The 143,501-nt window shown below is 43.3% G+C and overlaps 5 protein-coding genes and 2 pseudogenes across 10 annotated transcripts; 1 reads left to right on the top strand and 6 right to left on the bottom strand.

The window, feature by feature from the left end:
- The window catches only part of LOC139070111 (kelch-like protein 38), a 3,099-nt pseudogene extending 2,330 nt beyond the window's left edge, over positions 1-769 (bottom strand).
- Positions 770-40,004: 39,235 nt separating this feature from the next.
- Positions 40,005-41,547, bottom strand: LOC139070110 (protein LRATD2-like; annotated as a pseudogene).
- Positions 41,548-45,326: 3,779 nt separating this feature from the next.
- Positions 45,327-47,532, bottom strand: LOC107378778 (NSE2 (MMS21) homolog, SMC5-SMC6 complex SUMO ligase). The gene is made up of 6 exons (XM_015949174.3): positions 47,283-47,532; positions 47,024-47,133; positions 46,525-46,678; positions 46,067-46,158; positions 45,844-45,950; positions 45,327-45,655 (listed from the first exon to the last, which is right to left on the bottom strand). The coding sequence occupies exons 1-6, from the start codon at positions 47,395-47,397 to the stop codon at positions 45,544-45,546; spliced, it is 690 nt and encodes a 229-aa protein (XP_015804660.3). The 5' UTR covers positions 47,398-47,532; the 3' UTR covers positions 45,327-45,543.
- Positions 47,533-47,673: 141 nt separating this feature from the next.
- washc5 (WASH complex subunit 5) lies at positions 47,674-63,563 on the bottom strand. Of its 2 annotated transcripts, XM_015949171.3 has the most exons (29): positions 63,451-63,563; positions 61,515-61,755; positions 61,278-61,423; positions 60,874-60,958; positions 60,599-60,699; positions 58,619-58,811; positions 58,371-58,523; positions 58,172-58,285; positions 57,652-57,823; positions 57,417-57,544; positions 57,041-57,170; positions 56,796-56,908; positions 52,389-52,555; positions 52,211-52,286; positions 51,998-52,108; positions 51,567-51,707; positions 50,948-51,028; positions 50,751-50,852; positions 50,336-50,515; positions 50,104-50,228; positions 49,834-49,996; positions 49,612-49,714; positions 49,448-49,527; positions 49,249-49,352; positions 48,935-49,064; positions 48,751-48,847; positions 48,506-48,659; positions 48,316-48,403; positions 47,674-48,120 (listed from the first exon to the last, which is right to left on the bottom strand). In XM_015949171.3, exons 2-29 carry the CDS (start codon positions 61,698-61,700, stop codon positions 48,064-48,066), a joined length of 3,480 nt encoding a protein of 1,159 aa, XP_015804657.3. In that variant the 5' UTR covers positions 61,701-61,755; positions 63,451-63,563; the 3' UTR covers positions 47,674-48,063. The 2 variants fall into 2 exon arrangements, 1 of the variants encoding a protein (XP_015804657.3); XR_008563181.2 differs by lacking the exons at positions 47,674-48,120; positions 48,316-48,403; positions 48,506-48,659 and having other exon boundaries at positions 48,812-48,847; positions 49,249-49,368.
- An 11,590-nt stretch (positions 63,564-75,153) lies between these two features.
- On the top strand, positions 75,154-136,396 carry LOC107378775 (exostosin-1b). The gene is made up of 11 exons (XM_015949170.3): positions 75,154-77,087; positions 121,297-121,390; positions 125,531-125,638; positions 128,650-128,769; positions 130,256-130,388; positions 131,279-131,397; positions 131,704-131,799; positions 133,330-133,419; positions 133,523-133,683; positions 133,761-133,932; positions 134,084-136,396. The coding sequence occupies exons 1-11, from the start codon at positions 76,135-76,137 to the stop codon at positions 134,267-134,269; spliced, it is 2,232 nt and encodes a 743-aa protein (XP_015804656.3). The 5' UTR covers positions 75,154-76,134; the 3' UTR covers positions 134,270-136,396.
- On the bottom strand, positions 101,137-104,046 carry LOC129156091 (zinc finger BED domain-containing protein 4-like). Of its 2 annotated transcripts, XR_011520497.1 has the most exons (5): positions 103,300-104,046; positions 103,064-103,175; positions 102,775-102,914; positions 101,572-102,638; positions 101,137-101,467 (listed from the first exon to the last, which is right to left on the bottom strand). XR_011520497.1 is itself a non-coding variant. In XM_070550827.1 (4 exons), the coding sequence occupies exons 1-4, from the start codon at positions 103,450-103,452 to the stop codon at positions 101,859-101,861; spliced, it is 1,185 nt and encodes a 394-aa protein (XP_070406928.1). In that variant the 5' UTR covers positions 103,453-104,046; the 3' UTR covers positions 101,137-101,858. The 2 variants fall into 2 exon arrangements, 1 of the variants encoding a protein (XP_070406928.1); XM_070550827.1 differs by having other exon boundaries at positions 101,137-102,638.
- On the bottom strand, positions 104,158-120,676 carry LOC129152317 (uncharacterized). 4 transcript variants are annotated; one of them, XM_054730002.2, is made up of 12 exons: positions 114,436-120,676; positions 112,567-112,639; positions 111,769-111,796; positions 109,025-109,076; positions 108,212-108,386; positions 107,291-107,633; positions 106,843-107,040; positions 105,975-106,066; positions 105,459-105,832; positions 105,255-105,321; positions 104,966-105,131; positions 104,158-104,549 (listed from the first exon to the last, which is right to left on the bottom strand). In XM_054730002.2, the coding sequence occupies exons 4-12, from the start codon at positions 109,067-109,069 to the stop codon at positions 104,435-104,437; spliced, it is 1,575 nt and encodes a 524-aa protein (XP_054585977.2). In that variant the 5' UTR covers positions 109,070-109,076; positions 111,769-111,796; positions 112,567-112,639; positions 114,436-120,676; the 3' UTR covers positions 104,158-104,434. The 4 variants fall into 4 exon arrangements, with proteins under 4 accessions (XP_054585977.2, XP_070406926.1, XP_070406927.1 ...); XM_070550825.1 differs by lacking the exon at positions 109,025-109,076; XM_070550826.1 differs by lacking the exons at positions 108,212-108,386; positions 109,025-109,076 and having other exon boundaries at positions 114,436-115,678.
- Positions 136,397-143,501: the final 7,105 nt, after the last annotated feature.

Raw genomic sequence — 143,501 nt, 5'->3', positions numbered from 1 at the left:
CAGGATGTTCTCCTGTCTCAGCGTGTTGAGCCGCAGGAGCAGCGAGGAGGAGTGCTGTCCCTCCTCATAGTGGCGGACCTCAACGGCACATGGATCCATTCTGTGTAAAGACAAAGGAGAGATACGATGGACATTTTAAAGGTTGGAACAACTGTTGTCAACCAGATGAAACTACAGTCCAGCACATGCGTGCACCATAATCCCCATAAAACTATTTTATCTCTAAGTTTTATTTGTTTGAGGGTAAAAAGGATGAAGCTGTGATTTTGACTCTCGGACACATTTAGTTTGTTCAGAATGACCAAACTGCAACGCGCTGTCTTTGCTAATAGTTCGTTATAATGATCAGCATGCCCTTCTGCACCTACTCACCAGCAGGGGTGTGTTTCTGTAAGAAGTGTAAACTGAACAACACTTTTAGAGAAATCTGTTTTGAACCACATTCATACATCTAGAAGAGATTTTTGTTTGTGTTTTGCTGAAATTCAAAAGTTTGCATTCATGCTTTTCGTGTGTGCAGAAATGTATTAATTTAAAGTAAAACTATAAAAACATGAATTATTTTTGTAAACATAAGAGAAGTGAATCAAAAACTCCATCACAGCCGTGCAATAAAACGACTCTCACCTTGTTCCCTTCTTCTTCCTCGGGTGTTGTTACTGGGATCCAAGCGTCTTCTCAGAAGAACATGTCTCTTCCTCTCTCTTCGTGTGGATGCTGCAAGTCCACCTCTCTGCAGGCACCGTGTTGCACACTGTTTGTTGTTGAGGTCTCTTTCCACGAGGCCTGTGTACATTCCTCCTCCCAAAAATAGAGCCGCTGTTTGGAAACAGACGTGCATGTGACAGCAAACTTCTCAGAATCCCTCTGACCCTTTCACCCAACGTCCTTCTGCACATGCATGTTCCCTTTTCTCCACCTCTTTTCTGACATTCTTCACCTCTTACACACACACAAGGTCTCACCTTTCACCTTACACATCTAGCATCTCCACACCCCATCGTCGCTGTCAGGCACACTGTTGTAGCAGCAAGGGAACAGCACTGGTACTGGATAACACTTGTTCTGCTGGAACATCATGATTATGTGTCTACAGAGCTACACAAACAAGAGGAGGTCACCACTGGACAGAGACTTTGGTGTTCTGGCTAGGATTACTGATATGAACTAGTTTGGTGCAGTTAAGGGAGGTAACTGTGTGGGACATTGCTCAGGTTATTCATTCTTCATACATGAAAGAAAAAGCTTAATTTAACTGTACATCAACAACAAACGCTCCTGTGGTTGTTTTTCAAGCTCATTTCCATCTCATTTGTTTTACGGCTGAACAGGAACACGCTCGTTCGGTGCCGTTTCTGTAGGAAACATCCCACAAGGTGGCAACGTAATTGTTTCCTCATTCCCTACAGCTGGAGACGAATCAAAGCAACGCTGCTCCAATGTGGGCGCACGGAAAACAAGGCATTTTAGCCATCACATTTACATACCCCGTGTTTTCCCTTGTACTTTGGCTCGTGTATAAAGCACGGCAAATTAGACACAAAAGGCTGCTGGAGCTTTTATAGCTACGTGATTTTAATGTGATGAGTGTTGAATCACCAGGTTTGCATTAGGGTTGTTCTCTTTGCACAGACACATCTTGTAAAAGTCAGCATCAGATGGAAAGTAGCTCATCTGAAGCAAAACTAAAAGTCTGCATTAAAGATATAATATGATCGAAGCACAGAGGCAATAACACTCTCCACAGAGAGCAGCAATGACTAAACAGCCCCATCTAGTGGTTCTACCTTAAAAAAATTGTGATAAATTAAATTGAATATTGAACGTTTTTAACCCTTTGATGCATGAATTATGAAATCTTCAACCATGATTTTTTTAACATTTTTTTTCATTCGTCTTTAGGTGTGAATGAAACAAATTTCAACAAATATTTTTTGTAAAATTTTATAATTTACAAATAATTTATTACATGTCCACCTCAGTGGACAGCGTGCATTCTGAGCATGAACTATCTTGGCTTGGCTTACTGAAGTGCAAATGGAGAGGCTCAAATGCAATAAAGTCTTCAACAGCTGTGCTTAATAGCAAAAGTAAATAAATAACAATTTTGAGTACCTGTCCACTGTAGTGACCATTATGCATCAAAGGGTTAATAACAGGTTTGCACAATGAAGTATTCATTCAACAAAACACAAAATCCAAGCAGTTTATCTGCTCTGTCTCTATCACATCCACACAATTTGTCTCTAATCTGCATAATCAAGGACAATCACTCATGTGCCCAAATGAGCAGTGTGGTTTTTATCATGCACGCCCTCTCATCCTGCATCCTTTAATGCTTTTCCTACTATCTCTGTTCCTTCACCTTGACAAAAGGACTCATTAATGTCTGCCTGCGGGCAACAAGTTCTATTAGAGTGAAGGCTTTGATACACACTCGAGAGCGGAGCAGCAACACTGTTACGCCCCGCGCGTCATCCTCACCAAATGATTATAATCTGCTAAGCGCCTGGTCTAATTGAGCCAATGCCCAGGGGGTTTACATATCACTCGTTTGTTTTGTGCACAGGGGAGAAACTCACTCCTTAAATGTAAAATGTCATTTTAGAGGTCTGCATTTATTGTGTCAGTTTTCCTCCAACAAAACCAACGCTACGTTTAATAAAAAGGTTCATGGTTTGAGAAAACAAACGGAGAGGAAAGCTCAAATCCAAATAGTGAATCCTTTTCATCTTACGGTAGTTTGCTCAGTTAAGGCCCCTTTTTATTAGAGTGTGAAAGAGACTGAGAACATTTGTATCAGAAGAAGAATTTCTAAAAGAGAGGAAGTCATTCTCTTTTGGTTCAGATCAGATTGGTGATGGCAGCTTCTCACAGCAGCAGCCATCACTTCAGTTTCCTTCAACTTTACATCTCCTCCCCAAACCTCTCCCTTGCTGTCCAGGATGTGAATTTCAGGTGGTGCGACTTTGGCGTTCTGTCATTTCTGTTTAGATGGCCTGCCCATGGTGACGGGTCACCTGTCCTGAGTTTGACTGAACTCACTGAGACTTGCAGCCAAAACAAGTTTTGCTTCCAGAAGAGTCGCAAAGCTGCCTACAGTCCTGTGCTCCTGACTTGTTTCATAAAATAAACAATCTTTTCTTAAAGCAAAAGCCATAAAACCGAGTCCACGCTGTGCTTCTGCGCTCTCGCTGTTTCAGGTCAGCTTGTTCGGGCACCAGCTGAGTTCAGATGATTGATGCATCGGTCACTTGTAGTATGAAGCAGGTTATAAAAAGGCTTCCCTGTTGGAAATTCAACAGCATATAATGTTCATGCCCTTGGTGTGTTTCCATAACACCAATGCACAAAGCGTGTGCATGTGCTGGAGCCTGACTTACAGTGCATGCATCCTTTTCAGTCCTTTTTAGTCCAGACATGGGAGCACTTCTCTGCAGACAGCACCATGAAAGGAAAGAGCTCTTACTGTAAGGGCTGCAGCCCCAAAATGAGTCAGGAACGGGATGACAACCTGGACAATAAAACTCCTGTGTCATACTTTCATCTCAGCTCCATTCTTTGGTAGTTAGCTGCTGTTTTCCTCACAAACATTTGAAGTAAGAGTCTAAAATTTGTTTTCATTAAACGGTTTAGTCAGTCTGCTAATTAATGGTGGATCTTGATGTTTGTTTTGCAGCTGCAGGCTTCAGAAGATCACTCAGGCCAGGTTTTGACTTCCACTAGGTGTCAGGCCAACGTTACTCAGATTTCAAAGGGAGAAGAACTTTCACTTGGAACCAGAAGCCTCTAAAGACAGTTTCAAGATATGTTTACTTGACCGATAAACACCTAATGTGTAATTAAAATATATATTTCAGGGCATTTTAACATAAATATAAAACAAATAAGTCAAATGAGGATCTAAATTTCAAAAGTTGCAAACAAGCTTTTGTGGCTCTGAGTTTAAAGTGCATATTTACTCACGCTGACCCTCAAAAGAAAGGAAACAGACAGAGGGAATCAGGTGATACCTCAGCAGAGGGCAACCACTCCCAGGTGAGATCTGGCTGGTTTTCATAGAGAGATGGAGAGCAGGCTTGAGAAGAAAACTGTGTGAATGTGTGTGTGTGTGCAGGGGGTGGGGGGGGGGTGAGGGGGGGTACTGTAAATATACAGGGATCAGGAATTAAGGGGCTTTCAGTTAGCTGCTTAAAATTCTTCTGACGTAAGCAGCAAATGCACGACTTGATGTTTAACAAGAAAAATCAGGAGTTCATCGTTAGAAATACATGCAAGTGTGTGTGTGTGTGTGTGTGTGTGTGTGTGTGTGTGTGTGTGTGTGTGTGTGTGAGTGTGTGTGTGTGTGTGTGTGTGTGTGTATGTGTGTATGTGTGTGTGTGTGTGTGTGTGTGTAGGTGTGTGTGTGTGTATGTGTGCGTGTGTGTGTATGTGTGTGTGTGTGTGTGTGTGTGTGTGTGTGTGTGTGTGTGTGTGTGTGTGTGTGTGTGTGTGTGTGTGTGTGTGTGTGTGTGTGAGTATCCCCACTTCTGCCCTGAACTATCTGAACCTTAGACCGTACCAACAGTGTTTTTCTGTTTTTAAATCCGACATTTTCCCTCTGAGTCCATCTGTTTCTCTGTGAGTCTTCAGAATACAGAGGGAGATGAGCGTTGGAGGCCTTCAAAGACGTGATATCTGAGTAATTTCACCTCCAGATATCCCACCCTCCTCCCCCTTCTCCATTTTTCCTCCTCCCTCTGTTTCTTGATCTCTTCCCTCCTTTATATGTCTGGTTCCTTTCATGGAACCCACACACACACACACACACACACACACACACACACACACACACACACACACACACACACACACACACACACACACACACACACACACATGCTTCTGCTGTTTGGTGGAGATGCTAATGCTAACAGTTAGCTTCTACTAGCCGAGACATTTTCTGATGTTTCCTGGATGCTAAACCAACAACAGCCTTTCCCGTCGTGAGTCCAGATGGGTGAGTCCATGAATGTTAGTGACAGTGTGACGTAGATCTGTCAGAATTTTCTAATCCTAGAGATTCACTGTCTGTTTTCTATCAGAAGCTACTGCAGGAGATAGGTGTAGGAGACTATTTTCATGTTCAGCCTGCATGAAACACTCAGTGACCCGTTAGAATCAGAAGTAATTGTTAAAACATGATGTTTCAGTGAACCACACATTTAAACTCAAACTTCGGTTTGGAGTTGATCCTTTCGGGTCTAAATGCTAAAGTAGAAATATGAAATTTGCACCATAGCTGCAGACTTACCTGCAGATCCTGAGACATAAAACTTCTCGAGAACTAGAATTTACATCAAACCTTCAGCTTTTGGGCTGAATTTCATCCAAAATAGTTTTTTGGCATTTATTTCACTGCTGTACCTCAAGATGGAGGGATTTATTTCAAATAATTTGAGGATATTTGATGGATCTATTGCCAAAACCAGAAGTGTTAAACAAATGCTTTTTTTTTTCTAAAAGTTTGTTTGAATCTTTATGGGTCGGCAATCTTCCACCCACCCATCCATCCACTTTTGGCCGCTTATCCAGGGTCGGGTCGCAAGCAGCAACCAAAGCAGGAAGGCCCTCTCCCCAGCCTCTTGAGCCAGCTCTTCCAGGGGAACGCCTTGGCGTTCCCTGTCCAGGGAATCTTCATGATAGTCATTTCATTTTATTCCCCAAACCCATGTTTGTGTGGCCTTCACGGCTTGTCACCACGTGTGGCATAAAAACAGTCAATAGGTGCTTCTTTAACCCTTTGATGCATGAATTATGAAATCTTCAACCATGATTTGTTAAACAATTTTTTTCATTCATTTTTAGGTGTGAATGAAACAAATTTCAACAAATATTTTTTGTAATATTTTGTTAATTTACAAATAATTTATTACATGTCTACCTCAGTGGACAGCGTGCATTCTGAACATGAAATATGTCGGCTTGACTTACTGAAGTCCAAATGGAGGGGCTCAAATGCAATAAAGTCTTCAACAGCTGTGCTTAATAGCAAAAATGAACAAATAACAATTTTGAATACCTGTCCACTGTAGTGACCATTATGCATCAAAGGGTTAATCTTGTGACCTTTTGTCTTTATCTTCAGAAAAGTGCAGCTGTTTCTCAGATCATGCACCCATGGGGTCACGGGCCTTCTTCAGGAATGGTGTCTGCTTCCTTAAGCTGAAATTCGTCTCCTCCACCTCCTCACACCATCCAAAGTTTCTCCACACTTCTTCTTGGTTTCACTGTGTTATCATTCCTTCACTCTCTCTCTGCTGCTTCCTGGAAACCTGCTGCTCCTCTCCTCCCTCATTCCTCTCACCCTCCTCACCCATCCTCCCCCTTGTTGCCCTGGCTCCACTCTCTAAACAACAACCAAATGAATGAAACATCCGTTTGTGTAATGCCCTTCTGACCTTGTCTATTATCGACAGTGTTTAGTCAAACCAAACTCATTTATAGAAATGCACTTTTAAGGAACATTAGGAGCTAAACTTGGACCTTTCTGGAGCAAACATTCCAGAAAAGAAGCACGTATCCTGCTAGTGGAGGTGATTCACCCTCGTTTTTGCAATAGTGACAAAAGATTTTGGCACCAAAGTGTGCTTTGAGATGCGATAAGTGTCAACAAACAAAGCTTGGTGTGTGTGTGTGTGTGTGTGTGTGTGTGTGTGTGTGTGTGTGTGTGTGTGTGTGTGTGTGTGTGTGTGTGTGTGTGTGTGTGTAGCCTCCATGACCGGAGGAGCTTTCCTTGAGCTTGTCTCACTGAGTGCAGTTACCGAAGTGCACTGTTTGCACTGTGGTCTGTTTACTCTGGGTTGTTTATGTAACATCCAGCAGTGGTCAGTTTTTGGGTACAGTTTGACCATTCAACATCTGGTCAAAAAGGAGACACGAGACTGCATGTGTCCCCTTTAAATCAGCCTGCCTTCATCCCACCAGCTGGAGCTCAGAGACTCTGCAGCTCTGAACACGGATAATGAAATGTCAACAGTAATGTTCTCTCCACAAGGTCCAATCTTTCTGGATTCTTCATGCCTCCATATAAGTGAACACTCGCAGCCCGGATTAGTTGCTAAATCAAAGAATGATTTCCTAAATCAAATATGAACTTCTACAACTTATAAGCTGGATAATCATTAAATAAATGTTTGTTTATTGCTACTTATAATAATTATAATATAATGAAATGTTTCATTAATCTGTGCTCAATGATTGAAATTTGAAATGAATGTTATGTTGTGATTACAGTGATTGAAATAAATTTCAGCATGTTAATATGACAAGGTCATCACCACTTGCACTCACACAAGAACAAAGTAAGGTTAAGTTAAACTCGTGACACATAAATAGTCCCTTACCCCAGATCAGAGCACTGGTAGCAAGGAAGGTGTGTTTCTGAGAATCTTGGTAATATTCCTCAAACTTGTCAACCTCTGGTTGGCTACACAAATCATAACATGAGAACATTAAAACCAGATCACCCTGGTGATTCATAAGTTCTTGAGAAAGCTTCAGACCTGCCATCTGAAGCAAAACCCTCTTTAACCCATCAAAGCTTTTGACATGTCATCAAAACCTTTTTGCACCTGCAAAGCTGACACAGCAAAAAGTTCCTGCAGAACAAGCTGATCTTGTTCCGACTCCTAAAAGAGTCCCAGACGCGCGGTTCCATCCATATGTCGTGACCCGAGACATCTCTGGACTGAAGCGTCGGCGCCACGGTATTCTACAGCCCTTCTGTGCCAGAGGTCAGCTGACCTCTCTGACCTTCAGATCCACCAAGAGGGTCTCCGAAAATGGGTGAAGTAGACACACAGATAGCGTCTGATGTGCTTTTATAATAATCAACTTCATAGCTTAACACAAACCAAATTCTTTGCATCCAGAACTCAGCTCTCCTAGATACAGAAGTTCTGACCAACATCGCATTCACACCTAGGTTTTATCAAGCCCCCACAATGCGGTTCAAAAATTGAGTCCAACCCGGAAGTACCAAAAATTGCAGTTCCACTCTCATCTGCTGGGGGCTGGTGTCAGAAGCGAGCAAATCTTCATTGACTCCCATGTTAAAAATACCAATTTCACAGCAAAAATAAACATGTTTACAGCCTGGTACCAAAACATGTTTTTTGTTTAAATTATCTAGTTTACACTCATGACAACTCTGAGGGGGGTGAATTTTTTTCTCACTCTTCTGTTTAAGTGTATTAAAAGCCTAAAATTCTGTATAATTAATGAGCATCCGACCCACGTGACCACAGAGCTAGCTCCGTGGAAAGGCCTCAGTAGAGCCTCGGTCTGGCTTGGAAACTGCTCCGGGATTTTGAGTCTCTGTGTTTGTGTATTCTTTTTGGATATTATTTGTGCAATTGTTGGACAAAATGACTTTCTGTGGCATTAATTGCACCATTAGAGCGTCCAAGGAGTCTCCACTTCATTTTTTTCAGTAAGTAAAATTATATTTATGTATTTTAGGTCACTGCTGAGCTTAGATTTTAACATGTACTGTTTAACCATGAAATTTAAATGTAATAGGGTAAAACCCAGTGCATTTAACATAATGCTGCACTTTAGAAAATGGGTTGCAATATAACATGTTGGTGGAGCTGGGTTCTGACTATCGGCTTGTGGAGCTCTCGGTAGACCTCTGTTTTCCACTTGTTCTCCCCTCCCCGCAGCTCGGCGCATCTCTGTCTGATCGTGGCTCCTGTCTGCTGCGCGGGCTGCCGGCTTGTGGAGCCCTGGGATGGAAACCTTTCCACCTGGTTCTCCCCAGCGGCAGCTCTGCGCATCTCAGATCCCAGCAGCGCTTGTCTGCTGTGCGGCTGCCGGCTTGTGGAGGTCTCGGAGACCTCTGTGTTCCATCCAGTTTTACCCAGAGGTCAGCCCGGTGTATCTCTGACTCAGAAGCTCTGGTGTTGTGTACAGTTAACTCCGGTTGTAGCTAGGTTGCTACCTCCGTTAGCTTAGCTCCCACCTCCGCGTTAGCTTTGGGTTAGCTTGTAGCTAGTTTGACCGGGTGTCGTCAGTTGATCCCAGCCTTACAGCCCCACCGTCAGCTCCACCTCTCTTCCCTTTTGTGGAATTGTCTGGGCTTGACGGAACCTGTGACACGGTCAAAATGGCGGTGGTGGCCACCTCCCATTTAGCCTCAAAAATGTGTTATTGGAGCCTATGGAAATGAATTGTCCAGTATATATGTTGATGGGTTTTATACATCACATTTAGTTCCATCCATCACAGTAAATGTTAGTTAACTTGTCATGTTTTAATTGTTGGTAAAATAAATTCTTACTTTTATAAACCTGACTCTTTTCTGAATCAAAACGAAGTGTGTACAATCCCCTAATAAATAAAGAATCCTAGAATCTTCTGATAAACACAGTAAAGACCAAGCAGGGTTGATATTCTACATTTAGATAGAGTATCACAGCTTATTGGTCATATACGGGGCAACGGTGGCACAGGAGTTAAGTGCTCGCTCCGTAATGGAAGGTTGCAGGTTCGAGCCCTGCTCAGTCTGTCGCTGTCGTTGTGTCCTTGGGCAAGACACTTAACCCACCTTGCCTGCTGGTGGTGGTCAGAGGGACCGGTGGCGCCTGTGCTCGGCAGCCTCGCCTCTGTCAGTGCGCCCCAGGGCAGCTGTGGCTACATTGTAGCTCATCCCTACTAGTGTGTGAATGTGTGTGTGAATGGGTGAATGACTGATTGTGTTGTAAAGCGCCTTGGGGGGTTCCAGGAATCTAGAAGGCGCTATATCAAATACAGGCCATTTACCATTTACCATAAGTAGAGGTAATATATTGAGCTCTTAAAGCACTCAATTTACCAAACCCTTCATTTATTTAAACTGTACAGAAAGTTACCACCTGACTCCACATTCGGCTGGTTGAACTTGTGCTGAGCTGGGTGGTGAGTTGTCTCTGAGCTGATCCTGAACTCAGCACGCTGCAGAAGAGAGGCTTTTTGCTGTCAACGATACTTAAAGTGTTTGTATTGCTGCACACTTTCCCTCAGCCTTTAGGAACATTATGCAAGATGTTTCCGATGCACTTCAAACAGAGGAGCGCTGTCAAAATGTCTGTCGAGCATTAAGAGCTCTTATGTAACACCACAAGTCTTCGCCCGTGTCTTCAAGAGGCTATAACTGGTGAGCTTAACGGAGACACAAGTCACATTTGACTAGATTTTACAAAAGATGCTGAGAACAAAAGAGTTGAGTTTTGATTGGAGTATCAGATAACATTAGCTGGATAACATGAACATATGTCGACATAAATAAACACGAGTAAACACACGGCAGCAGCAGTGGGGCCAAAAACGTCAGTTCAAACCTCAAACGGAGCCGCATTATTTAGACTTTCATAAATAAAATGTAAAAATGACTTTTAGGATGTTTGTTTTACTTTACATAAAATAACCACTCAGTATTTTAAAGGAAACATTTTTCCCTTTTTTTGTTTTGTTTTGATGCGCTGCGTGACTTTTATCTTGAGACGTGGAATGTAAAAGATTGTTTCTTCTTCAAATCTGACCTTTTGCATCTTTTTTTCCTGCCATGTAAGTTGGGTCTCTGCCACCATAAACACTCCCAAAGTAAAAAAAATTCCATCAGTGTTTGGTTTTGGGAATTAAACGCCTAAAACAAGCTGTTTCAAAAGGTCCTCATTTGTGATGTCACAAAGGTACATGTACATTTCTCTCCCTTCATCATATCTGTCGAGGATGTGACATTTTCAATAACCAAGACGTGGTGGAGAAGGCCTGGGAAGGCTGTAGGACTCCCCCAGCTGAGCTGTAGAGGAGAGGCAGAAGCTTTGGACCTTTCTTATTCTCTGGTTAAAGTTCTAACATCATTACCAGATGCCTCAGAATAAGTGGAAGAAGAAAGACTAATCACAAATGAAAGATTAACAACAGAGGGATGAATGAAGATGTGAAGAACCGGACCAGAGTGAAGCTTTGTTTCTGCTGAGTGGTTCCGTCGGCAGCTCTGTTTGGGTCAGGGCGTTATAAAGAACCACCACAAGTCCCGCCCATCTACTTCCAGACCATGGGTCCCTGGAAGAAAGAAAAAATGAATGTGTTTCACAGCTAAAGTCAAATCTGTCTGTTTTAATGAAGATAACACAGTATCATTCAGTCCATTCATAAGAACACAGACTTCTCCGATTTAGGCCAACATATCTGTTGTTTTATTGATTGCTTCTGTTCTCTTTGTTCTCACCAAAGAACGCATCTCCGCACGGCGTCATGGGCTGCACTAAATCCGTCCAGGTGAAAAACCCATCTTCGAGCTCGTCTCATTCTTTATGAATAAATAAATATTTTATCTGCCCTACGAGCTCCCTCATCGATTCGTTCATCAATGATTTTCATCCTCCCATCTCCCTACTTTCAAACAAATATTTAAATGTCTAAACATTACATTTTTTATCGTCTCGTTATGTAAAAGGATCAGGGGCTGAAGTACTGTATTTTGTCACTGACGGCTCTCTCCTCTGGTTTGGGATCTGAGGGAGTTTTATTAAGTAAGCAGGAGTTCATCGATTTTAAAGAAAGCCAAAGCTCCACTCACACTTATCTCCATCTTTTTTTAATCACGGGAAGAGAAAATATCTCAGAAGTTGCTCATTAATGTCAGCGATTTAACTTTTCACCCAGAAGTTGATGATTTCATGTAATTTAGTGTGAGTGTGATATTTTTAAATAAGCATTAAAATAACTTGGTCCTGTTCTTGTTTATTTAAATGAGAAAATGTGAAAACGGTGGCAGCTCACTCTCATGACTGATCCCTAACGCTGCTCACATATTTATATTCAACACGCCGGTTTTCAATAAATCACCAGAAGCTGAGTGAAAACTGCGGCCAGGCTCCAAACAAAAAGCCACTTAAGATTCAGCCTCACACAGCTCCTGACCTTGTGTCTGAATCATCTCTTCGAAATGTTTTAAATGACTACATGACATCACTGGTCTGAACAGGGTCCAGTCCTGCTGCCCTCCTTAAACCTGAAAATGATTAGATTCTCCATTTATTCTGTCTAAATCTCTGTTTTTGGTGCTGGATCGGGCTCCGTGGTCAGAAACAGCGTTTGGGTGAACGTGAAGGACTGTGAGCTGCCATCAGGGTTCCAGAATGACAGAACTCCTGTTAACTTCTCCTGTTTACTGATATCTGAATGAAGATGACTCTGGAGTGGTCCACAGGCCATCACTGGCCCTCGCACAAGATTATTGACATCTGGGTTGGCCCATTTAGTCCTGGTAGGTTTATTGTGTTCACATCTGGGTGATCTGTGTGTTTTCCATCCTCAGCTGGCCGTATTTTTTACCTGCTCTCAGGTGGTCAGCTTTGTGCAAAACCGACCCAACACACCCACTACCGATTGGTTGACCGGTTGAAGGTCAAGTCTAAATGCTTTAAAACTCTGGTGAAATGGTGGGCCACATGAATCTTGTCATTGATTGCCAGGCTTCTAATAATTTTTTTTAATTTAAAGTGAAAATAAATCAAGATGCTTAGACAAGACCCCGGTAGACTCTTGTTTGAAACTCAAATCATCTAAAAGCGTTCAGATGGAGCATCAGGATTAGTACTTTCATCATAAGCCTCACCTAACCAGCCTTATACTGCCCTCTTGTGGAGGATCTACAGGTGGAACGGGCCGATTAGATTTATTTATGATTGCTATTTTGTCATACATCTACATAAAGAAATGAAAAGATGATATTATGGTTGTTTTAACTAAAAGTTCAATTTAAAAGCTTTATTATCACCAGTGTTAGCAGGACCTAGCACAAAATATATCTGATTGTTTTACAGCAGGACTCAAACAGCCCACAAGCACCAAACACCTGCTTCTGTGCAGGTGAGCAGAAATGAGCAGCAGGCTTTCATGGGGATTCACTCATAATGTGACTTCTTCTGCCACCAATCGAGTGACTGTCGCCATCGTCAAACAATAAAAGAAAAACACTGCACTGCTACTCCAACGTCTCCCTGTTTAGAAATGAGTAAACGTGAGCTGGTGAGTGAGCATTATTAAAAACGATCAGTCAGATAGCAGCTCACACGCTCCTGGCCCAGCTGCCTGCCTAGAGCCCTGTGTGTGTGTGTGTGTGTGTGTGTGTGTGTGTGTGTGTGTGTGTGTGTGTGTGTGTGTGTGTGTGTGTGTGTGTGTGTGTGTGTGTGTGTGTGTGTGTCCCCGCAGCCACCGGTACTGAAAAAAGCACTTTCAGAAAATAGCTTGATTTTAATAATCAGGAGAAGGGAAGCGTTTCCCAAACATCAGCAGTCTGCATGGAAACAACGGAACAGCAAGGATGTGGCAGGATGTCCACAGCTCCACCTTTACCCTGATCACCTTTAGTAGATTCTGCTTTTTGTTCAGAGAAAGACATTTTTATGGATATTGGGAAAATAATCAAGTTCTAGCTTTGAGTTTGAGTCCATCAACAACAAGGTTCAACATTAGTGACTGGACTTCTCCCTCTCTCATTGGTGGAGCTAGGCGGCTGGACTAAATATTATAAAGACTACATAATTGTAACTGGGTGACAGCCGACGTGTTTCCACCATCAAAACTTTCGTGTAAATTTACCAGAACTTCCCGGCACGCATGTGTCTCCACTTCAGCGGGACGCTCTCAGGATCCAGCGGAGTATCTGAACAGGGGTAGATATTTGGAAAGGCCCAGCTGAGTAGCTGAGAGGAACTTTTGGTTAATTCACACTGATTGATTATAACTCAGTAGGAAATGACATCAGCAGATGTCGTCCAAAACAACGGGCATTAGAAGAGTTGCTTGTGAAGCAAAATGGAAGAAAAGAAAATTATCACCGATGGCGCTGCTTTGAAATCACCGTTACTAAACTCCGGAAAACAGGGTGGAATTCCCCACAATGATGGTTCTGTCACAATTCCAACCTTCCAGTCATCCGCTTCATACCTTCCCAACATTCCCTGCAAAGGAATTCTTCTCTTCACGTCATCACACACACCCTAAATCAGGAAGTCCAGCACAACCATCTGTCCGTGACCTTAGCGTTTACGTTTGGTGTCAGGTAGAACAGCGTCTAAAGCGGTAGCACGTTTTTACTTCGTTCAGCCTTTTACTTTTCCAGCTCATCGGCTCAACAGGACCCGCCGAACGCCGGGAGCTTCCATGCTGGGGCGGTCACAGCTCGCTTCGCTTCTGTCCAGCTCCAGGTTTTGCGCCACACGACTCAGGGCTCACACGCACCTCATCCAGCTACAACTAAACAAGCGCCTCGGCTCAAAAGTTCATGCTGGAGTGCTCGGAGCTTCTGCGCTCACCTCATCCTTTAGCTCCCTAGCCGTCATGGCTCCTTAAGTCATGCTGGACAGTTGCAGTTATCCTTCTGCATCTAAACAATGAGCCTGTTCTTTTACTTTCTGGAACGTAGCCGCGCCCTTGTTTCCCTTGGAGGACCGTGCTGGTGTTCCTAGATTTACTGCGTTTCAGACGTCTCCCATCGCTAGCACTTCCGCGTTTGGGTCTGGTCACACGCTACAACCCTCCTCACTACTTTGAGCCAAGGTGAGGAGCCTGACATGATCACTGAACACCACATTTGATCACTCTGGGCCCTCGCTCCATCCTACCATCACTTACATCCACGACACCAAGGTACTTCCATCAAAAATTCACACCCAAACCACAGAGTGAACCCCACCTTGTTCCAGTAAGAATTATGGGAGAAGCTGACTCTCATCCTACAGTTTCACACACAGCTGCAAGCGTGTCAAAGGTCGTGGCTTAGCAACACATCTGCTAAAATCTGAAATAAGCCCCGAAAGCATCTCAATCCAAACGCCCTTGTCTCCATCACTGTATGCCTTAAGATCTAGTCCACAATCACCACCAATAGGATCAGAGGCGGGGAGCCACCCAGGAGGACTCCATCTGTCTGCATTGTCTTAAACATTCAAGCAACATTCTGAAAGGTTGAGAACTGGGTCGTATTTAATCAGTACATCCCAGCTATAAAACAGTCTTAATTTAGTTTGGTTCAGTGAAAACACCGACACTGATCCCAACAATCTCAGTCTTCCAACAACCTGGATTCCAGCCATCAGTTGTCCAGGTAACAGCAGCAGCCGCGCCACGCGCTGCGTGCTGCCAGGTTCCGATGAAAGTGTCTGGAGGGGGTCGTGCAAATCACCCTTTGCACCTCAGCTAGTGAGAATCCCATGCATGAGTGTTTCTCCCAGCTCCTCAGTCCTGGTGCTCATTTTTCTACCATGCATGTGCTTTTAAATTTAGCTTGCTGAGGTCGTCTGACTAAATGATTATTTACCAACACAGAGAGCACATTTTCTTCCAAATCATATGAGAACAAAACTCCAGACAGCACATTCATACCCTAGCAGGTAGGTTTGTAACAGCAGCTGAAAGGGAACACAGAGGAGCTACGGAGCTGGAGGAAACCGCACTGTTGGAATGCTAAAAGTTAAGTTTGTGCTAAAACACACAGCAGGAGCAAACACACACCACACATACAAACACACATGCTGTCACTCAGTCATCATCTGCAACAGCAATGCAAATATGACAGTGCTCTTATTTTTACACAGCATCAACACCACTGGCATCACTCTTATTGAAGCTAACCTTGTACTCCGCCAGCTAGCAGTCCTCTCATTGTATAATTTCTCCTGCAAACAACGGGAACAATGGGCACAAGGTGGAACAACAGAGCAAAGCAGAATGTTGATGCAAAACTCCCAGCAAACAAAGGCAGTGCTGGGAATTTGATTCTTCAGGTTGTTTTATCAGCAACAGAAGAGAGCACATCTCTGCTTCAGTGACAGGTCTTGAGAACAAAAGTGCATGCAGCTTTCAGTAAACTTCAAATCAAACTCATAGATTGGAAATATGTAGATTTCTTGTAATAAACACATCAGCAGAGGCAGGCTGGGACCACACAGGCCAGATGTTTCCAAACAGCCCCTAACAGGGTTGTTCTGATTAACTATGTATGCACCGCAGCAGGGTGGGGGTCAGCGCTGCTGCCTCGCAGCATGAAAGGTTCAAAACTGAACTCTGGTTTTGCAGTGTGGAGTTTGCACGTTTGCTTCATGCATGCATGGGTTTCTGGTTAGATGGATAAAGGAATCTCAAACAGTGATGTATTTTATTTTTTAAACGTTGAATGAATCTTCTACATTTTCCTCTATTATTAAATGTACAAAACAGTGAGAGTTTTACTGTGAAATAATCACAAAACAGTCTAATGCAGGGTTGTCAAACTCACACTCACACTGGGCCGAAATGAAAAACTGGGACGATGTTGTGGGTCAAACTCAATATTTATTGAAAAGTGGCAGTAAATGTCCAAATTTTCCTTTATCTACAGATCTGTACGGTTGAACCTTTTCATTTGGAAAAACACCTACTTTTGCAGAAACACTGAATGGGTTTTTTTTTTCTTCTGCTCTTGGAGAGTACAGACACTTTTGTCCTCCTCTCCTCCCTGTCTTATCCTCAAGGCTCTTTGTCTGTCTTTGGGTGCATGGCTGCTTCTGCATTTTTTCTGGAAACTGGAAATTATTAAAAATGGACCTGGTCAGCTGGTCACTCAAAGCGATTGATAAAAGTTGTTCAACAATGAGAACGGGAGAAGGGGCTCCCGGATGCCCCCTGGGACAGGCCCAGCTGGTCATATCACGGACTCCTGGAAACAGTGGAACCTGATTTGCCTATCTCAGCTGTCTGTAGAGGATTCTGAAGACGTCTGGATATTTGTGGTGTTGGTGTCAGGTTTCCTGCTCTTTGGCCTGGGAGGCTTCCTGGCTTACCGGGAAATTAACGAACTGACAACTATTATTGGGATTTTGAGAGGTTGAGGGCCAATGGAACTTTGAGACAGAGAGAAAATTATTCCTGTCTGGCCCCAAAACAATTTCTATTCTGAATCTGGTGCCCTTGAGCCTGTAAGGCTGCAACCAATACTCCCCCCTCAGAAGAAATATGAAATGCTGCCATCGCTATGGCAACTCTGTCTCCTATCCCAGCCTGGGTGGGACTGCAGGCTGGGTGAAGGCCGCAGAATAATTCCAGGAGTCACTGTGCCCTCCAAAACTCAACGACCTCCTTCCCCAGTCCAGACTGAGGTGACGTGTGCTGCTTATCGTGGCTACAGGAACTGACGTGTGGAGAGTCCCAAACTCACCACCCCACCTAGTGGACACTTATGTTGCGTTATGTCTGAAGTCTGTTGCATCTCTGTCTAAGGTGTTTTTTTTTTTTTTTGCATAGCAAAGCTGCCCTCCCGGTGGAGGGTAACTCTGAAGTGCCTTTTTTTCCCTCCACCTGAACCAATCCTCATGTAACCCTCTGATCTCTATTAAGGTAGCGCGACTCAGGGTTGCGAATGACCACAGTCACCAATTCTTGTCATGTGTCTTTGCCTATGTATGTCTGATCGCTGAATTGTGTGTACTGAAACTCTAATTTCCCTCTGGGATTAATAAAGTATCTTTGAATTGAATTTGAATCACACACGAGCAAATCCATTTTAAATAAAGCACATCAGTGGTGTTTGTTACTTATTATGTCTCATTTTTTTATAATTTTTATTTCTTGGATTGTGAATATATGCAACATTTTTTTTAATATTTAGAATCTTTTAAGTATTTCTGTTTTATGTTTTCTTGTTGTTTACTCTTTATTCTTATTTATTACTCTCCTTTTTTACTCCTGTAATGAATGTTGTTGCTGCTGTGACACCAAGCTTTCCACACTGAGGGACAATAAAGGGATTTTCTATTCTGTTTCTATTCTATTCATCTATCTGTAGTCTTTCCAGTTCCTGTTTTAAAGTAGGTTAAACCTTTTTTCACAGACTAACAACAAAAATAAAAATAAACTGTAATTATCTTAAATGAAAATGCAACATTTCACCTATTAACTTTCATGCTTGGAGCAGAAAAGGTTAATAATCCAGCCCAGTTTGCTCCACTCTGATTTACTGTGATGCTCACCTGTTCCAGGTGCCAGACACCTGCACCTGTGGGGTTGGGCTCTGAGCCAAGGAAGACAGCAGTTACTCACACAGGTTTGTGCTGCTGAACATGGAGAGCATCTGAGCTTGACCAGGCTGTTGGTCAGCATGTCAGCGAGGAAAGTGCAGCAGCTACAGAAAGCGTATCACTAAACTAGAGTTGAATCATCTCGATCTGAAAGTTTGTTGGTGTGCTTTCTATGTCTGCAGCAAACAGATTACTGAGCGGTTAAAATCTAATTCTGGGCTTCAAAGTCGGCAAATCGCTGAGTAAACTCAGCGCTGAGTAAGAGGAATGTTTTCAGTTTGTCTGAGGCAGAGGAGGGTAAAGCTGCAGGCACCAAGTAGTAGCGTGGATGCTAATAAAAGTAAACACTTGGAGGAGGCGCATCAACAGACGTGCTAACGCCACTACGGGATTGGTAGTCTTTGCAGCAAAAACACTTCTCTCTTTTAATACATATTTGATATTTGATCTCGCGGGCCAAATAAAAGATGTCTGCGAGCCACAGTTGGTCTGAAGGCCTGAGTTTGACACCTGTGGTCTAATGTCTCAATCGTATAGGAAGAGAGATTATACTTAAACAGGTTTCATTCTAAGCTGGCTGGGTGGTTGTCGGTTTTTCTCCTTTCAAAATGGCCAAAGAGAGACAAAGTCTATGTTTACAGCCTGTGAGCTCGTGGTGTTACAGAGTCTGTGTCGGCATTTGTAATTTGACATGGGTAGGCAAAATGCAGCAGTGTTGTGGACAGAATAAAAGACAGTAAACAGGAGCGACCCAGAAGTTATTTCATGTAGCCCTAAGCAGCCACGGCATCTTTTAGTTTTACTCTAATTGGGTAAGACTTTAATCTTTAAGGAAGGCTAGAGGCTAACGTTGAGCTAACAATGCTAATGGTGAATTAGAAAAAGACAAGATTTCTCAAGCTACTCCATTAATTACCAACAACTCAATGTTACAGTGAAATGCATTTATTTAAATATCAACTTACTGTACATGACTAGCTTCACTAGTCCTCTAGAGTCTGCTGGTGCTGATCTTTAACTGGAAACAGCCACAGAACCCACAAACACGAGGGAGGTGTTGCCCGTTTGTTTAAAAGCATGGACTGCAGTACCCAGATTTGACCACAGGACGTCATACTTACTTCATGCACCTTTAACCCTTTAACCTGCAGGTTGACGCATGAACTGAACTTAGCTTAACTGCTTAAATCTACAAAACAAGGTTTGAATTAAAAGGTAAACATTATTCCCTTACATAAGTGTTACTTCAACACTAGATTATTACCTTAAACCTTCATAGAACCATATTTGACCATTTGTACACTCTAAGTCCTGATTTACCAAAGACCTTTTTAAAAATGAGAAAAAGGAAAAAACTATAAAGTAGGCAAAGGTTCAAAAGGAAAACTTGTAAGAAAAAAGGAAATAAAAAATATATTTTCATTAGATATTGATCTGTTTTCCAGAATTTGAGTGATTTCCTTTTACAGTGATATTAATAACATTGTTTCTATTTTTATTATAATCATCTGACATTAATTGTTTTCTCTTTCTGACCCGAATGAATAAATTATGCAAACAAAAATAACCTTGAATCGATTTCGTCTTCATGTGGAAGATAGAGGGTTAATTACATGGTGCCAGTTAATATTTGGAGTCATTCCAATTAAATACAGCTCATGAACTTTAGCAGAAAACAACTTCAGGTTTACAGAAAGTGAGCTCAAAGTCAACAGCTGAGATGAGGAGCAGGCCTTACACTTCTTTATGGGACGATGAGGCTTTAATTTTTAAAAATATCATAAAAATGTTAGGAAACGAAAAGAGATAATCAGTGGATTGCTGGACAGGCAGAATTTGTAGAAAAGGCAGATTAAGAAGAGGATGGTGATGACGGTCCCACCAAAGCCTGAACAGGTGAGTTTAAAGAGGACCACTGAGTCCACTGATCTCAGGCTCAGAGGGAGAGAGGTCCAGAGTCTGGGGGCCACAGCAGCAGATGATCTGTCACTTTTGGTCTTTAGCCTGGTGCTGCAAAACCAGTAGGCTTTGGTCACTGAAGAAGAAGAAGAAAATATCATTTCTATAGCGCCTCTTAAGATAAAAATAATGAGGCGTCGTCGTCGTCGTCGTCGTCTTCCTCCGCTTATCCGGGTCCGGGTTGCGGGGGCAGCATCCCAACTAGGGAGCTCCAGGCCTTCCTCTCCCCGGCCTTGTCCACCAGCTCCTCCGGCAGGACCCCAAGGCGTTCCCGGACCAGATTGGAGATGTAACCTCTCCAACGTGTCCTGGGTCGACCCGGGGGCCTTCTGCCGGCAGGACATGCCTGAAACACCTCCCCGGGGAGGCATCCAGGAGGCATCCTGACCAGATGCCCAAACCACCTCAACTGGCTCCTTTCGATCCGGAGGAGCAGCGGTTCTACTCCGAGTCCCTCCCGAATGTCCGAGCTCCTCACCCTATCTCTAAGGCTGAGCCCGGCCACCCTACGGAGGAAACTCATTTCGGCCGCTTGTATCCGCGATCTCGTTCTTTCGGTCATTACCCAAAGCTCATGACCATAGGTGAGGATTGGGACGTAGATCGACCGGTAAATCGAGAGCCTGGCTTTCTGGCTCAGCTCCCTCTTCCCCACGACAGATCGGCTCAGCGTCCGCATCACTGCAGACGCCGAACCAATCCGCCTGTCGATCTCCCGATCCCTCCTACCCTCACTCGTGAACAAGACCCCGAGATACTGAAACTCCTCCACTTGAGGTAGGACCTCTCCCCCGACCCGGAGGTGGCAAGCCACCCTTTTCCGGTCGAGAACCATGGTCTCAGATTTGGAGGTGCTGATCCTCATCCCAGCCGCTTCACATTCGGCCGCGAACCTACCCAGCAAGAGCTGAAGGTCAGAGCTGGATGAAGCTAGGAGGACCACATCATCCGCAAAAAGCAGAGACGAGATTCTCCTGCCACCAAACTCAACACACTCCACACCACGGCTGCGTCTAGAAATTCTGTCCATAAAAGTGATGAACAGAACCGGTGACAAAGGGCAGCCCTGGCGGAGTCCAACCCTCACTGGGAACAGGTCCGACTTACTACCGGCTATGCGGACCAAACTCATGCTCCTCTGGTAAAGGGACTGAATGTCCCTTAACAGAAAGCCACCCACCCCATACTCCTGGAGCGTCCCCCACAGGGTGCCCCTGGGGACATGGTCATAAGCCTTCTCCAAATCCACAAAGCACATGTGGATTGGTTGGGCAAACTCCCATGCCCCCTCCATCACCCTTGCAAGGGTATAGAGCTGGTCCACAGTTCCACGGCCAGGACGAAAACCACATTGCTCCTCCTCTATCTGAGATTCAACTATCGATCGGACCCTCCTCTCCAGTACCTTGGAGTAGACCTTTCCAGGGAGGCTGAGGAGTGTGATCCCCCTATAGTTGGAACACACCCTCAGGTCACCCTTCTTAAAGATGGGGACCACCACCCCGGTCTGCCACTCCCTAGGAACTGCCCCCGATGACCAAGCAATGTTGTAGAGACGTGTCAACCATGACAGGCCTACAACATTCATAGCCTTGAGATACCCAGGACGAACCTCATCCGCCCCCGGGGCTCCGCCGCTGTGTAGTTGTTTGACTACCTCAGCAACTTCTGCCCCCGAGATAGGACAGTCCATCCCCAGGCCTCCCAGCTCTGGTTCCTCCTCGGAATGCGCATTGGTGGGATTGAGGAGCTCCTCAAAGTATTCCTTCCACCGTCCGACTATAGCCTCAGTTGACGTCAGCAGCTCCCCATCCCCACTGTAAACAGTGTGAGCGAGTTGCTGCCTTCCTCTCCTGAGGCGCCGGACAGTTTGCCAGAACCTCTTTGGAGCCGATCGATAGTCTTTCTCCATGGCCTCACCAAACTCCTCCCACGCCCGAGATTTTGCCTCGGCAACTGCCACTGCTGCAACCCGCTTGGCTATCCGGCACCTGTCTGCTGCCTCCGGAGACCCACTGACCAGCCACGCCCTGTAGGCCTCCTTCTTCAGCTTGACGGCTCCCCGAACCTCTGGTGTCCACCAGCGTGTACGGGGGTTGCCACCACGACTGGCACCGGCCACCTTACGACCACAGCTAGCAACAGCCGCCTCGACAATCGCAGAGTGGAACAAGGCCCACTCGGACTCAATGTCCCCCACTGCTCTCGGGACGTGGTCAAAGCTCTGCCGGAGGTGGGAGTTGAAGACCGTCTTGACAGGTTCTTCTGCCAGGCGTTCCCAGCAGACCCTCACTATGCGTTTGGGTCTGCCAGGTCTACGCGGCATGTTCCCTTGCCATCTGATCCCACTCACCACCAGGTGGTGATCAGTTGACAGCTCCGCCCCTCTCTTCACTCGGGTGTCCAAAACATACGGCCGCAGATCAGATGATACGACTTCAAAATCTATCATCGACCTGTGACCTAGGCTGCCCTGGTACCAAGTGTACCGGTGGGCATCCTTATGTTCGAACATGGTGTTCGTTATGGCCAAACTGCGGGTTGCACAGAAGTCCAATAACAAAACACCACTCGAGTTCAGATTTGGTGGGCCGTTCCTCCCAATCACACCCCTCCACGTCAAGCTGTCATTGCCCACTTGAGCATTGAAGTCCCCCAGCAGGACAATGGAGTCCCCTGACGGAGCACTATCTAGCACTCGTCCCAGGGACTCCAAAAAGGGTGGGTACTTTGAACTGATATTTGGCCCATAAGCACAAACAACAGTCAGGACCCGTTCCCCGACCCGAAGGCGCAAGGAAGCTACCCTCTTGTCCCCCGGGGTAAACCCCAACACACAGGCAGAGAGTCTCGGGGCTAACAAAAAGCCAACCCCAGCCCTCCGCCTCTCACCCGGAGCAACTCCAGCAAAGTAGAGTGTCCAACTCCTCTCCAGGTCTCGGGTTCCAGAGCCAATGCAATGTGTCGAGGTGAGTCCGACTATATCTAGCCGGTACCGCTCAACCTCTGCCACAAGCTCCGGCTCCTTCCCCGCCAGCGAGGTGACGTTCCATGTCCCAAAAACTAGTTTTCTTGTCCGGGGATTGGACCGCCAAGGCTCCCGCCTTGGTCTGCCACCCGATTCACATTGCACCGGACCCTTCCTGTTCCTCCTGCGGGTGGTGGGTCCACAGTTGGACGAGCCCCTGTATCCGGTTCGGGCTGGGCCCGGCCGGGCCCCATGGGCGAAAGCCCGGCCACCAGGCGCTCGCTCACGGGCCCCAACCCCAGGCCTGGCTCCAGGGTGGGACCCCGGTAACCCTCCGGGCCGGGTACTCTGACTCTTCGTTTTAACCGCCATGAAAGATCCTTCGAACCGTTCTTTGTCTCACCCTTCACCTAAGACCAATTTGTCATGGGAGACCCTACCAGGGGCACTAAGTGTCCCAGACAACATAGCTCCTAGGATCATTAGGGCACTCAAACTCCTCCACCACGATAAGGTGACGGTTCAAGGAGGAGAAATAATGAGGTGCTTCACAAAAACAAAAAATGTAAAAATATAAAAAAGCATTTAGAAAATGTTTAAAAATATATTTAAAATGAGCAAAAATAGACAATTGTGATTAAAAAAATGTTAAGAAAGAGAGAGAGTGAATAGGAAACATGGAAATCAGTGTATCCTGAGGAAGGTGGAATAGGTGGGGAGAGCAGAATAAAGAGAGAGGGGTTGAAGAAGGTCATACAAAAGCCAGCTTGAACAGGTGAGTCTTCAGCTGCTTTTTAAAGGAGACCACTGAGTCCACTGATCTCAGGCTCAGGGGGAGAGAGTTCCAGAGTCTGGGGGCCACAGCAGCAAATGATCTGTCACCTTTGGTCTTTAGCCTGGTGCTGCACAACCAGTAGGCTTTGATCACTGGACCTCAGGGACCTGCTGGGGTGTAGGGACTAAGAAGACCACCAATGTAAGATGGTGCTTGTCCATGCAAGGCCCCATAGACCAGAACCAGGATCTTGAAATGAACCCTGAAGTTGACTGGCAACCTGTGAAGCTGGAGGAGAAGTGGGGTGATGTGGGTGTGTTTGGAGGATTTGGTCAGAAGCTGAGCACAGGCATTCTGAACCACCTGTAGACAGTTCAGGGAGGTTCTGCTCAGACACGTGAAAAGAGAGTTACAGTTGTCTAAGCATGAGGAGATGAAGGTGTGGATAACTGTCCCAAGTTCAGAGCGGGACAGAATGGGACTCAGCTTAGCAATGTTCCTGAGATGGAAGAAGGAAGAGCAAACAAGAGAACTGACATGAGAATCCAGGGTGAGAGCAGGGTCAAAGGTCACGCCAAGATTCCTGACGGAAGGTTTGCTGTGAGAAGCAAGCAGACCAAGAGAGTCTCTGACTTTGGGAACCAGCTTATCTGGGGCACAGATGAGGATCTCAGTCTTATCTTCATTCAGCTGAAGAAAGCTCCCAGCCATCCAGGTTTTGATAGTCTAAGCAGGTGTGTAACAACTGCAGCTTAGACATCTCATGGGGCTTAATGGAGATGTACAGTTGGATGTCATCTGCATAAAGATGGTATGAGATTCCTTTGAAGGAGCTCAGGATGTGCTGAAGAGGAAGCAGATAGAAGAGGAAGAGCAGAGGCCCCAGCACAGAACCTTGTGGGACACCACTGGACCTCAGGGGCCTGCTGGGGGTGTAGGGACTAAGAAGATCACCAATGTAAGATGGTGCTTGTCCATGTAAGGCCCTAAAGACCATAACCAGGATCTTGAAATGAACCCTGAAGTTGACTGGCAGCCAGTGAAGCTGGAGGAGAAGTGGGGTGATGTGGGTGTGTTTGGAGGACTTGGTCAGAAGCCGAGCACAGAACCTTGAGGGACACCATGGGTGAGAAGGTGGTGGAGGACCTAAACTTGTAGACGGCCACAGAGAAGGAACACTCAGACAGATTAGAGGAGAAACACTCCAGAGCAGTTCCTGATAGGCCTACCCAGTCTCTCAGCCTCTCCATTAGCAGGTGATGGTCAACAGTGTCAAAGGCTGCAGTCAGGTCCAGCAGGACCAGAACAGAACAGTCCCCCTCATCACTGTGGGTCAGAAGGTCATTAGAGTCCCTATGAAGAGCTATATCAGTAGAATGAGCTCTACAAAAACCTGACTGGAAGCTATCATAGATGTTTTGTTCATCAAGAGCAGCTGTGAGTTGTTTAGCCACAACATTTTCCAAGATCTTGGAGATGAACGGAAGTTTAGAGATGGGTCTGAAGCTGCTATGGAGAGAGGGGTCAAGACTCTGCTTTTTAAGAAGCGGGTGGATTACAGTGTTCTTAAAGTAAGCAGGGACCTGACCAGAAACCAGAGAAGCATTAATATTGGAGAGCACGCTGGGACTGAAAAGCACTTTTAAACAAAGATGAGGGTAAGATGTCGAGGGGGCATACAGAGGTCTTCATAGAGTTAACTAGTTTGGTTAACTCAGGCAAAGAAACAGGAGCAAAGCTATCTAGGATGATGGGCACGGTTGGAGTCGGGAGAGGCTGAGATAAGGCTGAGGGAGAAATGCTAGATCTGACCTTATTGACTTTGTCCACAAAGAACGACAGAAAGTTGTCACAGTCGGCAACAGAGTGGATGGAGGCTGTAGGAGAGGCAGGAGAGCCGATACTGCTGATGGTGTTAAACAGCACCTTGGGGTTCCCTTTGCTCTGGGACACCAGGTTGGAGAAATAGGCAACCCTCGTGTCTCTGACTGCAGAGTTAAACAAGGTCAGAAGATCCTTTAGGTGCAACAGATGGACGTGGAGATGGGTTTTCTTTTACAAGCGCTCAATTTTTCTGCATTGGTGCTTCAGGCTGCGAAGGCTTAGTAGGGTTCACTGCAGGAACGAGAACTAACCAGACGGTGAGCAGGAGGTGGGGATGCAGAAACTGACAAGTTAAGAAAATGTAATGGTGATGTGAAACATAAACATCCTTGGGACAAACACCATCAGCATTTAGACTCAGATGTGTGTGTGGGAGGCCATTACATGCTGGGTAAAGCTAAAGGAGTCTATGAGGCTGGAGAAGCTCATGGCAAAGTGAACTGAGGTATCATCAACGTGGATGATAAAATCACCAAAAATCACCAGTCTGGACAGCTTCACAGTGGAGGATAAAAAAAATCACTAAACTCCTGATGGGAAGAACTGTTTGGATCAGGTGGAAGATAAAGGGGCAGCAGTAGATCAGGAGGTAGAGCGGGTTGTCCAATAATGGGAAGGTTGCAGGTTAGATCTCGGCAGCCTCACCTCTGTCAATGTGCTCCAGGGCAGCTGTGGCTACAATGCAGCTCATCACCATCAGTGGGTGAATGTGTGTGTAAATGGATGAATGAGACACTGCAGTGTAAAGCGCTTTGGAGACCTCTGACTCTGATAGGAGCTATACATTTATCATAAAGTACTCTTCATGGGCTTGTTCACAGAACTACGTCTTTTTACAGGAAAATGTTGTGGAGCTTTTATAAGACACGAAGGTTGGAATCCAGAGTCAAGCAGAAAACTAAATGACCTTAATTTTTCATATCTCTACTTTGTTTTTTTTTGTTTTTTTATCAGACTCCCACCTGCATGTTTAATAGAAGTTACTACTTACTACTTTCTTTCTATCCATCCTGACCTCAGATAAGACAGTCCACAGAGATAATCCTGCAGCCTCAGACAAGCGAAGAAACCCTGTTAAAAAATCCACAGGGAGTGATTGGCTGTAGGAAATTCAGCATTGAGTTTTCTTTCTTATTTACTTTCATGATCGTTGGTCTGGAGGCGGGGGCGGCAGGGAGAAGAGCGGCATGCTGATCCAGCTCTGCGTCTTAGAAAGAGCCTGTGATTGTGACTGGCAGCGCGGAGACAACAGCGAAGGGACTGGACGGCGGGCTGAGAGACAAGAGCTGCAAAATGAATGCATGTCACATCGATGAGGCTGAACCAAAAAGAGCTGAGAGCAGGATCAGCTCCTCTAACCGGCTCCCGGCGTCTTAGCTCGAAGCCCTAACTCCAATTTTCACCGCCATCATTTGTTTCTCTGTCTCTTTCTTCCGTCTTTTTATCCAGTCATCCTCTGTTTCACTGTGACTCTTCAGAGGATGTTCTCAAATATTATCCACAAACTTTAGGAATCACCACAAAGTTCAAACTCCTGTGTGTCCATGGGATAAAGGTGGGATAAAGTAAGAACCCTAGAAAGCTTTGTGTGCTTCACGAAGCACTGAGCGTATGGTGGTGTTGCTTGTAATTTACAAATCAATGACAAAATAAACAGTTGGATTAAACGTAAATGAAAAACGTAGAAAGTAAAATCACAAACTGATCTGCTGCTCATGTTGCTCTAAGCTGAACATCCTCCGTCACCGAAGGAATTTTTCACACAACAATCACTGCTTCAGTTTGTGTCCTTCAGGACTTTACATCTGCAGTCAGGTGCAGCCGAGACCAAAGGCCAGTTTCATTCAGGTCTGCTTCAATGCTGGACCTTCACGGTACGAGCGTGTCTCCGTTTCACTGGGCCAGCCCAAAAGGACAGCTCTCCAGGCCATTTCAGGGACCAGTCCAGTACCTGAACAGGGGTTTGTACTTGGAAATAGGCCTGCAGTCAGTGGGCGGGACTTGGGGTTGCTGATTTGTTGTAACTCAGTAGGAAACAATATCGGCACATGTCACCAAGTAACAACTGGCATTTGTAAAATTGTAAGTGTCGCTGACTGAAAATAGTCTCCTACACCTATCTCCTGCATTAGCTTCTGAGAGAAAACAGACGGCGAAACTCTTGGATTAGAAAAGCCTGACAGATCTACGTCACACTGTCACTAACATTCATGTACTCACCCATCTTGACTCATGACGGGGAAGGCTGTTGTTGGTTTAGCATCCAGGAAACAGCAGAGAACGTCTATGCTAATAGAAGCTAAGCCTCAGCATTAGCATCTCCACCACACAGCAGAACTCCTCCAGGCTTGTGTTATTTGTGGAGGTAAAACTTCAACGTTGCAGAACAGACAGAGTCAGTGGTAGAGTCGTGCTGCTGTTACCCAATCAGAGGAGAGATGTCTAAATATCAGGAAGTAAGACTCCAAATCCTGCCGTCTGAAGCTCAGCTGTGATCTGGCTCACTTCTAGTTCCTGAAACAGGTGCACCAGAGCTTTTTTCCCCAGACAAAGACTTACAAGGCATTTCTACTAGTGACCACTACAGATGGAATGTGTGAACCACACCTTTAAACATGTTTGCATGAAAACTGATTACTTTAGGAGAATGGGGTTGTTTTAGGAAAACAGCAAGACATTTTGGTTTCACAGTGCTGATACTAGCAGTTAGCTCATCAATCCTGTCACATGTAAACTCTGGCTGTTCAGAAGGGAAATAGGATACTAATGCAAAAACATGGTTGATTGCCTCATATTTTGTTTTTTGTTTGCTCCTGTGCTTTGTTGTTTTTTGCTACATCCAGAATTGTTTGACCAGCCTCTGCAGCACAGCGTGACCGTCGGGGGTGCACAGACGCAAAGCCTGATCTCAGATCTGCCAGCTGATCATGGAAGGTGAACTTTTATCTTGGCCTTGGTGCAGACAGCTGCACTTTCACTCACTGTGATGCATTGTTTTTGTCGCTCTGTTTTTTTCACCACACTACATCAGATGGTGTCTGGATCAGCTAGTGGTCTGCTTGTGCAGTTTTTCTTCTTCAGAGTGCAGAACATTTTGTTGGTGTGTTTGTTTTAAAGATGCGTCCTCTCGCTGAGTGTCATCACTGCTGGTTAATCCTCTTTAACAGGTGTGGGACATTCGAGGAGGACACCAGGACAGAAAGTATGTTTATTTTCTCCTGGTGCAGAATGACAGATTTAATAGAAGAAAAATTAAAATGAATATGATTTTATTGGGTTTGCTGAGAGAGAAGACAATTGTCCACCTTTGATTGACGGTCGAACATCCTCTGGTCATCACCAATGACGACCAGAGGAGGAGGAGAAGGAGGAGGCTGCCCAACGTTCCTCTGCAGCCTGCTGCTCCAGTGATCTGACCGGGGAACAGAAAGCAAACAGAGCTAATCGTTCCCTCACATCACCCTCCACCCTTCCCTTTCCTTCCTTCCACCCATTAAAACAGGTCTGGGAATGCTCCCTGAATTCTGAGTCATTGTTAACAACTCCTAATTGAACTTGAGTGTTCCTAATGTGCCGTCATTCAAATACTCAGTCTGTGTGCTCTCTGCTGCTTAGCCCAAATCACCCTGCATGCCACTTTTGTCTCTGCCTCCTCCTCTGCACCTCTATTCAGCTTTTGGTGGAGAGTTGGAAGGGCTGGTTAGTAATGAGCGGGCACGAAGGGGAGAAGGACATCAACTCCTAATTCCTCAGAGGGAACAAAAGGCTTTGCTTTGCGCCAGCCGGGAGTTTCATCAGCAGCCGGGACAGACGGGCAAAGAGAGGAACCGAGAGACAAAAGGCGCTGTGAGAAACTCAGCACAAGTTTAAAATAAAATGAAAGTTCCTGGACTGGAATGGGCTGGGTGACATCAATAGGATCCCAAGCAGGGCCACAAATTAGCCAAGCGAGAAGCAGCACAGCATGGGACTCGACAGCTGAGGCCCCTTGTGCACAGCCACCAAGGGATTAACAAGGTTTCAGGATCCGACACAGAGGAGATGAGCGTCATGGGCAGAATAAAGAGCAACACTCGTATTAGAGACACTCCACCGACACTCACGGAGAGCTTAAAGGCTATAGATATTATTAATGAAAGGAGGGGGGAGAAGGTCCAGGGTTCATCGCCTTCATTGTGAACACACACACACACAACTCAATGAGCGATGGTTGGTGGTTCCACGTAAAGCAGTAGCATCTGAGAGGCGCACTGTAAGTTTGATTCACACCACCCTCGGAAGATTGAGCCTGAATTATTCATCTGGAAGTCGTGGTGGAAATGCCAAACGCACATTTGAATATTTGTATTCGCCTGTCGGAGCGCGCCGGAGAAAACAAGATAGCCTTCATTGTTCTGCTCTTGCAGGTGTGCCGCTGAAATGTGTTTCGTATCCAGGTCTGCGTTCAGTTGATGGATGTGTGTGTGGGCTTACTTGTGTGGCCGTCGGGCTGTGCCTCGGTTTACAAAAGAGACTTCTCTCTCTGATCCGACTCTCCCAGACCGTTCCAGCTCCTGCACTGTGCCGGCACAACCGCCGCAGGGATTCAGCTCTGGGATAACCTTTGCTCAGGAAACACACGAGACTCTGAGACAAACCAAAGCCTGTCCTGTTTTGTTTGTGAGCTTAATGAATGAATCAAAGGCTGTTAGACGAGTGTCTAAAATGTGCTTAATGAAACACGTCTAAGGAGAGCACATTTGGGTTTGTGGTTTGACATCTTTTGGTTGTTTAGCTGTGAGAGCGTAAGGGTGTGATAGGGCAGAAGTTGTCCAACAGCGTCCACTGGCTCCGTTCTGGCCAGAACCCGATGTACATTTTAGGACATCCTCAGGACTCACGGGCTTATCGTCAGAAGTTAAATCAAACAGCCCCAGACGTCCAATCATCAGGTTTCATTAAAAACCATCAGACCTCCACCTGACAAAACACTCTCATGGAGAAGCTTCCTGTGGGTGGTGCAGAAGGAAAGGGAGAACTACTTAAACACGGACCTGATCACACAGCAGGATGGTCATGTTGGTTATTGACCTGCTCCTGCTCTTGAGGACGAGCCCCATTAACGACTCTAAAGATAATCTTATCAGATTATCCTACCCTGTGTGGTGTGTCACAAGAGCTCTAGTCAGCTCGGATGCATTCTCCGATCATGAGACATTCCAGAATTTGAGGCGCTTTTACCTGAGACCTTTTTTCTGACCTTCTTTTTTCTAAAAGCGTTTTGTCTGACTTCATTTTCCTGAGACTTTTATGTTTCAGAGACTTTAGTCATTAGTGTTTGATCTGACTCCTGATGTTCTCCTGAGAGTTGAGGATGTCCTAAAACATAAACTGTACTAGTGGTTAGCTTATCGATGCAGCCAAAAGAATATCTATCCCTTAAAATTGTGAAATCTCTGAAAACTGAGCTTGTTTAGGATTAAAACTTGGCCTCATTAATCTGGGTTGTAGCAGCAGGATGCCAGTAAATAACTGTATTTCTATGAATGAAAACACGGTGTTATTGCTGTGTGTTGTAGAGTATGGTTGGTCGATCTTTACGAGTTTTCCTGCGGATGTGACCCAGCTCTCTGTGGTCTTCTGAGCACTTCTTCATCTTTCTTTTAAATGAACAACGGCTTCATAAGAGGCTTAATGTGCTCGAGTAACAGATAGGAAAGCTGAGCGTGTTGGGATTGATATAACACCGAACAGCCGTGTTACAATTACTGCTTCTGCTCTCTGGTCCGAGCCACGCCACGCGCTCTAGCATGGGCGGTGAGAAGTGCAGAGCAGGATTTCACGTGCAGGAAGAAACCCTCCAGATTAAACACTGAAGCAGTTTCCTGTAACTGTGATGAAGATTGAGCACGTGGTTTATTTTCGATGGGAAAGTCATAAAATCAACCTGCAGAGATTTAAACGTCACCTAACGGCTTCCTCTGTGTCAACAGGCTCCGTTTAAAATGGAATCTGGAGCTCTTGTTGACAATAATTCTCAGAGTTTGACCTTAAAGCGAAAGCATTAGGTGGTGTTCGAGCAAACACGGGTGCTTGATAAGGCAGCGGGTAGTCATTACAGCCTCCCGTTCTCATACTGAGATTTGGTCGTTAGCTACAGCATTTCTGACTGATGTGTGTGCTGGGGGACTGAGTGTACACACACATATTCGTGCACACGGGGGGTTGTAATACATCTTTGTAATTAGTCTCATAATTATAAGGCAATAAACTCCAGCACACATGGGAAGCTGATCCGTCTCTGGGATACTGCAATTACCCTGCTGAAATATTTCTCTGTGACAGATTTTCAAGCAGCTCTGAGCACGACTTCGATTTTGTCTGGTTTTGTGTCTAAAATGTTTGTGCTGCTTTTCGGGGCGGAGGTGTGGTTGGTTCAGATGTGATTTAAATAAGTCCTGTTGAGTTTTTGCTTTGCTTTCCAAAGCCACTGTGAGGCCCCGCTTTGTCGAGATGTGACGCTCCAGCAACTTGTCTTGGAGTTCTCATCCATCTGCTCGATGTGGAGATATGAGACGACCACTGAGTCGGTCACAACTGGTTCATTATCAGCAGCCAAGCTCTTTCCCGCTGGGCCGGGCCTCGTGCACACACTTGTACACTGACCTCACAGGTATGCACGAGCACATAATGTTGATCTCACAGTAGCAGTCACTCTGACACTGCTGCTTCCATCTCCATATCTTTGATTAGGCCAGCAGGTTGTTTAGGCTGCCGCTGAGAACATCTGCTTTCATAGCTAACACCCACAAAAGATGATGGGGGGCAGAGAGAGAAATCCCAGATTGTGTTGTGGATGCGGGGAGGTGTGAGAGTGTAACAGTCTGTCATCTCCTAAGGCGTGAACAGCACTCATTTCACATGAGTGTGTGCTACACGTGCAGAAATCTGGTCAGCAGCCAAGCATCCAGGCCTGTCTGCTCAACCATTCATGAGCATTTCTAAAGTCCCTTCATCACATTGAAGCATTAAATTAACTTAACAAGAAAAAAATTGTAAAACAAGAACATTCTAAAGAATTTGGAGTTGTTTGAGGAAAAGCGTATTATTATTACAGGGCATTAATTGGCTTTTTTGTTGGTGAGGGAGTTAAAGGGTTAACTCACACTTGCATGTGCAGAGCAAAGGTCATGTTTGGTGGCATCTGCACACACACACACACACACACACACACAGAGAGAGAGAGAGAGAGAGAGAGAGAGAGAGAGAGAGAGAGAGAGAGAGAGAGAGAGAGAGAGAGAGAGAGCAAATGTGGCTTGTTTTTGGGCCTTTTCTAAAAACATGCTGACCTTTTGTTTTCATTTAAAACCTGCAGGATAAAATTTGAAAACTGGAGCACATGAGTCTTAAAGTAACCGGTCACTGAGGAATGGTTGTACAGAAATAGTTCAGATGTTCAGGTATAATAATCTGTGGGAAGGGTTGAGAATAATGTACCTGTTGTAGCTTTTTAAACAACCTCAGTTTGCACAAAATTAGATTAGTTTTGCTCCTCCTTGAACCGTCGTCACCTTATCGCGGTGGAGGAGTTTGAGTGCCCTAATGATCCTAGGAGCTATGTTGTCTGGGGCACTTGGTGCCCCTGGTAGGGTCTCCCATGACAAATTGGTCTCAGGTGAAGGGTGAGACAAAGAACAGTTCAGAGGATCTTTCATGGATGTACAATCAAAGAGTCGGAGTACCCGGCCTGGAGGGTTACCCATTTTTAAGGAGGGTGACCTGAGGGTGTGTTCCAACTATAGGGGGATCACACTCCTCAGCCTCCCTGGAAAGGTCTACTCCAAGCTACTGGAGAGGAGGGTCCGATCGATAGTTGAATCTCAGATTGAGGAGGAGCAATTTGATTTTCGTCCTGGCCGTGGAACTGTAGACCAGCTCAATACCCTCGATCTACTAATATAATATAAATATTTTATGATTGCAACTTAACCAAAAATGATCCTTCAAATGTAAGTCAACAAGACTCAGAGATGCTGTAATTTATAAAAATGTCTAAATGTGTCAGGGGGAGCTTAATTAGGCAGATGTAGTAACTATGTGTTTTAAATATTGGCAAAGTAACACGAAAGTGAAATTACAGAACAGCAAGAGGAATCTGGCAGGAGACATTTATTTAAAAATAAACAAACAGAAAGCCCGTCTTTCCCTCCTGGTGCTGAGGGAAGCGCCCTCTACAAATAAACGCTGCTAATATTCTTTCATCTGAGTGTATACTTTAGTTTTTCTTGGTGTATAAAAATACTATTAAAGGTACACGAGACTGCAGTTAAGTATGAGGAGGCGGAAGTAAGAAAAAGAAGAACATCAGTGAGAAAGAAGAGGAAGAAGAAGCAGAACCAAGTAGAACCGTTTCTCTGCTCGTCTAGCGGCCTTCAGCTGGATTTGACACTCTGAACAGAAACGGTTCGGCTGTGAGCGTGGCGGCTGGTAGAGGAAAGCCAGTGGTGCTGAGGACTCAGATCAGGAAATCTTGTGATGACTCAGAGAGATGGGGGGGGGGGGGGGTGATTGAATCAGACTGCCACAAATAATTGAAGTGACAAATGGGTCAGAGAGCTGGAGGCTCCAGCATTCTTCTGACTCTTCCTGCTTAACTTAAAGCAGCAGAAATAATTTCTGTCCATTACGAGTTCTGGTTCTGGTTCTGTAAACCAGGCAGGGGACCTGGAATCGAGCCTGATTCCATTCTGAAGAGACACAGCCTGCTGTCTTGCCCTAAACATGACATCATAGCAACTGTTTCTGATACTTTGGATTATTTGTCCTTGAAACCCATCAGCAGTTTCCCGCCTCTGCAGCTTTTAACAGCAGCTTCACCGCCACAGTCGACCGTTTGGCTCTGAGAAACACATGAGCAAGAGAGGTTGGATGTTCAAACACACACACCAACACGCACACACACACACACAGCGGGGGGTGTTGGACTTTGCCATTGTGATGCAGAATAAACAAACTGGGGTCCAACATCCGGACACGAAGAATCTCGGCACAGCTTTGGTCTGAGACTGAACAGTAAACACAGCTTCAGGTCCAGCTGCTGGAGTCCAGTACAAATAATTAACTGGGAGCAAAGAGAAGTCTAACAAACACTGAAGTGTAAAAGAAGATGCTGTAAGTAGCTGCAGGGTTGAACCGTGTCATTCGTTTGAGTTCTACAGGAGTTGTGTTACGTTGCAGAAAAAGGAAACGTTTCCCATCGACATGATTCAGGTGAGTGGGCCGTGAAACCGCCCCGGTGAACGCTGTTCCTGTCTGAAGCAGACACCTCCTTGTGTTTTCATTTTACCTACTAAGCAGAAAACAACAACTAGCTCCCATAATGCACTTGTTCATGTGAATGTGGCAAATAAAAGCTGACACAACCTTAATCTGTTTTTGTTTACCTCAAAGGCAAAATATCTCCAAAATGATCAATCTAATGAACACAGACTCAAGGAAGGAAAGTAAAACCACAAAAGTTTTAGCTCTAATAAACTCCTGTGGTGAGATTCAGAGGATAACAAACACTTTCTCAAAATCGGCAGACTTACAGAAACCATCTTTCTTTAAAACCCTTAAACTGTTTTAAATAGAAAACCATCTTACCCAGATTATCCGTCCTCCGTCTGCAGGCCTGACTCATATAAACACCACAGACGTTTACACTTTAGGCATTTGTGTGCAAGTCTTTTTGTGCAGATAACATCAATTTGTAAACATCAGATGGGCCTGATTCAAACTCTGGCTGGGCCCCAGCTTTTGTAACTGTGCCAGCTCCACTAGAAGGGTGTGGGCTAAGGAAACAAGATGGACCCCTCTTGGCCGGAGTCGGAGCCAACAGGTCCAAGAATCCACAGGAAGGAAAAAGCAAACATCGGATCTACCTGGTCGTAGTTGACTGTTTTTCTTTAAAGCTGCCATGTTTACTTCCCAAAAGCAGGATTTTATCTGTTATATCAGCTCTAAAAAGGAAAACACCTTCCGGGAGACCAATGCAGATGTTGCCTGAAAACATGACCGACAATTGATAAAGTTGGTTTTCATGTGTGACCATTAAAGCATCATAAAGGTCAGATATAATGTTCCTTTGGGTAATATCAGTCTGCAAGTCATATTTTAACATGCATCAGCTTTCTTTATAAATAATAATAGAACAGTTTGGATTTAAAAAACAGTAAAAACATCTATAGAAATCCACAGAAATGTTTAAGCTGCTGCCAGTGGATCAGCAGTGTCACCATGGTAACCAAATACCAAACAGCTTGAGAGGTTAAAGCCTGATTCATGCTTCTCCATCAGCTCCGCAAGGGACAGACACGCACAGATTGATGGAAGCGTTTTGCTCTCATAATTCTCCGTCTCCTGGAGAGTGTTGCAAAGTAATTCCACGCCAGGACAACAGAGGGCGTAGCGCTGTTCTGTGGTATCCTGTCATGTATCGGTCCAAGATAGTGCGTTTATATTGTGTTTTTTTGTATACAGGTGCTGGCCAGTAAATTAGAATATCATCAAAAGGTTGAAAATATTTCAGTAATTCCATTCAAAACGTGAAACTTGTACATTATATTCATGCAATGCACACAGACCAATGTATTTCCGATGTTTATTACGTTTAATTTTGATATTTATAGGTGACAACCAATGAAAACATCAAATCTGGTATCTCAGAAAATTAGAATATTCTAAAGGCCAATGAAAAAATGTTTGTTTCTCTAATGTTGGCCAACTGAAAAGAATGAACATGAAAAGAATGTGCATGTATAGCACTCAATACTTAGTCGGGGCTCCTTTTGCCTCAATAACTGCAGTAATGCGGCGTGGCATGGACTCGATCAGTCTGTGGCACTGCTCAGGTGTTATGAGAGCCCAGGTTGCTCTGATAGTCGTCTTCAGCTCCTCTGCATTGTTGGGTCTAGCGTATTGCATCCTCCGCTTCACAATACCAATACCCCATAGATTGTCTATGGGGTTAAGGTCAGGCGAGTTTGCTGGCCAATCAAGGACAGGGATACCATGGTCCTTGAACCAGGTGCTGGTGGTTTTGGCACTGTGTGCAGGTGCCAAGTCCTGTTGAAAGGTGAAGTCTGCATCCCCATAAAGTTGGTCAGCAGCAGGAAGCATGAAGTGCTCTAAAACTTCCTGGTAGACGGCTGCATTGACCCTGGACCTCAGGAAACAGAGTGGGCCAACACCGGCAGATGACATGGCACCCCACACCATCACTGACGGTGGAAACTTTACACTGGACCTCATGCAACGTGGATTTTGTGCTTCTCCGCTCTTCCTCCAGACTCTGGGTCCTTGATTTCCAAAGGAAATGCAGAACTTGCTTTCATCAGAAAACATAACTTTGGACCACTCAGCATCAGTCCAGTCCTTTTTGTCCTTGGCCCAGGCGAGACGCTTCTTGCGCTGTTTCTTGTTCAAGAGTGGCTTGACACACGGAATGCGACACCTGAATCCCATGTCTTTCATGAGTCTCCTCGTGGTGGTTCTTGAAGCGCTGACTCCAGCTGCAGTCCACTCTTTGTGGATCTCCCCCACATTTTTGAATGGGTTTGTCGTCACAATTCTCTGCAGGGTGCGGTTATCCCTAGAGCTTGTACACTTTTTTCTACCACATTTTTTCCGTCCCTTCGCCTGTCTGTTAATGTGCTTGGACACAGAGCTCTGCGAACAGCCAGCTTCTTTAGCAATCACCTTTTGTGTCTTGCCCTCCTTGTGCAAGGTGTCAATGATTGTCTTTTGGACAGCTGTTAAGTCAGAAGTCTTCCCCATGATTGTGGTGCCTTCAAAACAAGACTGAGGGACCTTTTAAAGGCCTTTGCAGGTGTTTTGAGTAAATCAGCTGATTAGAGTGGCAGCAGGTGTCTTCTATATTCAGCCTTTTCAGAATATTCTAATTTTTTGAGATACCAAATTTGGAGTTTTCATTAGTTGTCACTTATGAATATCAAATTTAAATGTAATGAACATTGGAAATACATTGGTCTGTGTGCATTGCATGAATATAATGTACAAGTTTCACGTTTTGAATGGAATTACTGAAATATTTTCAACCTTTTGATGATATTCTAATTTACTGGCCAGCACCTGTATAAGAGACTTTTTAACAGACAAATTTGTCTCTCATCCTCCTCCACCTCTTGTTGCACTCCCCACCTCTAAACCCACGTTTCCTGTCATTTCCGTCCACAAATAAAACGCTGGCTGCGCCTCTTTTCACTCCTCCAGTCACGAGGGAACTAAACGTTCATATTTTTAGAGTTTTTTCGCGAGGTATTCTTCAAGCTGCTCCATGTCTGCCGCTTGTTATCCTCGGCTCTCTTTATGTTTTTGAGGGCGCAATGCCGGCGGTGTCGACGACAGCGGCTTCCTGACCAATCACAAGCTTGTGTTGTCCGTCTCTACTGACGGATGTTTAGAAAAGAGAGCTCGACTCCGTCCGTCCTTGCGGAGCTCTCCGGCAGGCCCGCAAGAACGTTGCGTGTCTCCGCACTGACGCAGACAGAGAAGCATGAATCAGGCTTAACACTGAACTCTGAGTGGATTTTAGTCCAAACCGATGCCTTGTTCGCACCAAATACGGACCGAATGTGGTCAGGTTTCCGTATGGCTTCCAAACGGATTGCCATTCACGCCGACTGCTACAACAACAGAGGAGCAGGTAAACAAAAGCCACACTCATCTTCTCCAACTATGAGCTGATATTGCTGTCATTAAAAATAAAACAAAAACTGGAGAAAAATAATGCAACACGCATTTTATTTTGAAACATATCATATCAGATGCGACTCGCCAAACCATGCCTCACTTCCTGTCCGGCTCATGTCATTTCTGTAACATGACAATCTGAAATCCAGAAAAAAACAGACTCCATGTGAGCACTTTCCAGAGTTCCTCGTCTGGTGTGAAGGAGGCTCGAGTCCTGCGGCGAGAGGCGGACTCGTCTACAGGTTGATGAAGAATCGTATACGCAGTGGAAAAGCTGTAAAGGTCATGAAACATAAACCATGACTGTTTAAAAACATTTATCATAATCCCAGTTCAGGCACATAAAATCCAACTTCCCGTGACCCCATTCAAACTTTGAACGATGTGGATCACTAGTTGGGTGTATTCCCGCCTGAGCTGCATGTTTAGATGTAGTTTTCCGTGAGGGATCTCCAAACGCTGAGGGAGGAAAATCCAAGAAAATGACTAAATTGTTAACAGCAACAGGCTCATCAGAAATATGAACCACACACACACTCCTATTCAGACAAACCAGGAAAATGCTTTCCTTGACGGGACGAACAAACAAGAGCTGCATTTATGTCCAGTAATTAAAACTCAGCATAGACTCTTTAAAATGGAGGGACTGAATACGAATGATGCTGTCCACTGGCAGCTTAATTGCAGGTCTCCTGTGGAGATTTGAATCATTAGGAATGCTTTAAGGCAACCGGCTCCCTGCTTGGACTGCATCATGTGTGGCCGGCTTCGCACCATTTCACCTTTCCACCATTTACTGCAGAATAATCTCCTGTTTGTCCTGGAAAAATATCTGAACAACATTCCTAACGTTTGGAAAATCACTTTTGCTATGATGTGCATTCAGGAGAACAACCACCAGAACAGAGACCACAGGAAACTCCTCCTTTACCCAACAGAATATCATTTACAGTGTATTATTCTGCTTCTGTCTCACAGAGAGACATATGCTAATGTGTCCAGCAGCACTTCCATTTGGTACCGGTGCTGAAGGTGATCTATCTGTGGGTATGGTGGGACCTTCACCGGCCACAGCATGACTAACACCTCCATATAAAACCTGATGGAGGACAGGAACACCAGCAGAAGCTTTGAGATCACCAGCTTCCTCTGAAGTTGCTCAAAACAACCTCCCAGCCTGCTGCAACTTCCTATGCAGCCTGCAAACATCCTGTTAAGTGTTTTCATAGGTGGTTTGTGTTTGACACCAGCAGAACAGCAGAGCCGTTATCCAATCCCCGAGCAGCTTTAAAGTGATGAAACATCAGCAACTACAAACTTCTCCTTAAATTGAATAAATGCTGTGATTCAGCCAATGAGGACAACACTGAATATGGATGGAGAATGGCTCAAACCTACAGCCAGACTGAAATATAATAAATAAAAGTGACTCAGCAATGAGGGTATGGCCTGCATGGACCCATGGTGCTGAGGACAGCAGGCATTTGGATCAGGATGATGTAAATTTTATTTTAGGGTTATAAACTCTGTTCCGCTTCACCATCATCTCATCACCACCATCAGTTATTTGAACCTTTTGTTAGAAAGAAGAAAAAAAAGCTTTACTCTTCAAATATAGATTTATTCCATTAGCCTTCATACAAACATGTTTTTGTTCAATTTCCCTAAAAATAAACCCATCAAAGGAGCATGGCTGGTCCACAGGTAAAGCTGTGAGATGATAGAAAAGCAACAGCTAGGAATCCAGATTATTACTGAAGCTACATGATCTCCACTGGGATTAGTCTCCAGGGGTTTATTTGGGGGGGGGGGGGGGGGGGCACTTTCAACACCTTCCTGGTATATATGTCAATGGTAAAAACACAAGGAACTCGTTGGAGAAAATGTAGGAGACGCCGATGCGCTGCGCGCCCTCGCCGTCCGGGTCGAAGCCGTTCGGCTCCGACGTGGGCACCTCTGCGTAATTGACGTGGAATATATGTCAATGGTAAAAACACAAGGAACTCGTTTAATTTTTGATTCTTCTCCACCCTAACAGCTCTGATGCAGGATTGTTGGGCTGAGGAGGAGGAGAACTTCCATGAAGGTTTTAGTCTGAACCCTGAAGACTTTTTCCTGATGCTCTTATTGACCTTTTAAAGGTCCGGCGCGCGCGCTCGTGTGTGTTGGCACATCCTCTGACTCCCAAAGACCCTCCTGGTGGTAAAAAATCCTCCACCGTCTCATCCGTGATCCTGTCGGACTTTACGTGGCGTTTAAATGGTTGGCCAGCTCTCGCATCACAGCCTCCTTCCCGATCTGGTCGTTCCTCCTCTTCTCCATCACCACGTCCTCCAGACTCTGGAACTCCAGCACGTGGCTCTTCTTCTCGGAGAAGAGGAGTTTTAACCGGTACGGCTGCTTCCCGATCCGGATCTCTCCTCCGATTTTAAACTCCCGCCTGCCGAAGCGGCACCAGGCGGCAAAGCACTCGGAGTTCCTCCAGCACAGCTCCCGGTCCACCGCGCCGACGTGGTCCAGGGCGTTACGCACGGTCACCTCCGGCGGCAGCGCCCGGTACCGGTACAGCTCGTTCACTATCCTGCCCCTTTGCCCTGGCTCACGTCGGTAGAAAGTTGTTCTTGATCTCAGCTCGGTGCAGATGAACCACCTGGAAGTCCCCCACGTAGACGGCCCATGTCGGGTACTGTCCGGTGGCGACAAACTCCAGCAGGTCTCCCGGTCTGCACTTGGCCATGAGACCCTCCGGGCTCTGCGTCTGCGCCGCGGCTCTGGCGCTCCGCTCGTAGACGCACTCGTCCCGGTAGTAGACGACGCACTCCAGCTCGTCCTGCAGGTCAAAGGGCTTCTCCTCGTGTGGGCGGGCTGGCTGCTGGAGGAGAACTGATCCAGAGTCTCGTCCTGATCGTCGTCATCGTCGTTGGAGAAAATGTAGGAGACGCCGATGCGCTGCGCGCCCTCGCCGTCCGGGTCGAAGCCGTTCGGCTCCGACGTGGGGCACCTCTGCGTAATTGACGTGTGTAAGTTTGTCCACTTGGTTTCCCATCGGGAATGGAAGCGGGGTTCAAGTCAACACAACCAGGGTCCACCTGTTCACCTGGAGAGCTGATCCCTAAGTCCACGGAAACAATAATCCATGTCCGGTTTTCCAGCTGACTGGGACAACCTGACGGGAACACACAGCTGTCAGCACGGTCAGATCTAACGCTCCAAGCCCAACAGGTGTGACCTGACTCACCTGTTGGCTCACATTTTCAGCTTCACTCTCCGAGACAAGAGCAGCTTCCTGTTTAACCCCTACCCAGCCCTCCCGCTGCTGTTTTAACGGCTTTTATCAAATCTGTCAGAAACTCACCAGAATAAGGGAAACGCTCACTTGACCTCCCGCTCCAGCAGGTTCCCCTTCGTCATCAAAGCAGCTCCTTCCAGTCTAAACACGCTTTGTTGTGTGCAGCTCTCGGGTTGTTGCAGCGAAAGTCGCTCAGGATGCCGCTGCTGGGAGGCGTTCTCTTAAAGAGACCACGTCTCTTTTTCTGACACCAGCAAGTAGGCGTGTCACCTCAGATCGCTGCTTTTTATCACGAGTGTCTGACTTTAAACCTGTTAAATAAGCTGGATGTGCTTCTGGTTTAATGATTAAATGTGCAGGAACACATTCTCTCCACCTGCCAAAAACTAATTTGCAACAGAAATAACCGATCTTCACGTGGACGGCTATTTTTCCTGAAACATCTTGATTCATTTACAAACGCCCATAAGCGTCATTTTAACCGGGGACGCCGGGGACATGTCCCCGGCAAAATTTGTGATTGGCAACTGTCCCCCCCCCCCCCCCCCCCCCCACCACCACTTTCAAAAAAGCCTGCTGATGAGGATTTTTGTTTTACCAGCTCAGATCTTATACCAGGGGTCGGCAACCTATTCCCATCAAAGAGCCATTATTACCCGTTTCCCACGGTAATTTTGGACGGACCTTAATAAGCAGTGACTTAAGTGAAGCAGGCAGGTCGTGCTAGAAATTTTCGTTTAAAAAGACGTCATAAATGTGTTCCCCGTCCTTTTTATTTATAAAATATGAAGTAAAAACTCACAATTTAATGTTCATTCATTTGTCATTAATATGTAGTCTACAACCGTGCATTAAGTGGACCATCTTCAAGTAAACGCAAAGCATCCAGTCCACCTCTCCAAATGCTAAAATGTGCATCAGCCGCTAGTTAGGCGCGCGCGCACCATCAGCTGATCAGCCCAGACAAGAGCAGAGCAAATAGAGAAAGAATAGATGATCATTCTGTCTGGATGTGGATGGAGATTAGATTTTACAGCAGCCTGATCATCATTTAAATACGTAAACCATCACCTGGCTTCTAGTCCATGCTATCAGCATTATTTTAATTGGTGTGTGTGTGTGTGTGTGTGCGTGCGTGTGTGTGTGTTTTCCGCTTCAAACACTGGTCTAACCAACCAGACCAGCGTGTCCAGTAACATATTGATGTTACAATTCAACCGTTTCACTTCATGTAGGCTAGGAACGTTTCACCTGCCGTGGCCCGACCGCTTCTGCTCCACATAAACTTTGTGCGTGATCAAATGTCTCTACGCATCATGCGTCTCCATATTAGAGACGGGAACAAGCGCTGTTCAGCCAAAGTTTCATAATTTCATAAAAAGAACATTTTTCCAAGTGACACATCCCTCAGAGAGGCCGGGTTTCCAGACTGTTTCAGTGGGAGGAAATCGTATCGCATGCGCGTGGTTCTGCACTGCGCTGGAACCCCAGATCTTCAGCTCACTGTCCACCGGGGGCGCTCCGAGCCGCGCTGAACACAGTGTCCAGTATAAAGCTCTGATGTTCTGATGGGAATATTTTACCTCCGCGATGTGCGTTAACGATTAAAATGTCAGCTCATCCATGCGCATCAGTGTGCGTAGGGGTAATTCTCTCAAACCAAACAACATCCTTGAGTTCATCTGTCAAAATAAACAGTCAAATGGAAATATCTGTAACCTGCCGATTAACTGTTTTGCCTTCCTGTGAAGATTGTTGCAAAGAGAAACAATTAAACTTGATTAACCCCAGAGCCACCCAGAGAACCAGAGCGCATGCGGGAAGGTTCCTCCCACTGAAGCGAGTGTTTTCCAAACCCTGTCTCTCAGAGAGACTTGTCACTTAGAAAATGTTCCCTGATTATGAAACTTTGGCTGAATAGTGCTTGTTCCTGGCTCTAATGTGGCGACACATCCAGGAGCCGTCTGAGGAGAATCCCAGAATCTCACATCCTCTTCAGCTCATAAAGTGCCTATATGATTACGCACAAGTGTGACCGGTCAACCACCACAGACCGGGTTGGACCTGTTCAGGTTTACGCAGATAATCTTTACATTTAGAATTGGCATACAGGTGTAAAACTAATGCAGTAAAATATAAAACTTTTTATTTAAATATCCATTCATTATTTTATAAGCACAGAGAGCCGCATCAGATGGATGGAAGAGCCGCATGCGGCTCCAGAGCCGCGGATTGCCGACCCCTGTGCTAGCCTACTTTATTGTCCCCAGCAATTTTTAAACCCCACTCAAGTGTATGGTTATTGTCCCCAGCAATTCTGAAAACAAACTGACGCCCTTGCAAACGCCTACATTAATAGATCAGAGATCACAAAAATCTGAAACGGTACCGGCCTTCAAAACCAGAATCGGTGCATTTCTGGTTGAAACCGGTCACATCTAAAGCAGTAATTAAAAAAGGCCGTGCAGGCAGATTAAAAGTGCATAAATGTTCAGAGACTGGACTCTGCAGGAGTAGCTCAGAGAAACGCTAGAGGTCAAAGTATTTCTGGATGTGATCGCCTGCTGAGGACAACAGCAGCTCAGAGCTCTGCTTACTTCAGCAAGACTGAGTGATGCAATAGGCTGGTGAAATGTTTTTTCTTTTGAAATATTTAAAACAACAAAATGAGCTGTGGTTTGTGTCGCCTTCAATCAAACAGGAATTCCTGGATTTTCAAAGTGAGGTTTTATTTGTTGAACATCTTGATTACTTCCTGTAACGTTTCTTCAGAGATGGTGAGAGGTCTTTCCTCCGACTTTGCCGCTCTAAAAAGCATGCGGTTTTGGTTTTCTTGTCACGACTTTGTGAACTTTGCTACACCAGAAGAAACTGAATGGGACTGGAATTCTGAGAAGATGGTCTGATTTGGTCCCACTCCCCCCTAGCTCCTGCCCTGCCAGGACTCCTGTGCCAAGAGGCGAGTTTGTTCACTTCCTGGCAGCCAAAGCCAAATCCTCCTCCTCCTCCTCCTCCTCGGAAACACACGTTCACTGCCTCCTAGGCAACCATCACAGCTTGGAGCGTTGGAAGAGATGAACATGAATTTCTGCACAAACATAACCGGAAGTGGATTTGATCACAGCATCCCTGTTCGGTTCGCTCCCGCCTTCGCATCCTTCTAAACAGGAAAGACTTCTCAGTTATTAAACCACCTGGAACATTACACACATACAGATTTAACGGGCATCTAGAAGGAGCACGAATCTAACTTTGAACTTTTACTTCCAGATAATTTCATCATCTATTCAGAGATTATTGAGAAACTGCTGATCTGAGGTGTTAAAGGATTAGTTTCATGTAAACGCAGCTTTGTTTGTTTCTCTGGAACAATCAGCCTTTCACTGTGAACCAGGAGTTAACCATGCAAGAACATTCCCCACAAAGGTTAAAGAACGGTCCTTTACGGTTTAATCATTTACGGTTTGGATCCAAGGTTTAAGGAGTCTTAAAGGGTCTTCATAAAAAGCACCATGATGTGTCTGTGTCGCTCATTAATAATAAATTACTAAGTTATGATACTAAATCCTTTGACACTGATACAGTAAAAATGCTGCCCTCTTGTGGTTCACCTAGGTCACTTCACCACTAACATAAAAACAATCTAGTTTATTTAGCAAAATCTTTATAAACAAAACAAACAGAACATGAAAAACAAGCGAGTATTTACTCAGATGGGTACAAAACTGTATAAAGACAGATAATAAGACTAACTGCTGCAGGATGAGCACATGACTTCATAACAGTCAGAAATATGAAGGTGATCCGTGAGACTTGATTCCAACAGACATGCTAACAAAAACTAAAAAGCCTAAGTTTTGTTGCTTTGTCTCCTGTAGCTCTGGATCCTTCTCCACAGTAGCTGATCCTGAATGAGGTCGGACGGTCTCACATCTGTGTTGGCACAGCCCACGACAGGACAGCTGCAGGACAGAGGGACAACGTGGTCATCAAACTTCGTAACAAACGCTTCAGGTTCAGAAAAGCCCAAGTTCAGAGCTGTTCTCTACCGTACTACAGTTTAAAGAAACATCTGTGTTGCTCGAGGAGCAGCTCAGTGCTGGTCCTGCACAACTCTGAAAACCTGACCCAACTTTCTGATCCTTCTTACCGGCATTTCTTTTTCTGGCTGTTTCTCGTTTTGATCAGGCCCAGGATGGCATTCTTGTCATAGTGGTGGTTACACTTCTTATTCTTGACAGGGTTCTCCATTTCTACCTTAAATACAGATTAATGCAGTACGTGTTTACGGTCACGCCAGTTTGTGGGACAGAAAACTGTAGTTAGCTGTTAGGTTAGGTGGTGAGGGAGGGCTCCTCCATCACTGTAAATACCTGAGTGAGTGGGCAGGTGAAGTTCACTTGGCTCTGTGTGACGGCGATGTCCTCATCAAGCTCTTCCACGTTCTCTGCCGACTCCTGGTTGGCTGAAAACACAACAAAGATACAGATGTTGCTCCCAGATGTGGACTGCCACTGACTGGTTGGAATAAAAACATAAATTATCCAACACCAAGTATCATGAAAAACATTCTGATTCGTGTTTCGTCCATTTGGCAGAGAACAGATTTGTTTACAAACTGAAACATCTTTAAACTTACTGTTTCAGTGACAAGACAGATGTTTTCCACAGTAACAAAATGATTAAAGTACAGTTAACTTTACACTGTACTTTCATTTTGGGCATTGCTTTATTCCTAATGTGTTTTCCCAAACAGAATCTCATTAACACCCGTTTACCACCTCTGAAGGTTCCAGGTATTAACCCAGTGATGTCCTTCCACTGGACTCACCTTGACTCACTGAGCTCTCAATGCTCTCCTTGAAGGCGATCACCTTTGGGTGCTTGTGCAGGTCTGCATCAGAGAGTTGAGCTATCCTCTCTGAGAACTGCTGTTTCACTTTGGCAGACAGGTCGAACATGGCATCTGGCTGCTGAGCACCAGCCTGCAGAGAAACACACATTGATGGATGTTTCATCATGCAGGACCTTCCCTCAATAATAACCTCACATCCTCGTTCAGCTTCTCCCTTCAGGTGTCTCTACAGCCAATCGTCTCCATTTAGCCATGTCTTCTGCATCCTCTGCCCTCACACCAACTAACTTTCATGTCCTCATAAATTTCCTCGTTGGTCTACCTTTCAGCCTGGTGGCTCCAACCTCAGCATCCTTCTACCTAGGTCATCATTGTTTCTCCTCTGGACATGTCCAAACCATCTAACATGAGCTGTCCTTCTGGCGAGGGATGTCTTCATTATACCTGAGGAACAGGTGTTCCACACAGCACCTACCTCTGTAACTTGCTGCACAATGTCAACAAAGTTGTTGATCTCTCTGTCCAGCCTGGCACACTCCAGCATCATGGCCTCCAGCTCTTTGATGGCACGATTCATCTCTTCATCTTTGACAAAAACACATAAGTGCCATGACAACTCTGATGGTGAAGTTAGTGACACGTTTTCGGTGTGTGCCTTTATACAGGTGGTTAAACTCAAGTATGTAGCTTCTAAGCTAACTATGTTCAGGTTTGAGCATCGTGTGGACACCTACCCCGAGTTTCCACCAGGTCCATAGCAACATCCGTCACGATGTCCATTCCTGTCCCGAGTTCCGCCTGACATGACTTCAGGCTCGACAAGGTTCCATGAACCGCGCTCACAGACATTATGCAGCAGTTTCGTTTATTAGCTAACTCACGCGACGTACCCGCGGACGTGAACCGCTACATTCCTACTTCCGCCCGGACCAGCAGTTACCTGACACCTTATCGCTAATGTTGGGTAGCTAAGATTCAATTTTTTTTTTTTCAGAAAGACTCAACTACTTCAGCAAGCAGATAACGCGAAGAGGAAAACAACGTATGCTTAAAAAGCTGCAGCAAAGGCGGTAAAGTTTTAACTTCCGGGCAAGGATTTTCAGAATAAAGGTCTTGATAAATATGAACAGTAGGTTAAATAATTTTATTTTTATTGATAAATTGGCACAGATCATTTGTACATAAAAGACAATCCATAGACAATCAATTATAGGTGCAAAATTTGTTAACAGACTAAACAATGAAATGTGAGCTGATATGTTAACACCAGGCCTTTATTATTGTACTTGTATTCCTAGGATGCTGCTGTAAAAAGGTCCATAGGGTCAGCATCTGAGATGTGACTGTATGAAAAGTACTGGTACAAATAATAACAATAAAAACATTTTCCTCACTGGATTACTTGAACAAACAAAGAGTTTGTTAATGTTATTAGTAACACATGTGTGCTTTTGTCACTTATACAAGGCCAGGTGTCTGCATGGCAGCAAAAGCAGAGACACATCATCCACATCTTCACAGTATTGTTCTGAACTCATCAAATATTAAGCTGGGCACGTGAGCTTCAACCACCTTCAGATCACAGAAGAAAAAAAAACATGTTAATATCTCACAAACACTAAAATGACTGAAATCTATCATCACACAAGCTAAGCACATTAGCTACAACAAATTAGCAAATGGTCAATATACCTTATCTGCTAGTGTGTTTTATCATCACATCCATTTTTCAGGAATACTAGAGGAATAAATGTTGCCTTGGCTTACCTTACGTGAGAGTTTTGTGTACTTTACATAATCTTCAAGAAACATCAGCGCTCCCACCACATCAGAAGGCATGTCAGGAATTTTCTGACTGTGTTGGAAATGATCAAAAATTCATGAAGATGTTGCGTAAAACTGCATCCAACATCCACAAAAAGTTGTTTCTGCAGAGAGGGCCGCTTTGTTGTGTTACCTTGTGCACTGCTCCATGATAGAGCGGATGAACTGACCAATGAGAGCCAGGAACTGTTGCGTATATCTGGAGTGGAACTGCTTGAGCAGGGTGAGCATGCCGAGCACAAGTGGAAGCCAGTCCACTGGGTCTGTGGCTTTCCTGCAGGTCATTCCTAAAAACAAATAAAGACGACCTTAGCAGGAAATCTGGTGGAGAATGAACTACTGCTTAAAATGTTGATGATTAAAAATATAGATACGAACCTTGGTTTTTGCTGTACTGAAGTTTAGGCAACTGAGCAATAACAAACAAGAAGTTGATGATGGGGAAGTATGGGAGACGCTTTGTTGTGATGTAGATCTGAGTGAGGCATCAACAGAGCAACCTTTTAATAGTCAATTAACCCTAAAAACCTCACAGGTTAAGTAACACATGTGGTTTACTCACCTTGTTGAGGGGGTTGTGGATGCCAGCAGCCTCCAGGTAGGCAGTGATCTCATACAGCAGAGTGTTGTCCTCTTTGGGGTATGGAAATGTCGGGTCCTGGTAGTGAGCTTCAATGTCTGCTAGGAGAGACCTGACAGAACAAGAAGGGGGACTTAATGTAGCTGGAGACCAAATGAGATAATGCCAAGAGTTGACCTAATATAACTCAATAAGTAATAATCTGACAGCACATGGTTAGGATTAAAAACAAATTCCTTACTAACAACCCAATATTATCTTGTATCGAAAAGATTAAAATAGAAACATCAACAGACTTGTTGAGGTTTTCCAGGGCAGCACCCAGATGTTTGGAGTCAAACTTGCAGGAGAAGTTTAACTCGTTGGCAATCTGCTGTCTGAGAATCTGCATCTGACCAACCTGCAACAAACAGACACTTCACTGAATCTTCATGGTTTTGTGTCTTCAGGTTAAAAAAACAAGGAAACTGGCAACAGCTGGGTGTGGACTAATACCTTCATGATGGATTCCAGATAAGAACCCCAGATCTTCTGAGACTTGGCAACAGCACTTGTGTACACTTTAGTGGAATTAGCTACAGCGACATAACAAAATGGCATCACATTCTGCATACGTTATAAGTAAACGTTGTCGGGTTGTAGACAGATGTTGTACCTACCCACAATACCTTGGACCGGGTTAACAGCAGCCACCATTGCTTTAAAGACGTCCACAGCAGCTTTGTCTCTCAGGATGGTCTTCTGAAGCATCGTCAGGAAGTTCTGGTGACACAAGCAAAATATAATTCATAAACAATAAGGGTGCTGATATAATCCAAATCCATAACAAGGTCTCGGGAAATTATTCTATCCCAAACTGGAATGTTTTCAGCACTAATTACCTGAAGCTCCTTGACGATCATGAAGCAGAGGAGTCGGTCCAGTCCGTTCAGACCGAAGGTCCCTAAAGTGTTCTGGATCTCAGAGAACACCCTGTTATTGGTCACCTCCTGGTGGCTCTTCAAGTCGTACCAGGTGTTCATCTGGTCCATGTAGCATGTCACCCTGTAGAGGAAACCAGTCCATCAGCCTAGGTTTGATGATGCTAACATCTGTGATCCACCTTCTGATCCTGTGTCAGTTATTCTGTCAGCAGGATTCCCGTTACGTACTTTGGATCCGTGATTCTTAAGATTTCTCTGCAGAGACGACCGATGAAGGTGGCAGACTCATCCACGGAGGCAAACTTTGGAATGGGTATGTGAGTGGACTGGTGCACACTCTGCCAGTCCTGGATCTGGAAAGAAACAAAACAAGTCTCATTACAGACCAGTAACCCCAGCACCAGGGTGCTTCCTGTGGACAACACGAGTAATCGGCTGTGATGGAGAATCTGGAGCAGACCTTTGTCCTGAGGAAACTGTTGCACTCCTGCTCCACGTTGTAGTTGATGATGCGAGACACTTCCTCCTGCCAGATTTTGAGGCCATAAATGCTGACGTAGTCCTGGATGTACTCAAACGACCTGTAGAAGCCATCCATGGTTGCTGCCATCTCCTTCAACTTGGGCATGAGTTCACTGGGCTGAGAAAATATTCATGTTTATTTCTTTTCCACCTTTATTTTTGGTTCTCTGAGACCAAAAGGACACAAAGACCATCTCATAGCTATTTCATGCACAACAGGAAGGCAGAGAAAGATATTTTCATCCATCACTGCAATCAGATTTTAAGTGCACCAAATGATAAAGCCCAGATGGAAAATGCTGTGAAATGTATAAACACACTGGTGTCAGTGGAAAATGGATCGGGTGTCTCACCTTAGCCTTGGGGTTGAAGATTAGGCCTTTGTGTAAAGCATAAGCCACTCTCTTTACTAGCTCCTTCCTGATGCCATCCTCCAGAAGCTGCTTAGGATCCACCTTGAAACAAATCCCAGCACGGTCATGAAGCCCAAGGCAGTGTGCAGAACGAGTAAAAACAGGAATACATCCATAATACAACTGGGGGAATTTACTTTAATGATCCCAACTAGAGTTGTCTTCATCATCAAGATGCCCTCAGTGAAAATGGAGATGTCATGAGTGAGCTTTGCCACCTAGGATCAGAAGGAGAGGAGGGATGTTCATGTGCACCAAGGCAGATGAGATCTCTTCAGCGTGAGCTAAAGCAGGCTCATGCTCAGCAGCAATTAGAACGATGAGCAGACATCCGAGCTAAACGACACCCTCAAGCATTTACGGTCGTTTATTTTTGCAAGGTTACATTTTGAAATTAGCAACGACCAGATTTCATTTCAAACCTTTTCCTAAACTTTCCTTTCAAGATGAAAAATGTGACCTCGGAGGTTCCGATTCCAATTAAAGCTCTTCCAGTGAGCCTGCTGGTACAATCTGCTTCCACACAAAGCCTTTCAGGCTAATTTGTGTCTGACATCAAATGCTGTGGGTGAGATTGAAAAACGGTGAGAAATGCCAGCCAGCCTGATTGCCTCAGACTCCCATCCAGCGTATGAGTCAACATGAAGCATCTCTTCAGCCTCTTATCGATGTTTTTTTTTTGATACCGGATCATAAGACCTTTTTAAATCTCTCTGTTAACACGTTAATACGGAGAGAGCAGAAACAAGTGTTTACTTCATAGCGAGCCCCCAGCTGGGAGTAGTCCTTTAACTTGTCCTTATCCAGCCGCGTGGGAACCTCCATGATGTCGTGGATCTGAAGTTTGATGATTTTAGCCAGAGAGGTGAACATGCTCTCTGGGATTATCTGAAGCACCTACAAGCAAGAAAAATAAAGATCCCTAAGAACCAACAATATTCCAAAAGGGTTTTTAAAGGCAGAATAATCATCATTAGTAATTAAAAGCACAGAAAGTTTCTGTGCATCTGCTTTTTGGATAAATCCGTCAACCAGACGCTTCCAGAAACATTCATCCGCATTAAAGCTGCACTACGGATGCTGAATAATAAAATACAACACGCAGAGCTCATTTGTTAAAGAAATGGATTCTCTTCATACAAAAAGCAAAAAGCTTTTCCAGACAACAGCTAACAATCCCACAGCACCTTTCTGACATAGGCCACCAGCTCTCCAGAGTAGAACTGCGAGACACTCAGCAGGTCTGCGCTGTTGGCCTGGTTGATGCGCAGCAACGGGAGATCCAAGGCAGACGCCAGCTGCTCGCACAAACACACCCACAAAACAGTCATCAACAACTTCCACAGATGTGGACACACGTAACGTCTGCTGCTGGAGACGTGAAACAAAATGGTCGTCACCTTCAGAAAAGTAGCTCTCAGCTTGGTGACCATGGGCGGGCTGACTCTGATGCTCTCCTGCATGATAGAGGTAAAGCTGCAGAACAACACAAGAAGAAGACTAAAGTTACTAACACAAGTATTCTCCGTTACCTGAACACAAGCATTGGGAATATTTCCTTTAGCCATTCTTCCGAACCTGTCAATAATCTGCCAAGCGTAGGACAGATCTCCAACTATCTGCATGGTGATCAAGACCTCCTCCTTGATGTTGATGGTGCGGATCATCTGGTGCAGGAACTTTCTGGTATCGGCCAAAAACTGACATACCTGCAGGTTCGACTCCAGCTGGTGAAACTCCTGCACCTGAAGACAAACGAGAACAAAAATGTCTCTTTTCAAAGTTCTTCATAAGGGTTTGCTAGTTCACTCCTTCATACCAACCAGGTTGGTTGGACAGATTTTGTCCTGTTAAAACTATATTTTTCATTTACTCAGGTCATGTTTGTCTGATTTGTAAATGTGTTCCTGATCCGAAACATTTAAATAACAATCAAAAAAAAAAAAAAAAGCACTTTTTACAGCACTGAAGGCAAAAGCCCCTGGCCATTATTTGTGTTTATGCTGGTATGTTTCAAATAACCCTTATGAAGAAAAATTGGAATCGGTGTTCCCTCGCTCGGACGCGGGTCACCGGGGTCCCCCTCTTGAGCCAGGCCTGGAGGTGGGGCACGTTGGCGAGCACCTGGTGGCCGGGCTTTCACCGATGGAGCCCGGTTTTGGACACTTTTGAGGGGGGGAGCACTCCTTCCAGTGACTCCCTTGTTCTGCTGGGGGACTTTAACGCTCATGTGGGAAATGACAGTGAGGCCTGGAGAGGTGTGGTTGGGAGGAACGCCCCCCCATAATGAACACCATGTTCAGACATAAAGGTGTCCATATGTGCTCTTGGCACCAGGATACCTTAGGCCGCAGCTGGATGATCGACTTTGTTGTCATTTCATCTGACCTGCGGCCGCATGTCTTGGACACTCGGGTGAAAAGAGGGGCGGAGCTGTCAACTGACCACTACCTGGTGGTGAGTTGGCTCAGATGGTGGGGGAGGATGCCGGTCAGACCAGGCAGGCCCACACGTATCGCGAGGGTCTGCTGGGAACGTCTGGCAGTCTCCTGTCAGAAGGAGCTTCAATTCCCATCTCCGACAGAACTTCCAAAATGTTCTGGGGGAGGCGGGGGACATTGAGTCAGAGTGGGCCTTGTTCCGTGCCTCCATTGTTGAGGCGGCCGACCGGAGCTGTGGCCGCAGGATCGTCGGTGCCTGTCGTGGTGGCAACCCCCAAACCTGCTGGTGGACACCGGCGGTTAGGGATGCTGTCAAGCTGAAGAAAGAGTCCTATCAGGTCTTTTTGGTCTGTCGGAAGGCAGAGGCAGCTGACGGGTACCGGCAGTCCAAGCGGAATGTGGTATGGGTGGTCACTGAGGCAAAACCCCAGGCGTGGGTGGAGTTCGGTGAGACCATGGAGCAAGGGAAAGCAGCGCACTACCAAAATGGTTTATAGTGGTGACTGTGCTGCTGACCTCTACTCGGGGACATTGTGGATGGGTGGACGAAATACTTCGAAGACCTCCTCAATCCCACCAGCACTTCTTCCAGTGAGGAGGCAAAGTCTGGGGACTTTGGGCTGGACTCTCCGATCTCTGGGGCTGAGGTCAATGAGGTTGTCAAAAAGCTCCTCAGTGGCAAGGCTACGGGGATGTATGAGATTTGCCCGGAGTTCCTTAAAGCCTGATTCATGCTTCTCCGTCTGCGTTAGTGCGGAGACACGCAACGCCATTATCCTTCCTTGCGGGCCTGCTGGAGAGCTCCGCAAGGACGGACGGAGTCGAGCTCTCTTTTCTAAACATCCGTCCATCGAGACAGAGAACGCAAGCTTGTGATTGGTCAGGATGCCGCTGTCGTCTACACCACTGCCATTGCGCCCTCAAAAACATAAAGAGTGCCGAGGATAACTAGCGGCAGACACGGAGCAGCTTGAAGAATACCTCACGAAAAAAACTCTAAAAACATGAACGTTTAATTCCCCCGTGACTGGAGGAGTGAAAAGAGGCGCAGCAAGCGTTTTATTTGTGGACGGAAATGACAGGAAACGTGGGTTAAGAGGTGGCGAGCGCATGAAGAGGTGGAGGAGAATGAGAGACAAATTTGTCTGTTAAAAAGTCTCTTATATACAAAAAAAACACAATACAAACACACCATCTTGGACCGATACATGACAGGATACCACAGAACAGCGCTACACCCTCTGTTGGCCAGGTGGGGAATTGCTTTGCAACACTCCCCAGGAGACGGAGAAGTATGAGGGCAAAACATCTCCGTCCGTGCGTGTCTCTCCCTGTTGGAGCTGACGGAGAAGCATGAATCAGGCTTAAGGCTCTGGATGTTGTGGGGCTGTGTTGGCTGACGCGGCTCTGCAATATCAAAATCAAATCAAATCACTTTTATTGTCACGTCACATGTGCAGGTACACTGGTACAGTACATGCGAGTGAAATTCTTGTGTGCGAGCTTCACAGCAACAGAGTTGTAAAAATACAGTAATGTAAAAACATGTAAAATATAAAAATGGCTAATCTAAATATACAAATGAATAAAGTAAACAATAAGATAAGAGATATAAAATGTACAGAGGCTGTTATGTGCAAAACTGTGGCATTAATGTACAGTATGGAGTGTGTAATGTTGGAGTTTCAGTAGTGAGGGTGAGGTGTCTGCGAAGTGTTCAGCAGTCTGTTGGCCTGATGGAAAAAGCTGTCTCTCAGTCTGCTGGTTCTGGACCGGATGCTGCAGAACCTCCTTTCTGATGGAAGTAGTCTGAACAGTTTATGGCTGGGGTGACTTGAGTCCTTGATGATCCTCCCCGTTTTCCTCAGGCACCGCTTCTTATAGATGTCCTGGAGGGAGGGAAGTTCACCTCCAATAATCCTTTCAGCACACCGCACTACTCTCTGGAGAGCTTTGCGGTTGTAAGCGGTGCTGTTGCCATACCAGGTGGAGATGCATCCAGTGAGGATGCTCTCAATGGCACAGCGACAGAAGGTCCTGAGGATGCGGTGGCTCATGCCAAATCTTTTCAGTCTCCTGAGAAAGAAGAGGTGCTGCTGTGCCTTCTTCACTGTATTTTCCGTGTGCACTGACCACGTAAGATCCTCTGCCAGATGAACTCCAAGGAAACGGAAGCTGCTCACCCTCTCCACAGCGTCGCCGTTGATGGTGATGGGGGTGTGTATTCCTCTGCACCTCCGGAAGTCCACTATCATCTCCTTTGTCTTTGTGACGTTGAGGGTGAGACGGTTGTCCTGACACCAGTGGGTCAGGGCGCTGATCTCCTCCCTGTAGGCCGTCTCATTGTTGTTGGTGATGAGACCCACCACTGTGGTGTCGTCCGCATACTTCACAATGATGTTGGAGTTTCAATATCGTGTGGACATCGGGGGCAGTTCCTCTGGCCTGGCAGACCGGGTGGTGGTTCCTTTACTTAAAAAGAGGGACCGCAGGATGTGTTCCTACTACAGGGGGATCACATTCCTGAGCCTTCCTGGTAAGGTCTATTCAGGGGTTCTGGAGAGGAGGGTCTGTTGGATTGTCAAACCTCAGATTCAGGAGGAGCAATGTGGTTTTCGTCCTGGCCGTGGAACACTGGACCAGCTCTATACCCCTTAGGGGGATCCTGGAGGGTGCGTGGGAGTTCGCCCAACCAGTCTACATGTGTTTTGTGGATTTGGAGAAGGTGTTTGACCGCGTCCCTCGGAGGACCCTGTGGGGGGTAGTTTGGGGTACCAGGCCCTCCGATACGGGCTGTTAGGTCCCTGTATGACCGGTGTCAGAACTAGGTCCGCATTGCCGGCAGTAAGTCGGGCTCGTTCCCAGTGAGAGTTGGACTCCTCCAAGGCTGCCCTTTGTCACTGATTCTGTTCATATGGACAGGATTTCTAGGATTTCTAGGAGCAGCCAAGGTGTGGAGGGCACCCGTTTTGGTGGCCTGAGGATCAGGTCTCTGCTTTTTGCAGATGATGTGGTCCTGCTGGCTTCATCAGAACGTGATCTTCAGCTTTCACTGCAGCGATTTGCAGCCGAATGTGAAAAAGCTGGGATTAAAATCAGCCCCTCTAAATCCAAAACCATGGTCTTGAGTCAGAAAAGGGTAGAATGCCTTCTCCAGGTCAGGGATGAGGTCCTGTCCAAAGGGGAAGAGTCTAAGTATTTTCTGGGCACGTCCAACCGGGAGGAGGCCTAAAGGGAGACCCAGGACACATGGAAGGGACTTTGTCTCTCGCCCGGCGAGGGAACGCATTGGGAATCCCCCGGAGGAGCTGGCCCAAGTGGCTGAGGAGAGGGAAGTCTGGGCCTCTCGGCTTAGGCTGCTGCCCCCGCGACCCGACTCCGGATAAGCAGAAGAGAATGGACAGATTGTATTTTTCTATAAGTACAGCAGGAAGCATAGTTCCTATCACCTAATCCCTCAGCATAATGTGAAGTAAAGATTTTATTTCCAATTAATCTAATGCAAATCTGTGAAGCAGCTGGGAAATATCATCCTGGTCCTCACCTCAATGAGCGCCTGTATCAGCTGTGCCGTCTTCCTCCCAGCGGCTGTGGAGTCCTCATAGTTCAAAGACTCGATCTGCTTTGAGATTTCCCGGAACCACGCCTGTAAGTTTTCTGTCAAAGGTGACACAGACCCATAAACCACAAAATTAAAAGGTGTATATTACATATTTGTTACTAAACAAAGATCTGCTTTCTGTTTTGTGAGTCAACTTTCTTTATTTCACACAGAAGAGAGGAGCTCACCGTTTTTCTCCACCCGAGTAAGAGGTTTGACGCCGGAGAAGACTTCAGCCAGCTCGGTCATCCTCTCAGATCCTTCTTTCTTGTAGCTCTCCCACTTGAGCTGCTTCTCTGACAGCATCTGCTTGAACATCTGGCAGCGGGACAGCACAGGTGCTTAGCTGATGGAGAATTACTCAGACGAGACACATAATTAGAAGATTTTGTGCCATCTCCTTATGATAAACTGACGACCCAGATGCTATCTCACTGTGGGCTAATGAGCAACAGATACATCTAACAAGGAATAAAGTCTGACGAATCACTTCGGAAATGACGAAAGAATACATTTTTCTGCATTCTCTTCTTATTTTTCCCCGATTTACAGGAAGGATCTCACCTCTTTGAGCATGAACTCAAACTGAGCTGTGTCCAGCAGCAGCTGGAACAGGATCTTTGGTTTGTACTTGGAGTCGCTGAGCACTTGATCCCTGACCTGACGCAGGCGCTTGTTGTTTAAGTCGTAGGCTAAAAGATGAGACAAGCAAGAGCATATGAACTATTTCTTACAGCCTTTTGGTTTCCACATATTCAGAAGACACCCCGAAACACGAGCCCTTTTTAAATGCTCATACCTGACTCTGCAGAGTGCAGCATCAGCCAGCGGATGGCCACGTTGCAGTCCCTGAGACAGTTGAGTAGTTTGGGAATGTGGTCCAGGATGATCTCCTCCCTGAGGAAACCTTCCTTCAGCCGCTGCTGCACCTGAGACCTCTGGCTCTCCAAACTGGCAGCGTAGCGAGTGGCCTGCACACAGGAATGCTGGTGAAAACCCTGCATGACTAAAAATTATTCATGACTTCATTCCCAGCGGTGGTGAAAACTGCCAATGGCTACAGGTCAGCTGGTTTCTTGTCTCTGGCACTCGGCAGCTTCCCGCCGCCACCATCAATTCTTCCACTCATACATCTCCAACACTTGGATAATGAGCTGATCAAGTTTAAAACAGACCTTCTAAAGATTTACAGCCTTAATTTTACATTTGGTACCGTCCCAACTAACAGATTGTCTCTGCACACATTAGCCTTGCTACACCTTAGCATCAACACACACACAGAGGACTCGGGGACATTGAAACTAAAGCTTTTTTCATACCTGCTCTTTTATATTAGCAGAGTCCAGGGTATAGTTAAGAGCTGTTTTAGCGGCTTTGTATGGCTCCCAGGCCTCCACCAAGTTGACAGTGATGCCCATGTAGATACTGATAACCTGAAGGCAGACAACACAGAAACTTCTTCCACCACACTGAGACTTAATATCCTCTAGTGTTTTAAAAGAGAATATACACCATTACCCAGTTATCAGGGAAGTACTTGTCTACGATCTCCCTCATCTTGGCCTGTTGGGTATGCAGGATGGAGGGGCTGAAGAACAGACACACATAGAGCATTGCTGCCTGGTTAGCTAGCGCCGTGCTTCGATGCTCAGGTAGAGGGTAGGCAGACACCTGAGGAACAAGTGGACGCTTGACGTAATCTGCAGCAAAGTCATTATAATGAACTACAAGCTTAGGACAAAGGTTTGCTTGACAGTGCATCTCACCTGGTTGTAGATGTCGTCGGAGCGCAGCCTCCCGATGACCATGCTGATGAAAGTGGCGCTTATGGGAACCCTCTGGAAGTAGCTGTCTGGGTAGCTGGCTGGTCGTTTGGCTCCAGGCTGGCTGGAGAAACCGGTGCTGCGCAGGAGTTTACAAATGTCATCCAGGTTGGAGTCAACTGATGAGCGGGCAGCACTGAAAATAATCAAACACCAAATGACACAAGAACCAGACAGTGAAACTGGTTTAGTAAACAACAATAATAAATAATTGTTTTATGATTCTGCAGCAGCAGAGCTTTGGGTCAGAGGGCACCCCCTATAGGTGGCTAAGTGTATTGCACCTAAAGCCCATTTCTCCATTTTCGTGCCAAAAACCATAGATATGTATATAAACACTAAATGGCGAAAGCGGGAGTCGAGGGTGTAGCTAAAAGGCGGCCATCTTACCTCAGACAGAAGACCCCTCCGCTCTCAGTGGTAGCAGCTGGAAGGTGAGTGATCAGCTTCAACCAAAACACTCTTAACTCAATGAAATATTAATAGATTTATAAGCGGTTTACCTTGTTACAAACCTTAGAACACATGGGCTTGAGACGACATACTTGCTCATGTTGAAATTAACGCTTTTGTGTTTGAAAGTGACTTAATTGTGAACCATGAGCCCCGCCTAGGCTATCTGCATGTTATTCAGGTTGAGACCACAATCTATATTTTATGTGGTTCTACAAAACCAATAACGACTTTACGACAGCCCAACTGTTGTGTAAATGGCTGTGTTTGTGGATGTTTATGTATTTATTAGCTGTCTAACTTGGCTTAGAGATGACGAGGCTACGGTGGGTGCACTGCTTAGCAAAACAAAGTAGACCGTTTACCTCAGTGGGAGTCGCTCGTTTAATTTTAAATTTATTAATGCTAAATTGCCCGTGATTTTTAAGCTCCTTGGTTTAGTACACAAAACTTATACTGGGATATACTAAAACAGGACATTTCTGGATTTATGTTTGCAGAAATACAGCTTTATTAATTGTGAAGCTCGAGGGTCAACATGCCTGACTTTCGTGCAGCCTACGGATGCTCGAATCGCCGCTGTGACAAATCGAGACAACATGGGATCACCTTTCATTTGTAACTGTTGCAAAGAAAACCCATACTTGTATATTATTCTGTCTGTTAATTGTTTTTATGTCAATAAAATAATTAGAAACCGCTGTTCCATTGCTGTTGCTGCTACCTTCTACACACTGTTATCTGGTATTATGAATGTTGAAAATCTCCTTCACAAGATCAATCCATTATCCATCTATCATACTAACCTAATCTATCTTTTGGTTATTTCCTAACTTTTTCAGAAAGCATTTACAAAGAGTTTATAATTAATAAATGAAAGTCAATAAATAACAAAAGTTAAGAAATAGTGAAAATACAAAATAATTTGCTGGGTTAAATTTTATTGCTGGCGGGCCGGTTCTGGCTGACAGATGTGATTTGGGTGTCGGTTGTCTTATTTGTTGGGGAGCACATTTTGTATCTGTGTTCTGTTAATGTGGGCTTTACCTCAATAGAACCTTGAAATCTCAACACTACACAAATCTTATTTCACAAACCAGAGAGAGAGAGAGAGAGGGGGGGGGGGGGGGGGATCTATATAATATAATAATAGGCCGCCACGTTCCTACGTCGCATCCCATTGGCGAACAGCGGGGACGAGGCATCTAGTGTTTATATACATATCTATGCCCAAAACAACGCCTCCTGTTCTTGAACGTGCCCCCTTAAATAACTGTATTTCTGCATGTTTTCTGCTTCAGTGCTGTGATTGTGTGTTTGCTTGTGCACATGGTGTAAACCTAAACCCAGACGTGAGTCAGGTGAGTAACTGAGCCTCTGCTAAAAGCAAAATCCCACTCTCACAGTCGACTGAGAGAGTGCAAATCACTCAGAGAGCTTTGAGACGGGGCGAGTGAGTCATGCTCTCACCTGTATCTGTAATAGGAAACAAGCATCCGCTCTCTGACCTCTCCTTCGATCTTCTGGTCAATGACCAACAACATGACTCCATACAGATAGAGAGCCTCACACTGGGTGGAAGAAAAACTTTAGCCAACTTAGTTTTGACATTTAAGAATACAAATCACATTATTAACTGGAAAATCAGGGCTGAAGTCTTTACATCAAATCATCAGAGAGATATGGAGGACAGCTGAAGTTACATTTCATAAATAATTCAATAAAGCCACGGTTCAGGTACTTACTAGTAGCTGTTTCCCATCTTCATTCAGAAGAACAGTTTCTAAGGTCTGTTGAATATAAACTCCATCATTTAGGTCATCTAAATATCTGGAGACAAAATAACATAACCACACGTGTTAGTGTGGCTGTGTTTGGTGGTGCAAAGGAAAAAGAAGTTCTGGTGGGCACCAAAAAAGTTTTAAGCTCACTTATGGGATATGAATTTGCCCAGATTGTTATAATTTACCTTCTCTTTCCTAAATGTTTGGATGATTATGCTCCTTAACTCATCTGCAGTCATTCTCCACACTAAACTGAATCAAGCCTGTTTAGCTGGTCTCACACAAGTGCAGCAGAAACCAGAGACTCGTGTGAAAGATGAGGGGAGCGGGCTCAAGCTGAAAGGAGGCAGAGCCCGTTATCTCACCTGTTCAGATCAACTATGTACTTGTGAACGCTCTCAAAGGCCAGATAGAACCGAGACAGAATCTCAGTGTTGTTTTCTCTGAACTCTTCATCCAGGTCCTGAAGCTCTGCTTTGGCTTCCAGCTTCCCCTCGTAATACTCCGCACCCTGAAGAAGAAGCAACTTAATTTACCATCACAGAAAGTTGACATTAGTCTGAGGCTAAATGACACAGTTCAGGCCGTCCACATGTTTAAACCTTAAAGTAGCTGAAGTCACAGATGATGTCTCCATATTTCTGCTGGTCATTTTTGTCCTTCAGCCTAAAAACTGGAGGGATGAAGTCAGAGAGACGCAGAAGCTCTGCTATGATGGCATTCCCTCTGGAAACTATCCTGAGGATGGCCTGGCCACACAGGTTATTGTCTGCCAGGAAGTCCACCATGGTGGCCAGAGAGGGAAGAGCGGGATATAAAGATACCCTGAAATTCAAGATATTCCTAGAGACAGAAGAAAATGTTTAACTTGGAGCCAACAGCAGCATGACATTTGACTTCTAATAAACCCCTTGTTCATGGGGTTGGGTTCCCATTAGAGCAAGGCTGTTGTTTATGGAATTAAAACAGAATAAATAAGAATTTGCACCTCTCCATTTCTGACTTTCAGCTTTTCAGATGCTACAGAACAAGTATGCACCGTTTTAATCTAACTGAAATCTTTCTAGATTACTGATGAATTCTGATTTCATGCTAGTGCTGGAGGGGCCAGTGGACCTCTTTAGGGAAGCTCAAGCCAAGGTAAGAGTGGATGATCTCACCATCGCCCAGGCTTCCCCAAACTGACTTTACTTTTACTTTTCACGCTCAGATGATCAGACAACAACTGGTTGATGCAGCAAGACAGTTAGAGAACACCAACAGTACTGAAATAGTTCTTGAGGGTCCCAAGAGAAACTCCTCAACCACCAGAATCTTTTGGGTTCTACTAGATGTTCCTCAACCATCGCCCAAGTGCATAGGGGGGGCCACAGGCACCCTTCAGCCTCTTTCAGAGGGTCATCAGAGATCGCCTGTTCCTGAACCAGGCCTCTGTTCCTCCTTACTCTGCTACAGGGTCATGAATACTTCACCATGACTGGTTTCTACCTCCACCTTTGCTTTCCAAGCCTGTTTCTGAGGTTCACGTGACACACACCTCAACCACCCAATAGTCCCACATGATGCCTCTCACCTGCTGCAACAACACATCATCAGTAGGGCTACTGTCTCACCACGGTCTAAACCCAACTCTCCTTCCCTATAGCGGGTGAAAAATTGAATGCTTGGTGAACTCTGCTCCACAATGATGTGAAGAGCTGACATCAAGGGTAAAAAAACAACTCCAACATTTTTTTATGTATTACTTTGTTCTGTTCAAGACATTTGTCTAAAAATTAAATAAATGTGTCTTTTTCTGAGAAAAAAACGCTCAATTGTATTTCTGATTTTTTAATCAATACTTGGAGAAGTGAATGCAATAAAAACTGATATATGTGTTAATCTGTACTCATTAAAGAATAAACTGTGTAGATTAAAAGCAGCGTGTAAGACAGAAAGGCCACACTTATGAGCAGCATTAAATATCAGCATGGATAATAATTTTTGGCCTTTTCAAAATTCTTTTTTCTTTCTACAACCTAACAAATTAATAAAATCCAGTTTCAACTTTGTGGAGGTGTTGTCTTTGTTGTTTATAGTGTAACAAGTTTTTCTAACATCAAACCAGGTAAACATTTTCTAAAGGTTTACAAATGAGTTGTAAAACAAGACACATGGTTCTTTAATGTGTCGTTTGCTGTGATTGACCAGCTGTAATTCTCACACATGATGTTAATAAACCTGCTTCTAGCATCAGCACTTTCCCAAATCACACACATTTTAGTTATTAAACATAAGAAACAACTAAATGCGCTGTTAGTATAATAAAACATGTGTTTAGATTCCAATATGGTTGTGTCGTTATGATTTATATGTGCTACTATAAACCCACAAGCTAATGTTAGCAACTAGCCTACAAGCTTTCTGCATGAACAGTGATGCTGCACACGACACGCAAGTAGCGTGCGCAAACGTGATGGCTTACTAGCTTTATTTTCATTTAGATGTCTGAATTATAGTAATAACTTCGATTTTAAGAATGTTTTAAATAACTCTTACCTCTTTACCTCTTTAGAGCTCCTCCTCTTTTCCTGTTTACTTACTTCCTCATGAGAGAAGCCTCATGACCGTCCACATGACTCTGCTGCTCTTCTGGGTACGTTTGTTTTGATATCATTCAAGTAGCCGGACGTGGGCGGAGACGACGGAGAAAAACGCATAATCTACCACTAATAATATTATGAAATCCATATCATTCTTTTTTGTTTTCTTTGTGAATCACATCACAAGCATATACTTTATAAATCAGTTTTAACAACAAAGAGTAAAGTCTAACTTTTGGTCCACAAATCATCCCATGTGAAAAATAATCATGAGTATGTCTCCAGGGGGCGCCAGAGATCCACCAAATCCTGGTTTATCTGTCTCGTGGAGGCTTCCATCCAACACTCTGAGCTGCTGTGGGAGTAGATACCTGGCTCCACAGGGGAGCAGTGATTTACATGAATCATGCCTGAACAGAAACTAAACTAACCTACCATCTCAGACATAAAACCACAGGGTGGAGAAAGGAAAAATCATCTGTCCTTCACAAGATAAATAGGCTGCCCACCTAAAACACAGTGTGAATGTTGTTGTCAAGGCTTCCAAAGTGAACCTTCAAGTCTCAGCAAACAGCTGATTATTCATTATGGAGAAACCTGGTTTGGGGCTGAGATGTAATTACCCTTGCACGCAAGCATTTAGTCAGTCCCACACTAGGTCCCGATTGGCTGCATGATGTGGTCAGCACGGATGAGTGAGTGAGCTGCCATCAACTCCTGATTGACCTGGAGTTTTATAGCCAATAAGTCCAGCATGGTGGCAGGCAGCCAGGGCCTTCCATTAGGCAGAGGTCAACGACAGTCATGTGTTTAGAGCTGGTTGTTTGACCTGTTCACTATTTATGTGACAGCCAAAGTGTGATAACGGAATATTACACGCTGCAATATGCAATATTATAATTGTATGGATAAAATGTGTGCAATCTTAGCTAAAATACACATTGGTGGTTACCATACCGTACCTGTTAATTTCTACAGCACATTTAAACTACAGCATGGGAGCTGCCCAAAGTGCTGCAGAGGCAGGATCAATTAAAACAGAATAAAGGCAAAAACAATGAGGATATAAAAAATACTGAACAGTTATAACAGACAAAACCAATAAGAACAATAGGAAACACATTAAAACAATAAAATGAGTCGCTGCCCAATAGCCAAGTTGTAAAAGTGGGTCTTTCAACGAGATTTAAAAAATGCCAAAGAGGGAGCCTGACGAACTGTAATGGGAGGTGAGTTCCACAGGTTGGGGGCAGCGTTGACAAATGCTCATTCACCCCTAGATTTGTAGCACATCTGAGGAGTGCATTGAGATCAACTGACCTCAGTGTGCACGTAGGCACATAAGGGATGAGCATGTCGGACAGATAAGGAGGTGCCAGGTCATGAAGAGCTGTAAAAACAAAAGTCAATAACTTCAACTATACACGGAAGGGACATGGTGCCAATGGAGAAGTTCCAGGACAGGGGTGATGTGGCTACCTCAGTTCGTGTTAATCAGGAACCTAACAGCAGCATTCTGGATGACCTGCTGCTGATTCAGGGCAGAAGCAGGACTACCTACAAGGAGTGCTTTTGCAAAGTCCAGGCGAGAGGTATTAAAAATATGGATGACTGATTTCAGGAGCCTCCGCTTCAGGACTGGTCGCAGCATAACTGATAAAAACAAGATCTCACCACAGAGTATAAATGATATTTCTAAAGTGTCGAAGATCCTAAAGTTTGTAATTTTTGCAGATGATACCAATATACTTTGTTCAAGTGGGGAATTTCAACAGGTTGTGGAGGTGATCACACAGGAGTTAAAGATATTGAAGACATGGTTTGATAGAAACAAATAGTCCTTAAATTTAAATAAAATAAAATTTATGTTATTCGGAAACCATAAGAAAGATATTAACATTGAAATTTGTGTTGATAATGTATATCTAGAAAGGGTTAATACCATAAAATTTCTTGGTGTGATCATTGATCATAAGGCCTGTTGGAAATCACACATCACTCATGTGAGGGGAAAGTTAGCACGGGGCATTGCTGTCTTGGGGAAAGTAAAACATTTTCTGGATAGGAAAACATTATATATGTTATATTGTGCTTTACTATTACCATACATGAGTTATTGTGTAGAAGTTTGGGGAAACACATATAAAAGTAATATTCAGACTATAATCATAATGCAGAAAAGGGCTATTAGACTAATAAATCAGGAGGGGTATAGGGCTCACACAAACGCACTCTTTATTAAGACGCAAGCTTTAAAATTCCAGGACCCGGTCAAGTTTAAAACTGCAAATAATATATAAGGCAAGGAAAGGGATGCTCCCAATTGAAATAAGGAAATGGTTCTTAGACAGAGAAGGGAGGTATAAGGGAAGTGGAATTTAAAAGTACAAAGAGTAAGAACAACATTGAAAAGGATGTCTATTTCAATAGCGGGCGTTAAATTCTGGAATGAGTTAACAAAAGAAATAAAGGTCAGTAGTGATATAAACCAGTTTAAAATAAAACTAAAAAAAGAAATGTTAAATAAGTATAAGACTGAAGAAAATGCAATTAACCCAGGACGGCATGCAAACTGATGTTTAATCTGTTCTACAAATTAGAAAATCTAAATATAGTTCTAGTTGAACATGAGAATTTAATTTATTTATTATTATTGTTATTTTTTTTTGTGGGTTATTTTTTTTGAAGGCATTGTAACTGTTTTGTTGTTTAAATTTTGATGATGAGGATGTAAACCTGAGGGGGTAGGGCTAAATAAGTATACACTTCTCCCTACTCCTTTTCAAACAATTGCGTGGAATGATTTTATGAAATGTTGGTGATTGTATATGTTTGAAAGAAAGTGAACTGAACTGAACTGAACTGAGTTTATCTGTGAGGCCATTGAGAGGTCAGCATCCAGCTTTACCCTGAGACTAGTTACGTACTGTTTAGGGTTCCGAGTTTAAAAAAAAAATTACAAGCAGAGTGAGAGCCTGGGTGATTTCAGGTGTCAAAAACAATAGACTCAGTCTTTAACTAATTTATTTTAGGAAATCGCATGCCAGCCAGCCCTTCACATCAGCCAAACATGTGCAAAATTGTGAGCCCACATTTTTCTCATTCGGCGCCACATATATTTGGCAACCGTCATTGTAAATGTGATAGTCCCATCGATATACATATATGGATAATGGGTTTTCATAGACTCCAATAACACGTTTTTGAGCTAAAATGGGAGGTGGCCACCACCGCCATTTTGACCGTGTCACAGGTTCCGTCAAGCCCAGACAATTCCATAAAAGGGAAGAGAGGAGGAGCTGAGGGTGGGGCTGTAAGTCTGTGATAAACTGACAACACCCGGTCGAACTAGCTACAAGCTAACCTGAAGCTAACCCAAAGCTAATGCGGAGGTGGGAGCTAAGCTAATGGAGGTAGCAACCTAGCTACAACCGGAGTTAACTGAGCACACCAGAGCTTCTGAGTCAGAGATATGCCGGGCTGGCCACTGGGTAAAACCGGGTGGAACACAGAGGTCTCCGAGACCTCCACAAGCCGGCAGCCACACAGCAGACAAGCGCCGCTGCGATCTGAGATGCGCAGAGCTGCCGCTGGGGAGAACCGGGTGGAAAGGTTTTCATCCCAGAGCTCCACAAGCCAGCAGCCCGCGCAGCAGACAGGAGCCACGATCAGACAGAGATGCGCCGAGCTGCGGGGAGAACCAGCCGTCAGGCCGCGCAGCACACAGAAGCCGTGATCAGACAGAGATGCGCCAAGTTGCGGGGAGGGGAGAAACGGGTGGAAAACATCGGTCTCCCGAGAGCTCCACAAGCCGATAGTCAGAACCCAGCTCCACCAACATGTTATATTTCAACCCATTTTCTAAAGTGCAGCATTATGTTAAATGCACTGGGTTTTACCCTATTACATTTAAATTTCATGGTTAAACAGTACATGTTAAAATCTAAGCTCAGCTCGCCAGTGACCTAAAATACATAAATATAATTTTATTTACCGAAAAAAATGAAGTGGAGACTCCTTGGACGCTCTATTAGTGCAATTAATGCCACAGCAAGTCATTTTGTCCAACAATTGCACAAAAATATCCAAAAAAGAATACACAAACACAGAGACTCAAAATCCCGGAGCAGTTTCCAAGCCAGACCGAGGCTCTACTGAGGCCTTTCCACTGAGCTAGCTTTGTGGTCTCGTGGGTCTGAGGCGGCGGTCACATGGGTCTGATGCTCATTATTTATACAGAATTTTAGGCTTTTAATACACTTAAACAGACGAGTGAGAGAAAAAATTCACCCCCCTCAGAGTTGTCATGAGTGTAAACTAGATAATTTAAACAAAAAACATGTTTTGGTACCAGGCTGTAAACATGTTTATTTCTGCTGTGAAATTGGTATTTTTAACATGGGAGTCAATGAGGATTTGCTCGCTTCTGACACCAGCCCTCAGAGAATGAGAGTGGAACTGCAATTTTTGGTACTTTCGGGTTGGGACCAATTTTTGAGCCGCATTGTGGGGGCTTGGATAGTCCAGACGGTCCAGACCATACTGACTCAGGATTCTGCCCAGTGGCAGGAGGTATATTGGACTAAGGAGTGACCCAAGAATGGAGCCCTGTGGCACCCCCCTAGGCAACGGGAGACAAGAGGAGGTACAATCACTGATCTGGACAGTAATGGATTGGTTGGATAAGCAACTCCCATCACCCTAACCCAAGACCCAGACTGGCCCAATAGAATATGGTGGTCGATGGTATCAAAAGCCACTGAAAGGTCCAGCAAGAGCAGCAATACCCTGGACCCAGAGTCAGATGCCACCAGAATGTCATTTAGCACCCTGATCAGGGCAGACTCTGTGCTATGCGTGGCATGAAAGGAGACTGAAACAGATCTAACAATGACTTGCTGTCCATGTGAGCAGAGATCTGTGCATGAACAATTTTCTCCAGAACCTTTAAAAGGAATAGGACTCTCGAGATAGGACGGAAATTCTCAAAATGCAAGGTTAATGCAAGGTGCTGAAGTCTAAATCTTCTGCTTCTTTGTAGAGTAATTTCAATATATTTGAGTGCATCATGTACCTCATGCAATGAAAATCAGTCAAACTGATGTTTCATTAATGTATATGCATGCATACATATAAAATCATTTTGTGTTGCAGCAATACTTCTTAGCCATAAACCTTGATTCATTCATTCATAGCAATTCTATGCAATACTGAAATACCTAAGAATTAATACATTAACAGTCAGATCATGTTCTTAATGACTCCCGCTGTTATCATGCATCCAGCTGAGAATTTGACTGAGGTTCAGCCATTTCTGTGTTCAATAACCTAACGATTTGTCTCGGGTGGCCATTTTCTATGGCGTTGACTCCAAAAGGCAATCGGACGTAAATGTAAATCAAATATAAGATTTCTGAGTTTCCTTCAAATCTGTTCAGATAATTTGCCGTCATTATTAATTCACACACACACACACACACACACACACACACACACACACACACACACACACACACACACACACACACACACACACACACACACCACACACACACACACACACACACACACACACACACACACACACACACACACACACACACACACACACACTCAGTGGGCAATGACTCAATTTAAACAGGAAATCGTTGCAGCTTCACTTTGACGTCCTTTTAATCAAAGGTATCATTGCCTCAGGATCATTTTACTTAAAATATTCAAATACCTGAACTTTATTCAGTTGATAAAAGGAAACATGTTGAGGAAGGCTTCTCTCAACATTGTGGAGGATTATTCTGGAGGCTTGCGAAGAGCCAGGGAGTGGCAGATGTATGTTTAGATTCCTGGCTTGGCTCCTTATTGACCTGTCTGTCCACACTGCGACCCTGTGGCAGGTGGATTTATTACCCGTTTACCGTCACAACAAGGTCACACTCTCAGCATCCTCTGGGTCAGCAATGTGGGCTTCCTGGATGCATCATGAAAGGTTTTCACTATTACACAGCATCTTCATTAACTTAATGGTGCTATTAAGGTTTTTCTCATAGTTCTCTTTACTGGTCTTTTACTGGAGCATTGTAAAAGTGTAAAACACCGGATTGTTGGTGATGAATTATGCACTCACGAACAGAGAAATAGTCCGTCATCCTAAGAGAGACCAAGTGTGTGTGTCCATTGGTAGAACTGACAGACCTCATTCTTATCTCTGAGCAGCAAAGCAAACACTGTTAGCTGTTCCATCAGTGGTCCCCTGAAACTGGCTGCCAGTAATGACCCTTTCTTTATGTCTTTCTGCCTGGCTCATGAGTTAAAGCCAAACAGCAGTTGGAGGGTGACTTATAGACGTATAAATCAAATATTATTATCCTTATGCAGCAGCTCTAGACTGGTCATGTTAAAGATGTGCGTGTGTGTATGTGTGTGTGTGCCATCTAAATGCACAGGTGCAAGGACATCACGGATCATGCTGTGTTTGTGTGCAACAAGATGTATGTGCAAACATGAGGATGTGTTCACGAGCCCGTCCCTTCCGGCTCTGTGTGACCTTTATTAGCAGCAAGTTGACTCTATTTGGCTTGACTTGTGATTAAACCTTCACAAGACCAGAACTTTTACACTGCTGCAGGCCGTGTGAGGTGATTAAAGGCTGTTGGGTTTGAAGTCCCGTCCCACTGCTACCCTCCCTCATTGATCTCCTTCGGGCCCTTAAATTGGAAGGAACGTTACTTGCAGCATTCATGGGATAAGACAGCCCTACCTAACATTTCCCAGCCATGTATGGGATCTAGGAAGCTGCCGTATCTGTGAGGTATCTAATAACATTGTGCTGCGTTATTATTTGCTGAAGTCAATTACCTGCGTAATGAGTGGCAATCTTTATCTTTGTCATAATTGTTTCATGACTTGGAGACAAATGAAATAATTAGACACGACTGATGAGTCAAAGCCAAATAATATCCCGTCTGTTTTTATGGGATGTCTGTTCAGTCCACTGTATTATAGCCCTTTCTTCATCCCTATGGATAGGATTAACTCCATTTGACTACTTAGGAACATGCGCCTACTTTCAATGTCTCTTAAGGCAATTGAAACATAAATACAACCCTGACGCCCGCTGCAGAGAGAGAAGAAAGGACCAGGACAAGGGCTTTCACATTACCAATGCCAAATGTCAAAACACTTCCCACACAGAGTTACGAGGCTAACAAGTGATTTCAAGACAAATAGCAAAGGCTGATTGTTGTAATGCTCTAATATCAGATTCAATCAAGCAGCAGATGTCTTTTTATTGCAAGTCATTATCGCTGTCATACTTATTAGCATATAAATGGTTTCTAGGTCTTCGGAGACCGAAAAGTTGTTGCACATGTAATTGAACTTGATCTCTGCTCTGTGATTGAGATGTTCCAACACGTGCACACATACGTTACCAAGCATACAAAGCGGTGCACACTATGTGCACATCCACATGAGGACAATCCTCCCTGTCTGTCTTTCTAACTTTGTTGGAGACTATTTGGAGACATATTTTCTAACCTCAACATCATAATTCAGTACCTAGCCTTAAGGCTGTCCTAGAATTCAAAGGTACATTTACGTTGACGTCATTGAGTATAGGCAGCTCAGGGTGTCAAATGTACCAAACCAAAAACTCTATTGCATCTCCGATCTAACCTATGTAAATTATTCATGTTGTAATGGTAACGGGGAAATGGTTTGTTCTGAGAAAAGGTAGTTCAACATGTCTCCAGCGTAGACACACCACCTTCCATTTGCATATCCGCTTCAGCCTCTGCAGTACACAAATGTTGGTGTTGGTAATGCTAAACGCAGAACAAGGCTAGCCCGAGCTACTTCGAATGCTAGCCCAAGCTAACCTGAGCCCCTGCTAATGATTTTGTTAGACAAGAGGACATTTTCAAACTTTACTTTTGTGTTTCACTGTTTTTCCTTGCACCTGGAAAGCAGATTGATTTGACCTTTTGTGTGGACTGTGCCAAATAAATGAAGAGGCCTCACCAAAGGAGAATTGCCGGAGCTCACAAGTAACGTTACAGGATACTTGGAATTTCCAGACTTTGAATGAAAGCCAGATGATTCTATTAAGGCCCACTGAGGGTTTTCTTTATACACATGTGTCCTAGCCAACATTTGGGGTTGATTTCACCCTGCACAAACTGTCAGTCTTTATAGTTCAACTCCTGTTGTAAAACTCAGCCAAACCTGCAGGAAATTTCTACTTAAGGTATCTGTTTCAGCTTCAAGGCAGATATTTGTCACATGAAATCTTCGTTTCACTCTCCATCTTGATATTCTCAGATGTGATTTGTGCATTTTAGTGTTGACACAGACGGATGAGGCTCTTCTCCAAGGCTGTCTCTGTGAGTCTGGAGGGGACCTTGAATTACTGCATCCGAGGCTGTGCTCTACACAAAGCAACGCATGTCGGCATGCCAAAATGAACATTTTCAGATTGCATGTGGAGGAAATTTTAATGAAAAATCTGCTTTGTATCTTGCGGTCATGGACAAATGGTGAATTCATAAACTCGGAATGAACTTAGAAATGAATGTTTGAATGTTTTGTTGCTTGTGCCGACTTGGAGCCTGGCTGGTAAAACTATGCTGACCTGGGTGTCTCCAAATTAGATATTGGCATGATTGCAAGTACTACTCAGTGGGAGGGCTACTCTGGCTCAGTCACCCTGCTGATCAAAATCTGGCCAATGTTCATCGCAGCAAGCACAATGCAACAGCAGGGGGAAAGCATCTCAGCAGTCTCATTAAGCTGCAAAAAACAGTTTAAAAAAAGAAAATCACTACAGATTTTTGATGCATCTTTTCTTTACCACTCCAGTTATGTTCGCTTTCATTTCTGATGCAAGAGGTCTACTGAAAGGGCAAAGATCATTTTCAGGTTTTCCAGTCACAATACCACTGCTTAAAATGCCTTGAATTTTAATGAACTGAGAGAAAAGATTAACCTGGCCATGCAAGGCTAAAGTTGAAGAGAAAACCAGTGGCTGCCTAGAGCTAAAAGGAAGAAAGAGAGGAAAGGGAAAGGATGCCAGAAATCCAAATATCAAGACAGACAGCAGACAAACAAACAAATTGGAAGCTGAATGTCAGGAGGTGGCCGTCCCATCTCACACCTTCCTGTCTTTGATCAGTGGTCGATGGGGTAGTGCAGATGGCTGCTGCAACTCCTGAGCAGATCAGACTCACATTCCTGCTTCTGGGAAATCACTTGTAGCAGCTGTGAAAACACATCGTGGCTCGATACAGAAATGATGAGGCTAATGCACTCCGCCGTTGTTGTGCCAGCTCCCCGTTACTGGTGTAGTTCCTGCCAGAGAAAACTCGGTTCTGTTCCTGTTACTGGCATCTAGCATTCTCGGTTTCATGGTGAAAATATCTGTTAAGGTCTCTCTGGCTCATCTGTTATACCATTGAAAGTAGTTTTTAAATGCATGTAGCAGCAGTCAGCATAAACAAAGCATAACGTTTTATCAAAGAACACAATTGTGTTCAGGGGAGATGGGTTTTTTACTTTCAGTTGATTTTCCCTTAACAAGTCCAAATCAATCAATCAATCAATCAATCAATCAATCAATCAATCAGATTTTATTTATAAAGCGCTTTTCAAAGTGAGACTCAAAGTGCTTTACCGAATTAAAATGACCCCAAATTCCCATAACAGTTTAAAAACATTAACAGACATATGCACGCACACATACACACACACGCACACACACACGCACACACACACACACACACACACACACACACACACACACACACACACACACACACACACACACACACACACACACACACACACACACACACACACACACACAATCACATCAGTAAAAATTTATATTTGACTGAGTCCAGATGAGCCAAGTAAGGTAAGGCAAGGGAACACCATCAGAGGAGGCGTCTGCCCCGGCAGCATCAGGTCTTCCACAGCAACTAAGTCAGGGCGCTCAGAGGAGGGAGAGCATAGACCCCCACCTCCACTCAAACACTACCTCCAGGGTGCCCAGGAAGTAACATTTGACCACTGCCCCTGGGGCAGAGGGCCCCTACAGGGAAAACTCTGGATTAAAACGAGTAAAAATATGAAAATAAAAGAGCTAATATAAATGACAAAAGTAAGAAAAATAAATAATAAATAAAATAATATGGACAGTAAACTAATAATATTATTAAATAATGAAACGGTGCTAAAATATAATCATATAAAATGAGGAATAAAACTATAATAGCTAATTAGATAAAAGCTAACCTAAATAAGTGGGTCTTGATCCTGGACTTAAAAACAGGAACGTTCACTACGGCCCTGAGGTCCTCCGGCAGCTCGTTCCAGAGGCGAGGACCGTAATACTGGAAGAAAAATCAGATTTTTTCCCCCAGTTCAGTTAATCGGTTTTGAACAAACAAAAATATCCATCAACACTGTCAACTGGACTAACTTAGGCAGCACCAGTTTGATCAGAAAGGAATGAGTGTTCTTAATGTATGGCAAGCGGATTTATCATTTAACAGGTAGACGAACTTCCAAAAAATGCAGTACTGATTTCTTTGCTTTGCAAGTTTTAATTAGAAACCTAAAAGAGTCAACAATGAGGAATATAAATTTTAAATTCCTCCTAAAAAGCCACATGGAACATTTACAATTGTTGCAATAAAAATAAGAATATTTTGCACTCTTGTAAAATAGACACAATGAGCAACAATGTAATTACAAATGTCTTCATATTTTGGACAGTTATTAGAAACTAGATGGGATACAAATTTATTTCACCTGCACCTTAAATTTGGAACAAACTGCTTTTACAACTCTAGATACGTAGCCATTCATGATTAAATGAGAAAATAATTGCGTACATATTTAATGACTTTTTAATTGTGGAAATGTAATAGCGTAGCTAAAAATAGTTCTTGAAGTAACGTTGCAATGCATTGTGGGATTTTGACCTAGACAAGCAAGTGTGTATTTTGTACGGGTGTCTGAAGGTCTGAGTCACTCTGCTCAACTCAAAGTTGTATCTTCGTTTCTTAAAGATGTTCAGACCGGAAGGAACTAAGCACCGCTGTTGGGGGCGTGCTAATCGGACTCCAGATACCCAGATAGGATATCAGTTGGGAATTTTTTTTTATCCTTTTCCATAGCTGGGAATGACCACGACCACATGAAACAGCTGGGAAGAGAAATGGCCGAGCTAAAGACAGACAAAGCAAAGGATGTAAAAGACTGGATTTCCACAGTGTGGAGCAGATCAAAGGGTGTGAGTGTGTTTGCTCCATACATTTTGACGGTGGAAAAGGTCCTACCCTACATTGGAGAATGACAAAAATGAAGGAAACCAGCTGAGCGTTTCGACCAAACAGCAGGTAAACGTAGACAAAAAAACTTTAGACCAGAGGTGGGTGGTAAGTACAGAGTGCAGACACAAACAATATCCTGAGAGTAATAAACAACTTAAATAAATTGTTACTTGAGCTTACTTCAATTGCAGTTTGTTTGTCTAGCATGACCCAGCACCACTTGCGCTGTGACGTCAATCGTTATGTAAAAACTCCGTTTAAAGACTGTGATTTCATTATATGTGAAAACGGCTTTCCGTAAAACCTTCAGCAACGCACTGGGAGCCGTGCAGGAACGTCACCTTATCAGCTCTAGTGAGACAGACAGACGGCTCGGCCGCGGCGAGCTGCGCTGACTCGTCGCCTCCTCAGGACTCTTGTTTGCGTGTGAACCATGGTGTGAACCACCACTTGAGCACTTTACACGTCTGGAGATATTTACCGAGATGTTCCTATGCCGGTTCAAAGACAGGACGCGAGTCTGGACTGGAGGAGAACCCTTGTTTTAGAGCGAGGAGACACGTTTGTTTTCCGTCTTTACTTCCAGCCGGCGTTGTAGAAGACTGTTTGATGCGAACGCTCAGCTAACAAGCTAACTGGAAATGTTGTCACAAACTAGCTAGTTGGTTAGCTTGCTAGCAAGCTAGCGGGGTTGTGTGTTGTTTGGGTTTAGCAGCGGTGCTGCTTGGTGTAGGAAACCGCGGCAGAAGCTCGCGCTGGGGTCTGCTGGGTGTTCAGAGGACCTGAGCCAGTTTGGTTCCTAACCTTTACCGGAGACTAGAGAGCGTTTAGTCAGAACAATAGTTAATTGTTCAGGCAACAAGTTCGGCACCGCTGCTTTAACATCACTCAGATGTAGATGTGAATGTCAAATTATTAGTTTAGATTTGGCTATAACGGGACAAAGCCGATACTTTGTTTTACAATGTTGAATGTTGGGTTAGTGAAAGTGGCGTCATACGGAAAAAAGTACGAGTGGAGATGCCCAGAGCGTCTCGGGTACCCCGGATTCTTTTGGTGAAGCTGTTGTCAGTTAATCAAAAGCACAGCTGACGAGGTGAACGCGCATTGAAAAATCGCCCACATGCGTTGGATCAGCTCCCGGACTTGTGAAAGGCATCTGAAGCGGCAGGAGGGAGACGAGAGCGCACAGCCCTTGCAGCAGCCCGGGGGAAGATGGCGGAACGTTCCCACAGGAGGTGGTGAGACCAAAACTTCGGCGCTTCTCGGATTCCCGCACAAACCACTTTTCTCAGATCGTTGGACACATGCAGGCCAAAAAACGATATTTAATTCTGTTCTCCGCCGGCACCTGTCTCATTCTGCTGTTCTGTTTTGGGGGAATACAAGTCCCGCTGTCCAGGCGGGGGTCCCACAGGCGTGATGACCGCAGCCTCACCGGCTATCACCTCGGGGCACGGTGGCGTCGCCTGTCCGGATTCATGCAGGCTTTCAGTACTCTGGGGAAGGACAGTAGCGATGAGCTGCATGGACACATGTCCCCTAGGCAAAAGAGGGACACCAACTCAGGCCTGTACACTGGAAAACGCTGCAGGATGGAGACTTGTTTTGACTTTTCTTTGTGTGAGAGGAATGGGTATAAAGTGTACTTGTACCCCCAGCTGAAAGGAGAAAAACTCTCAGAGAGCTATCAGAACATCTTGGCTTCTATTGAAGGGTCCAGGTTCTACACACCAGATCCGGGACAGGCGTGCCTCTTTGTCCTGAGCTTGGACACTTTGGATCGAGACCAGCTTTCTCCCTACTATGTGCACAACTTAAAAGCAAAAATCCAGGGACTTCCTTTATGGAACGAAGGCAAGAACCACATCATCTTCAATTTATATTCTGGCACATGGCCGGATTACACAGAAGATCTTGGCTTTGATATAGGCCTGGCCATGTTGGCCAAGGCCAGTATTAGTACAGAGAACTTTCGACCTAACTTTGACATTTCCATCCCTCTTTTCTCTAAAGACCACCCAAGGACAGGAGGGGAAAGAGGGTATTTGAAACACAATACAATTCCCCCTTATAGGAAATACATGCTTGTTTTTAAGGGGAAACGCTACCTGACTGGAATAGGTTCAGACACTAGGAATGCTTTATACCATGTGCATAACTCGGAGGATGTAGTCCTCCTCACCACCTGTAAGCATGGGAAAGACTGGCAGAAGCACAAGGACGCACGCTGTGACAAAGACAATGCTGAATATGACAAGTGAGTACTGCCCTTCCTTTCTGCATGATTTAATTAGACTTTTAGGTCCTCTGTTGTAGTGTTGTCAAAAAATCAATACCTAGATATGAATCGATACTAAAAGTGGTATCTAAATGAGATATTCCATCCCTGTGGTATCGATATTATGGAGTCTCACATATACACAGCCTTCTTCAAGTAAACCGACACACACGACAGCCAGATGCCGTAAAGCAGCCTCCGCCTCCCAGACAAACAGAAGAAGAAGCATGGCTACATTGCAATTTCCCACGCAAGTTGTCACCGATCCAAGTTTTGTTAACAATGGCAACAGCGAATTTGGGAGGCGCTTCACAGCCCAACTTAATTAGCATACCAAGTCCGACACGTAGTTGTATATTCACGCTTATATGCTTAAAGGAAAACTCCCGTTTATTGCAACCCGGACTTAATTTCTAGCATGCACTACATTTGTTTACTCACGCTGACAACTTTGGTGCTACTTGGAATCCCCGGGCTATTTAGATCCATCGGCGAATCGCCATCAGTGTATATCCATATAACGGGTGCGGACGGGCACCCATGGTGCAGCCTTGAAATAAGACATTATCTGCACCAAAACATCTCAATGTCGAAAGGTTTTGTTAGGAATCATTACCATGATTCCCCTGTTCGTTTGGAGCGGGTCTGGGATTTCTGGGCGTAAATAGCCTAGCCGCGGCTAATCTAACCAGCGCTTTTAATGACGTCACTGCCGTGCGCCAATCTGTTTTTATTAAGATTAGATGTACCTTTGTCCTACTGTGGAGAAATTCGTTTTCTCCCTTTATTGACCAACAGAGTTGTTCAAAAGTACAGAACAAAACATATGGCATTACAGCTTATGACAAAAATGCACCTCAGAGTTTAAGCAGCAAAACATCACTATGCAAATAGTGTATATATAGTGAGACAATTCATGATTTAAAGTGTTAACTTTCGCCAGTTTTTGTATGCATGTTTAAAAAATGCTGGTACTTGAAAGGTTTAAGCACTTTATACACTTAATTCTTAACATTTAATTTTTGCAATATAAATTGAGGAATGTTATTTTTTGAATAAACCTGTTCAATAAATTGGTGTTTTTAAATAGTATCAAAATCGAGCATCAAGTTTTTCCCCCAGTATCGAATCGAGTTTGAAATTTTAGTATCGTGACAACTAGGGCTGCAACTAACGATTATTTTCATAATCGATTAATCTGTCGATTATTTTTTCGATTAATCGATTAATCAGTTTGTTATTGTTTAGCTATTTAACCAATACAAGTGATGAATGCATTTCAGTTAAGAAAAAGAAAAACATAGGAGAATTGTGCAGTTGACTGCAATCGATTTTATTGCACATGAACACAGTCAGCAGTGTAAAATGAGCTAAACAGTGCAAAATATCCGTCCAGAAGAATTTTTTGGCATCAAAATATAAGAGGTAAATTCCATAAAAAATTATGTAGAATCTAGAATAGAGTTTGTAAGTGGTATGCATTGCTGGGGGGTGAGTGTCTTGTTCCCCATGTAGTTGTCCATCGTTGCTTGTTTTTTTCTGCATAAGAAACACAAATTGACTGACATAAGTACACATATAAAATAAAGCAGCACACACACTACAACACTAAATCAATATTATATTATTTGAATTAATTAACAATATACAATGATCATTTATTTTGATAAAAATGCGTTGTGAGGCATTTTATAGTGTTAGACAGTAAAACAGCCTTTTAATAGTAAAAAAATGACTTTTTCTGAATTTCTCCTGTATTTAAAAATTGAAAGCGTACAACTATGCCGCATTATATTCACCTGGACACAGCTCGTCTGTATATTTTTCTCCGCGGAGTTGTCCTCTTTTGAATGAGGAACTTATGGGCCATTCCCATCTGTACCGGGTCGGGCCGGTTAGCGTAGGTTGTTTACATATCTGGGTGGCCTGGTATTTGTCCGGGCCAACCAAGGCTCATTCTCAGCCCTCTTCTCGAGGGGGTCTGCTTCAGGCCGACTAGGGCCAACACACCCACTGCTGACAGCAAATTCACACCTTCCATTAGAGCAAGCCTCTGATTGGTGGGTAGAATCAGCCCACATGGGCTTAAGACAAGGATATGTGGAAACAACCGGGCCAGGCTGGGGCCGACTGGGGCTACCCGGCCCGGGCCGACCCGGTACAGATGGGAATGGCCCAATAGTTATGGGTTTGTGCCGTTTTTCTCTTAACGAGAACATTCTTATAAACAGACGTGCTAAATTTGGCAAGCGCATGATTCACAACACGGAGATTCACGATTGCATTTAGTCAATCAGAAGTAGAACACCGTAGACTGACGCAGCAAAAAAAACATGTTTAACATCCACTATAACGAACTCAGCTAAAACACTAAGTCCCAAATTTGATCTGCGTGTAGTGATGACTTATTTTCTGTAACTTACTTACCGGGCTGTCTCTTCCTCTGCTGCATCAGCCCCCACATGTTTTCGTCTCAAATGTTCACTTAGGGACGTCGTGCTTCCGTGCCATGCTAGATGGTTTTTGCATATTTTGCAGGTCACCCGTCTTTTCATGACATCTAGAGTGACGTGCTCCCATACTCGTGAGGTTTTTGTCCGGGGTTTCTCTTCAGTTTTGTCGCTTCTATTTTTCTTCCGTATTTCTTCTCGTTCCGCCATCTCTCACAGCAAGTTGAGCGTCAGTAACGTGATACGTCATGAAAACCGAGGGCACTTATTGGCTCGTTTCTTCTTCTACGGCTCCACTGGTAGATCAGTGGCTCATTACTGCCACACACTGGCGGCAAATTTAACAGATTGTAACCGATGTCAGATTGTGGTAAAAATAGACTTTATGCGGTAAAATGTGATTATTAAACAACTAATCGATGACTAAAAAAGTTGTTAACTAGATAGATTATAATCGATTAAATCGATTAGTTGTTTCAGCTCTAGTGACAACCCTACTCTGTTGTCTTATTTGGTGCATTTGTCAAACGTTGGCCTTATAGTAATCAAACTAGTTTCAGCTGTAGGATTTTGAATGAGTTTCTTTCAACAGTATGAAAGCATTTCTGTACGTTTCTTTTGTTGCATTATTGATGCCCCCAACTTTTCCCAATCTTTCTTGTGAGCTGTGTTGCTGAGCTTCCTTGTTATGGGATAGACGATGTAAGCCTGGAATGTCAAAAAGATATGGTTCTCATTTCCCAGAAGGAAAAACCTGTTATTATAGTTTTCCCATTGTTTGCTCATCTGATTAACTCAATCATAGACCTTTAGTGGATCACTGTGAGGCCCAGCTGAATTAATTGCTTTAATGTCAGTCACAAGAACTATTTTATTAATGTCTTTCAATCGGTGTCTGGATCTGTTTCCAACACCTGGGCCCTTTATTTCCTTTAGCTTTTGACATCTTCTTAATGCTCTGTTTTTTTTAAAAATTCAAACCAGGTATTTATGCGCACAAGCTTTATGAGCAAATGTGTAGCTCAGTATTTTATTTTTACTGACCATTATCTCTCATTAATGCACTTTTACACTTTTCTAAGCTTTCTAAAGATTGCCAAGCCACCCTGTTTAGTGTGCTCAAATCTGATCTGATGAGCAAACCGGCGTCTCTCTTTCTCTCATCTATCTTTGGACAGTGGGATTCATTTTGTGTCCCCCAGACGGTGCCGTGTTATTACTGATGACTGTGGGGTGCTGGGTGTTTGATTGTGGATCTTTGGAGTGGATTAGTAGTGACAAAGCTCTGGTGCCAGTAAGGGGAAGCCACTCTGGCTCTTGTTTGCTTAATCATTTCACAGACAAACCCATTAGCATTAGCCAGGAATGCCCTGGCCCCAACCAGTGTCCTACATGACCCGGATATGTGTGTGTGTGTGTGTGTGTGTGTGTGTGTGTGTGGTGGTGGTGGTGGTGGGGGGGGGTTGCTAAAGCAACCTTAACAGAGAGAATAAAGGGTCTCTGCTGTTTAACCTAGAGGTTTCTCTAATTCTACAAACCTGATTTTAATTGGTGGGTGATTAAAATCTGCTTCTGCAGATCTAGATGTCATGAGAGTGCAGGATAGTGGCCCCGGAGGACCAGGGTTGGACACCACTGAGAGAGTAGTACTCACAAGCTCCTGTTCTTTATCATGCTGGGGGACATGAACAATACACCCTTTCTACTGCTTGATGATGGCCTGCTGTTAAGTCCAACAAGCAGTGATTTAAATACAAAGTCACAGAAGACAATTAAATCAGGAATCGGGAGTTTGTTCTCAAGAGGGCACCACCAAGAGGCGGAAACATGCATTGCACCTTAAAGACTTTGTGATACTGCTGTGTGCAATGCCTCTCACTCTAGCTGGGCAACCGAAATGCTGCCAACACTGCATCTGTTCAACATTTGAGTCTAATGCAGAAATCCTTCCACAGATGAAGAGCAGGTTCAAAGGAAAGTCTTTGCTGTTTTTTTAGGCACTTTTCAGGAAGTGAAGTCAGTGAGGTTTTCTTTACCCTTGTCCGTTTTCTAGCAGAGGCAGATTCTGATTGGCTAACTGCAACACACCTGCTTTCGTTTGCGCTTCTTTCTTTGGTAAAAATACAACGTTGGTGTTTTATCTCCACAAATAACACAAACCTGAACGTGTTTGCCATGTTGTGGAGTCGCCAGTGCTAATGGTTAGTTTCTACTAGCTGAAACTCGCTCTTCCCTCTCCTGGCTGCAACATCAGTGTAGCCTTCAGTGGTAAGAACCCAAGGTGGGCAAGGCTATGAATGCCAATTTCTCCTGTGGCGTAGATCTGACTGACTTTTCTAATCTGAGTCTTTCCCCATTGATCATTTGGCAACTAACGCAACTCATATTTCAGAATAGGGCTGCAACAAACGATTATTTGGATAATCGATTAATCGGATGGGGTCTCGACACGATTAATCGATTAATCGGATTACATGGGGAAATTTTTAAAAACTGCTAGGGAAACGTTATTTCTCTCCTTCCTTCACTTTATTTAACACAACATTATTAGAAAACAGTTCAATAGCAGAAAAACAACATGCCATCACCTAAATTGTCTTATAAGGTGTATAGACAGAGACCCTAAGCTACATCTATCTGTGACCTAAAATGCTTGGTCCAAGTTAAACAGCTTAAGGGCAATTCTCATCTGTTTTGTTTGATCTCATCTGTTGACATTTATTTTAAATGTAATTAAACATAGGCTGTGAATTAATCAAAATTGATCACTATTTCCAAAAATGACTGAAAAAATACCAAATAAAACAAAAGTAAATGAATGCCATTCTCCTTGCGATGATGCCCTGGGCAACTGCCATAAAGTCACATCAAGAAATGCTGCTGATCATTCCAATGATCCCAAATAGACTCACATTAGGCCACATGAAAGCAACTGAACCCAAAAATATATTAACCAGTATATAACTGCACTCTCACACAACACGCCTGCAGCAACAGTTAGGACTCCTCCCTCCCTTTTAAAAGCGTTTTTGCTTCCGAGGACATTGTGGTTGTAAAACCACATGCTAGTAGTCTGGCCCCGGTGTGATCAACCAGTTTCTGCGGGAATGTGACGGCAGAACCAGGGCCAGATTAACACTTTGTTGTACCCTGGGCAACAGTATTCAAGGGCTCCATCATCACGACCCGAGGATCACCATAATGTGGTCACATACAGAATATTTTACTGTAATATGCAGTAAATATACTCAATACTTGAATGCCTGACAACACGTAACCCGCCCAGAGTAACCTTTGACCCACCTCGTGTGGACTGACCAATGAGGAGAGGGTCTTAACTTGAGGCCCTCTCTTCATTGGTCAGTCTGCATGAGACCGACTCTCAACTGACATTCGAAGTCATAGGCAGCAAAGCGTCTCTGTGCAGCGCAAAAGCCCGGGTGGACAGTTTGTTTAATATAGGGTGATCATATTTCCATTTCCAAACAAGAGGACAGGGGATCTGTGCCTATGATGTCACACTATGGCAACTCCACACAAACCATGTTGGGACCCATTTTTTGTAAGAACTAAATTAATATCAGATTCTGCCAATAAAAGGGCTCTAAAACAATTCATATGTAAATATTTTGCATATTTAATGCAAAATCTCATTTTTCTGCTTTAGTGCTGCAACAAGGTTTTATTAATAATAAATTATTATACCTTTTGTTTTACTACAGCATCGGTAAGCTTCCTGTGCACAGATTATTAAGGATGCTTGTTTCAGCTGTGAGATTAGACGATAGGATCAATGATAAAATAAGTTGTCACACACTCCATGGAAACTTTCAGAGAATCCACAAATAGTGGCTTTCAAATGGTTTTGTTACTTTTTGCAAGTTTAGAAAAGAAGCAGATGAGACAGCATGTCTGATTATTTAGTTTTTCATCTGATATATTAGAACATGTCAGTAATGTCTGAGGGGCTTTTACAAACACTGTATAACTAACACTCCTGGAGAGGGCATGAATTACACAGAGGCTTCTGGGGAGCCCAGTTATGGGGGGGGGGGGGGGGGGGGGGGGGGAAGACATTTTGCCTTGGCCCCCAAAATGTCTTGAAACGGCCCTGGGTGTGTGACTGAGTTTTGAAGGTGATCTGAATTGTATCAGATGTATAACTATGACATGTGTATAACTTATTGTTTTTTACTGGTAAAAACGTGTAGTGGAGATAAATCTACCTACATTTTACTTTGTTTTCTTGTTTTTATTTAACTATTTTCCTGTCCTGTCTGTCTCTCATCTTCCTGCATCTCCTCATAATTCTCCAGAAAATCTGTTGCCTGGATTCTTACCTTTTCACCTCATCAGTTACTTTTGAGCAGATCAAAGAGATCTCCTGACCGCAAAGCGGAGAACGCGTTTTCGATGCTGCGTGAGGTGAAATCACCACAGCACAGGTGATGAGCTCCGCAGCAGAGCGCTTCAGGCACAAATAAGACAGAAAATAGAGAACATGTGCGGACATGAACGATCGTGTGCTAATTATAGTTTTTTGGTTGCGCCACTTTGAGAATGGACCGTGCGCTGGAAGCAGCTGCCTGGATCGCTGTGCAACAATGCGGAACCGGTTCGCAGCAGCGCAAGTCTGCAGGCTCTCCCTCGCGCTGATCTGCGGCTCTCCCTCGCGCTGATCTGCAGCTCTCCCTCGCGCTGATCTGACTTGCTCTGGTCTGCGCGCAACGGTGGGCGGGAAGGGGGGGGGGCGCTTTTGGAAGAGTTGTGCGACACAACGAATCGATGACGCAATTCGTTGCCAACGCTTTTAGTAATCGATTTTCATCGAATTCATCGATTCGTTGTTGCAGCCCTATTTCAGAAGAACAAGTAAAAAAAACTGTTTCTCAGTGAGCTTGCTTTTTAAGTGAGTTGTGACACACATTAACACAAGAGGAGCTATCAGGAAATAAGACCCAAATCCTGCCGTCTGAAGCTGCTTTCTCCTCCAGCTGAATTCTCTGCAGAAACGGGCGCACCAGAGCTTTTTTCCCCATAGAATAATACTTACCAAGCTTTCATTCCTACTAGAGACCACTCCAAATGTATTAAACTATGAGTGAAGGATCTCTTTAAAATCAAAGTTGCGTGCTACTTTTACTATTTTCTACACAAACCTGTGTTGATATTGAGCAGGTTAGAGAACTATACAAACTGTAAACAGCCAAACTTTACAAAAATATTTTCCACGTTCAACACAGCTAGTTTGATTTAATTACATGGCAATTTAAAATGTGTTGAGTATTTTACCAGATATACATGTTCTGTATTTATCCTGGATGGACGTGGTTCTGTTTGGCTTTACAGCAAAGATTAAATGGATAAACTTATACACAAACCTGTACCTTATGGCCTTTTTGGTCAGACAGTGCAGTCTGTGGTCTAAGTGGGTGGAAGTGATTGTTTCTGTGCCTGGTTGTGGTCTTTTGTGTAACAAATCCCACTTATCCTCTCCCACAGGAAACCAGGAAGTTGTGACACTCGGTTTAGGCCCTTACAATAATTGCAGTGTAAAGATCATGTCATTTTAATGCAGTTATTCAGACCTAATTTTACAGATGTTGACTTGCTCAGCACACGCAGACATTACAGGTTGTGCGGTTTTTATATCTTCTTTGCAAAATGAGTCTTTGTTTTAGTGAGAATTCTCCAGCATTTATTCATTTTTCTTAAAATTTCAGATAAACACTAATGCTGATGTTAATTAAACATAACATTTTGGTTTGCTGTTGTGAAGATTAAGTTCAAATTTACAACTCTAGGTTGTTTGTGTTGTGTTGTGTTGCTGCATTCAGGAGTTAGTCATCTACTAGCTTCCCTCATCCCAACTTTACAGTTGCTGCATCTGCACTAGGCCGCTGTGTGTACAAGCCTGCAGCTAAAAGAAGGGAGAAGTAATACAGCAGGAGGCCGATCAGATGCAATTTTACCCTCAGACTGAAAGCCCTTTCACAGCTTGTTTCCAATTAAGAGGCGCTGCCAAGCGCAAGAGTATGAGCGGGATAAAGCAGGAGAATGGGGGGCATCGTCTCAGCAGAGTGGGAAACAAACCGAGTGAAAGATGGGGGTAGAAATAAGAACACAAAGAGAATGGAGTCTGAAAAACTAGAAGATGGAGCGAGAAGGTAAAATGTGGAGGATGACAGAAGAAAAGAAAGCACATGCCATCTATCCCGCAGTAAGAGGTGAGCACAGTAGCCTGGCTGGCTGCTGACGTTAGTATGCTAGGTGTATTTATAGACTTGCAGAGTTTTAATCCTCGGTGTGGGCCAAAGCCCCTGGCAGAGGGCTGCTAGCCAACTTGATGCATTCTCTACAAGCTTGGGGAAAATGATAATCCTTGAGGGAGGATTTAGGTTTCTGAACATGAACTATATATATGTTTATGCGTATTTTTCTCAGTCAACAGTTTCCACACATTAGATAGGCTGGTGTGGTTGGGATTTTCTGGTCTTATTTTAGTTGTTCCCATCCTGTTTTCCTCTCTGCACCTACAGGGACCCTTTCCAGTTTTCTCACACGATTGGAAATTACTAGAATGAATTAGCTAACTTCTCATTTGTTGATTGTAATACATGTTAGGTCATTTTTATTTCCAGTTGTAGTCAATGATGTTTCACACCCCTGCCCAGGTTGTAGCAGCAGGTTGATGATAATAACCAGTGTTGATTTCTATCTTGTTTCTTTAAATATGAGATGGGGGGGGGGGGGGGTGGGGGGGGGGTATTTGTGTGGTGGTGTGACCATGATGGTAACGCAGTGCAGGACTGTGGGGGTGTTTGAAGCATGTTGTGTGGTTGCTTTCACATCGCGTTAAAATTGCAGGGAAATAAATATGTCGGCTATTGTCCATAACCGCAGCGTTTTTATAGGATATCAGCCCAGATATTTCTAACTGTGCATCCCTAGGTTATTTAGCTTCTGCCCTTTTGATGTAGAGCATACTGATGCAACATGCAGAGAAGTAGGCCGGTAAGCCATAAAACCACTCAACACAATATTCCTCAGTGTTTTCTCTCTCTTCAGGTGCAGGATGCTCCGTCTGAATAGAAGTAATGTCACTGCAAAAGTTTTCTAAACATCAAATGATTTTTTAAAATTTTGACTTACTTGTTGGAGGTTTTTAATTGATAACACAAATGGCTGCTGCAATCATCTTCTTTTAAAGTACCAAACTTCAAATAGCAAACATTACCTGGTTTACGAGTATAAAAGGTTTTATTTATCTCTGCTCTTTGTAGTCGAGTGTGTGCTGTTGTACACCAAACCTTTGATCTGTTCATCGTTTGCTTAGCGCGTTTTCTGCATTGTCAAACCTTGTTAACTTGTTTTAGAAGAGTAAACAAGTAGAATCCTCTTGGGATTAATCAAAGCTAGAAATCTGTCTTGTTGGCTGTGAAGGGCAATGAAGTAAATGAGTCCACAAGAGAGGATGTGAAAAATAAAAAAACAAAGCAGATGATCAACAGCCCAGCAGGCTTGTAAACCTAATGCTGAAGACACAAACTAAAGTCATATTCAATTGAAATTCAGATGCTTTATTTCCTGACTGGCTTTTAGACTACAGAGTCCTGTGCCATTTGTCTGCTCTTGTCCTGACAAGATAATGCATACCTTATCGCTGGCAGCCATGTAGGTATTGTATTCTTCTTGGAAAGCTGGAGCAGTATGAATAAACACAAGGGGATGCCCACTTGCCAGGAACTAAGAGCAGGGTTTTTCCTGCGTTCAAATTTGCGTGGCGGCCGCCTCCAGCTATTTTTGTACCGCCCCAGCCTGATTTCACTCTGCCCCCAGCTATATGGATGTTATTTTAACTGCAGTTGCAGCGTTGTGCCACTATGGGGGCGCTGTATCAGCAGCGGTGCACCGAAAAGCGCTAAAACCGCTGCAGGAAAAGATCAAAAATGGCTTTTCTCACTAGTTGGTACATATCTATGGTTGGTGCTATTGTAGGCTGACCAGTGACCATACGTCCTCGTTCCCCCGGACATGTCCACTTTTCACTCTCTGTCCGGGGCATCTGGAAGGGTTTCCTACCTGGATCAAAATGTCAGGTTTTTCATCCAGGAGCAGTGATCGGGTTATGGGGGGCTAGATATCTGTCAGGGAAAGATCCAGTTTCTGCCTATATTACAATATTTATGAACTGTCAGCGCAACAGGGATTCTTTTTAGCGGAGAGGACGCAGAGCTCTGATGCACACGCTGCGTCCAGCACAAGATACATTCTCAAGGTGGCGCAGCAAAACCTTATTATTAACATGATCGTTCATATCTGTTTATGTCCTCTTGTACTGTGTTTAAATCATTCTTGACGCACTCCGCTATTCGTGTGCTGTGGTGATTTCACCTCACTGACGCAGCATCTAAATATACACCCCGCTTTGCGGTCAGGAGATCCCTTTGATCTGCTTAAAAGTAACTGATGAGGTGAAAAAGTAAGAATCCAGGCAGCAGTTTTTCTAGAGAATTTAGAGGAGATGCAGGAAGATGAGAGACAGACAGGACAGGAAAATAGTCACATGAAAACAAGAAAACAAAGCTTGACAGTAAAATGTAGGTAGATTTGTCTCCACCACGCGTTTTTACCTGTATAAAACAATAAGTTATACACATGTCATATTTATACATCTGATACAATTCAGATCACCTTCAAAACTCAGTCACACACCCAGGGCCGTTTCAAGGCATTTTAGAGGCCAAGGCAAAACGGAACACCCCCTAACCCTAACCTGTACATAATAGACATGCCACCAATACATTGTTAGCAGCAGAAATTAAATGTTATTACCATTTCCAACACAAATGCATGTTAATAAAATGCATTATATTTTACTGGAGATATTTTTGTGTTATTTTGTCTAAGATGAGTTAATACAAACCTAAAATTTTACTGAAATGTAGGTCAAAAATTAAAAAATATTTTTAACTATAAATATCAGATGTGGAAAAGGGAACCAAACAGTAATCTAACGCATATTACTGAGCCTTTTATAATATTTTGCCTTTAAAAAAAGTGAGGCAGTTGAATGCACAGAGTATGCATGTGCTGGCGCATGGTCAGGATGGTACCACCTCTGCCTCAATTTGAGCCAGGAGAAACCCTGACTAAGAGTGATCTAATAAGCTAATAGGATGGCACAGACATGGTTGTACTGCCAAAACGGCTTGAGACAAGGAGGATTGGAGTGTTGGCCGAAATAGTAGTATTGGGGTGTAATTTCACCTTAGTGGTGATGGAGACGCTTTTCTATGGGTAAGTTTGTTAAAACACAAACGCAGCCTGTGGTTGACGTGTCAGGAAAGCTGTGGACAAAGTGAAAAGCTTTGCGTGCTAGCTAAAAACTGACATCAGATTGAATATTTATTAGCACGTCTTTGGCTCCAAGTGGGGCTTATAAGATGCACAGAACTGACTCATCATCGATTCTTTGAAATAGCTAGCTTGGCATGAGGAGAGCTTTTACAATAAAAACATGATGCGAGTGCTGCATGTGGAACTGTGGAGTGTTCTAACCTGGCGCCAGTCAATTCCTGCAGGCTTTTAAGCCTTCGGTTGGTTTTGAGAGGAAACGGGCAAAGGTATATGAAAGGTACTGTTTGATAGTGATGCTATGTCCTCTCTTCTTTAAAGTCTTGATCTGAGGTAAAAAAAAAAAACAGTAACAAAATTGGATTATTTTCTAAACCATTAAATTGTACATTACCACTGGAACTCCAAAGGTTGTTGATCACAATTTTGCAATCAGATTTAATCTTTTGGTGGTTTTTTTCCTTCTCAGGCTCTCACTCCTTTAACAGCACTTTAAATGGAAATCTTCTCCTCTTGTTAGCCTCCTAATAGGATATTAGCTCTGATTCACACTCATGCAATCTGACCATAATTGAAGGTCTCATTACTACAGATTTATTCATTCTTTCTCCTTGTTGGGTCACAGTCTGAGCGTGAGACAGAAAGCGTCTTTCTTTGATCTTTCCCCTGTTTGAACTAATTAGCTGCCTGCAGCAGTAAGCAGCGGTGGCCGTGGAATTCATAAACCGATGAAGTTTTGCTCTGGGCCCGAGTGTCTGGAAGGATTTAAAAGCTTTCACCTGCCTCTGGTGCAGGATTGTGTCTTTTTACAATGGCAGAAACTTTATTGCTGAATAAATACTACGACTGGAAGAGTAGCACAATTCTTTATGTGCTAGACTAAATACAGAATGATGTAGTTTCACCTAATTTAACTCTGATCATTTTAGTTCTTTGTGGGAATATAATAAAGTAGTGAAATATCTGCTGAGCAACATAACACGTCCACAGTTTTGGATCATTCTTGCATTATTTGTTATGTATTCAGCAAATTATTTATCCTTTCAGTCTGGTTTATGTGCATCACTGGTCTGATATCTGCTCTGAAGGATTGGGCTTGACAGTTGCAAACACTGAAAATAACTGATCTGCTTACATTTATTTTACTTTTTTTAGAAAATTAAAACAGTTCCATTGATAAAGCAAATCAAATGATCTAAAAGTTAAGGTGACCATTGACAATGAAGCTAAATGGGTTCATATTAGTTTTCTATTAGGTCTGTTTGATCACTTTTTATTGCATGTTTTACTTTGTTACTTGAAGCATCACATCATGATCCAAGGAACAAATCATGTTCAGGTTTAATAGACAATGCAGGAAGAAACATGATGGAAATGAGAAGCAGATGTAAACGTAAAACTAGGGATGCACCGATGGATCGGCATTTGATCGTAATCGGCCGATAGCGCCCCTATCGGTTTTGATCGGAATTTTCAAAATAGATCAAAGCAAACCGATCAGGTAGGGTTGTCACGGTAACCAGTGTAGCTCTAAACCCCGGTAAAAAAAAAAAACGGTAAAAAAAAAAAAGTTGACAATAATAACCGTCTTGTTTTAAAAAAAACTATATTATCTCGGTGGATTACCGTGGCTGCGGTGTAGGCGCGGTGACCCTTACCAGCCACCGTATCATCTGCTGAAGTTGCCGGCAGCACATACACGCTTTGTTTACAACAAAACTTTCTTGAAGCTAAAGCTGAAATAATGGTCAAAGGAGGAGACGGCAGCGCTCAGGACATTTATTATCCCTCAAAGAAGACAAAGTGGGAAGTACGGGCATCTTTTGGATATTTGAAGAATGCCGAGGGACAGCTGATAGAAGACGGCTATCCTGTTTGCAGCACGTGCAGGAAAAGTGTCTGTGAAAGGCAGCAACGCTTCAAATCTCATGACACATCTACGTGACCATCACCCACAACTCTACAGTCAACACAAGGCAAGTTAACGTTAGCGTTTTAGCTAAAATGCGTGATCCGAGGATTTGGGTTGAGGGAGAATGCAACGAGTCGCTATATAAAGCAGCCGCAGCGCCGCTACCTGCATATAAACCGTGTCGCGGACACCGCCATGTTGAAATGACGCTATGCATTATGGGGTTCCCAGGGGCAGATAAGAGTTGGTCTCTCTCCGAGAATAATTATGAATTTAACAATGATTACTGCCTGATGACATTTTCCCACATCTGCAAAGCTCACTGGAAGGACACAAACCGAGGACAATATTTTCCTGATATAGGGTTTATTACTCAAGTAAGGGTAAAAAAAGTATCTGATTAGAAGGCTACTTGAGTACTGAGTATCATCTGATCTAATATTTTTAAATGATGACATCAAACAGACATAAAATACGAAGTTATGGGCAAATATTGGTATTTTAAAGACTAAAGGGGAAAAATGTAAACAAATAAACAACATAATTACAAAATAACACATTTTAGGCAAAATTTAGACACAAACTGAGGACAATATTTTCCTTGATATACAGGGTTTATTTAGATGTCTGAAAATGTAACACGTTTAAAAAATATACCACGATAATACCGAAAACCGTGATAATTTTGGTCACAATAATCGTGAGGTTAAATTTTCACACAGTGACAACCCTAAACAGACCATTTTAGATTAGGTTACATTTCCTTTATTCCCAGATTATGTAGTTTGTAGCACTCATTATAATGTTGTAGAAAATTTCTGGCCAATCCACGTGATCGGTATCTGTGATCGGTATCGGTGATCAGCATTCTTTGATATCGGTATCGGTGATCGGCAGCAAAAAACCTGATCGGTGCATCCCTACGTAAAACTCATGATGAATAACCAGGAGAGTAAAGTGTCCAAAGCAGAAGAAAACATGTTGAGAGTAAAAACAAAGCCTGTAAGCCTTTCATATGTGACAGAATACAATGCAAACATTCCTGAACTTTGTTTCATTCATTCAAGTTTAATTTTTGAGCTGATTACACCCCTAAACATGATTTTGGTTCTTTAAAACACACCAACTGATTTAATGCATTAAAATGAGGTGAATTGACATTGACAAGGTGCTGGAAAAGGCTTGAATTTGACTTTGGAACAGTGTCAACACCCTGGGATTGGTTGTTGAGCTGTTTTGTGAACATGACTAGTGAAACGTATCAGTAGACACCCAGAAGATTACATCCTCCAAGCTTTTATTTTTGAAGAGAAATGTGAATACGTTTGCAGAGTGCCACAGATTTTTGCTACTTCATGCAGTTTTGTGTTTCTTCTGGAAAAACCACAATGGTTTCCTCTTTATCTATCATCATTTGTGCAGCCACCACCCTGTAATCTCTCTCCTTCTGCCACAGAGGCGATGGGGCGTCCCTCTCTGCGGTCTTGTAATTGTGCAGTAATAATCCTTTCCCTCTCTTGAGAGTTAGAAGACTGTGTTTACACTTCATTTTTGGCGGTTCAACTTGGCAAGACACTAATTTACACCCTCAGCAGCAGAATGAGTCTTCTTTATTGAATTTCCATCTGGGATTAATATAATAAAGTATTTTGAATTAGAATTGCATTGAATTGATTACCTCTCATTGACTTCCCAGTCGATCTGCAACATCAGGTTGCAGAAACCTCTATTATTATAAGTTTAGGGTATTTAAATGGATATCTAATTTTAATTAAAAAAAATTGTGAAATATTAGTCACTCATTTTTTCCCTTTTTGCAAAGAATAACTCCAATTTATTAGCTTTTTAAACCTTTACAGTGCTTTAAATTTCAAAATAAGAGTTTCTTTAAATAGAATTATCTGCTGATTAACTGCAGATGTAATAGAATAGTTCTCACTCCTAGTTAGACTTTTATATATTCCATATGTATAATGTGAAACTCTTGAATGGGAGGGGTGGGGGTCACTGAGAGCGGAGTTGTTTGTTTTGAAACATGTGCTGCAGTACCTAGGGATGCACCGATCTGGTTTTTTGCTGCCGATCACTGATACCGATATCAAAGAATGCTGATCACAGATACCGATCACGTGGATTGGCCAGAAATTTTCTACAACATTATAATGAGTGGTACAAACTACATAATCTGGGAATAAAGGAAATGTAACCTAATCTAAAATGGTCTGTATTAGGGTTGTCACGGTGTGAAAATTTAACCTCACGATTATTGTGACCAAAATTACCATGGTTTTCTGTATTATCGCAGTATTTTTTTTAAACGTGCTACATTTTCACACAGTTAAATAAACCCTGTATGTCAGGAAATATTGTCCTCAGTTTGTGTCTAAATTTTGCCTAAAATGTGTTATTTTGTAATTATGTTGTTTATTTGTTTACTTTTTTCCCTTTAGTCTTTAAAATACCAATATTTGCCCATAACTTCTTATTTCATGTCTGCTTGATGTCATCATTTAAAAATATTAGATCAGATGATACTCAGTACTCAAGTAGCCTTCTAATCAGATACGTTTTTACCCTTACTTGAGTAATAAACCCTATATTAGGAAAATATTGTCCTCGGTTTGTGTCCTTCCAGTGAGCTTTGTAGATGTGGGAAAATGTCATCAGGCAGTAATCATTGTTAAATCCATAATTATTCTCTGAGAGAGACCAACTCTTATCTGCCCCTGGAGCCCCATAATGCATAGCGTCATTTCAATATGGGGGTGTCCGCGACACGGTTTATATGCAGGTAGCGGTGCTGCGGCTGCTTTATATAGCCACTCGTTTCATTCTCCCTCAACCCAAATCCTCGGATCACGCATTTTAGCTAAAACGCTAACGTTAGCTTGCCTTGCGTTGACTGTAGAGTTGTGGGTGATGGTCACGCAGATGTGTCATGAGATTTGAAGCGTTGCTGCCTTTCACAGACACTTTTTCTGCACGTGCTGCAAACAGGATAGCCGTCTTCTATCAGCTGTCCCTCGGCATTCTTCAAATATCTAAAATATGCCCGTACTTCCGACTTTGTCTTCTTTGAGGGATCATAAATGTCCTCCTGAGCGCTGCCGTCTCCTCCTTTGGCCATTATTTCAGCTTTAGCTTCAAGAAAGTTTTGGTTGTAAACAGCAAAGCGTGCATGTGCCGCCGGCAACTTCAGCAGATGATACGGTGGCCGGTAAGGGTCACCGCGCCTACACCGCGGCCACGGTAAACCCACCAAGATAATATAGTTATTTAAAAAACAAGACGGTTATTATTGTGAACTTTTTTTTTTACCGGGGTTTACCGCTACACTGGTTACCGTGACAACCCTTCGGCTGATCGGTCTGCTTTCATCTATTTTGAAAATTCCGATCAAAACCGTTAGGGGCGCTATCGGCCGATTACGATCAAATGCCGATCCATCGGTGCATCCCTAGCTGTACCAAAATGGCATTCCTACTTCATGCACCTTTTAAATACTTTTGTCAAACCACTCAGAAATTCTTAATAATCTTCAACTTACCATTTGAAGCCTCATATTACTGCCACAGTAGACACATCTAGAACAAAAATGTATTTTTTACTTCCACGAGGGTCAAATAAAAGTAATCCAATTAAATTGTTGGCCGGCTCATGAGTCCAGGGTTTCCCCCAGCTCTTCATAAGCCTGGCGGCCCGCCAGGCTTTGCTTAGCCACCCACCAGGCTAAGCGTCATGCCCCACCCCCCCTCCCTGACCCTACCGTGTCCGCTGTGATACAAGCGGCACAACGAAACTAGAGCCCTCCATCAGCAAATACTGGTGAGAAACAGCAGCAGCAGCACCCCCCACCCCCCACGGCAGAATCCCCAGGCTTAACTCATTTTCTGGCGTGAACCCTGACGAGTCCCTAGGAGAACGAAAAAAATTATTGCAAGTCAACGGGGCAAAAGAGCTATTTTCTAATCGGCTTAGCCTTATGTCCTGGATCGTACATATGTTGTACTGCAATTTAAATGAAAACTAACGATGGGTGTTTCAACCACACCTATCACGTACTTTAAGATTTATCAACTTGTAAATGTTAGTAATTAGCATGACTACAAACCAGACATCGACATGTCACCACAGAATCTGCAAACTGACTAAGAACTGTTGTGATTGGTGAGTCGCTGCGTGTCAGGCCTACAACACATCTAAACTAGGGATGCACTGATCAGGTTTTTTGCTGCCAATCACCGATACCGATATCAAAGAATGCTGATCACCGATACTGATCACGTGGATTGGCCAGAAATGTTCTACAACATTATAATGAGTGCTACAAACTACATAATCTGGGAATAAAGGAAATGTAACCTAATCTAAAATGGTCTTTATTAGGGTTGTCACGGTGTGAAAATTTAACCTCACGGTTATTGTGACCAAAATTACCATGGTTTTCTGTATTATCACGGTATTTTTTTTAAACGTGCTACATTTTCACACAATTAAATAAACCCTGTATGTCAGGAAATATTGTCCTCAGTTTGTGTCTAAATTTTGCCTAAAATGTGTTATTTTGTAATTATATTGTTTATTTGTTTACATATTTCCCCTTTAGTCTTTAAAATACCAATATTTGCCCATAACTTCTTATTTTATGTCTGTTTGATGTCATCATTTTAAAAATATTAGATCAGTTGATACTCAGTACTCAAGTAGCCTTCTAATCAGATACTTTTTTACCCTTACTTGAGTAATAAACCCTATATCAGGAAAATATTGTCCTCGGTTTGTGTCCTTCCAGTGAGCTTTGCAGATTTGGGAAAATGTCATCAGGCAGTAATCATTGTTAAATTCATAATGATTCTCAGAGAGAGACCAACTCTTATCTGCCCCTGGGAGCCCCGTAATGCATAGCATCATTTCAATATGGGGGTGTCCGCGACACGGTTTATATGCAGGTGGCGGCGCTGCGGCTGCTTTATATAGCGACTCGTTGCATTCTCCCTCAACCCAAATCCTCGGATCATGCACTTTAGCTAAAATGCTAACGTTAACTTGCCTTGCGTTGACTGTAGTGTTGTGGGTGATGGTAACGCAGATGTGTTAAGAGATTTGAAGCGTTGCTGCCTTTCACAGACACTTTTTCTGCACATACTGCAAACAGGATACGGTAGCCGTCTTCTATCAGCTGTCCCTCAGCATTCTTTAAATATCCAAAAGATGCCCATTCTTCCGACTTTGTCTTCTTTGAGGGATAAAAAATGTCCTCCTGAGCACTGCCGTCTCCTCCTTTGGCCATTATTTCAGCTTTAGCTTCAAGAAAGTTTTGGTTGTAAACAGCAAAGCGCGCATGTGCCGCCGGCAACTTCAGCAGATGATACGGTGGCTGGTAAGGGTCACCGCGCCTACACCGCAGCCACGGTAAACCCACCAAGATAATATATATTTTTAAAAAACAAGACGGTTATTATTATTGTCAACTTTTTTTTTACCGGGGTTTACCGCTACACCAGTTACCGTGACAACCCTACCTGATCGGTCTGCTTTGATCTATTTTGAAAACTCCGATCAAAACCGATAGGGGCGCTATCGGCCGATTAGGATCAAATGCCGATCCATCGGTGCATCCCTAATCTAAACGTCACTTGCTCAAATATATTGCCCAGCGTCATTTGTAAGGCTGACACATATTGCATGGGAAATGTTTTACGTGGTCTCCAAACTCACACATCCTTTTTCTGAGATGTTGCTTTGCCCCTCAGACAATGTTCAAAGTCATACCAACCACACAAAGGGCTTCAGAGCAGACTCAGTCTGGACATATCCCACCCTCAGCAGCCAGGATTTATCTAGATCTCTCTGCCTGTATGATGGATATTGGATCAGATCAGGGGCATCCTGCAGGTCCTTCTGATGGTGCACTGATAGCAGACATTGTTGATAACATTCCATATTCTGTACTTAAGGTAGGCAGAATTAGACATGACTGCTTTTGTGACACAAGTAGCTGAATATGTTTTTGTTTTATTTTTTAACCTTCCTTTTCTTTGTAGCTGATAAAAACATTTTGTTTTCTTTTGTTTCCATGTGTTTTAATCATTAGTCTTCTACATCACATCTCTGCATCTTTCCTCACTCTTTTCTTTCCCAACTCACATCTATTTATCTGTTTTCCTGTTCTCTGTCTGGCCTTTCACCATTCAGCCTCCATTATTTCCTATTATCTACCATTTGCATCCCTTTATCTCATCTTGTATCCATCCGACCTGCCTGCCCTTAGAAACAGACATTCCTGCTCCAGAGTCCAGACTTGTCACCTAAACCTGCTAGGCTTTACCTCCATTTTCCAACACAAAAACAAAAGATATTTAGAAGAGTATGTGAGCCTTTAGTCTGAAACTGTTCGAGCTTTTCCAAATTTTGGGTATTTAGCATAATATGTGAGTCACTTTTTCTCAACTGCTTAAGACTATCACATGATGCTGCTTGTAATTGAAACAGCACATATCAAACTATGCTGTTGCTATAAACGTGTAAAAGTAGCACGCAGGTAAATTTACTGCTTTGTGATGATCTCACCTTCACATCCTTAAAACAGGTGAATCCACCAATGGATGAAAAATCTCAGCAAGAGGTTCAAAGTGAATTCAAGAGATTGAAAGTTTTTCACATTCACACAGTAAGGAAACATGTTTCCCTGTAGGGGTGGGCAATATAAACGATATAAGGTAGAAACGATATAAAATTGGGTAATGATAGTTTTTGGCTATATCGCAATACCGCAATATCGCGATAACACATGACGTCACTAAGATGCGCACCCTGCTGACATTGGGGCAACAGAATGGCAGTGACTGCAAGCATGGAGTGGGCGGAGGAGGAGGCCTATATCAGGGTGTCCGCGGGGTTTTAAAAAGTATTAAAAAGTGATAAATAAAAATAGTCAAATTTAAGGCCATTAAAAGTGTTAAATTTGGTCTCAGAGGTATTATTTTTTCCAAGTTAGGTATTATTTTTTTCAGACTATCAGGTGTCGTATTCTGAACATCGACATAGAAATATATTCCGAATGAAATGTTTTGAACGATTATAAAAATAAAACAAGCCGATTATTTGCTCCTCCCACTTGAGCTGCCCTGAGTTACAAATGAAGCGCTCCGTTGCCAACTTAGCGACTTTGATGCTATTTCTAGCAGCTCCTCAGACCCCCTTCTTGACTTTTTAAATCTTAAAAGTGCCTAGCGAACACCTCAGAAACATCTCTGGTAACCCTTAGCTACTTTCTGGATAGCTGTCGTCGACATTTCCTGCAGGTTAGCTAAACACTCCGCCTGCGCTCCGGACCGTTCTTCAGGACATTAGGAAAGGGAATGATGTAGTGATGTGTCAGTCGCTAAAGAAACGGCTCTCGGAGCCGGCTCCCTGTTGGATTAACCAGAGTGAGTGACACACACACCGTACCTGCGGGCTCCTGAGCCACTAAAAACGGCTAAATGTGCGCGTGCGGCGCGCTAAACACACATGCAGCTTGCCCCGATTGCTGTGAGACCGGGTTGGGGGTGGGGGGTGCAGCTGTGGTTGGGACAATTATTACATTAACTGATGGACTTGTAAATAAATAGTTTATAAATAAGGTAGAAATAAGTTCCTCACGCTGATAACTAATAACTAATCTCTCTGAGGACACGGTGCTAGTGCACTCTCCTGCAGCACCTTGACATGACTCAATAAATGTTATGCAACATTTTGTGAACATCAATTTATTTGCATTTATTTGTTATAAATGCCACTGTATAATTCTTGCTGTCAGTATTTGCAAGATATTGGTATTTGGGTCTGTACGGGTTAGACTTAAATGAGTTAAACCAAGGTCTACAGCCCTTGGGTCATAAACTATGAGCTATAAGTATATTGGTCTTTTTATACTGGGAATCAGGAGTTCTTTTAGTGATCATCTTGTTTCTTGTTTATTTTTGCCCTGATTGTGCCCTGAGCAGTTTTATGACTGAATAAAAATAAATTAAAAAAATCTACATAAATTGAAAAATCGTCTTAAATAATCGAGATCTCAATTTCAGTCACAATAATCGTGATTATTGTTTTTGCCATAATTGAGCAACCCTACTTTAGCATATCCGGTCACATTATGATGACGTCATATTCAGTGGTCGTTCTGCATCATTTCAGGCCCCGTGGTCAACTGTCTGAACCGCTGAAAAGAAGTGCCTGGCATATTTTCTAAGTAAAATAAATATGCGCAATACGTTGTCAACATCAGTGAGTCTCTAAGTCTATGCTTTTTGTATGTTATATATGTTAAAATATGTGTAAATAGGTCGCTGATTAACACTTGCAATTTAGTGTTGTGACGGTTTTAAAAAAAATTCTGAAGGTAGTAAAAAAAAGTATTAAAAAGTAGTAAATTTTACTTAAGGATTGCTGTATATACCCTGTATATGCCTCAAGTCGCATATATTTGCCACATGAGGATATGTAAAAGCATGTCATTTTGACATATATAAAGAGGAAAAAAATATATCGCAATATATATCGTTACTGCACATGCTTCAGATTATATCGCAATATAGATTTGAGGCCATATCGCCCAGCCCTATTTCCCTCCACAAAGAAATTCTATGTTTCCCACAATGGATGCAAAAATTACAAAATAAGATTAAAAAGGAGCATACCTAATACAATCAAGCTGCCAAAATATAAACGGAACATTGGCTATGCATGTTAATGCAGATATTGTGCTACGTTAGCTGGTATGTGTAACATTCAGCGGTGGATTAGTGATTGTGTCCACAAGGGACTTTTCAGTTCAGCAGTTCAAGAGACTGATGGTCACAGGAAACCGAGCCATTTAGTCTGGTCGTCCTGCTTTTCACACTAATGTCCCTCTGGCCAGAAGGTAAAAATGTAAATAGTCCAAACTAAGGCTGTGTGGGTGAGGCAGTTCTGCTGTGGACCAGATATATCTTGTCTTGCCTGGCCTATATAAAAAAGCACATTTGTTATTTATTCTGCAATCTCTCTGGAGCCATATGATCTCCAATGTATTGTTTCCCAAAATCAGCTTTTTCAGTTTTTTTCTTTTCCTCCAGAATTCCAATACTTCATTAATTCTAACCACGTTTATTAACCTAAAAAGTGTGTTTAAGTTGTCATTCGTACAACAACCCACAATTTAATTTCGTTCAGATTTCCGGGATGAAAATTGGATTAAGAATCGATCCTCGATTCAAATTGATTCTCGATTCAAATCGATTGCAATCAATACGTTTAATAGCAAAGAGTGGCAACTGAAGTGTAGACGTGTGTGTGTGTATGCGTGCATGCGATTGCGTAATATTATGTTTCCTGAAGAACCAATAAAAAGAAGAGAGAATACAAAGTGCATGTGAAACATCTTAACGTAAAAAGCAGTTTGTTTTCTAAACACCCATTAGGATTTACTCACACAAACCAGTAGCATCTAACAAGTGTCAGCTAGCAATGGTGCAGTCTGCATTAGGGTTATTGTTGGTGAAATTCTGGTGGTACGTACATATCACGATACAAGGGAGACAATATGATATATTACGACAAATTCAGCCAGTCAATTTTTTTAGACTGAATTTATTGTAGGAAAATTAAATAAACAGTCCAAACTTACTTATTTTTAAAACCGTAATCATCTCAAACTTTTTCAGCCATTATTACAAGAACAGTCATCTCCCATTTATTCATTAATCCTGGGATAGGGTGGGCAAGTAAGGATACTCTGAAGCCATCTTTGGAATTTGTGTTAAATAAGGATGCATTTGAGGACACATTATGAGCATCCTTTGAATTTGGATAGTCTTGTGACTTCGCTGTGACGTAATCTGCCTTAAAATACGGATTTGGAAGTAGGGCTAGGTGATGTTAGTGATGGAATGATGATACCTCAAGGAGTGTATTGACACACTAGACAAACTGTGTCGGCACTGTACTGACACTGTGTTGGTCACTCAATAGCGACACCTGCAGTATTTCTAAAATCATTGCAGGTAAATAAGATGGAAAAGCTTACATGCTGCAAACCCACACCAGGTGTGCAAAATTTAATTTCCTGTAATCAAAATATATCATTATGTAATTTAATTTACTCAATTTAAGTTAAGTTGTTTATGAAAGGAGTTTAACATTTGCTTATAACCTTTGTGTAAATGTTACAATGAGTTGGCATGTTAAATCTGAATGTGTCTAATAAAAATCAGAAGTAAAAGTTTTAACTTATGTAAATGTGTTAACCTCTGTGTTAGATCATACAAAATAAAAGACTAAATATGGATTCATTTATGCATTTTTATTGAGGAACAAAAGTTTGTGCAGTGTGTTTGCTCCAAGGCGATTTCTCCTCTTAGACACCAGTTCCCCTGCCTTAGAAAACACTCTTTCACAGGGTACAGATGAAGATGGTGTGCATAAGAATTGAAGTGCGAGTTGATAAAGGTGTGGATATAAATTCTGGTTATTTTTCCAATATTGTAATGGGTCTTGTGTTCTCGGTGCATTTCTTTCAGCCAGGTAGCGTTGGACTTCAATTATGGAATTGGCTGTAGTATTAGAGGTCATCCTGCTCTCCTCAACCTCCATATCAAGGTGCCTCCAGAGATTGTGTCCTAACAAATAAATTGGAAATAAGTCTGTTAATCATTGGTTTACTATCACATGACAAACTTCCGCAGAAATAAACAAATATTCACAAAGAAATGTGTTTTCATACCTGAACTGTGTTCTGATCCACGTGAAGTGCTAGGCTCCTCTACTGCTGGGTCAGGCTCATGGCTCCTCATTTCAGCAGCACACTCTGACTTCAGTCTCTTGACAGCTTCAGTTGCTTTCAGTGGACTAAAAAAGCCAGCAGTTTTAAACCTGGGGTCCAACAATGTTGCCAGTGACATCACACTGAGCGATTCCATGTTGCAGATGGACTCGGTTAGCCGCTTTGACAGATTTTCAGCCAGCTGTTTAGCAGTGGGTTTTGTCACCGTTGAAGATTGATGTTGAAGCTCAATGTGGATCATTCTCATCAATGGAATAACCTTTGACCCCGAGACTCTTTTTTTCCTCAGAGAGTTCTCTTGTGGCTTGGTAAAAAGGAGCAAGCACCCTGAGCATCTCTTCAATGATTTCAAATTCTTCTGGAGTCAGTGGAGTGAGATCAGTTTTTAATGAGGCCAGTGACACCCAGACTGCCTCCTTCTGCTCAGTCAGTCTCTCCAGCATGTGGTAGGTGCTGTTCCATCGTGTCGGCACCTCATTTATTAATTTATGCAATGGTGTTCCCAGCTGTTGCTGCATTTGAGTGAGCTTTTCCTTGGCCATGGTGCTTGATCGAAAGTATGTCACAATTTGCCGTGCTTTGTTGCGTAGTTCTGTTAGTGTTGAGATTTGATCACATGATTTTCTTACAATTAAATTTATGGAATGGGCAATGCAAATGGTTTGCCGTACTTGCAGCATTCGAGCACATGCAATCATGTTTGCTGCTGCATCAGTGACAAGACACCTGACTTTGCCTGCTATGCCCCACTCCTCCATGAGGCTCCTTTTAACTGTGGCCATGTTTTCTGCAGTGTGTTTCTGAGGGAAATGCTGCACTCCCAAGACTGATGAACAGAGTTCATGGCTTTCTTTGTCCACATAGTGGCAAGTAACGGCAAGATATGCCTCCATATTAATGGATGTCCACATATCAGCTGTTAAACTAACAGCAATGACGCTCTGGAGGTCCTTTTTTGTTTTCTCCTTTTCCTCTTCATATTTCTGGCTCACCAAGTCCTTGATGACCTACAAGTAAACATACCAATACTGTAATACCAATGTTACATAAACACACACACACACACACACACACACACACACACACACACACACACACCATGAAAGTAGTTGATTAATTAAAGCAAACATTTCTTAAACATACCTTCCTGCTTGGTAGAACATATGAGGGTGCAATAAGCTTCAGGAGCTCCCTGAATCCCTCATTTTCAACAATGGTGAGTGGCTGGCAGTCTTTGATGATCATGTTAACCACAGCATCATCCACTGCTTGCTTGTTAGGAACTGCAAGCCAAAAGGAAATACTTTTTTAAAAGCTTTAAAAAGCTTATGAAAAGGATTTTACAAGCAATACTACAGAGTCACACAAAGCCTTTTGTGTGTAATAGACTAATTTTGACAATTCAGATTTTTTGGTGATAATTTCAACATACCTGGGGTATCTACCAATTCATCGTTGCCATGCCGAGCTCTATAATGCCTCAGCATTGATGAAGTGCTCTTATTTGTGTAAGACAGCTCTGTGGAGCAGAGCCGACACTTCACCTACAATAAAATAAATAGTTAATTTATCTGAAAACAATTTAAGCCTCTTACCAGAGAAAGACTACAAACACATTTACAATACAGAAATAACAGTAAACGTTGCCAAATGGAGAAAACAATTTACCTTTTTTGGCGTCAAAAGATCAAAATTATTCCAGACTGGGGAAAACTTCTTGGAACGATCCATGAAGTCAGCGGAGAGAAGTGAGCGTGAGGTAAGGAAAAATCCAAAATCAAACAGCAAACAGCAAAACTCTAACCAACAAATCCGCAACATGTCGATACAGTTTGCTTCCTTATAAACACAATTTGGCGCGGCGCATCCAAACGACACACAATCCTGTGTCGGTCACGTGATATTTTCTTAAAGCGATACACGCACCGATACGGGGTTTCACTCTTGTGCAGTCGACACTGTGCTGACGCGCCAGTGTCGTTCGTCCCATCACTAGGTGATGTGGCTTCAAGTCAATATCGCAGTATATCGAGGACTTCACCTCAATAATGATAAATGCACTCTTAAAATTTTCACCGTGAATTCACAATAATTTACTGGATAAATTTTGCCGTACTTTTGCCGTGCTTTCACAGTAAAATACTGTTACATGCACTCACAGCAATTTACTGTAATTTTGTTGCTGTGATATTATAATGTACTGCTGTAAAATCACAATTGTACACTGCAACTTTACAGCTTTAATGACAAAGCATTTACTGTTCTATTACAGTACATTCCTGGGGAATTACAATCTTTTGCTGTTCATTACAACAAGGCCCTGTACTTTTACAGTATGTACTATTTACAAATTCACAATGATTTACTGTGAATTTACAATGTATGAAAATTAAAAAAAAAAATCCAGTAATGTACTGTAATAAGTAATCCAGTAATAAGTAATCCTGAGGTTCCATTAGCTTTAAATGTACTACCGTTGCACAAATACAACCCCGTCGCCAAAGTAAAGTCAGTGTTAATCCAATGGCATATTTATAGAAATTTTATTCAACATATTTTATACAGCCAAGAATTCAAGATTAATCTTTCAAGTTGTAAAATTAAAATGAGGAAAAACACTGAGAAAAGGGAATGAGGCCCTCACAACAACACGAGAGGAAAGGAGACAGTGAAGAAGGGAATGGGGTCAGGCGCTCCTTAGTCTTTAACATTATGGGCAATAGAACAGGAAAACATTTAACGTAAACTTATCTAAAAAAAAAACGAACACTGAAGAACTGAGCCTGAGTACTGCTGCAAAAATCTATGATGTCCACTCAAAATCAATGAGCTTCCTAAAAAAAGTGCTCACACGAGGGTTGATTGCTGTTCGCTTCTTGGTCTTTGACCCTCTCTCAGGGTTGATTCCCAGGAAGCACCTGTTAAAAAAGCAAAGATAGTTTCAGTTGATATGAGATTAATGACTCTGGTTCACCCTCCAAAACATTAATTGGTGAAAAATGCATCTTTTTATGTTGAGTGCCACCCGCCAAATAACACACAAGAAAAGGAAGAAGAGTGTTGTTGCACAGTTTTCAAAGGAGTCAAAAACCTCCAGCAAAACCATAAATACAGCAAAATAAACATACAATCCAACATGGCGTCCTCCAGAGAGTCGGACCCTCGCGTGTGTATTTTATACCTGATTTTTATGGTTATTTGTCACAAAGTTGCTGGTATTTTTCAATGAATGGGCTTCATTTGATTCATTTTGCAAAACATTTCAACGTATATTTCCAGAAATTAATGACAAATACTACACACTGTCACTTTAAATGTGATCTTTATAAAATACCTTTGAATGAACTCCAGTGTTAACGATCCAGTGGCAGGATACTCGATGTTGAAGACGTAATAGCAGCTCAACAATGCAGCTACACCATGTAAAAAGAACGGGTGTGGGCCCATCATGACCTGTCCCTCGATGGATATCAGCCATCCAGAGGGCTTCATCATGTCACCTGAAATGAAAAGACTGATATGAGCATTTTTTTCTACTTCAGCTACAAAATTCATCTAGATTTCAAGAATGAAACAAGTTATATCAAGACAGAAATGTCAATATTGGATCAAAGTAATATTACCTTGAATGATCAAGCAGGGGCTGGTGGGAAGTTCTGCAGAACTTATGTCCACGGCAGTGGCACATGGCTGTAACATAATCACACAGCAGCATAGATTTAGGATAGAGTATAAATATTCCTCATTGGTCAAAGTTAATAAATCGTACAGTTGATAATGTAATCATTCAATAATTGCATTTTAAATTTTTTAATACAAAATCTTACATCAACTTCAAGCACCAAACATTCTTTTGGCTCTTTGAAGTACAACATTAGGACCAGCAGGATGGAGGCAGCCTTATCAGAGTCTTGAGCGTAGTTGACAATAACTTCATTGATGTTGGGATGGTCCAGTGTTGAACAGTAATCCAGGATGGTCTGTCCTCGTTGACTTATTGCCGCCTGTAGTTTCTGAAGGACGTTGATGTCCGTCAAAAGAGCAAAATGTGAGAATAGGCTTTTCTGAGAGAAGAGAAAGGGCCACTCCTCTTTGATGTCAGACATTGCTGCAGCAGGCATTTTGTTAAGGTATTGCCGGAGGATGACATATGTCTTTTCCATCATTGGTTCTGCTCTCTCCGCCCCTTTCATTCCTTCCTCTGTGTATACAGACAATAAAAATGTATTGTTAGTACCAAAGTAACAATTTGGTCTTGTTAGCTGCCGAACACACAGTTTTTAGATCTTGACCAATGAAAAAACTCCAAACAAAATAACCCAAAACAACAGTAGAAAGCCTGCCTGAGTAGATGTTCAGTAGATCCCTCTTCATCTTCATCAACGATGCCTCGGTCTCCCCCTCTGGGAAATCCACTGGGCCCCACCTGACACACCTAAGAAGGGGAATCACAGGGTAACACTACTATTAGGGACAGTTATAGCCCAGAAGTTGGAGCAATGACTAAAGGGTCCGTTTGACTCCCAGTTGTGACTGCATTAACAGACTTATGTCACAGAAGTTATGTTACAGTGTAGAAGTGTTGTAAACACTGATGTTGTTTATCCAAATAAAGCTGCAGTCCACAGTGTTTGTGTATATATTAAAGATACCTAAATCTTTCAAAAGATATTTCTCTTCAAAATTATGATAGTTTTTTTCTACCCCACAACATTCGTTATTCTTCCTAGTTCCTCCTTCCTGCTATTTGAACATTCCTACTGACCGCCAAATTTTTTTGCCAACAGAATTGGAGCTTCCACCTTGTAGGCACGGGTGGCCTAAGTCACGCTCTTCTAAAAATGAGTCAAAGGAACCACTTAGCTGTGATTGGCTAAAGACAAACCATTGTAGCAAGTAGACGGACATTCGAGGGGTCCTCCAATCCGCTCAATGTTTCCTACCAGATGGCCCCCCCTCCTTCCCAACGCTGTTTGCAGCAGAGGTTCCAGATCAAAACGTGGAAACTCGACACGGGGTGGGGCAACACATACATTTAGCTGCTGCTGGGTTAGCGGTCTTTACAACACTTAAAATTGGCTCATGCTTGCTGGAAAAAGGTCTAAGTTAATGTCAATAAAATTTGTTTTGTTCCGTTTCTGGCTTATTCATGGTCATATACAATGCTTTTGATAAAATGTTAACAGATATTACATGTATATTGCCACATACCCGTACTGGTCAACAGGACCTCTCTCTTGTCTGATCTCTCCTGCGATTCCTGTGAAGCGTTTTCTGCGGTGTCGAAGAAGAGTTTTGGTTCTGTTGTGGTACTCCACTCTTGTTTTCACTTGCTGTAGTAGAGAATAGCAGCCATCTCCTGTAGTATCACCATACTTTCCAATGTCAGCAAATGACTTTGGATGTCTCCTAAAAATGTGTGGGATTAATAGACAATTAGAAAGTAAGTAGTCAAGTAGAAAATATTGCACTATTGTTACACAACAGACATTTACAACTCATGTACTTGAAGAACCAAGTTTAACCTTCGTGTATCCTGCCATGCGCTTTAGCACACTTGATATTTCAAGTAAGAAAAAAAAAAACAATGTATTCCTTCCAATTTACATTTAAAATTTTCAGAAGGTGCTAATTCTTTCCCTGATCATCCCATCCTTACCTGACAATGTTTCTCACAACGTTGTAGCACATGGCTCTGGATGGGTTTTGGTCGTGCTGCATCATTTGGTCCACAAGCGCAACCACGAAGGCCCTTCTTTCGTCTGGTAATGGTCTTTGTTGTTTTTCCACTCTACGTCGAACAGCTGATGACATCTGGTCCAAGTTGAGATGAAAGTCAACATGCCATGGTACCCCTGGCTGTGAGGCGTGTGGCGTGCTTGGAGGGCTGGACAACAGGTGATTTGGAGACTGGAGTGTTGTGTTTGGGGAACTTGGAGTTTGGGAATTTAGAGCATTTGGATCAGGAGCAGAGACCAACTCCATATTAAGAGTAACAAGTCCTAGAGGGCACAAAGAAAAATTATTTAAAGTGGAACTGAATATGGTGAAAGAAAAACTTAACCCAGCCCCCAGATACAGTTTGATAAATGGTAAAATGTGGGTTGTCCCAGGAGGCACAGAGGGGCGCGTGTTCGCTCTTGGCTGGTAATGCCCTGCCTCGAGTCGCAATCCGCTCTCGGCTGGCGGGAGACGCGCCTCTGTATGACGTCATTCGGCGTTTGTTGGGGTCGTCAGCTGCTCGCCGAATGAAAACGGAGCGTGAACATTCAAGCGGTCGAGACGGAAGTACCGCACAACAAAAAAGCCTAGATGTGAACGCAGCATAACGCCATTCTATTGGCCAAGTGTGTCCCACAGATGGCTTTATCCCCAAACCCACAAAACGTTGCTGTGAAACCAGGCCTGTGATGTGTAATGGTACAAATATCATGCAATTGCACCAAAATGCAGTAGCCAATGTTCAAGCCAAAGGGAGAAGCAATTACATTTTTTTAATACAATGTGTATTGTGTACAGCTTGTGTCAAAGTTCAAAAGCCCTAGTTTAGTGACATCAAAGAGTGGAAAGAGGAAATTACCATCCTTGATTCCCTTCATCAACTTCCGACTTTGGATGGGTTTGAGGTATTTCTCCAGATCCTTTTCCTCCAACAAGGTGAGATCTTCAATAGAGTCCACTCCGAGACCATCCAGCATGGTGGTCAGAAGGCCACCAGGGAGACCAGGCAAGTATGACCACACTGCTTCCTTAACCTAGTTTCATTAAGTATTCAGTTGTGTAATTTAGCATTTTTACCATCCCTAAACTGTATTCATGTTTTCTACTATAGCCTGTTCAATAAAAAAAATTAATAGGTGGGTTTCACATTCTGTAATTCTAATGCAGTTGGAGGGCAGGTCCCAATACAATCTTTGGGGGAAAACTGTTTTTGTAAGAAATTTCAGAAAAGAAACTGTCCTGTTTTTATTGATAAATATTTTAAAAAGTGACTGGATTCACAAAAGCGTCACATTATTTCATTGGCCGAAAGACCTTTCTACAGGTCAATATCACACCCATTTTTTACTATTGTCTCCACTTTTGGACATCTTGATTGGAAAAGTAATTAAATGTATTTTATGTGTTGACAGAATAGACATTGAACTTTGTGACAGTTTTTGTTTTATTGACCAGGAAACTACTTAGGAATTAGCAAAAAACTAAAACTAGAAATAGGCATTTTGACTGTTATGATGGTTACTTGCAAATAATTTTTAGTTACCCTGCATACAGGATATAGAATATAAAGAGAATTTCACGTGAAACCGACCTATTAAAGATTCAAATGTATTCAAGGCTACCCAAAAAAAAATATATCAGCTATGACAACATAGCCTGCTCTACTACTCACATCTCTCCTCACATATCCTGTATCCTCATTTTCACCCTTACTCATACTGCTTCTGGAAAAGAATGGTGGAGAGCAATAAGGGACTGATCATACACGTTGTATGCTGAAAGGGGATAGTAGTCGAGGAGATCTTCATGCTTAATGCACACATATTTGTCTTGGATCACTCCTTGGTCACAGTACACGCCTGTGTCACATAACTTTACAAAAGTATGTTTCTCGGAGACAAAAATGACAAGATTATGTTCAACAATAATGAGCATAATCTTCCCCATGAAAAGCCCATCATCAGTGTTCTGTAATAATACATACATCCCCCTTCTGTAATCTGTGCCTTTGACTGTAACACAGTTACAAGCTACTGCCGACTGTAACTGGAATGGACAACTGGCAACAGATGCCCTGATCCTGTCATTGTAATCTTCAACATGGAAACAAGTCCCCTTTTCTGCTTGTACAAGTGGAGGGAACAAGTTTCCCACACTTAAGTAAGCTTGTAGAAGTTGGTGCCTCTCTGCTAGAGTTTTGCACAAATTCCTGAAATTGTGCAATTTTCTGGCACACTGTTTAAAAAATGTGTGCTTGCTCTCAAACCGCAGTGTCCATAGTCGTATAAGTGGGCCAAAGTGAATGATGAGAGATGGATAGTGACACAGATAATGGTGCTTTGGTCTGAGGGGAGCAATGGGGAAAAGCCTCGTCCTGGTGACTATGTACTCCTCTATGAGGACTTTAAGATACGCAACCTGGCCCTCTGTAATCACCGGTGCACAGATGAGCCCAACAATCTCCCTGAGCTGCAAAATTATTAGCCACACCTCATTTTCGCAGGGATCTTTAATCCTGTCACCCACCATGAGTGGGAGAAGTCTAAGGAAACACCAGTTCTGAACTGCGTGTCCACTTAGCTTGTTGCTGCTGGGAGAGAGGTCTGCTGGCTTGTCCTTACCATCATTACCTTCATATCTGAACTGGTTCTTGCACCTGTTTAACTGCAGGTATGTGAAATGATTCTCCTCAACTAAATGGCGAATATATAAGGGCAGGTCATAAGCAATGACTCCCTCAAATAAGTCATGGCCTAGACATGGTGGTAGGCCAGGCTGGCAAACATGGAAATGTGAAAGCTGATTGAAAGGAGAGTCAAACTTGATGCCACATACAGAGTCAGTGGCAGTAGTTTTCTGTTCTTGCAAGTTACATGCATATGATTGAGCTGTTCTTTTTGTACCACACAATATAGGGTTAGCCAGGAATTCATCTCTACACACCTCACAGTAGCGACAAAACCATATAGACCGACTGAAGTTCTCCAAGAATCCCCCAATAGAATGGGATCCCAGGTTGTCTCCTGCAATGGCAACTAAAGAGCCCTTTAGTACATTGCCATCAGATGTGAGGATACCTCTCTGCTCCAGAATTTTGAGGTCCTCAATCAGGGGGGCAAAAACTTTGTTTACCCCAAAATACTTAAAGTCTTGTTCCCTACATAAGAGAACAAGTTGCATCTGATCAATTGAAGATCTGTTGTAAGGCAAGATGTCAGTCAGAGTCAGGTAAACAGCTAAAACCTTGTGCTTTTTTTTCCCTGAGCCTAGGGGGTTGACAACCTCGAAAGCATCTTGGTACAGTATTAAACCAAGTGAAGAAGGGTCAGCTTTCAACACTGGATTTCTTTGAAAGCCTTCTCCATCCTTCACATCCTGATAGACAGCATCAGCAGATGGCTGTGAACGTGTCATGGTGTACTGTTCACGCAGAGACTCATTTTTGAAAAGTGTCACCAAGGTCTCGTGCATGGGAATATACTGAGCAAAACACTCCTTGTCATCATCATCATTGCCCAAGAGCAAAGGCACAGGATGAACATAGTTAAAAGATTCTTTAAAAGCAGCCTTCCTCTTTGCATCGGTATTGAGCCTTTCCCTGTTATAGAGTGAGAGTAAATCCTCTCTGTTCATTTCCTCAATGATGCTGCTTATAGTGGCCTGAGGGATTCCGAGTTCCTTTAGTTTCTCATTTAGAATGTTTAGGGAATTTGACAGGCCAAGTTCATGAGCACTTTGAAACCCATCAATGATGGTCTGAATAGTGGTTGCTGGCAAGAGTAGCTTAGATTGCATTTTTAGGTAGAAAAGTGTAAGGTTCTGGAAAAAGAGGTTTTCATCTACAACTAATGGCATTTGTGGTTCATTATGTTCCTCAGCAGGTTCTGAATATGACTGACTGGTTCCTGGCAATGGCTCTGTGGCTATAGACCTGTCTAAAACAACATCATTTAAAACTGAATCCTCAACACTCCTATGTTTTCTACAAATATGTGAAGCAAAACTGGACACGTTTGTGAATGTGCAATCACAATCCCTAAATGGACATCTTGTTTCTAATCCTCCACTTATGTGCTTCTTCAAATGCCCAATAAGAGAGGCCAAAGTGCTGCACTTAAATGCACATACCTCAACTAGACATTTTAAGGGTGCATTAGTTGGTAGGGCTGACGTGTCAGGCAGTGTACTCCCCGCAGTCTGCGGGTTAGACCTATGCTGCCTATACATATGAATTTGCAGTCCCGTGTGTTTTCTGCACCTCCATGAGCAATCAGGCACACCACACTGGTATTGATAGTTGGGGACATTGCTATGCAGTTTGGTGTGCTGAACATAGCTATGGACATTCCTAAAGACATGCTCACACCCAACCAATTTGCAGTTGAACATTGTGAAGCATGTCAACTAGTCACTTACAGTGTGGTCAGCCTCGCTCTCTGGTGATCTAGAAAGAAAATAAAGAAGAAATTACACAAAGGCAACCAACAATACAATTTTAAGTTTGCATGCACATTGTGATCATTGTAAGTAAGCCTATGTTTAAAACAGTGTACATATAATTATAAAATGTGCAGTAGAGGCAGACAGGTATACCAGGCCAATATATTAACCTTTTTTGGTATTGGCCATTGCCCGGATTTTTATATAGGCAATATTAAAATAGATAAAGGCACCTGTGTGGCCTGCTATCTTTTAAAATGTGTTACAAAATGTATTAGCATTACAATTAACAGGCATATATTGACTATAGTGAGTAGAGGGGCCACGTTTACAGATTTTTATTTTGTTTTTAACAGTTATTTCCCTATGAGAAGTAATATATTCTGTGCGAGGCAAAAGTTCAAAACCTCAAGCCAATAACTTAGCCAAATCAGACTATTAGATTTTTTTCAAAAAGAAATGAGTCTTTACATTCAATGCTGTGGAGGAACAACCAAATCAAGTACTCTTAAAATAAGCGCAAGAGTTTTATTTCATTTTTATGTTTAATTCTCTGCCCAGGTTGTTGTGACTGAATACGTAAAATGATTTTTAAAAATTAATTACATAGAATAGGCATTAATTCATCAGACAATTGTATTTATTTATGTGTGTGTTTTCAGTAGCACTTTGAGATTTTTCTATCAATGTAAACAGTAATTTTTACAATTATTATTCATCATCAAAATGAAATAAAACACAAACAGCAATGCTCATGATTAAAACAGTAACTACCTTAGTCGCACCAGCAACAGGAACTACAAATTTGTGTGACACAGGTACAGAAGTATCAAGATGTCAGTCCAACCTAGAATACAGGCATACTCAAGTCAACACAGGGAAGCAAGGTGAAGAACACAAATTTTAGGTCAGAATGTTGTAGATAACAGTGATAAGTAGATAACCGATACTAAAAAAAACATTGCTAACAAAAAGAAACGCAGTGTTATGAGCGCCAACTAATCAGAGTGCCTTTCACTCTGTAGTTACTTTATCACACATATCTTGAAAGGACTGCAGAGCAAGAGGAAACCATAGCCAAGGATTAGATAAGTATTCCTTCATTGTCCCACAGTTAGGAAATGTGTGTATGAAAGTATGAGCAGTTGAGTAGCAGAAGCAGTTAAAGAACAATAAAACAAGTATTTAAGAAAAGAAAGCACTCGGGTATATCTGGGAGTAGTATCTAAATAGGTTGAGAATTCCAGATGAATGTGGCGGCAACAGTGAAAATGTGGATGATAAATAGTGGAAATAGCAGCAGTGATCTCGAAGTCGGTAGTTACAAACACAAATACACCAATCTGTGTAAAATAACAGAGGGATTATTCAGTTATGATTAAACGAGGTGAGTCAGTAATAATCAAAGTGAGTCTGATGTGCATAATATATTAGTCATTCATTGTGCAGATATGACAGCTGGATTATTAATTATAGTGTGCAAAAATGACAGTACATTGGTTATACTTGCAATCAAATCAAATAACTGGTAACTATTGTCCATGATGTAAATATGTAATAACTGTGCTTCTGTTCTGTGTCCTGCATTGTTTGTATATGTGTGATGTTGCTGCTGACACAACCAAATTTCCCCTTGTGGGACTATTAAAGGATTATTCTATTCTATTCTATTCTATTCTATTCTAAATAAGATAATGAGTACAGTCAAAGTTCACACCCTGACAGAGATTTCTAAGGATGAGTGAGTACAGCATTATCTGTATCTGTTAACCATATTAATTATCTGTATCTTATACATGTGCAAAATGAATGCACAGCAATTAATTATTTTTCTGCAATGAGATTCAACAGCGTTGGCTCCGTCAAAGCTTGATACTTTTCAAGCTTCAACGTTCAGCTGCGTCGCTTTACAAGCAGCAACCAATCAGAGCGCCTGTTGTTGTCATATCACTACTACGAGCCAGATTCCATGAAAAAAAAACAAGCATTTAAGAATTTCAGCCATAGAGCATAAACTTATCGTCGTATTCAATCACCGCGAACCGTATGGCCCCTCCTGTCATGCCTAAACAGATCGGCATAACTAGGACTTCGTTTGGAAAAAGATTGGTGAAGAACTCTGCGTGTTGGATAAGTTTAGAGAGCCCCTCCCGCGCTCTTTCCCCCCTGCAGCAGGGGGGGTTCCTGAGGCAGCGGCAGACGTTACAAGGGCCAAAGTAAAAAAAATATAGGGCTTCAAATACGGGGCTTTATGCGCGCTGTTTGACGTATACGTTATGGCCAGTGTGAACGCAGCATTAATTGGCAATATCTTTGAGCGTTTTTGCATACAAAAGTGGAGCGCAACACGTCAGAAGTGCTCCAAGCTGCACCCGCTCCGCTCTGCGGTAAATCATGGGTCTGACATCGCTTTGCCTCACGGCACATCATGTTTCATTTGTCAACCCCCCATTGTTTCCATCAACAATAGATAGCCGCGCCTCCCCCCCCCCCCCTCCCCCTTAAAAAACGTTCCTGAGCTGGTAGACCAACTTCCACATGCAGCCTTCGATGCAACATTTTTAAAGACAATATATATGATCTGCGGCATGCAATAAACGTTCAACAAAAAGTAAATATCATTGTAAAAACAAAGTTGCTCACCTTCTTCACCGGCGGAGAAAGGGAAAGAGGGATTTCGCGCCTTCAGTTCAAATTAGTAGTTCGGTTAGAGGAAGTCTCCTCCCCTTCCAGTCTGCCCGTGGATCCGCCGGACGGAAAAAAGCAATAATTTTCTGGAACGTTTAATGCTCCAACATTTGTCCAGAAAAGGCAACTCAAGAGTTGTAGTCCACTACAAAATGTAAAATAACTTTTACCACCTAACAAAAATCAGCTCATCTTTGAACTTTTATGTCTTTAAATTTCATGAACATTATATGTTACATCCGTCATTCATTGTTCTGGCAGTATATAGGCTGCCTGTGTCACGTGACTTCCAAGTCAATATTTTACTGTAATGTTACAGTTTGATGGTGTGAAATCAGTGCACTTTTTACAGTTTTGCTGTGAAAATAAAATTCCTGGTTGTAATATTACAGATGGTTTTACATGGCAAGATTATACTGTAAAATAGGAGTTAAATGCTGTAAAATCCAAGGATATTTTATTTTTACATTAATTCAATGGGTTATTACAGGGAAACTTAATTACAATAAATTACTGTAAAATATTACTTTAAATTAATGTGAAATGCTGGTAATTTCTAACAGTGTGGTCGATAATTACCTGTATGCACAAAAACAAAAGTTGTCCATAAGATGGGTCTGAGGCAACATTATTACTCCACAGCCAGTTTTATAGTAATATTCCCTTAGATCTATTTATTGCAATTATTTTTATTGCAACTTAAAACTACAAACTGCAGACTACTAGAGCTGAGGAAAATAATCAAATAATCGATGCATCGGGATGCGGACATAAACGATTCTGCATCGTAGAAGAGTACGCCATAATCGATTATAGTGGAATGTAGTTTTGTTTTTAATGGCGGCACCAGCGCAGCATCCAAATCTGTCAGAGTGAGCGTCCTCCACATTTACCAAGTGGTTCCGCCTTAATGTGGTACTGCAGGGCTGAGCGCTTGAGTTGTAACCTGAGACCGAACCGGAACCGAATCACGACCGGTTCTGTTGGATTTGGGCCGTGAATTATGTTAATTGAGCGGGTTGTCATGCGGCGCGCTCCGCTCGCTCTATCAGCGACTGAGAGAGAGAGAGAGACTGTCTGCTCACACAAGAGGATCCGAGGACGCCCCTCCAAACCGATGCTCCAAACACGCGTTATTTTCATAATTTAATTATTTTTTCTCCTGGAAGCGCTCAGTCAGACCGAGTGTTGCGATGCTGGGAGATTCGGTCTCGGGGGAGGGGGCGGGGTCAATGATGGCGGCTGCAACGTGATCGTCTGTCTCTTTTATTTAGGGACACGGAGAAGTTAAAAGGAGAGAAATAGAAGATAGAAGTTCTTGTTCCACTTTATTCTTTTGTTTCATGATGATAAACTGGTGTTAAATTCAGCTTAAAGAGAAACTGGGAGGAAGGTTTGGTTCATTTTAAGTTACAGGAGGCTTGTCTCTTATCTGCTCCTCAGAGACAGCATGAACATGAGGGTTAAAGGGTGAGGGTCACACAGGACAGGTTAGTGGAAAGGTTTGTAGTTAGCTGGTTAGTGAAAGAGATCCATCAGCTGGGTAATTTAATCCTAATCCAGCCCACAGCCTTCTGCTGGTGTTATCAGAAAGAATAAAACACACATCTTAAATATTATTGGAATTTGTTTTATTGTTTTCTGCATCAAACAGAACTTGATTCATTCTCCAACATTTCAGAAATGAACCACTGGGTTCAAATAAAATAAACTAAGTCAAACATTTCATTTGGTGTTATTTCTGACACCTTCAACTGTGGCATAAATATTGGACTCTAGAGCTGCTCAGAGACATTAAACACTCATATATGAACCCATAATGTATTTGATTATTACATTATGTGTCCTGTGGGTTTTCAGTACTTTTTTAGATTTTGTAAAGCATGTTTTCTCAGCCTGAGGTGTGGTGTTGAACGAGGAAACAGATGTTTTACTTTGTTAAATCTTCTTAAATGTTTAAATGTTTTGTCCTAACCTGTTAATGGAGAGCTTTTGAGGGATGGCAGGTTGTATCAATTCCTTTTTAGATTAAAAAAAAAGCAATTATCTGACATCTTCTATTTATCGATGAAAACAAATCAATATGAAATAATCGTGATGCATCGGGATATCGAATCGAATTGAATCGTTGACCCAATAATCGTAATCGAATCGAATCGGGAGATAAGTGAAGATTCACACCTCTACAGACTACCAAGTACTTTTAGTTAATATTTAAAAACTAAGCACAACTGAACAAGTATTAAGTAAAATAGAATACAGTATATATATAATTTCCTGCAAACACAAATTATTGAAGATGTAATCTCTTGTATTTTAAAGATGGATTTTACAGAAGAGCTGCATCATGTGAATATGGTCACGTTGGAGTTGTCTGGTACTCAGGTTCTCTGGGAAGAGTGGTTGTACTGCAGGTGTTACCTTGACTTGACTCTATAGAAATGATATTTTCTTCTTCTTCTTCTTCTACTTGTTGCTACAGTCTTCCTACGGTTTACGCTTGTCTTGTTCTTGCTGAGTCCCTAATTTTGCTTAATGGTTGATGAAACAAGCTTCTCCTCAACCAAATTTACTGCTTGTACTTGTAGCACGTGATGGCGAGTAACGGCGGACAGCCGCGAGTAGCGAACCGACTGACTGCAAACAGCCTGCTGCTTCTACAATTAAATCATTTTCTATTTCTTCGTCTTTCCCTGGTTCCAGACTGGTAACAAGAAGAGAGACAACTGAACTAGAGTAACGGGACTTCACATGACTAGCTGTGATGAGGACTCTACTGGTCTGTGTCTCAGCTTTTTAAAGGGACATGGACATGAGCAACCTGCTCACATTGAATTATTTTTTTAATAACTGACATACCAACATGGGCAAAATGACGTCAAAAACTTTGGTAACTGTAAAATTTCAGTTTACCGCCCAACCCTGCTTGGAAGGATGCAGCCCCTAAATTAGGACATATAAGCTATAATTATCCTGCTCCATCTTGGTTTTTGACAACGTGTCAAACAAATCACTTGAATGTGCTTCCAGTTCTGTGAACAACTCTCTAGTGAACACCATACGCAGGCAAGTTATTTACTTTAGGTATTACTTTTTTTTTTTACTCAATGCTGTCATTTAGTGCAGCCTGTCAGTGTTAAGTCCTCTTGACTGTGGAAACCTGATGCTCTTTGAGCTTGTTTCCTCTGCCACAGAAGACAGTAGTTCTTCTTTACTCATCTCAGCACTAGTCTGTTACTCCCAGGCCACACACACTAAGTGGTTGTATAAAAACTCTGCCTTCCTGGCTAGTAGCTACCGATGGTCAGGGAACGTCAACAGTGTGGTTGCTCTGATTGAGCAGTTGGCTGAGGTTAAATCCTCAGCAAATAAAGCAAAGTTCACCACATGCTTTCTCCTGGAGTAAACCATTGCGTTCAGACCCACAGAAAGCTTCATTGTTTTACCTATTTAAGTGACACAACTTTTAAATACTATGCACATACTGTGAGGGACTGTTTAAGTGTTTGTCATGCTTTGCACAGATCATTTTTAAAGTTTAAGTTTGCATGATAAAAGATGTGATGTCGTTTACCTTAAAAGATTTAGGTTATTTTTTTGTTTTTGTTGTGAGGAGCAACCCCGTCTGTATAGCTATCTGGTTTTACCGGTATCAGAAACTGAAGGTGTACTATGGTCTATAAGAGTAGACTATATCGGTATACAAAGGTTAGGGTTAGATTCAGACTAAAGCCTGCTTTATACGTCTTCATCTGCGTGGGTGAGGAGAGAGGCAATCCCATGATGCATCATTGTAGGGGCTCTTCAGCAAGCCTGCAGAGGGTGACGGAGAGATGCCCGATTTTTATAACTGTTCATCAAAAGTGACAGAGACCGCAAGCATGTGATTGGTCAGGATGCTGCTTCCTTTGAATTTGTCAACAGCACCGCCATTCTTCCTCAGAAAAATAAAACAAGTGCCAAAGATATCTACCGGCAGACACGGAACGGAGAATGTCTTGGCGAAAAGTCTGACGATATGAACATTTATACACCCAAGACTAAAGAATTACAAAGATATGCAGCAAACTTGCTTTTCGCGGAAGGAAATTACAGGAACTGTGGGTTTGAAGAAGGTATCTGCAAGATGAGGTGGAGGAGAGTGAGGGACAAATGTGTCTGTGGTAAAAGTGTCTGAAATTCATGAACACAATATAAATACACTCGTTAGTCAGAGACGTGACTGCAGTGGTGGCAGGATACCCCCAGAAAAGCGCTGCTCCCTCTGTGGTCCATGGCAGGGATTTGCTTTGGAACTTTACCCAGACAACAGAAAAGTCTGAGAAAAGCATCTTCATCAAGCTCCACACCTGAGCTGATGAAGTAAAAATCAGACTTTAATCAGTATATCGGATATCGATGAAGAAAAAAGAAGACATTGGAAATCCTAAGTTGTTTCTGTGTGACTGCTCTGTGTTTAAATCATCTTAATAAAATCTGAGTCATCTAAAAGTAAAAGTTTTGAAGTGTTCGGTTTGTTTGTACAACCTGATTGGGAAAGAAACTTACTTACTTTAGCTCATTACTTTGTGACTTCTCTCTGATGATCAGCTTGGTGCCATCAAACTGCTGTGCTCACTGCTAACCATCTGGATACTGGGGTGTTTGAAAATATGGGAATCATCTCATGTGGTGTAAAGTTAATTGCTGACATCCATCCGACATCTGTCAGACATAACAGACTTCTCACCAACAACTGTTTGTTTTTAATGGCAAGTCCTAATAAAATTACCTACATCTGAACGTGAGAAAGGGCGAAGGTTTCTGCTGAAAGTACCGGAACTGTGTCGATGTTTGAAGATTCCCGATGTGCAGCAGCTTACCCTGGGAGCGCTCCAGCCTACAGGCAGCCATCTGGTAGAGGCGAGTCTGCAACAGCAGGAACATCTGGCTTTCTGCGGGGTTTCACTGACATGAAATGGGATTGATTTGAGTTTTACATTCATTGATATGGATTTAAACATGCGTTTTTTAAAGGTGTGCAGGAACTCTGCTTTGATCATTGGTTTGTTGGGCTTAATGGTGGTCTGTAATCTCTGTGAATGCTGAATCAAATCACTCCTTAGGAAAGGAGCAACTCGAGCAGTCCACAGTTGGGTATATTTTAAATATGATTGTGTGAGCTGGCTTTGTGTTTTTTTAGCTTCTACTCCTTCGATGTTGATAGATTTCGGGCTTTAGAGCGCTGCAGGCAGGGGCCCTGCAGTTTCATCAGTGTGCCTCTGCTCAGTTTATGCCTCATGTTGCTTTTAGGAATTAAAGGTAAAGTTTTCAGTTTAGTTTACAAACCATTTCTCCTGCAAGTGTTGGACCGTGCTGAGAGCAGTGTTCATTTCTTTGTGACATCTCTGCTAAAGACAGGAACAGTTTCTGGTTGTTTGTCTTTTTCAAGGCGAGATCACCTGCTGATTTATCATCGGAAGGCTTGAACTGTAATCTGTTTGGAAAAAATATATAGCAAACTAATCTAGTCTGTGACCAAACAGCAAAACCACCAGGGTAGATGGGCCTGAGGGACAAATACGTCTATTTTGGGCATATTTTAGTATCAATCAATCAATCAAATTTTATTTCTAAAGCGCTTTTCAAACAAAGTGTGATTCAAAGTGCTTTACAAAATGACCGCAGATTCCCATAACAGGTTAAAAACATTAACAAACATATGCAAGCACACGCACACACACACAGACTCACACACACACACAAGTAAAAATTATATTAGGCTGAGTCCAGAAGAGCCAAGTATGGTAACGCAAGGAAACGCCATCAGAGGAGCCGTCTGTCCCGGCAGCATCAGGTCTTCCACACTAAGTCAGGGCGCTCAGTGGAGGGGGAGCATAGACCCCCACCTATAGAGCGCCCAGGAAGCTACAGTCGACCACCGCTCCCGGGGCAGAGGGCCCTCACAGAGGAAACACTGGATTAAAATGAGTAAAAATGTAATAAAAGAGCTAATAAAAATGACAAAAATTAGAAAATAAGTAATAAATAAAATGATATAGACATTAAAATAATTTAAATAATAAAACTATGCTAAAGTATAATCATATAGAACATGCAAAGCAAGTAATGAAATATAATCATGTAAAACGAGAAATAAAACTGTAGAAAATATTTAGATAGTAGTGTAAATGAAAAATAAATCGCCACGAGTCAACATTTTAACATAGTTTAAATTTAAAATTTACATGTTTTTATGTCTGACAAAGACATTAAATTTGATTTTGGCCCTCTTGACTAGCTTGGACACCCTGGTGTAAAGAGGGGGTGTTGTGTTTTGCAGTAGTGAGGCACTAAGTGCAATCATTGTATAAGTAAAGGAGAGGCTAGGGAAACAGCTCCAAGAGTACAACAGGAAATAGGAACTTATCTTACGTTGCCATTACGCATTCTTTATATTCATGGAATTATGGCCACAATTTGAACTGGATTCCAAAATTTAGCATGAGTTTGTCCCTCTAAATGACACCTTGCAAACATTTACATTCAGTATTCCAATCCTGCTTATTAGTACAACATAATCCCATTGTTAACCAAGCAGGACAAGTTTCTCTTGTATTCATTTATAACTTCAGTGAAGGAATTCCAGGCAGCTCCTTAGTCAGGGCAGGTGCTGCCTGAGGGTTGGATTGGATGGGATGGAGACTGGATTTTTCCTGAAAATACTCTTGCTTTCCAGGAGGTGACTCTCATGCTGCTCCTTGTGCTTCAAGTGTTAATGCTATTTATGGATTACATTGTCATCTATTTTCTTTAATGTCTTCTTCTGTCATGTAGGTACGAATACAGAGAGATGCTGTACAACTCCACGTTCTGTCTGGTCCCTCGAGGTCGAAGGCTGGGCTCCTTCCGTTTCCTGGAGGCTTTGCAGGTCAGTCCAGAGCAGTGTGCTGATACGGCCAAGGAGGGCACCGCACTATTAGGCACATCGTCTGTTTGCACCAATGTATATGGTTTATACTCAACGCATACTCTCACAGTTCGCAAAGAGTGTTTAAAAATCAGCTAAAAAAATGTACAAGTCTGGTTCTAGAAATCTTGCTCTGCATCGACCCAGACGTTTTGGTTCCTAGGACAGTAAAGCTAAAGTGAAGCCCTCGGTGAGTCTCTTTAGCTGTTTCATTTGCTGCCTCCGACTCGGTCACTCTCTTCCATCATGTTGTTTTCCTCGTCCATCTACTCAAAAATTCTGTCCTCTCCTCTTTCTTTGTTTTAATGCTTCATGTCTGAAAATGCTTATTCTGCAGAACAAGCTATAGTCCAGAGGAAAACAAGAAACTTCAGCCGTTTTGTTTTGCTCACACAAATTCCTTTTCATTTTTCATTCTCTTTCAGTCTTGATTTTATCCAAATCACTGAAACTCTGATTTCTTTCACTTCAAACGTTCTCGTTTTTACCTTCAGTCATCCCGTTTCTGCAGATGTTTATGGTGCCAAAAAGCAGCACACTCAGTTCAAATAACAGTTCCTGTAAAGTTTTCATACAGTTTAAGTACAATAAATGTTAGGGATGCTCTTAGGTCGGCTCTGTTACTGATATTTAATATTCCATTATAGTCTAATGCCTAATTTTTGATGTTAACGGCCTGTTATTGATATATAAACCAGTACCAATATATGCAGGGCCTCCCTCATAAAGAAAAAGTTAACAAGTTTAGGTACCTAACATCACATATATTCTATCATGTATGCTGAAAAATTTAGCATATTTGCTAAATATGACAGCTGCTTCAATTTAAGTTAGGTCAGTTGTGCCAAAGCAACATAAACCTTGGATCTGTCAAATGTTGACGTTTTCAGTGAGAGGAGAAGCAGCTGAAGAGTTTGAGCTGTAATATTTGCATGGGATGTAAAAGTTTTGCAGCTGAAAGAGTAAAAATCAATGCCGATTATTTCCGACATAATAACGATAATAACGGTAGGCTAATTAAGTCGAACACCCCTATAAAATATAAAAATCTATTTAATCCAATAAATGTAGTTTCTTGTAATAAGTCCACAACCAGTGAATGACTCTTTTCATGACTAGTTTCATGTTTGTTGGATTGAGATCTGATTATGAGGATTTAGGATGTTTGTTGAAATACTGACTGCTATATAATCCTTTACAGCTCAGAAAACTTCAGTTTTACAAAGATTATGTACTGCTCTTAAATTATTTATTCATTCTTTATTCTTCATTAATAATTTACTCTCTTTGATTCTGCTAGGAAACACAGGCCTTCTTTTGAAAGAAATGGGGCAATCTGTTTTCAATAAACATGTTTTTAGCTGAGCTCAAGGGGGTCAAAACAGCTGGGATCTGCTGTTAAATGGTCTGTTCTACTGGTGCACGTTCGTTGGAGATGGGCTATCTGAAATGAAATGGCTTGTGTGTTAGCTGTGACATCAATGTTACAGGATGCGCAGGGACTGATTTAAACTGTGTGTAAATAAGGACCATTTGCATCACCCAGAAATGGGAAGGCCATTTTTTGGCCTTTGCATTATTGATGCAAGTGTTGTGTGACAAGCTAGAAGCCTGAATTACTAAAATATTCTCTTTCCCACGTGAGGCCAAAGTGTTATTAGTGTGTGTGTTTGTGTGTGTGTTTGTGTTTGTGTGTGTGTTTGTGTGTGTGTGTGTGTGTGTGTGTGTGTGTGTGTGTGTGTGTGTGTGTGTGTGTGTGTGTGTGTGTGTGTGTGTGTGTGTGTGTGTGTGTGTGTGTGTGTGTGTGTGTGGTGTGTGTGTGTGTGTGTGTGTGTGCACGCACGTGTGTGAGATCTTCTGTATAAAGACAAGATTGGTCTATAGGATTCTTGATTGGAAGCAGAGGAGCAGGTAAAGTGTGGCAGCCTTTGAGCAGATTGTTACCTTTGCTAATGACAACATGGAGATTAGACGAGCTCAGTGGCGCTCTGATGTACGTGTATGTATGCTGGTGATCAATCAGCAAATGGCATCCTGCTTAGCTGATTACAGAACTTGTCACTGCTGGCTAGATACTGCCTTTCCAACACATACACACACACACACACACACACACACACACACACACGCACGCACAAGTACATTAAACATACAAAACACAAGCACAAAAGTCAGTGCAGGAAAATCATGCTTTAGGGAAGAAAACTGTTTTAAAGTTGAGCCTCACTGAGAAACCATATTTTACTTATGCTTGAAAATGACTGGTTACTCTGATTGTTTCATGCAGGCTGAACATGAAAATAGTCTCCTACATAGGGCTGTCGCGGTTGAGGAATTCCTCCTGCGGTGATTCAGGGTGGCTTAATATTGCGGTGTGCGATATTTTTGCAGCCCTTTTTTTTATTCCAGTACTATCTAAACATAATGTTTACACATTTAAAAAAGGTTAAAAATTGTCGTGCCTTCTTTTATAACACTTTACTGAATGCAGATCAAAGGGCAGTAACCACGCAGATCGCAGTAACGTTTGTTTCTGCGACAGTCGGAGTCCGACTGAACTTAAAAACAACAAAATTCAGGAGAAGGTTAAACTTTTAAATGCAAATTTGGCTGCAGCATCTAACAAATAAGAAACAAGTCCCCATTTTGTTTAGTTGTTTAAAATCAAGCATAAAAAATTACATGTACCGGGCGCGCGCGCGCGCCGGGGGGCGGGCGCACTATCATTTCACTTTCACACACACGAATGACGGTGCTTTATAGCTCGGTCACGTCCTTGTTACCTACAAGGAAAACCAGCATGATAACTATATACGGTTTGAGAGAGGATCTGAGAGGGGTGGCAACATTTCCAGCAACACTGAAAACCCTCTCGGATGGTGCGCTCGTTGCACTAACGCTCACGTACTTGCGTGCGACTCTGGCGAGCAAAGGGAATCTCTCCCGGTTGTTGCTCCACCATGTCAGTGGGTTTTCTTCAGGGTGGATGCGTTCCTCCTGCAGGTAGCGAGTGAGCTCCAGCTCGGCTCAAACTCTCTTCAGTACGGTTGCAGAAGCAGTGCTTGTCCGGGACTTCAGCAGGTCTCCGAGCGTTTATTATTATTTTTTTGCCGCTGGTGGCAGCTCTGTCTCGGCCAAGGACTCTGGCTGCGCAGCAGCTGACGTACTGAAAACCAAAGTGCTCCCAAAGGAGCGAAGTAACGTTTCGTTTTGATACCAGTGCAGCCATCCTTCTCAACATGCATCATTGAGTTGAACCAAGTTCAGTAATCGCGGTGGCCCATGATGCAGCGCGGTGGGCTTCTTCATATTGCGATATTTCATTTTTGCGGTTACCGCGACAGCCCTACTCCTACACCTATCTCCTGCTTTAGCTTGTGATAGAAAACAGACGTTGAAACTCTAGGATTAAAAAAGCCTAACAGATCTACGTCACACCGTCACTAACATTCATGGACTCACCCATCTTGACCCTTTACAGGAAACAGCGGAGAACGTCTTGGCTAGTAGAAGCTTACTGTTAGCGTTAGTAACTCCCACCACACAGCAGAACTCCTCCAGGCTTGTGGTATTTGTAGAGATAAAACATCAAAATTGCAGACCAGACAGAGCCAGTGATAGAGTTGTGTTGCTGTTAGCCAATCAGAGGAGAGATGGCCAAATATCAGGAAGTAAGACTCCAAATCCTGTCGTCTGAAGCTACTTTCTCCTCTGGCTGAATTGGCCTTGCTGAAACGGATGCACTGGAGCTATTTTTCCCCAGAGTGTGACTCACAGGCATTCATTCTTACTAGAGACCGCTGCAAATGTATTTGTATGAGCAAAGTTTAAGGCCCTTGACTGTTGATGCAAAGTTGATGTGAAATGAGTTGATTTAAGGGTCTGGTTTGATTTGACCGTCAGTCAAATGTTGTTCATTTTATTGGCCGTAGAGCTAAAAATACTCACACAAAACAATGGATGAAACAAACTGAAGACTAACATCATATGAAATATAAAGGATGCGCGACTGCTGCAATGCTTGAAGACATTTATCACATGTACTTTTTAGTCTCGATGAAAGGTTTAAACCAGTGTGTTTGTATAATATTCCTCCTGCAGGCAGCTTGTGTGCCGGTGATGCTGAGTAATGGCTGGGAGCTTCCCTTCTCAGAAATTATCGACTGGAAAACGGCAGCTGTGATTGGGGATGAGAGACTGCTGCTGCAGGTAGACGTGTTGAACTTATCAGATGTCGATTTGCATACAAACACTGTTTTTATTACACAGACACAAATGGTTTCAAATAAAGCAGCAATTTTCAGAGGCTTTTGATGAAATGGCCATTTTGATTTTAACTTGAGAGGGTGCTCGCTGCAGAACCACAAAGGCGGAGCTGCATCATAAGGTGGAGCTGCACCAGAGTCAGCCCCGCCCATTCACGCAAACTCAGCCTAGCCCACTGACTTCCGTTTTTGTTTTCAACTTTATCGCAAACTGACCTGACCCACATGAATTACGGCTGTTACTAGTTTACAGTCGTTAATGCTATGTTCTATGCTCCAATTAAACAAGATAAATATAACTTGCTACATGACAAAGACTGAATATATCTCGAAATGAAAAGGTTTCTTTCAGCAAATATCTGCCCACAGCCGGTCTAACAGAAATGGTGTATAACAGCATTACAGACTTTTGAATGGGCTTTGGTAGTCTAGTGGTGAGATCGTCTGAGTTAAGTTTTGCTTTCCCCTCAGCTGATGCTGGTTCGATTCTCGGTGGGGTCGTCAGCAATCTATTTAGCCAGCTGAAACATTTAATTTGTTTATATTTTAGCTGTAATGTTTATTTTCAGGAAAATATTTATGTCTGTAAAAGTTCTTTGAATTTGGTCGTTCCTAAACAGCATTTTAGTTGAAACTCTGCTCACAAATGGACTCACACTGGCTAAATAAACGAATAAATAAATAAAAAAACACATTAGTCATTATATGTTAAACTGTATACCAGTAAATTGTTGTAAACATAGTACTGGCAAGTGTAGCTAGAAATGAAGAAAAGAGGTTGTACACTACCTAAAACTTACAGTAATGGGAGGCGAACCTGCACAAAACTGCATGTAAACCTGACTCCATAACCACTACACCACCACATCTGTTATAACTCATGCGGCGTTACATCTAATTGTGCTGCCTAGTGTGTCTCTGAGATGGGCTGTATGGTTTATTGGCGGTGTCTCAGTAGAGGTCATTTCAGAAATAATTTGTCAGAAAATTCACAGAATATCCAGATTTGAGAACCAAGACCAGACCCGCTTCGGGGGAGGAGACCAAATTGAAGCTGAGATGGGAGGAAAATGCATGAATGAGGCTAAAAATTGCTTTGGCATGCTTCTTATGAGGAAATGACAATATAACATGATTAAAAGTTCCAAAAGTTAGATTTTCAATTATATGGAACCTTTACAAAAACTGTTCAATTAACTTCTCAACTCCATCCTCAATCTTGCATTTTTTAGCTATAACACCCTCTTTGGTTCCAGAATGCTATCAAGTCTGACAACTGGAAGGAATTGGACTGACTCTGATGGAATGGGCGGGGCTGATTCTGGAATGGGCGGGGCTGACTCTGGTGCAGCTCCACCTTCTGGTGCAGCTCCGCCTTTGTGGTTCTGCAGCGAGCACCACTTGTTTAACTTTGGTGTTTAGAGGCTCGTATTTATGAGTCCTCCTTGTGTACTTAACTACTACGGTCTTTTCAAGTTACTTCAAAGCTGGGTCAGACTGAATGTCACTCACCAGTTTTCATTGTAGACGGTTTATTTTATGTTCTAAAAGGGTGTGTATTGGCAGGGATCTGGTGATACGATTTATGTCACACTACAGGGGAGACCATATGATATATTGTGGCATGAAAAGCCAGAAATTAGCAATTTTAAAATGAAATTTAATTGTAAAACTCAGGCCAGATGCTTCTAAGGGTCAATCCCAATACTCACACTGCGCCCTGTGGTCCTCGGTGAAGTGCACTTGGAGGAAGTGCGCAGTCAGGCTTTGAGTGTGTAATACACAAGTGTGTAAACAAAAGTCGAATTGGGACAGGGACTGTTGCGTCATCGACCATGACGCATGCTGGGATGCTGCTTGCCGTTTGTGCTACTTTAAAAAAAATCTATATTAACTCATTAACTGCCATTGACAACAAAATCGCCATTTGCATTTTTTACTGTGTGGGCGTCGGAACAAGCCCCTTCACCATGAGAACAAACATCCCAGCTCTAAAGCTGATCTCCATCCGTGTACGTCATGTTCATGTGACTAGAAAGCAGAAAATCCATGTGTTAGGAGATCGTTTTGGGCCGCAGCTGTAAAAAAAAGTGAGGCGCAAACCGGAAAAGCTTCTGCCGATCACAATTTGACAACGGATTATGAAGAAAGGATAACGCTCGAAACGTGCAGATTCTTCCTGATGTAAGAGGTGAGTCTCCGCTTTGTTTTGGTTGTTTTGGCGTCGACATCATCATCGTGCGCAACGTTATGTGACTCTTAAAAAAACAGTGAAAACGCTGAAAAACGCTGGCAGTGAATGAGTTACCAACTTTCAAACAAAACATTGACAAAATTTTCATTCATTGCTGTCCACATTAAATCTTAGTTTAAAACATTTAGAGCATCAATAAATGTCATTAATCGTCCTAAAATTACCTTCTTTTGCTTGGAAATAGATATTTTTAGAAAAGACAATTGAGCCGTTGGTCCGCCTTCTTCTAAACATTCCTACGCAGCAATGGATTGTGGGTAATACCTTCGCCCAAGTCCGTACTGATGTGGACTTGGGGAAAGTGCATATTAAGGGTGAAAAGGGGGCATGGTCAACTTCCACACTTGAGAATCGGGACACCCCACACACTCGCACCCCTGAACACAGTGTGCAAGAGGGGAGGTGTGAGTATCGGGATTGGGCCTTTGACTCATTCAGGATTATTGCAAGATCAGTCTGTCAGAATGAAGGCGCTACAACTGCTGCCTTCTAGCAGTCGGAGTTTGAATTGCACCTCACAAAAGAAGAACATTCAATGTGAATTTTCTGCAAAAAATCGATACACTGCTTCAATGTATCATTTCAGTATCCTAACACGAATTATCGCGATATATCAGTGTAAGGATATTTTCTTACATCCCTGTGTTCTGATGTTTAATTGGAGTGAAACACGTTCCTGGCATGTCTCTCTGCTGTCTCAGATTCCATCAACGGTGCGCTCCATCCACCAGGACAAGATTCTGTCCCTCAGACAACAGACGCAGTTTTTATGGGAGGCTTATTTCAATTCTGTGGAGAAGATAGTGCTAACAACCCTGGAGGTATGTATACACACACACACACTAACACACACACACACACACATTATATTTAAGCTTCAGGATTCTACAGGAATTACTTTAAAAAGACTTGTTGTAGATTGCACTTAACTTAGTCTCTTCTCTTGAATATAAATACATCTAGATCAAAACAAAACAAGTAAACCTTCCAAGTACAGTTAAGTGTTAATGACTTCAGTAAAGTCACTTGTTTCTCTTCGCCTTCAGACTGTGTTCATATAAAGTGACATTAAAATGCTTCAGATTAGATTAAATAAGGATGACATCCGTTGTGGAGCTGCGTTGTTTTTAGGCTGCATCTTGCAGGTTTGGCTATCAATCATGTCAATAGTTTGTTGCTGTCAAGGTCCGTTTATCAGGTTTCTGTGCAGCAAATGCCAGACTATCATGCTGCTCTGTGGTTAGAATTACAAACAGCCACAGATGAGAGCAGAAAGGAATGAAAATTGATAAGGGTGCAGGGCAGAGCAGCAGATAGAATGTATGAGATTCCTGAGAGTAAAAGAGGCTTTTAACATCGTTCTGAGTCGACCTGTAAACATAGTTAAGCACTCGTGCTTCTCTAAACTCCTCTATCACAGGTTTATCTCTACATGTCAAAGTGCTAGACCTTGAAACCTGAATTAGTAGCTAAATTACTAGAGTGGCAGCAGGAGTAGATCAGTTTTCAAACTTGTCTCAATTTTGTTACATGTGAGCCTATAAGCCAGCAGTCGTTTGAACTACTAGTTTCCATCTTAGAATAATTTCACAGACATTTGATCTTAAAGGTCAGAAGCAGGTAAGTGTGGAGCTGAGGTGTTCTCCTTTAGCGAGGCTAGCATCATCATGTTTTCCTGTGAATGTTATTTATTTTTACAATTTAAAAAGACGTAGACAAGGTCTGATTTGTTCTGTAACCAGTCATTTTATTAAAACATCCTTCTGGTTGTTCTGAGGGGTTAAGGTGGAGGTTATTGATGCCCGTAGCCTTTAAAGTCACAGATTCAAAATCTCATCTTATAGTTAGAAATCTCAACGTAACTGGAGTAAAAGCTGAGTAAACAGCTTTTGTACTTCTGTAAAATATCTATTTAATGTATAATTATGTGGAAAACTAAAGCTGGAATTATATATCTTAATTCCCTTTGTTGTGTCTTTCTGTGAATAAAAACCTAATTCAGATGTTTGTTAAACGTGTATTAAAGTATTTTGGGTAGATTATGAGCTGCTTTTTAACAGATGGACCAAATATTGAACTTGTGAAGCTCAACCAAAAATAACCTGTCTTTGTAGAAAACAATAAAAGGAGAGAGAACTGATTAAACGGGAGGATTTGTGGTTTACAATAAAACACGACATCCCAAAATAACCTCAGTCTCTAGACTCCTGGTTTATTTTCTCTAACTTCCGTCGTTGATTTGAGAATCTGTTTCTAAACCATGTTCATATGTTTTGGTGAATTTCCTCCGCTCTCCTGTAAATCTAGATCATCCAGGATCGGGTGTTGGAGCACTGGTCAAGGAGCAGCCTGATGTGGAACAGTCTTCCTGGTGGACTCTTTGCTCTGCCTCAGTACTCTACCTCCCTCAGAGACTTCCCCTTCTACTACGCTAAACTGGGTCAGGAACATAACACTTCACATGGTGTATGAGCCAGGTTTGGTTAGGCACATTTATGTTTATGAAACTTGATGGACGCGTCACGGTTTCTGGTTGTCCAGAACATCAAACACCTCAGGAGCACCAAGGAATTACTGCTAACCCTAAAACTGCCCAAATAGATGTCTGCCAAGGCTGCCCGTTGTCAGAGATCTTGTTAGCCATAACTTTTATGGACATGATTTCTAGAGGCAGCCAAGGTGTTTAGGGGATCTGTTTTGGTGGCCTGAAGATCAGGTCTCTCAGATTATGTGGTCCTGTTGGCTTCATCAGAACATGATCTCCAGCTTTCGCTGGAGAGGTTCACAGCTGAGTGTGAATCTGCTGGGATGAGCATCAGCTTCTCCAAACCTGGGACCATGGTCTTGAGTCGGACAAGGGTAGAATGCCTTCTTCTGGGTCAGGGGTGAGTTCCTGGCTCAAGTTCTCGGGGTGAGGGAAAGATGTAGCGTGAGATTGACGGGCGGATTGGTGCTGTGTCTGCAGTGATGCAGGCGTTGTAACGAATAAAGAGTGAGCCACTCAGTTTTAACGCAACAGTCATTCCACACGTAGAACTGCTTTATATTTCTCCCGTCTTCTGTTGGTTTTAGTTGGAGGCGTGCTGAAATTGGTAGGTAAAGCACACACAGGTATGTGGCTAGGTCACAAGACGTGCTCCACAGAAAACTGTTTTTAACTGTTGAGCAAGTTTTGGTTCCAGACCCGTTCCACACACACTTGTTTCATCTCTGTTGATTGTTCTGTGAGGAACCTTGGTGTAAAACATGTAAAGTCCTTCTAAAACTTACTGATTTCCGTTTCTTCAAGCCTAAAACTCACAGAAGAATGACTTTAGTTTTCTCCCACAGGTATCAAACCAAACCCCAAGTTTACAGCAATCATCCATGTGGTCACCCCACTGGTCTCCCTATCCCAACCCGTGATGAAGCTGCTTGTGGCTGTGGCCAAATCTCAGTACTGTGCTCAGGTGACTAGTTTCACTCCATCCTGATGTCGAGTTGTGTTGTCTCCGTTTCCTGTTGTGGTGTTTATAGTGTGCTGCTTTGAAGTCGTTTGGGAGACAGTTCCTAAAATAGACAAATGGAGCAGGTTGTCTTCATCACATCCTCGTCTTCATGCAGGTTTATGAATATGGAGATGAACTTTATTACTCTTCATTTGTGAACATCTGTTTTGACATGTTTGCATAAATGCATAGACACAAAAGTGAGTTTAAAGATGTTTGATTGAAAGGTGCGGCTGAACGCTTGTCTGACTCTGATCCTTTGTGCAGGTGATAATTCTGTGGAACTGTGACAAAGCTCTTCCTGCCAAGCACCGCTGGCCCGCCACTGCGGTGCCCCTAGTTGTCATAGAGGGAGAGAACAAGGTAGGGATCGTACGAGATGTAAAGCTGTTATAACGACAGATCGCCGCTACGAGGTGGAAGCCGACAGTCATGTAGGAGGTTTCCAGTGTAACAGCTGTTATTATTCCATTGTTGTTCTTTTCTATCATCTAATATCGTATAATACAAGATAAAAAATACAGGAAGCACTTTAAGCTAAGCTAAGCTGCCGCCATGTTGCTGACAGTTTTAAACGCAGCGGGGAGTAAATTACATTAAATCAGCGATTTTCAGAAAGAGATTGAATCATAGCTGTAGACACAGTACACTCATGAAACCACCAGGAAATGCTAAATAATGTCCAGTTTGTTGTTTGAATACTCCTGTCACTGACAGAACAGAGCCATCTTAAACAAAACCATGCTTCTATGTCCAAGGGCCCACTCAACGTCCTGCTGTTAAAAACTTAGTCCACAACAAGTCAAAATGTCCACAGTCCAACAAAATATAAAACCTTCAAATGTCCTTCTGATGTGTCTGTTAGCCTAGCTTCTGTTAGCGTCCTCATATTAGCCTCAACCTTTTATAGCGCCGATCCTGATGTGTGAGCTTTGGTCAACATCGTACCTGATATAACAGGTGAAGGGTCACACCCCACCCCATAAAACAAAGCTTTATTGGCCAATGGGTTTAAAGCGCCGCCCCCTGTTCTTAATTGTGTAGCTTGAATCAATTCCGTTGCGGTAAATTGTTGAGAGGTGCATCAAACAGCAAATGCCTCACAGTTTTTGATCACGTGACTCGACCCCTTGTGGTCTGCTTCTGCAGGCTGGTTAAGAAGTTTTGGGACTGGGGGATCGCTGCGTGTCAGGAACCCTTTAACCTAGTTCATAGTTCACACTCACACACACACACATACACGTACATGTACTGATGGAGATGTTGTCCTTTTGTTCTTCGGCGTTGGTGTGTCAATGTGGTGAATCAGTTCTCTGCCAGGACAGCAGAGGGCGTAACGTGTTCTGGGGTACCCTGCCATCATTGCGGTCGCCTCTAGTGCGTTTATGTTTTAGAATTCGTTCTCCTCCACCTCTTCATGCAGTCACCACCTCCAAACCCACGTTTACCGTCATTTCTTTCCACGAATAAAATGCTTGCTGTGTACTCTTCAGCATCTTGACCAATCACAGGCTTGCGGACTCCGTCGCTTTTGACGGATAGTTAGAAAATTGGGCTCTACTCCGTCGGTGTACCTGTGGGAACACGGATACTGTCTCAGGACCTGCAGAAGGAGAAATGTTAACTAGGCTTTAACATTAGATGAGAACGTTTAGTTATTTCACTTCTGACATCACAGCACAACGTGTCATGTGACTGACGCGCACAGACATGTTGCTGTTGATGCTCAGATATCACATCGTGCTGCTCTACTTCCATGTTATATTTGTGTGTGTGTGTGTGTGTGTGTGTGTGTGTGTGTGTGTGTGTGTGTGTGTGTGTGTGTGTGTGTGTGTGTGTGTGTGTGTGTGTGTGTGTGTGTGTGTGTGTGTGTGTGTGTGTGTGTGTGTGTAGGTGATCAGCAGTCGCTTTCTTCCCTACGACACCATCCCCACCGAGGCTGTTTTCAGCCTGGATGAAGACACGGTTCTCTCCACCACTGAGGTCCGTCTCCCACTAAACCACGTTAACGGTCTTTTGCTTGATTGGTTTCTCTGGATGTGACAAAGCTGCGTGCCTGTTCTCTCCGTCCCTCCCTCTGATCCAGGTGGACTTTGCCCTCACGGTGTGGCAGAGTTTCCCTGACCGCCTCGTTGGTTACCCGGCCCGCAGCCATTTCTGGGACAGCAACAAGGAGCGGTGGGGCTACACATCCAAATGGACCAACGACTACTCCATGGTGCTGACGGGGGCTGCCGTTTATCACAAGTACCGACCCTGTTCTCTGGCTCTAACACCAACCGTGCCGCCATCTCTCTTCTCACTCCGTCGCTCTTCTCCCACAGGTACTACCACTACCTGTACACCACCTACCTTCCAGCCAGTCTGAGGACCATGGTGGACCAGATGTCAAACTGCGAGGACATCCTGATGAATTTTCTTGTCTCCTCAGTAACTAAACTACCCCCCATCAAGGTCACCCAAAAGAAACAATACAAGGAAACCATGATGGGCCAGGTGAGTGTGATCCCTTCACACGCAGGTGTAGCTCAGAGCTGGTGTTGAGGCTGAACAAGCACAAATGGTGTTTACTGGTTAGTTGTTCATCTACTCTGTATCATCACAGACTGCAGCGTCTCACTTGTTTTCATCCCCTCCACCCCCACAGAACTCCAGAGCTTCCCGCTGGGCCGACCCGGACCATTTTGCCCAGCGTCAGACCTGCATGAACAAGTTTGCCAACTGGTTTGGCACCATGCCTCTCGTCCATTCTCAGATGAGGCTGGACCCAGTCCTGTTCAAAGACCAGGTGTCTATATTGAGAAAGAAATACAGGGAAATCGAGAGACTATAACCCTCCTGAGGCCCCCCCACCCCACCCCACCCCCGCTCTGTGAACACAGAAGGTGAAGAGCGAGGGGGCGGACATGTAGATGCGTGCAGCGTGGAGCTGAACTGGAACAGGTCCAGGGAACGTGGAGGTAAAATCATGTGGAGAGCTCGTCCTCTACTTTCTGCTCTCATGGGGTCGGGGGGTCGCTCAGACGCCTCATGAGTAACCCTAACTCTAACTACACCTGAGTTCAGGTGGAAAGGACGGCTCGCTGCATCAGCGACCCAACAGAGACAAACATGACTGTTCAGCTTTGGACACGATGCATACTCGTGAGAGTTTTTACTGAAATAACAATCTGAAGAGGATAACACTATTTTTGATTGTGTTTAGCTATTTTTATACAGTGACTGAATGGCCAGCGCTACTTTATTTCCGTCATAAAGAAAACCTGTGTGTATGTGTGTGTGTGTGTGTGTGTGGGGGGGGGGGGGGATAGTTGATCTGACAGTGCCTCACCAATAATCCAACCATGTTAGGATCCGATTGTCTGACATAAAGACTTGGTTCTGATTTGACACCTTCATCCTGCTGCTTTGTCAGTTTTCCAGACTTTAACAAGGATAAGTCATCGTGTGCCATTCTAAAGGGTTTATTCTGGTGAAATGATGTGCCCACGTTCACATCACACAGCTAGATGTCTTAACCATTCGTGGAGATGGTTTTGATTTTCATTATTTTTCACTCTGAAGGATTTATTTGACGAGCCAGATCAGGTGTTAGAACAGCATCCCGTGTGGTGCCTTGCAAAAGAAGACGCTCTCTAAAGCAGGAACCACTGCAAAATCCATGGAAGGATTGGCTTTTCCCTCTTTTATCTTTAGGTTAATGAGATTTCTTTATTTCCTCTCACCGCCGGTGTACCGTAAACCCAGCTGCATTATGCTGGGGCAGATTTGGCAGCAGCAGATCAGAACCTTGCATGGATCCAGCACCGCTGTGAGACTGTTTTATTATAACGACTTTTAGAGCGTAAAGGAGCTACAGGAACTCCAGGTTCTGTAAAGATCCCTTGGATTTGTTGGGATGTGTTGATTCTCATCTTTAAATCTGATGATTTGATTAGTTTTTGTTGTTTCCTGATAGATGAAGGCATTGAATTAGTTTTTCTTTTCTGATGAATCTGAGGAACACGCCTCCTTTTCAGATCTGTACACGAGCACAAAGCAGTCCGAACATAAAGCTGGGATGTTAACCAGGTGATCTTGTAATGTTTTAGTTCTGAAGACCAACCAGCAGATTGTTTTTGTGTCCCATCAGATCATCCACCGCACGGCTGTTCCGACACAAGGTTCAGCAGCCTCGGCGTGAAGAGCCGATGGTTTTAGCTAACCTCATTCACAGAACCTTGCGTGTGCCAAGAGAACTTCTGCGGTTTGGTTTTATTTTTAGAAACGCCACACATCCCTCTCTTAATTGGCCGTGATGAAACAACGTGAGACTAGAAAAACGGAGGCTTGTGAGGGATGGAGTGCTCCCCAGGTAGGAGTAGGGCTGGGTGGCGTTCTTCATTTCTGGGAATGTGCTTTTGGCTTAAAAGCAAATAAATAATCTGAGCTCAGCAAACATGCTGCTGCCAGAACGACTAAAACATTTTAAAAATGAACTCTGCAGCTCAGAGGATGGCATTTGCTGCTTTTCCTTGTTTGAGTTGATGTTTCAGAGGCCAGGTGGTTCCATTCATGTGCCTTCAGAGGAAATACACATAGGACTTTATTTTTATCTGCCTTGTGCAAAAACAACAACAAGTTAAATGTTAACTTCTGATAGAATGACACTACTGGATGCTTCTGGCTCACATCCTGTTTGATCCCAATGTGCCTGGATTTTCCCTGCTCAAGGACACTGTTGGCTCCATCGGCCAAAGCCTCTCTCCCCTCACACATCCCAACACAACATTCATCACAGACTGACGCCTGCACAACTACATTTATAGACTTTAATCATGGAAAGATACTGAAAGGAAAAATTGATTTTATGAAACAAATGGAAACTGATTAATCAAATTAAATGTTTTGATATAAACCAACTATTTGTGTCTGATTTTGATTGTTTTTATAATAAATATAATAAACAGTGCTGTAAATATGTTTGTATTGTTTCTTTTTGTCATCTTTAACTGTTTCAAACCAGCAAAAGACATTTTATATCATTGATTAATATAATGTAGTATCTGGGAAGCAGCTACCCAAACTAAACCTATGTGATAAAATAGTTGCCTCCCTTATTAAATCATTACCCAGCTGTCATTAACTGCATGAGTTAAGTTTCAGCAGCCACACCCAGGTCTAGCTCGATTAGGTAATGGTTTCGGCAAAAGCTGACAATAAGGCTAAAGGATTTCGCATTGAGCCTGTCATAAAGAAAGACCCCGAGCCTTTGGCCTCACCTGGTTCAGGTCCGGGTTCATGATTCAATTCAATTCAAAGATGCTTCATTAATCCCAGAGGGAAATAAGAGAAATTCACAGAAAGAAAGGTGTGCACAAATTCCCTCCATGGGAGAGCACCATGACCGAAACGTCCGCTGACCAAAAACACAAAGGCTGGGCGCTCACTTGCCAAACGGTTAAAAGCTAAAACGTTATTGATTTACAATTTGTTTATGTGTATTTCCACAAACCTCAATACAAATGAATGCGTAATAAAAAGTGAATTTTGAAGTTTATCTGGTATACAACTAAACTGCATTTCAGAAAAAGACAGCATCGGTCAGGTGTTGGTGTGATGGTCTGGGGCTGCTTCATGACCACATGCTGTAACAATTCAACTCTGAAGAAGAATGTTTGACCTTTGACCTTAAACTCAATAATACCTAGCTGCAGACCCTCTCCAAACATGCCCCCGGCCAAACGCCCTTTGACCTTACTCCTGCTGGAAACATTTCCAATATGGCTGACTTCAAGCAAGAGGGAGTCTTATCAGGAGAAAACAATACAGTCCAATTAAGGTTGGCAGTTATATTTATATATGTCTACATATATATAACTAACCCTCTCCCTGGGCAGCCACCTTACCGTGGTGGAGGGGTTTGAGTGTCTCAATGATCCTAGGAGCCAAGTTGTCTGAGGCTTTCTGCCTCTGGTAGGGTCACCCATGGCAAACAGGTCCTAGGTGAGGGATCAGACAATGAGCAGCCCGAAGGCCTCTTATGATGAATTATATAAATGGAAACCGTGTTCCCTCGCCCAGACATGGGTCACCCGGGCCCCATCTGGAGCCAGGCCTGGAGGTGGGGCACGTTAGCGAGTGCCTGGTGGCCGGGCTTTCACCCATGGAGCCCGGCCAGGCACAACCCGAAGAGGAAACGTGGGTCCCCCTTCCCATGGGGTCACCACTCGTGGGAGGGGCCAAAGGGGTCAGGTGCAGTGTGTGATGGGTGGTAGTCGAAGGCGGGGACCTTGGCGGTCTGATCCTCGGCTACAGAAGCTGGCTCTTGGCACATGGAATATCACCTCTCTGGTGGGGAAGGAGCCTGAGTTGGTGTGTGAGGTTGAGAGGTTCCGACTAGATATAGTCGAACTCACCTCAAAGCATGGTTCTGGCTCTGGAACCAGTTTCCTTGAGAGGGGTTGGACTTTCTACCACTCTGGAGTTGCTCCCACTGAGAGGCGCCAAGCAGGGGTGGGCATACTAGTTGCCCCCATCTTGGTGCCTGTACGTTGGGGTTTACCCCGGTGAATGAGAGGGTAGCCTCCTTCCGCCTACGTGTGGGGGGACGGGTTCTGACTGTGGTCTGTGCTTATGCACCAAACTACAGTTCAGACTACCCACCCTTTTTGGAGACCTTGGAGGGGGTGCTGGAGAGCGCTCCTTCCGGTGGCTCCCTCATTCTGCTGGGGGACTTTAACGCTCACGTGGGCAACGACAGTGAGACCTGGAGAGGTGTGGTTGGGAGGAACGGCCCCTCCGATCTGAATTCGAGTAGTGTTTTGTTATTGGACTTCTGTGCCAGTCATGGATTGTCCATAATGAACACCATGTTTGGACATAAAGGTGTCCATATGTGCTCTTGGCACCAGGATACCTTAGGCCGCAGCTCGATGATCGACTTTGTTGTTGTTTTGTCTGACCTGCGGCCGCATGTCTTGGACACTCGAGTGAAGAGAGGGGCGGAGCTGTCAACTGACCACTACCTGTTGATGAGTTGGCACAGATGGTGGGGGAGGATGCCGGTCAGACCAGGCAGGCCCAAACGTATCACGAGGGTCTGCTGGGAACGTCTGGCAGAGTCTCCTGTCAGAAGGAGCTTCAATTCCCACCTCCGACAGAACTTCCAAAATGTTCCGGGGGAGGCGGGGGACAATGAGTCTGAATGGACCCTGTTCTGTGCTTCCATTGTTGAGGCGGCCGACTGGAGCTGTGGTCGCAGGATTGTCGGTGCCTGTCGTGGTGGCAACCCCCGAACCCGCTAGTGGACACCGGCGGTTAGGGATGCTGTCAAGCTGAAGAAAGAGTCCTATCAGGTCTTTTTGGCCTGTGGCAGTACGCTACCAACACTATCTATAGTGGGGACGGTGTGCTGCTGACCTCTACTCAGGACGTTGTGGATCGTGGGCAGAATACTTCGAAGACCTTCTCAATCCCACCGACATGTCTTCCAGTAAGGAAGCAGAGTCTGGGGACTTTGGGTTGGCCTCTCAAATCTCTGGTGCGGAGGTCACTGAGGTGGTTAAAAAGCTCCTCTGTGGCAAGGCTCCGGGGGTGGATGAGATCCGCCCGGAGTTCCTTAAGGCTCTGGATGTTGTGGGGCTGTGTTGGCTGACACAGCTCTGCAATATCGTGTGGACATCGGGGGCAGGCCCACTGGACTGGCAGACCGGGGTGGTGGTCCCCTTATTTAAAAAGGGGGAACACAGGGTGTGTTCCAAACTACAGGGGGATCACACTCCTGAGCTGTCCTCGTAAAGTCTATTCAGGGGTTCTGGAGAGGAGGGTCCGTCGGATTGTTGAGCCTCAGATTCAGGAGGAGCAATGTGTTTTTCGTCCTGGCCGTGGAACACTGGACAAGCTCTATACCCCTTGGGGGGATCCTGGAGGGTGCGTGGGAATTTGCCCAACCAGTCTACATGTGTTTTGTGGATTTGGAGAAGGCGTTTGACCGCGTCCCTCAGGGGGCCCTGTGGGGGGTACTCCGGGAGTATAGGGTACCAAGCCCTCTGATACAGGGTGTTAGGACCCTGTATGACCGGTGTCAGAGCTTGATCCGCATTGCTGGCAGTACGTCGGGCTCGTTCCCAGTGAGAGTTGGACTCCGCCAAGGCTGCCCTTTGTCACCGATTCTGTTCATAACCTTTATGGACAGAATTTCTAGGCGCAGCCAAGGTGTGGAGGGCACCCGTTTTAGTGGTCTGAGGATCAGGTCTCTGCTTCTTGCAGATGATGTGGTCCTGTTGGCTTCATCAGAACGTGATCTTCAGCTTTCGCTGGAGCGGTTTGCAGCCGAGTGTGAATCAGCTGGGATGAGAATCAGCTCCTCTAAATCTGAGACCATGGTCTTGATTCGGAAAAGGGTAGAATGCCTTCTCCGGGTCAGGGATGAGGTCCTGTCCCAAGTGTAGGAGTTTAAATATCTTGGGGTCTTGTTCACGAGTGAGGGAAGACTGGAGCGTGAGATCGATAGGCGGATTGGTGCTGCATCTGCAGTGGTGCGGGCGTTGTACCTTTCTGTCATGATGAAGAGAGAGCTGAGTCAGAAGGCGGAGCTCTCGATTTACTGGTCGATCTACGTTCCTACCCTCACCGATGGTCATGAGCTTTGGGTAGTGACCGAAAGAACGAGATCGTGGATACAAGCGGCCGAAATTAGTGTTCTCTGAAGAGTGGCTGGGCTCTCCCTTAGAGATAGGGTGAGAAGCTCGGTCATTCGGGAGGGGCTCTGAGTAGACCCGCTGCTCCTCCACATCGAGAGGAGCCAGTTGAGGTGGCTCGGGCATCTGGTCAGGATGCCTCCTGGACGCCTCCCTGGTGAGGTTTTCCGGGCACGTCCAACTGTGAGAAGACCTAAAGGTAGACCCAGGACACGGTGGAGGGACTATGTCTCTCACCTGGCCAGGGAATGCCTTGGGATTGCCCCGGAGGAGCTGGCCCAAGTGGTTGGGGAGAGGGAAGTCTGGCCCTCTCGCCTTAGGCTTCTGCCCCCGTGACCCGACTCTGGATAAGTGGATGAAAATGGATGGATGGATGGATGGATGGATGGATAACTAACATTTGTTTTCTGATCTGAAACATTCAGAGTTGACAAAAATGCAAAAGCATGAAGAATCCGTGGGAGGGACAACACGTTTTTCACATCAGTACAGTTGGGTTAAACTAGAGTGGAGCTAACAACACTGAACTTCATCTTTGTTTCCCATCACCAACTCTTCTTTGAGGAATCCTGAGCCTTCCCACTGCTCTCACTGACCGGGATTCAAACCCAGTCATGCTGTTAGACTCCTCTGTGTGTGTACTTCATTGTTTGCCATAGAAAGGTGGTGTTTACAAAGTTCTGTCAGGATGACTGGTTTTGACATGCTGCATAAATGACAGCAGCTCTCCCGTGGTGCAGGTGGATGTCAGCTCAGCTGAGGGGATCACTGCAGGAGCAGCAGCTGCCTCTCAAAACACACACACACACACACACACCTATTTTGGAATAAATTATAATTATCCGTTAAACAAAAAAACTGGACTAGAGCCCAAACAAGAATGAAAATCTGGTGTCTTACCCACTGCTGCAGCATCTCATTGAACCCTGGGGTCTGTTTTTTTTCTTGTGGCCAAAACCTTTTGATTTAATAATATGCAAATTCTGCCTAATCCCACTGATGTGATGTGTATCTGTGATGAAGATGGATCTGAGTGTGCAAGCAGCCAGGAATCTCTCCCGCTGTTGGATTAAACTCCATCACTCGGGGCCAAATCCCAAAAACGTTTTTCCTCTTCTGTCATCTTCTGATCAGATACCGTCTCGGCATGCAAAGGGAGACGTTTTGAAGATAAAGTCAAGCTTGCAAGAGAACTGCATTGTCTGTTTTTGCTCTGATAAATTTCACCGTTAGGTGTAGATCTGCATCCAAAGTAACTTTTTGGGTCTGTGGGAAATTATGCAATCACTGTGACATCTGCTTGTTTGATTATTTTGAACGTTGCAGCAAATGGCATGATCCTTTTTATTTTTTATTTCTTTCTCCAAACATGTTGCCCTGTGTTTCAGAAAGGAGTTCAAAGCTTTGCTGCAAAAATTTGGGAGAAACTGAACATTCTGTGTAGCTGAATGATTTTCTTTTGTCGAGCTTGAGGATGTTTTAATAGCTTGTTTAAAATAAACACGACTGAATGCTACGCATGCACGTAGTCACAGAGGTGTAGACCTGACTCATTCATTAAATGTAACACAATATTGACATATTTTCACCACTTCTTACATACTTTACAGTACTCTTGAGTACTCCTTTTCCTTTCGTAAGTTACCCCCCCCCCCACTTACCCCAAAGAGGAATTCTACCTGCAGAAATTAAACAATAAACAGATAAATAAATACATTGTTATCCTACATGTTATCATTTCCCCTCTAAACACAACTTTTCCACATTCCTATAACGACGTCGGATTTCCTTCTAGGATTAATAAAGTATTTTTGAATTTAACCCTTTGATTCATGAATTATGAAATCTTCAACCATGATTTTTTAAACAATTTTTTTCATTTGTCTTTAGGTATGAATGAAACAAATTTCAACAAATATTTCTTGTAAAATTTTATAATTTACAAACAATTTATTACATGTCCACCTCAGAGGACAGCGTGCAATCTGAACATGAAATATGTTGGCTTGCCTTACTGAAGTCCAAATGGAGGGGCTCAAATGCAATAAAGTCTTCAACAGCTGTGCTTAATAGCAAAAATAAATAAATAACAATTTTGAGTACCTGTCCACTGTAGTGACCACTATGCATCAAAGGGTTAATCGATTAACTTTTCCATGATCATTAAACTCAGTGTATTGTTTCATTTCCTGAAACCACCTTTTGATCGGACAAAACAGAAATATTCCATCTCCAGTACTTTAAAACTCTTTATTTAACTCATTTTTTGTTTAATTGGAGCACAGATGCTACTTTTAGATCCTTTACTGTTTAAACCAGGCTCAGGTGGCACTGAGAGGTCCAACCCCATTACACCAACCACATCTGCCTGAAGCACTGATACAAGGCAGGATGGATCCATGCTTCATGTTGGTGACACCAGATTCTGACCCAACATCTGAAATCCAAACTCATCCGACCCGTAAAGGTTTTCTTCTGGTCCAGTTCTGTTGGTCTGTGAATTATAGGAACCAGTGCTTATTTGCTTATTTGAGCTTCTGTCGTTTTCATCATCCAGAATCAGTCCGAACATTTTCAGTAACCTCTGGAGATGGCTGTGGGTTCAAATCTCAGTAGATCAGCAGGTTCTGTGATACTCAGACCAGCCCATCTGGTACCATCAAAGCCACTTAAATCTAATTTCTTCACCATTCTAATGCTCAGGGTCAATTTTAGCGAGTCCTATTTACCATGACTAGAAGCCCAAGTAAAATGAGTTTCTGCCATGTGATTGACTGATGTACTATTTGAATCGACACACATTTTAACATTTTAGATGGGGTGGAGCCAGTTGAGTTGGCTCGATCATCTGGTTAGGATGCCTCCTGGACTCTTCTCTGGTTTTCTGGACACGTCCAACTGGAAGAAGACCTGAAGGAAGACCTAGGACCGACTGGAAGGACTATGTTTTGCAGCTGACCAGGAAACGCCATGGCATTCCTGGAGCCGGCCCAAGTGGCTGGGGAGAGGGAAGTCTGGGCATCCCTGCTTAGGCTGCTTCCCCCGTGACCAGACCATGGACGGACGGAATGGATGGACGGACGGACGGACGGATGGATGGATGGATGGATGGATGGATGGATGGATGGAGGGACGGACGGACGGACGATGATTTACCAGCTTTGATATGAAGAGATGAAGTCTTTGATTTCTAAGAAGCATGGCGTGTCTCCAGCAGAACATTATCTGTTTGTGGGAAAAAAACGATCTGTTTTCTCTGAGGCTGTTCAGACATATTGGTGACATGATAACAGCAAGCTGCTCTGGAGATAAAATCATCCAGTTTGACAGATGGGAGCCTAAAGTCGGGCAGTGCTGTATTAAAACGAGCCAGGCACATTTCGG

Source organism: Nothobranchius furzeri, chromosome 5, assembly GCF_043380555.1.
Source record: "Nothobranchius furzeri strain GRZ-AD chromosome 5, NfurGRZ-RIMD1, whole genome shotgun sequence".
Taxonomy (NCBI): domain Eukaryota; kingdom Metazoa; phylum Chordata; class Actinopteri; order Cyprinodontiformes; family Nothobranchiidae; genus Nothobranchius; species Nothobranchius furzeri.
The sequence above is the reverse complement of the archived record's forward strand: the minus strand, read 5'-3'. Positions and strand labels throughout refer to the sequence as shown.

Excerpts from the sequence above, each read along its gene's own strand:
- LOC107378778 (XM_015949174.3), bottom strand. The coding sequence starts at position 47,397 with ATGTCTGTGAGCGCGGTTCATGGAACCTTGTCGAGCCTGAAGTCATGT. Across the intron at positions 46,159-46,524 it reads TGAGAGCTCAGTGAGTCAAG|CCAACCAGGAGTCGGCAGAG; the intron begins GTGAGTCCAGTG and ends TTGTGTTTTCAG. Across the intron at positions 45,656-45,843 it reads AGCCAGAAAAAGAAATGCCG|CTGTCCTGTCGTGGGCTGTG; the intron begins GTAAGAAGGATC and ends TCTGTCCTGCAG.
- washc5 (XM_015949171.3), bottom strand. The coding sequence starts at position 61,700 with ATGGTGGACTTCCTGGCAGACAATAACCTGTGTGGCCAGGCCATCCTC. Across the intron at positions 60,700-60,873 it reads AAGATGGGAAACAGCTACTA|TGTGAGGCTCTCTATCTGTA; the intron begins GTAAGTACCTGA and ends TCTTCCACCCAG. Across the intron at positions 51,029-51,566 it reads AGCTGGGGGCTCGCTATGAA|GTGGCAAAGCTCACTCATGA; the intron begins GTAAACACTTGT and ends TTCTGATCCTAG.
- LOC107378775 (XM_015949170.3), top strand. The coding sequence starts at position 76,135 with ATGCAGGCCAAAAAACGATATTTAATTCTGTTCTCCGCCGGCACCTGT. Across the intron at positions 131,800-133,329 it reads TCATAGAGGGAGAGAACAAG|GTGATCAGCAGTCGCTTTCT; the intron begins GTAGGGATCGTA and ends GTGTGTGTGTAG. Across the intron at positions 133,684-133,760 it reads GGGGCTGCCGTTTATCACAA|GTACTACCACTACCTGTACA; the intron begins GTACCGACCCTG and ends CTTCTCCCACAG.
- LOC129156091 (XM_070550827.1), bottom strand. The coding sequence starts at position 103,452 with ATGTTGCGGATTTGTTGGTTAGAGTTTTGCTGTTTGCTGTTTGATTTT. Across the intron at positions 103,176-103,299 it reads ATCTTTTGACGCCAAAAAAG|GTGAAGTGTCGGCTCTGCTC; the intron begins GTAAATTGTTTT and ends ATTTTATTGTAG. Across the intron at positions 102,915-103,063 it reads TGAATTGGTAGATACCCCAG|TTCCTAACAAGCAAGCAGTG; the intron begins GTATGTTGAAAT and ends TTTGGCTTGCAG.
- LOC129152317 (XM_070550824.1), bottom strand. The coding sequence starts at position 111,741 with ATGTTCAACTGCAAATTGGTTGGGTGTGAGCATGTCTTTAGGAATGTC.